The sequence below is a fragment of the Acomys minous genome (genome assembly GCF_964271855.1).
Source record: "Acomys minous genome assembly, chromosome: 2".
In the NCBI taxonomy this organism is placed as follows: domain Eukaryota; kingdom Metazoa; phylum Chordata; class Mammalia; order Rodentia; family Muridae; genus Acomys; species Acomys minous.
The window spans coordinates 51,065,017-51,182,459 of NC_140484.1; the positions used below are offsets into that span (position 1 = coordinate 51,065,017).

Genomic DNA, 117,443 nt, shown 5'->3' on the forward strand with positions numbered 1-117,443 from the left:
TTTTTCAGCATCAGAAATTGTCAGTCACCCAAGCCAAGTCGGCACAGTGATGCAGGGAATTTAACTTTACTCCATCTGGCACATTTTTAACTCAATGAAAGTTGCAAGGGTTCGGCCCTATGCCAAACACCTGGAGTTCCAGATACTCAGGAGGTTGAGGCAGGAGGATATTTTAAGTCCAGAAGTTCGGATGGGCAACACAGCGGAGACCATAGCTCAAAATAATTCATAACATAAATAATAGGCTGGATGGATGTAAAGAAGAGAGAGAGAAGTTCCGGAGGTCTATAAGGAGTGTTTACGTTGGGGTGAGGCGGGCTCAACCACACTCTACCGCGCCAGCTGGTTAAAGCTCCCCGGAACAACCAATCCTTACTCTACCTAGATCACCGCTTTACCAAGGACCTAGGACTTGTCAGACACTCCCTTAGCCACGCCCCTAGGCCAAGAACAGCTGTGTCACTTGCGACCAGGTCCCTGGGCCTGAAGCAGAAGGGCGCCGGCCTGATCCTGGCTGCGGCAGCAGGCGGAGCACGGAGAGCGGGGGCGACGTGCAGGAGGAGGAGCCTGCCGCCAGCTCCGCTGTCATGTCGCGACAGGCAAAGGATGACTTCCTGAGGCACTACACAGTCTCAGACCCCAGGACCCACCCCAAGGGTTACACAGAGTACAAAGTAACCGCTCAGGTGAGGTGGGACCCTGCGCGAGGACTTCACCCTTTTAAGAAACCCTGGACCAATGTTGTATCTTAAAGGCAAAGGGCTGAGGGAGGTCGCGGTTTGGCCTAGATAAGTGAAATTCCCCTTTAAGAGGAGCCTGAGGCGGAAGCCTTAAGGCGGGGCTAAAGGTCTTTTTTTAAAGCCGGCGGACCACTACTCCGCGCCTGGTCTGGTGCCTGTGGCCCCCCGCGATGTTGATGGTGGTAACTAGATTCAGCCCGCGAATTTCTCAAAGCAAAAAAGACTCCGGATTAATCCAAATAGTCCTACTCTAATCGCTATGAGTAACTTTTGGTAATTAGCTCTGCTTGATACGTAAACAAAAAAATCTACCTTTTTATTTTTTATTTTTTCCTTTTTTTTGAGACAGGGTCTCTCTACTTAGCCCTAGCAGTCGTGGAATTCACTCTATAGACCAGGCTGGCCTTGAAGTCACAGAGACTTCCTGCTTCTGCCTCCCAAGTGCTGGGATTAGAGGCATGCTCCTCCATGCCCAACTATAAAGAGATTTGTTTTGCCCCCCCTCCATAAAAAGATCTTTTAAAGAGTTTATATTTTCATTAAAAATTATATTTGTGTGGTTTAAAAAACTCAAGCAATTAAAAAAGGCTCAGGTGTCCCATCTTCAGAGCTGTCTAAGGAAGTCAATAAAAGCTCAAGTTGGTGTTTGTAACAATAAAACTTTAAATGTGCACATCATGGGGAAAACTGAAAATAAATCAGCACAAAAGAATGTTTTTGAATTTTACCCAGGGGCTCGTAACTGTGGAGGCTTTCAGTGGGAGAAACTTGGCTGCTGCCTGAACACTGACTATACGTTTCTTTTTGGGGGGCAGTGTGTGTGTGTGTGTGTGTGTGTGTGTGTGTGTGTGTGTTCAAGATAGGGTTTCTTTGTGTAGCCTTGGCTGACCTGGAGCTCACTCTGTATAGACCAGGCCGGCCTCGAACTCAGAGATCTGCCTGCCTCTGCCTCCCCAGTGTTGGGATTGAAGGCGTGCGCCACCAACGCTGGGCTATACTTTTCCTTGTACTTAAACTTTTTTCAGCTAGGCAACTGTTTGATTAGTGCACTTGTCAACTGTTAAAAGAAAGCAAACAGCCTGGGTGTGGTGGCTCACACCTTTAATCCCAGCACTTGGGAGGCAGAGACAGGAGGATCACTGCGAGTTCAAGGCCAGCCTGGTCTACAAAGCAAGTTAAGGACAAGTCTAGGACAGCCAAGGCTACACAGAGAAACCCTGTCTTGAGACACCCCCCCCCAAAAAAGAAAGCAATCCAAGTCAGAGTCCTACAAGTCTCTAGAGTGTGCTTATGCCTAGTAACTTGCTTTTTCCCAAGCCAAAAACAAACAGAATAATTGTCTCGAGGAAGATGGCTGGAGGGTAGGAAGGATGAACTAGCCGTTATAACTCTTTCTTCTATGTCTTCCTGTTAGCTTTTTAGACCTAGTCACATGCCTTACACATGCGTTTTTTTCCCCCTTCAGTGAGGACTCAGGTCCTCCCACATGCTAGACAAGTAAGTGCAGCGCAGACCTCTCTCACTCGTTATGTAGCTGAGGGTGATCGTGAACTAACACCTCCTCCCCTTGAGCGCTGGGACCACATGTGCCAGAGCACCCAACTGGATGATCCATGTCTTTATTATTATTATTATTATTATTATTATTATTATTATTATTATTATTATTATTTATACAGTATGCATCCAATCACATTATAGATGGATGTGAGTCACCATGTGGTTGCTGGGAATTGAACTCAGGACCTCTGCAAGAGCAGTCAGTGCCCTTAACCGCTGATCCATCTCTCCAGCCCCCCCCCCATGTCTTTTATTGTAAAGATTTATTTACTTAAAATCCCTCCTCCCAGACCCAAACAGAGTGTGTAGCCTTGGCTGTCCTGGAGCCTACTCAACTCTGTAGACCAGGCTAGTCTCGAGCTCACAGAGATCCTCCTGCCTCAGACTCCTGAGTGCTGGGATCAAAGGCAGCATGCACCACCACACCTGGCTTATTTACTTAAATTTTATTTAATGTTTTAGTTTTATCTACATGTCTATCTGCACTATGTATGCAGTGCCCAGTGAGGCCAGAAGAGGGTGCTAGATCCCCGTGGATTGGAATTACAGGCCATTGTATGCTCCCCTGTTGGTACTGTCAATAGAACTTTGGTTCTTTAGAAAAAATAGCCAGTGCTTTTAACATCGGAGCATTCTATTCAGATCCGGATTTATTTTGTCTGTTTCTTTGTTTTTTGAGACAGGGTTTCTCTGTGTAGCTCTGGCTGTCCTAGAACTCACTCTGTAGACCAGGCTGACCTCAAACTCATAGAGATCCCGCTGCCTCTGCCTCCCAAATGGTAGGATTAGAGGCATGGGCTGCCACTACCTGACCAGATTTATTTACTTTTATATGTACAAGTGTTTTGCCTGCATGTATACATGTATGTCAAATACATGCCTGGTAGCCTCAAAAGTCATAAAAGGTATTGAGTCTATTGGGATTGGAGTTAGAAACTATTTCCATCTGCCCTCTGTGTGCTAGGAACCAAACCCAGGTCCTCTGCTGTAGCAGCAAGTGCTTTTAACTGCTGAATCATCTGTCCTGCCCCCTTATTTTTGATTTGTGTGTTTGTATGGATGTATAGTACAACTGTGCTTGGATACATGTGCATCAGATCTGATCCCCTGGAGCTGGAGTTACAAAAGATTGTGAGCCACACAATGTGGGTACCTTCTGGGCACTGAACTCCTGTCCCTTTAAGAACAGGACACATGGGCCGGGCGTGGTGGCGCACGCCTTTAATCCCAGGACTCGGGAGGTAGAGGCAGGCGGATCGCTGTGAGTTCGAGGCCAGCCTGGTCTACAAAGTGAGTCCAGGACAGTCAAGGCTACACAGAGAAACCTTGTCTCAAAAAAAAAAAAAAAAAAAAAAGAACAGGACACACTCTTAACTACTGAGCCATCTCTCTAGGCCCTGTCCTTAGCCTTTAAATAGGCATCTTAATCATGTCTGATTTGCTGAGGTCTAGAAAAAAGGAAAGGATGTTTTGACAACTACTAATGATTCTAAACTGTACAACCTCACTGTAAAACTTCCAGAAACATAACAGTGAAAGATAAGTGTTCCATCTGTCTCAGGCCAGTTTCGCTCTTCCAGAATGCCCAACTCGTGTCGGCTGCTTATTGTCTTCATGGGATTGTGACCTCAAGGCTCCTCCCTTAAGGGGGAACTGAATCCTGGGAGAGACTCACTTCTTTTGTTTTAATGATTTATTTTTATTTTATGTGCATTGGTGTTTTGCCTGCTGCATGTCCGAGTGAGGGTGTTGGAGTCCCTGGAACCAGAGTTGCAGACAGTTATGAGCTGCCATGTGGGTGCTGGGAGTTGAACCTGGGTCCCCTGAGTCATCTCCCAGACTTTCTTTAGAGAAGCAGAGGTTTTTGCTTTCTGAATACCAGGACTTGGCTATAGGAAGGAATTGGGAGAAAAGTTAAGTTGGAAGCCAGTCCTGGTGGCACATGTCATTACTCCCAAGTACTCAAGAGGCAGAAGCAGGCAGATCTCTGTGAGTTTGAAACCAAACTACTCTACACAGCAAGTTCTAGGCCAGCCAGGCTGCATAGGGAAACCTTGCCATCCCTCCAAAAAAGAAAAGAAAAGTCCAACTTTTAAAAAGTAATAAAATTGAGCATGAGGCTACCTAGACAGATAGTCAGTACCCTCACTTTTACCAGATGAAGACACAGGTGCACAACAGAAATTTTGCTCAAGGAGCTGAGGATGTAACTCCATGGGAGAGTGCTAACCCAGGTTGCAAGAAGTCCTGAGTTCAATCCTTAGTACCAAAAATAAATACCAAGATAGCTGAGCCTAGTGAGACATGGAGGCAGAGGCAGGCAGAGCTCTGTGAGTTCAAGGCCGGCCTGGTTTACAGAGCGAGTCCAGGACAGCCAAGGCTACACAGAGGGACCCTGTCTTGAAAAACCAAAAAGAAAGAAACCCTGTGTCCAGAAACCCAAAAGAAAACTTGCTCAAAGCCTTAAATCCAGGACCCTTTTATTCCAGCGGGCACTTGGCTTTGAGAGATACTAGAAGGCCCTTGAGGCTTCCTCAGCTTTTGAGGAGTACTGCAGTGTTGCCTGTCAGGCTCTGGTCTCACCTGGCTTTTGCCTTTCCTTTCTCAGTTCATCTCAAAGAAGGACCCAGAGGATATCAAAGAGGTAAGGATCCTGGGAAAGAGGGACGTTCCCATGTACATATCCAGCGTCATAAGGGAATAGCCAGCAACTTCAAGGGCCTGCCTCCTTCAAGGACCCTGGCCTGTGTAGGCGAGGGTGTGTGCAGTGGTCCCTCTCAGCCCCTAGGACATACAGAACATGGGAAGGCCCGCTCCCCACCCCCACCCCACTCCCGTCCTGGCCCAGGTCAAGTCTCACACACCTCATAGGTAGTCGTCTGGAAGAGATACAGTGACTTCCGTAAGCTCCATGGGGACTTGGCCTACACTCACCGCAACCTCTTCCGCCGCCTAGAGGAGTTTCCAGCTTTCCCTCGTGCCCAGGTGTTTGGTGAGTTTGTATGGGAACCACTGCCTCAGTGTGCAGGTGGGCTTAGGTAAAGGGGGCCTGGACTGGTGGGGGCTGGCGAGTGTCAGCCTCACCCTGAAAAAAGACACTTTAGAGAAACTGGATGGGCCTTCTAAGATGCTCCCATTGAAAAATGGGGAAACTGAGGCTCAGCACAACCTACCCCTTGATGAGGCTCAGCAAGGTGGAGGGCCTTTGTCTGAGCCTTAGTCTGTTTTCTGCTGCAGTAACATAACACAATATCACAGCTGGATGCATTAGTTCTTATAGAAGAGAGGCTTATTTTAACATAGGGTGCCCCAGCCCGCCGGGGTTCGACTAACGCTCGGGAGGAAAATTTTCCTGTATAGGGAAAGAACACTAGACACGAAGAAGGGGGCAAGTCTGCATTCTGTTCAAACCCCATTTATTGAGACATTTCACACAGTTTTTATAAGGCAGGGGGCAGGAAAGCATATTCCTGTGGCAACCCAGATGTAGGCTATCTCAAGATGCAAGGAATTCCAAGCAGGTCACAACGTCCTGCCACACCAAATATTTTGCTATAATCTAACTGTTCAACTACAACAGGGTGCTCAGTCTAAATCTTATCTTTAGTCTAACAGCTGAACCACAACAGGGTCAGCTGGTGTCTGGTAAATGGCAGACTGCTAGAGAAATAGGAACCTAGGCTCCGACAAGATGGCTGAACATTGGCTATATAACCTGTCCCCTACACTAGGGCTCTGGTCTCAGGTTCAGAGGCCATATCTGCTGATGGCTCTGTTGCTGGCAGAGCCCCAAGGTGGCAGGGAGCATCACATGGAGTTAGAGAGGACATGAGTGACAAACTAAGCTAGTTTTTTGTTTGTTTTATTTTTCGAGACAGGGTTTCTCTGTGTTATCTTGGCTGTCCTAGACTCACTCTGTAGACCAGGCTGGCCTCGAACTCCCAGTGATCCGCCTGCCTCTGCCTCCCTAGTGCTGGGATTAAAGGCGTGCACCACCTCGCCTGGCTGTTTTTTTTTTTTAAATTAATGTTTATTATTTATACAGTATTCTGCCCACATGTATGCCTGCATGCCAGAAGAGGGCACCAGATCTCATTACAGATGGTTGCAAGCCACCATGTGGTTGTCAGGAATTGAACTCAGGGCCTTTGGAAGAGCAGCCAGTGTTCTTAACCTATAAGCCATCTTTCCAGCCCAACTAAGCTAGTTTGTATAGCAGAGAACCCAGGAGGCCATTAACCCATTAATTACAGGAGTTCCCAGAGGTATATGAATATTCCTTTGCAATGAGGTGGAGAGTTGTCAGGTCATGCCAGGCCAATGAGACCATTGTGGCGAGTAGGGTGGGGTACAAGCTGTGCCCCCTGCACAACTAAGGTAGAGTTAGATTACACAGCATGTAGCTTTATGGTTGTTGTTGTTTGGTTTGTTTTGTGGTTTGTTGTTGTTGTTTTCTGCTTTTTGAGACAAGGTCTCAAATGTAGCCCAGGATAGCCTTGAGCCTCTAACGATCCTCCCACCCCAGCCTCCCAAGTATGGAATAACAGGTGTGTGCTCCACTGTGCCCAGGAGGGAAACAGCCCCTTGCTCTGTGACCTTGGGAAAGTCACCTTTTCTGAGCTTTACTTTCCTCCTGATTGTATCCAAGCCTCTTAAAATGGCCTTTCTTGTCAGACGTGATAACACACGTCTGTAATCCCAGCACATAGAAGGCAGAGGCAGGTGGATGGACCTCTGTGAGTTTGAGGTATACATAGCAAGCTCCAGGTCAGTCAGAGTTATATAAATGAGACATGGCCTAGGGAGGGAGGGAGGGAGGGAGGGAAGAAACTTCCTCCATCTGTGGTATGATGCCCTTGAGAACAGGGCGCTACTTTCTCTCCCTGACCTGAAGCCAGCAGGAAGCAGGTGCCTTAACACATCTGGAGGAAGAATAAGGTGAACGGGGAGGGTGATGCTTTAGGAGGAGGCAGGGAAGGTTAATGGGAGGATGGACGGGGAGGGACCGGAAGCCCCTGTTATCACTGCTCTTCTCCTGCCCCGGGGTCCGCAGGTCGGTTTGAAGCCTCCGTGATTGAGGAACGGCGCAAGGGTGCGGAGGACTTGCTGCGCTTCACGGTCCCCATCCCTGCCCTCAACAACAGCCCCCAGCTCAAGGAGTTTTTCCGGGTAAGTCCACCTGCCCGCCCCGCCTCCCTAGCTCCTCTCCAGGTCCCCTCCCTACCAGCTACATTCCTAATTGCACTTTGTCGCTTGCAGGGTGGGGAGGTGACACGGCCCTCTGACGTGTCCAGGGACCTGCGAATCCTGCCGCCCCCTCTCATCCCCACACCACCGCCTGATGAGGCCCGGCTACTCCAGCCGCTGCCTGCGGAAAGGAGAGGCCAGGAGGAGTTGGAGGTGCCGGGTATGTCAGGGTCAGGGAAGGGAGTGAGTCCTCCCCAGAAGTCTCAGGGGAAAGGGTAGGGGTAAGGGGTGGGCAGCCTCTAAGCAGGTCATTTTTGTTTTCTGGGCTTCAGTTTGCTCATCTGTCAAATAGGCCCGAACCTAATAGTGGCCTTGTGTATACCCGTGGTTGCTGCAAGGATTAATCAAGATGTAGATTCTGTTTTGAAAGCTGAGAAAGAATAAGTGTCCCCTGGCCTCTCCTCAGTGGATCCCCTGCCATCAAGCCCCGCCCAGGAGGCCTTGGATCTTCTCTTCAACTGTGACAGCGCCGAGGAAGCTTCCGGCTCCCCAGCTCGAGGGCCCCTCTCTGAGGCTGAACTTGCCCTTTTCGACCCTTACTCCAAAGAGGGTAAGGAGCAAGTATGGCGTGTGAGGAGCCAAGGGGCAGGGAGGGAGGACGTGGCCTCTCTGAGCACCTTTGAGCAGCTGTGGAGGAAGGCGCTGAGCCCTCCTCCCCTCGCACACTCGGAGTAGCACAGCATCATAAGGGTCACATGCTCAAGGACCTGTGGCGGTGGTGGCACATACACAGAATCCCGGCACGTGAGAGGCGGACGCAGAGGCAGGAGGATCTCTATGAGTGTGAAGCTGGCATGATCTACATAACAGCCTAGGTCAGTGAGGTTACATAGTCTCAAAAACAAAACAAAGCAGGCTGGGCATGGTGGCGCACGCCTTTAATCCCAGCACTCGGGAGGCAGAGGCAGGCGGATTGCTGTGAGTTCAAGGCCAGCCTGGACTACAAAGTGAGTCCACAACAGCCAACGCTACACAGAGAGACCCTGTCTCGAAGAAGAGAAAGAAAGAGAGATCACAGCTGCTCTACTCAAATGACTTCTGTTCCCCTCCTATGGGCTGAGGAACAAAATAAGCCTGGAATGGGCAACAGGCCCTGGGGAAGGAAAGGGCCAGCCTGGTTTTATTTATCCTTCCTGTTTTATTGCAGAAAGTGCAGGCCCCAGCCCCACTCACACAGGCGAGCTGGCAGCCATGGAGGTGCAGTCTAACAGGCTGGACCAGGAACCCTGGGAGCCAGGAGGACAGGAGGAGGAGGCTGCGGATGGAGAACCTGCCCCAGCTTACCTCGGCCGGGCCACAGAGCTTATCACTCAAGCCCTGCAGAATGAAAAGGCTGGCGCCTATGCTGCTGCCCTCCAGGGCTACCGGGATGGGGTGCACATCTTGCTTCAGGGAGTCTCGGGTGAGCAGGGCAGTAAGGAGGAAGGGAACGGGAAACGTTAAGCAGCTGTGGAGATGGCACCATGGGCAAGGTGCTTGCCGTGCAAGCCAGCATGAGGAACTGAGTTAGAAAGTCCAGAACCACACAAAGTGGCGTGCATCAGCACACCCAGGAAATGAGGTGTTCCTGTGGCGAGATGGGAGGCAGATACAGGAGACTCCCCAGAAACCCCAGGGCTGGTGAGCCTGGCATATGCAGCAGAGAACAGAGAGACCCCAGTCCCAGACATGGTGGATGGGGGGAGGGGGGGGGACGACGACCTACAGCTAAGGTTACCACATCTTCACATACTCACTCTCACACAAATTTTAAAAAAGTTATTTTTAAAGATTTACTCATTTATTATGTATACAGTGTTCTGCCTACATGTACGCCTACATGACAGAAGAGGGCGCCAGATCTCATTATAGATGGTTGCTGGGAATTGAACTCAGGACCTCTAGAAGACCGACCAGTGTGTTTAGCCTCTGAGCCATCTCTCCAGCCCCATGCAAAGTATTTTAAAGAAAAAATAAGGACCATGAGCTTTTGCTTCTCACAGGTCAACTGGAGACATTGGGTGGAATTTTTCCTTAAATTTTTAAATAGCCTCGTAAAATGGGGCAAAGACACCCCAGAGCCCAGGACACAACAAAATGCACATTATGACCAGGGGTTCTGAAGGTAGTTATACCATCTGCTTTGTACAGGTGACCCCTCCCCTGCCCGCCGGGAAGGCGTGAAAAAGAAGGCAGCTGAGTACCTGAAACGGGCAGAGACCCTTCGAGAGTACCTGCCCTGAGGCGGTGGACCCTTCCTGGGATGTCAGCTCCAGCACTGCCAGCCCCTCCATGCCTCTCCTCGGGACCTGGCCTTGTTTCCTGCTCTTTAACCCCAGAGGCCGGATCTGTATTAACTGGATCAAGTATGAGAAAAGCAACGACTTCTCAGCTCCGACCTGCCTGCTGCCTCCTTGGAATCAGACTTGAACTTCTGGTCCTGCCTGTCTGTTTTATGTGAGTGGGTTCTATCAGTTTACCCATTAGAGCCAGGGTCTACAGCCAGACTTGCCCACTGCCTTTTTTGTAAGGTCTTCTCTCCAGCTATAAGTGTTTTTTCTTTTTCCTTTTTTTTTTTTTTTTTGTTAATGGTTGGAAGAAAAAGGATTCTTTGACAAGTGAAAAATTTATAAAGTTTAAATGTATGTGAATAAAAACCGTGTCAGAAGACAACAGGTCCACTTGCTTATTATTGTCTATGGGTGAGCTTACACTATACCAACAGACAAATAAACTGTGTCTAGCATTCATACTTATGAGTGTGTGGCCCATGCCTTTAATCCTGGAACTGGAAGTCAGGGGCAGGCGGATCTCTATGGAGTTCAAGGTCAGCTTGGTCTATATAGTGACTTCCAGACCAGCCACAGCTGGTCTATTAAGATCTTGTCTCAAAACAACGCTTAAGGAGAATAGCTCCAGGGAAACAATGAAGAGTGACAGGTCCACAGCACTAGTTTAATGTGCTAAAGAGATGATGAACAAATACGCAAAGCAGGACTACGTATTTCGAGAGCCCCAAGAGGAAAAGCTAACCACTAAATCCCAGACCTGGGGAGATGTAGCCTCATCGCCGGACTACAAACCGGTGCATCATGGGATGTTTGGGAGCAAAGCCGAAACCAGGCGCGGTGGATTGTGGGAGACGTTTCTAAAGCCCGCGGGAAAATGTCCGTGTCTTGGAAAATCCGGTGAGCTGCGGTGTGCCCGACACGCTGGGCCCCGCGCGTGTTCCCCGAGCCCACGGCAGGATGCGACGTGGCGCTTCCGTTGTCCCCGCGATGCTGAGTGTGCGTCCTCTACCCACAGCCCTGCCATGTCTGGCTGCAAACTGCCCGTGGGCCTGTGCCCAGACATGTGCCCGGCCGCCGAACGCGACCGACGCGAACGCGAGCGCCGCCTGCACCGACTGGAGGTGGAGCCGGGCGGCCGCGGGAACGCGCCCCGAGCCGACCCGCGGCGCGCAGTGAAGGAGTACAGCCGGCCGGCAGCGGGCAAGCCCCGGCCGCCGCCCAGCCAGCTGCGGCCGCCGCCGGTGCTCCTGGCCACCGTGCGCTACCTGGCCGGCGAGGTGGCCGGCCGCTCGGACGCGTCGTGCGCGGAGGTGGCGGGCTTCGTGGCCGACCGCCTGCGCGCCGTGCGGCTGGATCTGTCGCTGCAGGGCGTGGGCGACGCCGAAGCGGCGGCGGTGCTGGAGGCCGCGCTGGCCACGCTGCTGGCGGTGGTGGCGCGGCTGCGGCCCGAAGAGGCGCGGGGAGACGCGGACCCGGTGCTGCTGCAGAGGCAGGTGCAGGAGGGCTTCGGTTCGCTGCGGCGCTGCTACGCGCAGGGCGGGGCCCCGCACCCTCGCCAGGCAGCCTTTCAAGGCCTCTTTCTGCTCTTCAACTTGGGTGAGTCGGGTCCCGGGGAGCAGTGTGGGGACGTAAGGATCTTCGGGGAGAAGCAGTTCTAGCTACCATCAGCCGCCATGTGTGGCTTAGGAGCACGGCAGTTTCCATCCCTCAGCAACAGTTTCACTTTGGGAAAGTCAGTTCGTAAGAGCCATCGAGTCCGACGTGGGACTTCAGGTGCGAGGGCTGTCGATTCTCCATTATACAGGTGGAGGGAGGGTGGGGTAGTACTGAGAGAGTTGGCCTAGAAAGCGCTTTAGCAAACCACTCAGTGGGTTGGCCCATAAATGTATCTGACAGAAGTTGCTAAAAGACCCTTTATGTGGATGGCGTATTTAATTATAAGAAAATACAGTGGGCGTGGTGGCAGGTCCCCACTTTGGAGGCAGAGTCAGGCAGATTCTTTGGTCGTTTTATATGTGGATATACAGTGTATTTGGATGATGCACACACCCAGTGACTCTTAAACTCATTAATCTACAAAACTAGCCTAAGGTTACAGTGACCAAGAGAGTCTTCCTCAAAAAAAAAAAAAAAAAAAAAAAAAAAAAGACTTTTCCTGAAAGAAATGAGTAAGTAGGGTAAGTAGCACCGAAATCCTTCCTGTGTTTCCCAGGGTTTCTCTGTGTAGCCTGGGCTGCCCTAGACTCACTTTGTAGACCAGGCTAGCCACGAACTCACAGCGATCCACCTGCCTCTGCCTCCCAAGTACCGGGATTAAAGGCGTGCACCACCACACCCAGCTGACCAAACTGTTACCTGTTCTCTCCCTGTCTCCGGTGTGACAGGCAGGGATAATCACCACTATACTAACAAGGAGAACCTGTAATCCTTTTGATACTGTGTTGAATTATGGTGTCAGTTGGGGCCTTTTCTAATACCAGCCCTAGCTACCAAATAATTGACCCAGAAGCCTGGTGTGGTGGCGCACACCTTTAATCCCAGCACTGGGAGGCAGAGGCAGGTGGGTCTCTGAGCCTGGTCTACAGAGTGAGTTCTGGGACAGCCAAGGGCTACAGAGAGAAACCTTGTCTCAAAAAAATTAATTATTAACTAATTAATTTAAAAAATATTTAGACTGAAAGAGGACTGGTCTTGTGGCACCTCAGAAAGACCAGAAAAGGGTCTGATGGCTGGATCTTTCTTGGAAGAGGGAGAGAAGAAATGGATTTGTTCCTCTCAGGGGACAATGGCCTGAGTTGGCAGCAGAACCAAACTTCTAGACCTGATCTTGATGGGCCTAGAGGAGGTGTACACAGCGTGGGCCTGGAGGGGATGGGATGTGAGGCATCCTTGTTTCTTTGTAGGCATAAAGTTAACTGTGTAATCTTAATCCTGATTTCTGTCTTGGTGTTGTGTAAACACTGCCTCCCAGTTGTTCCCTGATATGCCAATAAAGCAGGTTACAGCCCATCTATGAGCAGGGGAGAGAATAGGGCTGGACTTCCTGCCAGCTGGGGGGGGGGGCGGTTAGGCGCCTGAGCTGAGGAAAGCTACAGAGAACAAGTAACTTGGGGGTGAAAGGGAAAATTTTTAATTAGCATTAAAGCAACCAGAACAGCAGAGCTCTCTAACTCATAAGTGCAGGTCGACAGGTATGCTAGCCCAAGGTCCCAGATGATAAATCACAAAGAATGCGGAGATAGGAGACAAAGGCCTATTGAGTGTTCCAGGGACCGGCTGGCCATAAAAGATAGGGAGGATTCACAAGGACAAATTCCTGAGAGAAGCAGGTACCAGACATGATCAAGTGAGTAATGAGCCAAGACCCCTCATCCAATTTTATGGTGTTTGCTTAATCCTCTTTGAGGCCCGCACACAATGTTCCAGGTTTGAGTTTAACCAGATGTGTTGTCAGCTCAGATAAAACATCTACCCTCGGGTTTCAAGAAAAACAGGAACCAAGGACTGTTCCCGTATGATTAAGTCTGAGCTTACCCCAGATCTGCCTACACAATTTGCTGATGTTCAAATGTTTGAAACAACCAGTTGTGTGTGGCCGCGCGGAAACTTCCCACTCCCCCCAACCCTTGCCCATATAAACCCCTAACCCCTGGGCTTCTGGGTCGACCCCTCTGTCTCCTGCGTGAGATACGTGTCGACCCGGAGCTCCGCCAATAAACTGCCTCATGTGTTTACAGCAAGACGGTCGTTTGTGTGTCTTTGGGTGCGCGCCATCCCGAGGCTTGAGTGAGGGTCTCCCTTCGGGGGTCTTTCAGGGGTTTTGGCAAAGATGGAGTCAAAACATAGAGGGTTAAGAATAGACTTAAGCTGCTCAAGATTGTGTTGTGAAGATTACTTTTAAGCAAATATAAAAGTCTTTGATTATTTGTGTGATAGCTAAGAGAAACAACCACATAACCTCAACGTTTCTTTCTGCTCCTCGCCCTCAGGCTCTGTGGAAGCCCTGCAGGAGGTTCTCCAGCTGCCAGCCACCCTGCGTGCCTGCCCACCCCTTCAGACGGCCCTGGCGGTTGACGCTGCCTTCCGTGAAGGCAACCACGCCCGATTGTTCCGCCTGCTCCGTACATTGCCCTACCTGCAGAGCTGCGCGGTGCAGGGACACATTGGCTACGCCCGCCGCAAAGCCCTAGCCCGCCTGGCCCGTGCCCTGAGCACTCCTAAAGGACAGACCTTGCCTTTGGACTACATAGTACAGCTCCTGGCACTGGACGGACTCCAGGAAGCACGGGCCCTGTGTGAGGCCCATGGACTAACTGTGGATAAAGACAGAGTTGTATTCCTGAGGGGTCGCTACGCTGAGGAAGGACTCCCACCCCCTGGGATGTGCCATGCATTAGTGGGAAGCAAGCTGCAGGGACATACCCTGGTGGACGTGGTCATGGCAGAGGAAGGCAAGGGCGCGCACAGGCCTGGGTCTCCAGCTTGACAGGGTTTCGTCTCCCCATGACTGCATCAGAGCATAGAGTTTTCATGATCCCCAAACAATTAAAAAAACTCGTTTTATACAGGAGCTTGTTAGACTTTGTTTATTTGAGGGTTAAGGGGGGGAGACGGAGCAGGAGACAAGGAAAGCAGGTTAAGCAGGGGCCTCTACACTCTACTTTAGGCCCAAGTTTCAGCCACAACCATGAGCGGGTGTCCTCGACTGCAGACACCACCCGCTGTTACCTCAAAAGCTTGAGAGTTGTTTCCTGGTTGTATCTACTCCTGGCTTCAGAAAGGACTGGGATATGTCCCAGAGAACAGGTGAGAGAGGTGCAAGATGAAGAAGCAGCCCACGGGACAGGACTAGGGTCAGAGGTTAGCCACAGGCTCCAGGGTGGCTGCTGCACCCTCCAGGGCCGTTACCACGATGCTAAGCTGCCTGTGTACTTCTGCCCAAGCTTCAGATCCAGAGCTGTTCTGGGCCTTAGCATAAGCATTGGCCAGGCCTGGGAACGTGGCCACAGGGCCTGTCTTGGGTGCCCAGAGCACGTGGCTGAGGAGAAATGACAAGCTGAGGGTCAGAGAGGTGGTCTGGAATTCAGCACTGTCCATAGGCAAACATAAAAACTCCTGTCTGGTCTCTAAAAGCAAGGGCTTACAGCAGTGTGGGGTGGGCCTCACTCCCTGCCCTCAGTGCTGTCCATCGCACAGCGAGGCAGGAAACCTCTTTGGGTGGGAGGCCTTTGCTCCACCCCACCTCCCAGGAGCGGCGGCACAGGCTCACCTATAGGACCGCTCCTCCGGGAAAGCCCTCGGGTTCAGGAATGCCCGCTCCAGGAGCATCAGCTGGTCGTTGACCATCCGCACCTGCAGGGGGCTGGAGGGCATGTGGGTCACCAGCAGTCCAGCTGCTAGCTTGGTGCATGCCCCTCTCCCAGACCTGCCCACTGGCCATGCTCACTCTGGGCTGCTGCTCTTCTGCAGTGTCAAGATGCGCTGGCCCAAAGCTGCAGCTGCTAACTCAAACGTCTTCACTGCGTTCACCAGGGGCCCTGGGTGGGGAACATCTGCCTTAGAGCCTGGAGGTCCAGGGCTCCCCAAGCGTCCATGTTGGAATATGCATACCCAGGCTGATGTTATGGTGCTCTAACAGGGTGCTGAGTTCCCCTTGGGCAGCCTGCAGGAAACTCTGTAGTGTCTCAGTATAGTCACTGACATTGAGGGGCAAAAAGAGGCTGTCGCTGAGGCGGAGAAGCACGTTCCCAGCAGTCCGTGCCACAGCTTGGTGGCTGGTGAAACCTATGGAGAGGACACAAGGCCAGGGCTAACTCTTAGCCCATTCTTCTGTCAGCTTCAGAATGCCCCATCCCTGTCCCCTCCTCACCGGGGTCCAGAAACTTCTCAACGTAATGAAACGTGTCGAAAGCCGTGTGGTAGGTAGGGTAGATCCTGGCTGAGGTCTTGCTCTGGAGGTATAAGAAAGAGGGGTTAGGCTTGGGGTGGGGAATCTGGGTACCCACAGTGAGCCACACTGAGCTGTGTAAGCACAGCCTCCTCAGTCATCACATCTAAGATGTTCCAGAGGAGGAACGGGGCTCGGGGACTAACCTGCCTAGTATACCCCAAATAGAAAGGGGGAGAAGCCTGGGGCTTTGGAGTCAGATATGGGAAGCCCAGCTCCACCACCCACGGGGCAGCATAGCCAGGGGGAAAGGGCTTTAGAGCACCCACTCAAGTGCAGGCCAGATGAACTGCAGCTGCCAGCTCCCGACTCAATTCCCACAACAATGTACAAGTCCTCTTTTTGTTTGTTTTTTGTTTTTTGAGACTGGGTTTCTCTGTGTAGCCCTCCCTGGCTGTCCTGGAATTTACTCTGTAGATGACCAGGCTGGCCTCGAACTCACAGAGATCTGTCTGCCACTGCCTCCCTGAATGCTGGGTGGGATTAAAGGCATGTACCACTGCGCCTGGCTCCTAACATTTCTTCATTAGTGCTGATACACACACAAATGTCTCAAATTCAATTCTGCTTAGTCACTGCCATCCTATAACAGATTGACAGCAGTCTTCTTCCTCCAGAATGAGGCATAACATGACATGACAGAGCATTGTAGAATGCTTAAGATGGAGCGTCTGCAAGTCCATCCAACCAACAGAAGTATCTGAGGAGCGGAAACATGCTCACAGAGCCTAAGAAAGTGGGCCTGTGTTGCCCGGTGTTAACAGTTTTGGTTTTAATTGTCAACCTGATACCATCTAGAATCACCTGGGGAAGAGTCTCAGTAAGGGATTGGCTGAGTCAGGACAGTCTGTGCGAATGTCTGTGAGCGTTGATTGCATTCCTTGAGGTGGGAGGTCTGAGGGGACTCCGGCCACCTTGAGTGTGGCAAGCATAGCTCTGGCAGGCTTTGCCTTTCTTCCCATTCCCTCTGCCTTGCTAAAAAAAAAAAAAACCCTGATTCCATTTCTAAAGCTAGCCACCAAGGTCCCTTCCCTTATTTGGCCACTTCCCCATATGGCTGACTTCCAAGGTCCAGCTAGCAAAGTATTGTAGTCCAGCTGTCAGAAGACCCCTTTGGAGTCAGGCATGGTAGCGGATGCCTTTAATCCCAGCACTCAGGAGGCAGAGGCAGGCGGATTGCTGTGAGTTCGAGGCCAGTCTGGTCTACAAAGCAAGTCCAGGACAGCCAAGACTACACAGAGAAACCCTGTCTCAAAAAAATAAATAAATAAACAACAACAACAACAAAAAAAGAAGCCCCCTTTGGCTCACCTAATTAACACACCCAACTAAAACTAAACACCGAGGTATCCTAACACAGAGTTTCCCCCCTTTACTTTTATAAACTATTTTCCTATGTCTGGGACAAATGCCTCCCCTCCCTTGTTCCCTTTTCCCTCCCCCTTCTCCCTCTTCCTCTGTCTCCTGTCTTTGTCTCTTTTGGGGGGGGGGGGGTTCGAGACAGGGTTTCTCTGTGTAGCCTTGACTATCCTGGACTCACTTTGTAGACCAGGCTGGCCTCAAACTCACAGCGATCTGCCTGCCTCTGCCTCCGGAGTGCTGGGATTAAAGGCGTGCGCCATCACGCCCGGCCTATCTTTGTCTCTTATTCCCCACCCTCCGTTGCTCTGGGACAAATCTTTGCACTGAAAATTTAGTCTGGGGGTCCTGAGCCCATACGTTTCCTTTCAAGGACCATCCTGTGGGTAGCACCTTTCCCTGGGCGGAGGATGAAGAGCTTGAACTGCGCAGTAGCAATGAGCGGTGCTGGTACTCGGTCCTTTCTGCTCTTAACTGTGAATGTGATGTAATCAGGTCTCTGGAGCTCCAGCCACTGTGATTGCCCTGCTATCCTGGGCTGGGTACCTGGGCTTGTGCTAAAAGCTGCTTTTGTCTGGGTGTTTTCTCACAGCAACAGGAAACAAAACCAAGACACACACAGCTGACAGCTGCTTGGTGAATGACTCTGATCCGGTCTGGACTAGATCTTCCCCTGAGAGCTGCTGCAGCAGAACTGGGGGGGGGGGGGGGGGCGGAGGAGGCTGCTCACCCGGTCATAGGTGTAGGCAAGATCCATGGAAGAGATGCCCAGGAAGTGGATGAATGCGGCATAGTCGCTGCCTGCTCCCAGCGTACCCAGGCTAGAGGAGGGAAGAGGACACTGTTGCCAGGTGCTGGGTAGACATGCTGGGCTCGTGCTCCCCCTGCCTGTCTTGTTTCTGGGCTCACCTGGGGACCAGGCCGTACACTGGACTACTGCGGTTAGTATGTCGGATCCAGTTGTCATAGATACTGAGGCCGCTGGGACCTGGTGCACTGATCTGGTGCAGAGAGGGACATGCGACGGCTCAGGCCTCAACAAGCAGATGGGGTCTCCACCAGACCTCAGTCTCTAGATCAACTGAGATCCGTGGGCCCCGGTCCTGCCCACCCTACCTGACACAACCCCACCATACCCCCTTGCACCTCTTTGGTAGCAGCGAAGATCACGCTTTGTACTGGGGGCGTCCCCTGTGCCCGGAGGGTAGCGTTGGCTGTGGAAGGAAGCAAGGAGGCCTGTTCAGACCCAGCCGCTTCCTTTCCCAGCCCACTCCCAGCTGCAAGCCTCCCATACCGAACACGGAGATGTCCACATTGATGTAGGCTATGGTGCGCTCCTGCAGCTTGCTGAGGAACTCCTGTGCAGAGAGAGGGGCCGGGGAGCGCGAGGGGCGCGGAGCGCGGGGTGGGGGTGGGGCGCGGGGCAGAGATCTCAGTCCACGCTGCCCCATCAAGGACTCCTACCCACTTTGTGGGGCTCACCCACCTCTGTGTATTCTGTAGAGCCGATGAGCCCGAACTCCTCTGCCCCCCAGCTGGCGAATATAATGGATCTGCGGGGTCGCCAGGTGCCTGGAAAGAAGGCATAAGGAGTCATCGGGCAGGATCCTCTGACCCAGGGTGACTTAGGGAGTAGGCTGAGGACACTGAAGGGAGGGAGGAGCTAGAAAAGTCCTCACCACCTGAGACCCTTCTCCCAGCCTTCCAGGAGGTGGTCCTCTTTCTAACCTCCCAATCGTCCCCTGAGACTCCCTGGGTCAGGGGGTGTGCCAGAATGCCCTGCTTCCTCTCTGGTCCACAGTAGACCTGCTTTAAGGAAATCTGAACCTCTACCCTCAGTTTCCAAACATCCCAGGAAACATTTGTTGGTAATACACTGATATTCACCCAATAGTTTTGTCCCAAATCAACCCCTACAACAGTATCTTTCCAGGGCGAGGCTAGTGAAATGGCTCAATTATTTTTGTTTATTTGTTGTCTGTTTGTTTGTCTGTCTGTTTGTTTGTTTGTTTGTTTGTTTGAAATGGCTCAGTAGTTAAGAGCATTGGCCGCTCTTCCAGAGGACCCAGGTTCTTTTCCAAGTACCCACATGGAGGCTTCCAACCTCCAGTTCCAAGGGATGCAGCACCCTCTTCTGGCCTCTGCGGGTACTGCATGCACATGGTGCATAGACACAGAAGCATGCATACACCCACCCATACACATAGAAAATGAGGGGCGGGAAGTATCTCTCCATTTCACAGTTGAAGAATTGGAGGCACTGAGACGTTAAATGACTTGCCCAAGGTCATAGCCAGTCGCCAGCAGAGCCACGTTTAAATCCAGGCATCATAGGCTCCGGGGGCCCCACCCTGCCTGCTGCAGCAGCCTGCAGCCTGGCTTCCATCTCCAGGCTACCTGCCCACAGTCCCCAGCCACACCACTGAGACTCTGAATCTTGCCATTCCATCAACTCCATGTCTCCTCAGCTCCTCGTGCTCCCTGACTTATTGCCACCTCTGGCTGCAACTGGATTATTGTTTGGGTCTTACTTTGTTGGTTTCTGAAACAAGGTTGTGCCGTATCGTTCAGAACTACCTGTGTAGCACAGACTGGTTTTAAACTCATCCTCCCCCTGCCTCTGCCTCCCCAGTGCTGAGATCACAGACATGTGCTACAATGTGGGATCGCACCTTTCGGCCTCAAATTCACTATGTAGCTGAGGATGACCTTGAACTTTGATTCTCCTGAACCCATTGCCAAGTGATGGGATCAAACCCAGGGCCTCCTGCATGCTAGGCCAGCAGTTTACCAACTAACCTACAAACCTAGCCCTCACTTATTCACTTATTTATTTACTCATTAAAATGGGGTCTTCCGTGGCCCTGGCTGGTCTGAAACTCACTGTGTAGACCAGGCTGGCTTTGAACTGAGGGTACTCCCGTTGTCCTGGCCTCAAGAGAGCTGAGTTACAGATATAAGCCCATCACACCTAACACTCGCCTTTTGGCAGAAGGGGGGGAGGAAACACTTTAAATATAGCATGGTTACTTGGTTGTGGCTATGAATCACCACACTTTTTCTTGCCATAAATGTATAGCTTGATCGTAATCAGGCTAACCCAAACTGAGGGAAATGCAACAAATGCCAGCATCTTGAAAGATAAAGGGCAGCTGAGGAGCTGCTACGGACAAAAGGACACGAAGGAAACACACACTATGTGGCCCTGCATCAGGTCTCCAAGGCTGTCCTGCCTGCCTGCCAGTGCAGTGTGGGTACAGTCCAAAGGTTGGGTTTTTGTTCTGTTTTGGGCTTTGGTTTTTTGAGACAGAGTTTCTCTGTGTAGCCCTGGCTGTCCCGTAGGTCACCCTCAGGCTGGCCTTGAGCTCACAGAAAAGGGCCTACCTCTGCCTCCCAAGTGCTGGGATCAAAGGTGTGTGCCACCACGCCCAGCTCCCCCCACCCACCAATTTTTTTTTTTTTTTTTTGGCTTTTTCAAGACAGGGTTTCTCTGTGTAGTCTTCACTGTCCTGGACTTACTTTGTAGACCAGGCTGGCCTCGAACTCACAGGGATCCGCCTGCCTCTCCCTCCCGAGTGCTGGGATTAAAGGCGTGCGCCACCACGCCCGGCTTCCACCAATGGGTTTTATAGCTACTGTTTTTGTTGTTGTTTCTCTTTCTTGTTTCCAGAAGGCCCACATCTCTATACCATTTATGATTGCTGACAATCTACAGAAGAATCCATCGTTTAGATTCTGCTCCTTGAGAGATCAATTATAATAAATGTATGAGGGAAAGATAAATTATGCCCAGGTAGCCATCTGCTTTTTTGAGATGAGGTCTCCATGGCCTGGTACTCATCCAAGTAGGCTAGACTGGCTGGCCACACACCTCCAGGATCTACCTGTCACTCCCAGCTCACCACTTGCTCTCCTCAGGTGGTTTTGGCCACATCTGCTTGACCTCCTGTCACTGCTAACAGCCTCCAGCTCATCTCACAAGGGTCTTTTCCGACCCAGAGACAGGTGCCCTCAGCCTCCATCCTGCCCTCTCCTCTCCTCACCCTGACTGTCCCTGGCCACTCAGCTTCCTCCCTAGCTATGACCCCTGTCCGACCTGAGGATCCAGCACTCCCTCCCCTGAGGGTCCAGTGCTGGAACGTCACCAGATCAGATAGACTTTCCTTCAAAAACATGGCAGCCTACGGGCAAAGCCTGGGCAGACCATGTTAAGGCCTGTGTGGCTAGACTCTCCCAGGACACAGAATAGGCTCCTGGGGATGGCTGCATAAATCAGCAATTTGCTCCTTGATCCCTGAGGCTCCCAAGACCAGGGACTGGTACCCAGGGACTTATGCCTCTAGGGTTCATGGCCTGACTCAAGTGAGGCCTGGAGGCGGAGGAAACAGCAGGAGAGAGGATGGCCTCACCTTTCTTTAGCAAGGTCCCCAGGACTCGAGAGATCTCCAGGAGGACAGCAGTGCCACTGCTGGGGTCCACTGCCCCATGTACCCAGCTGTCGCGATGGTTTCCGTAGATCACGTAACGATCTAAAGGGAGGACCAGAGTCAGAGGAGCAGGGAAGGGGACAGCAGAGACAGGCAGGCCAAGGTGGGCTGCAACCGGGGCAGGGCCCAGGGAGACGTGAAGGGGAGTGGCTCACCAGGCTCCACAGCCCCCTGGATGATGCCCAGGACATTGGAGGAATTTCTCAGCTCCAGACTGTTGTGGACACTCACTTTCACCTCACTAGGGGTGGATTGAAGGATAGGATTAGAATTTAAGCTCCCTGTCAAATTCAATGCAGGCTGTGAACATTGTCTGCCCAGGCTCTGCCCATAGGCTGCCGTGCTTTTTAAGGCAAGTCTATCTGATTGAGGGTTCGAAAGTGAGGCTAAGAGAAGGAAGGTGACCCCATCAGTCACTTGCCCAGTAGGACCAAGGAAGGCAGTAAGCAAAGCTGCCCCTCTTTTTGTTGGAAGCCTCCTTGCCTTGGGAAGAGGGGACACCTGGTAGCCAGGGGCAGAGGTGCTCAGATGGGGAAGCTGATAGTGGTCAGAGCGCACTGCCCAGGAGCTGGAGCATGTTCAGAGGAGGGAGGGGGTGGCTGCTGCAGGAAGTGGGTAGGAGGGGCATGGAGACCCCATGGGGTCTGGTGGGTCATGGTCCTTTTAGTAAGAGTCCCCCAAGGACTAAGCCATTGTAGAGAGGGCCGGGAGACCGCCTTGAAGAGGAAAGAGGGAAAGTCAGGGGAGAGGGTCTCAAGGGAAGAAGGGAGTTGTGGCGCAGGGAGAAGCCCCGCCTCACCTGGCTGTGGGGAAGCTGCCGCCCTGTTTGAAGCCCGGCCCCATCTTGTAGTCACAGCCCAATGCTCCCTGCCAGGAGGTTGGGGCAGACGGTCCATCCAGGTTACTGGGGAGGAGACAGTGCCTGTGAGGGTAACTTTGACATCTGCAGGTGTCAGGGATCAGGACGGCCTGGGTATAAGCTCACCAGAGCAGGTCTTTCGCATCCTCAAAGCCTATAGGCTGGGCGGGAATTGGGGAAAATCCAGGGATGTTGTGAAGATCCAGGCGGAAAGAAGAGGGGTGGGCTGGAAGGTAGGGAGTCAGAGGGTCCCCAAAATATGTTTTGTAGGAGCCTCGCTCCACACCAGAGGGAGGCAGGCCCCAGGAGTTGGGAAAGGTTTCATTGGGCAGGCTCTTCCCGTCGTTGATATCACCGGGGTCCGTGTACACCAGCACTCCCGCCACTCCGTGTTTGGCAGCATTGATGGCCTGTAGAAGGCAGAGGAGGCCGCGTGTGACAGGAGCTACAGACAGTTGTGAGCTGTCGTGTGGGTGCTGGGAACTGGACAGCCGGTGTTCTCAAATGCTGAGCCATCCCTCCAGCCCCGATGACCCACACCTTTAATTGCAGCACTCAGATCTCTGTAAGTTCCAGAACAGCCTGGTCTACAAAGTGAGTTTTTTGTTTTTGGTTTTTTGCTTTTTTCTATTTTGTTTTGGCTTGGTTTGGTTTTTCGAGATAGGGCCTCTCTGTGTAGACTTGGCTGTCCTGGATTCACTTTGTAGACGAGACTGGCCTCAAATTCATAGCGATCTGCCTGCCTCTGCCTCCCGAGTGCTGAGATTAAAGGCGTGCGCCACCACTGCCCAGTTAGAAAGTGAGTTTTAGGACAGCCAGGGCTGTTACACAGAAAACCCCTGTTTCAAAATACAGAAAAGAAAAATACATGTAGTTAAGGCACCAATGTACATACAAATAAATAAATAAAGGCATGGACCACCATACTTAGTCTTTTTTGAGGGGGTGTTATTATTTATCTTAATTTATTTTTTGAGACAGGGTTTCTCTCTGTAGCCTTGGCTGTTCTGGACTTGAATTGTAGACCAGGCTGGTCTCAAATACACAGTGATTCACCTGCCTCTGCCTCTGATTGCTGGGATCAAAGGTATGCGCCACCAAGCCCTGCTCACTTTTCACCTTATTTTTTGTTTGTTTATTTGGGTTGCTGCTTTTGCTTTGTAGCCCTGGTTGGCTTGGAGCTCTCCATGTAGACCAGTTAGTCTCAAAGTCACACAGAGGCTCCAGTCAGGGATTAAAGGCATGAGTCACCACACCTGACCTGGAAAACCCTGTGTAGACCTGGTTGGCTTAGAACTCACAGAGACCTTTCTGCCTCTGGCCCTCCCCCCACCCCCACCCCCATCAGGGATTAAAGGTGTGTTCCACTTCCACCTTTTTTTTTTTTTTAAGATTTATTTATTTAGTATACAGTGTTCTGTCTACAGGCCAGAAGAGGGCAGCAGATTTCATTGTAGATGGTTGTGAGCCATCATGTGGTTGCTGGGAATTGTTCAGGACCTTTGGAAGAACTTAACCTCTGAGCCATCTCTCCAGCCCCCACCTTATTTTTTGAGAGAGACTCTCTCTCTCCCTGAAACCTCAAGCTCCCCAATTCAGCTAGACTGGCTGGCCATCCATTGAGCCCCAGGATCCTCTGTATTGCAGAAAGGGGCCTATGGGACACATCACTAATGGGCTGTTTGCTTTAGTTAACCCTAGGCCCCAGAATACAAAGTTGGTGTCAACAGACACTAACTAGACTCAGGGCCTGAGCTCAGTACCCAAAGAATGAGTAGACAGTACAACGGATGAAAGGAGAGAGACACAAACATTGCAAGTCTCAGGAGCATGGCTGGCTCCCTTAGCAGAGGGCGGGCCCCACTGAGCTCCAGCAGGACTGCCTGCCTGGCTCTCCTCCCTTTTCACTGTAAAATCTCCTGGCTGGGGAGGAAATGCCAGTTGTTCTGGGGTGTTTTTTTTCTTTTAAGATTTATTTATTTTATTTATTGTATATGAGTGCTTTATCTACAGAAGAGGGCAACAGATCTCATTACAGATGTTTATGAGTCACCATATTGGGACTGGGAATTGAACTCAGGACCTCTGGAAGAGCAGGCAGTGCTCTTAACCACTAACCTCTTCAGCCCAGTTTGGTTTTTCTTTTCTTTTCTTTCTTTCCAAGACAAAAAAAAAAAAATTGCCAATGGGGGTGGGGTGGGGTGGAGGAGGCACACCTTTAATCCTAGCACTCGGGAGACAGAGTCAGGTGGATCTCTGGTCTACATAGTGAGTTTTAAGACAGCCAGGGATATAATTATGTCCAATGAGAAGTGGGTTCACCCAAACAAACCCCTGTTAGCCAGAGGCCTCCCCTGCCCACCCTGCAGAGAGGGAGGGGGGAACCCTGTCTCAAATAAATAAATAAATAAATAAATAAAACTTTTGGTTCTTGCCTCTCCCGTTGGTCCCGGCAGCACGACAAACATAAGCTCACAGCTCCGCATCTTTCCACTCCCAGCATTGCTTCCTGTCTGCCCTCTTCCTCCTGTTTTCCTGTCCATCCCTGGCCCTTCTCCACCCAGATCCCCACATGATGGATACCACTCACCTTGGCTCCACGCCCCACGCCCCCATATCGAGTCAGGGCGATGGTGCCGTTGAGGTTGATGCCCTGAGCCTCTAGTGCCTTGTAGTCCTCTTCCGAGCCCTGGTTGGCATAGACGAGGAGTCCCTAATCCCAAAAGGAGAGTCCTGTAGAGCCAGGCTTGGCCAAAGGCAGGTACAAAGGGGTACACAGATAGAGTAGCAGCAACGAGAATTTTGGTTCTGTCTCCTCCTTACGTAAAGCTTTACGTACCCCCAAAGATGGTTATCTTCTCTGTCTGGGTATCCTGTACAAGGTTTTGGGCAAGGACCACTAACTAGTGTGTTGTTGACTGACTGACTGATGGAGGATGGTAATACCAGCATGTGTAAGATCAGCGGAGGGGGTTTGGGGCTCTGCTCAGAGCGAGAAAGCAGGGGAGCAAGGAGATCTAGAATATGGCAGTGGTGGTTCCCAGCTCACCTGTGGGGTCCCAGGGGGAGCGTAGGCAGCGTAAGGTTGCAACACATTGGGCCCCCCCTGCTCCCCAGTCAGATTCTTCTCGAAGGGTCTGAAGGAGTGCAAGGACGTTCCATTGGGGCCCACTGTGCGAGAAGGTAGAGTCAGCACCCTGCCCAGCAGCAGCCCTCCCCACCCCAGCACTCCTGGGCAGGACCTCACCGACTTCCACCGTGTTAGGCTGCTCGGCGCTGGGGAAGGAGAGCAGGACCTTATACTCAAAAGTCTTGGCTGCATCCAGGCCAGTCGCCGTATCTTTCCAGCGCTCCAGCAGCAGCTGCACCAGGGCCTCATCCCGAGGGCTAGTAGCCACATGCGGTTCCTTGGAGAGTTCTCTGCAGGGTGGCCAGGGGAGGGTGGGGTGCGTCAGGGGAGGCCTCTGGCTAACGGGGCTTTGTTTGGAGGGACCCACTTCTCACCGAAGGTTCTCTCGGATCCTGCCGGCATCCAGCTGTTCCATTACAGAGCCAAGGATTGCCATATCCAGGTCCTGGGAGACTGAGGTACTGGGGGCTTTAGGGATGGCGAAGTGGCCCAGGATGATCCCTAGCCCCAGGAGGGCCGCAGCCCCAATGCCCACTCCCAGTATTTTTGCCCAGTGCATCCTGTGGAAACAGCCCAGCAGCCCTAGTCGGGCTTTCTTATATATGAGGTGTCTGGTTAACCATTATTCAAGGGTGGTGCTGTTCTTTTGCCCCTGTGATGAAGAGCCAGGGACCTGCAGTGCCGACCTGGAGTTGACACTTGGACCCCGTTTTGCATTATTCACTTGAAAGTGCCTTCTCAAGGAACCAGGATCCTGGGGGGTCAGGACCCTGAGTCCATACACGGCTGTGCAGACTGCCCCACTGTGAGCACCGTTATGTCCTGTGTCCTCGCTGAGGTTGTTCGGTACTGGTACCTTTGCCGTCGTAAGCAGATTTTTTTTTTATTTTTTTAAAGTTCAAATGATGTCATTCTGCTAGGTAGGCTGTGTGTGACGTTAGACAACACACTTAAGCCTCTCAGAGGCCACTTTCTTTGCTAGAAATTGATGGTGATAAAGGCCTTCTGACGAAAGCTTGCTGCTGTCTCCACGCCACCTGTAGAGATGCTCAGTGCAGGGTTAGGGCACGGAGGTAAAGGGAAAAGCGAAAGGCTGGCAACTTGGTCTGTTTCTGCCCCTCCGAAGTTCCAGTTGGTGGGAGGAGAAAGTGATAGGTTTCTCCACCAACGAAACAAGCCAATTCAAGCCAAATTATTTTGTTGTTTTGTTTTGGGTTTTTTCTTCTTCTTTTTCTTCTTCTTCTTCTTCTTCTTCTTCTTCTTCTTCTTCTTCTTCTTTTGTTTTTGTTTTGTTTTTTTTGTTTTTTTTTTTGTTTTTTGAGACAGGGTTTCTCTGTGTAGCTTGGCTGTCCTGGACTCGTTTTGTAGACCAGGCTGGCCTCAAACTCACAGCGATCCACCTGCCTCTGCCTCCCGAGTGCTGGGATTAAAGGCGCGCGCCACACGCCTGCCTGGCCTCAAATTAAAGTACTGAAAAGCAGGCTTATTGGGGGCAGCTCTCAGGCAGGAGAGGAAGCAAATGCATAGAAAGGAGAGAGGAGAGAGGGAGGGAACCAAATATATAGTGAAGAGCCTCTGGGGGAGAAGGCCAGCCCCTGGCCTGGAAAGCTTAGGTAGGGACTGAGGGATGATGGGGGGGGGGGAGGGGGGAGGGGGGAGGGGCAAGTCTGCTTTGGTATGTTAAATAGACACCTCAGTGGTGGTGGTGCTCCCTGAGTTTGATGCCAACCTGGTCTATGGAGTGAGGCCAGGGCAACACAGAGAAACCCTGTCTCGAGAAAAAATAAAAATAAAGCACCCCATCCACTAGTCCCAGGTCAGAATGACAACAGTTGAGACGCCTGAAGGGGTAGCCTGTTGTAGAACCTAAGCCAGGAAGCCCGCATCGCCCAGGCAAAGCAAGGTTCTCCATCCCCGACGCGGAAAGGACCTATCAGCCTTTCTTTTCAAAGACAGGATCTTACTGTGTAGCCCTCTAGATCAGAGTAGTTTCAAACTCACAGACAGACACCTGTCAGCCTCTCCCCCTTAAAGGCTGCACCACCACGCTCTGTCCTCATTCATCTCATCTGCCCCCCCCCACCGTACCCCCTTCCACATCTCCCTCGCCTGCATCCCCGTGCCCCTTCCATCCTCTCACTTGACTACTTACTCCCACGCACCCCTCCCCCATCGGTCTTTACCCACTCCTATGCTTTTACCTTCACTTATACAGCTCTGGGACAGGCCCTGGGGAAGCAAAGTCCAGCAGAAGAGATAGACAGGTTTGATAATTATCAGGGCTCAGGCTGTGGCCTTGGGTCTTATCAGAAGATTGTCAATTTGGAGAGAACACACCTTCCTTAAGAGGAACAGGAGGACAGTTGCTAAGGTTAGCTGATAAACTGAGCAACACAGGTTATGATGCCACCCAGGGCATCGCCACGCCAGTCCTGGGAGGACATTTGAAGCCACAGGTGGACACAGACAAGGAGCGAGTGTGCAGTTGTGCTTGAGTCTGGCTTGTGCCTCGGAGCATGGTGAACCACATCTGTATGTGCAACATCCGAGAAATCAACTCAAGCCAGATATGACGGGGTGCACAATCACCAGCCCCTGGAGGTAAAGGCGGGAGTTCAAGAGCAGCCTAGGAAACAGTGAGTTTGAGGCCAGCCCCATGAGACCCTGCACACACAAAAAGAGATGCTGGGAGGAAGGCTCAGGCAGTGAAGAGCCTCTGTTCCGGCGTGAGGACCTGAATCCCATCCCCAGTATCTCTGTACAAGGCTAAGCGTGGCAGCTCCTGTTTATAATCCCAACACCAGGCTAAGGGGAGTGGAGAGTGGATGCTCGGGGTCTGTTGGCCTGCCAGTGAAGCTGCATCTGGAAGCTCCAGGTTCTATGAAAGACCCATCTCAAAAAATAAGGAGGAAGGACGGAAGAGATGATTCAATTTGTAGAGGACCCAGATTCAATCCCCAGAACCAACAAGGTGGTTGACAACCGATCGCTCCTGACTGCAGTTCCAGAGGACCTGACTCTCTCTTCTGACCTCTGCAGGCACTAGCATGCACACACACAGTGCACAGACATGCATGCATGCAGACAAAACACCCGTATACATAAAGTAAATGATTTTTTTTTTTTTTGGTTTTTTGAGACCTCGAACTCAAAGAGATCTGCCTGCCTTTGCCTCCTGAGTGTTGGGATTACAGGCATGCGCCACTGAGTCTGACTCAAGTAAATTTTTTTTTTTTGAGACAGGGTCTCTCTGTGTAGCCTTGGCTGTCCTGGACTCACTATGTAGACCAGGCTGGCCTTGAACTCACAGCGATCCGCCTGCCTCTGCCTCCCGAGCGCTGGGCTTAAAGGCGTGTGCCACCATTCCAGGCTCTATTTATTTATTTATTTATTTATTTATTTATTTTGTATTTTTTGTATATGAATGCTCTGTCTTCATACATACCAGAAGAGGGCATCAGATCCTTTTATAGATGGTTGCAAGCCACATTTGTTGCTGGGAATTGAAGTCAGGACCTCTGGAAGAGCACCCAGTGCTCTTAATCACTGAGCAATTCTCTTCAGCACCCCGCCCCCTTTTCCCCCCTGAGACAGGGTTTCTCTGTGTAGTCCTGGCTGTCCTGGACTAGCTTTGTAGACCAGGTTGGCCTTGAATTCATGAGATCCGGCTGCCTCTGCAGGTAGTGATGGTAGTGCGCCATTACACCTGTCCGTAAATAAATCTTAAAGGGCCGGGCAGTGGTGGCACATACACGTGCATGCATGTGCACACATACAAACACTCACTGATGCATATACAATACTCCATACATAAAAAAGAAATCAGCTGCAGGAATCAATTTGGTGTCTACATTTCCATAGACACCATAACACTTTGGCTGACAGACACTATATTCCTGGCTCAGAACATTCTAGACTGTGAACACTGGTGGAATTCAGTGCAGAGAGCTAAAGCATGTGAGTTCTCTCTCTCCCTCCCTCCCTCCCTCCCTCCCTCCCTCCCTCCCTCCCTCCCCACTGTGGTGGGAAGGCCTCTGAGTGCCTTTCCTTCCTCTCTTGGCCCCGCCTGGGGCCCTTCATCCTCTTTGCTTCAGCCACCAAGAGTGGAAAAACCACATGTGTACTTGTGCTGCAGTGTCACATAGCCCTTGTGGGGTCAAGCCTAGAAGGTATGGCTCAAGCCTCAAGTTTGGGGGCGTCTGTTTAGACCTCAGTGAGCAGCTGGATCTAGCTTCACCTTCTAGTGACTTCCCTGAGCACAACCAGAAAACCATGTTAAGCTTCATCAAGTCCTAAAATGGGCCCTCCCACTGCCAGCCTTACATTCCTGCCTCTCTGCTTTTAAAATACTCTATTTGGGTTGGGTGGCGGCGGCCCGTGACTTTAATCCCAGCACTCTGGACATAGAGGCAGGTGGATCACTGTAAATTCGAGGCCAGCCTGGTCTACAAAGCGAGTCCAGGACAGCCAAGATAACATAAAGAAACCCTGTCTCAAAAAAACCTAACCAGACCGGGCGTGGTGGCACACATCTTTGATCCCAGCACTCGGGAGGCTAGAGGCAGGCAGATCGCTGTGAGTTCAAGGCCAGCCTGGTCCATAAAGCAAGTCTAGAACAGCCAAGACTACACAAAGAAACCCTGTCTCGAAAAAACAAAACCCAAAAACAAAACAAAAAAACCAAAACCAACCAAACAAACAAAAACAAAAACCCAGTTATTTCCATGTGTTCATATAACAAGCATACACATAGAGATCAGAGGACAACCTTTTGTGGTCTTTCCCCCCCTTTTCATTTGGAGATCGAATGCAGGCCATCTGTCTTGGTAACAAGGCCATCATCTGCTGAGCTATGTTCCAGCTCCCCCGTCCTTTTTTTTTTTTTTTTGGTTTTTTGAGACAGGGTCTCTCTGTGTAGCCTTGGCTGTTCTAGACCAGGCTGGCCTTGAACTCACAGCGATCCGTCTGCCTCTGCCTCCCGTGTGCTGGGATTAAAGGCGTGTGCCACCACGCCTGGCCTTTTTTTTTTTTTTTTTTTTGAGACAGGGTTTCTCTGTGTAGCCTTGGCTGTCCTGGACTCGCTCTGTAGACCAGGCTGGCCTCGAACTCACAGCGATCCGCCCGCCTCTGCCTCTCGAGTGCTGGGATTAAAGGCGTGTGCCACCATGCCTGGCTCCCCACCCCATCCTCTCTTAAGCCCACATACCTTCTCCTCACCCAGCCCACACTGACCACTGCTTCCCGGGTCACTGCTCCTCCACTCAGTCTCCGAGCCCTGGCCCATCCCCTTGTCCTGTCCTCTTGCTGTCATGGCAGAACAAGCAATCCGTGTCCCCATCTGAGGTCAGCCTCCACCCTGGGAGCTGGAGCACCGCCCCTTAGAACTCAAGGGTGTGACTCAGCAGGTCTCCTTACCCTCTCCTACTTCTGTACACAAGCACCCACACATATGTGTGACATCTGTGTATGTATACAAATGATATGCACATACACATGTACATCACACACACACACACACACACACAAAACTGCTTCTTCTCCTGGGCCTCTCAAGCCAGGCAGAGGGCAAATACCCAGAATTCACTAGGATATGTCACACTGAATCCTTTGACCCCAACAGGATCACTGTCATCAACTATGCTACAGACAAAGCCTGTCCCGTCATGATCTCACAGCTGCAGAGGCCTCAGCAGGAGGCAGGGGTGAGGCTGCAGTTTCACTTGCACTCAGCAGTCCTGCAGCAGTCTCTAGGCAGGAAAGCATGTACTGGCTCTGCAGTTCCTGGGAGATGGCACCAGAGGGGACAAAGGACAGTTTGTGAACCAGCTCAGTGTCTTGAGGACAGAGCAGTCTGAAGGGACGGCACGTGGTGCTTTAGTGGACATCAAACCTTCTTTTGACTCCCAGATCTGGGGGAGTCCTGTGTGAACTGAGAGGCCCTGTAAAGCTGTCACAGCTTCCCTGTGGGACTTGGGTTTGAAATAGACTTTTAGCCTGGTACTGCCTGGCAGTGTCAACTGGAGTGGCCATAGGGACTGAGCTTAGAACAGCACGAGCTCAGGCTGGGACCCACAGGGCCGGGTGGATTAGCGACATCGGTGCTCCTGTGGCTGGGGACCCACAGGGCCGGTGGATCAGCGACATCAGTGCTCCTGTGGCTGGGAGCTAGCTGGACCTCTCTGATGGACTTGATTCCTAGCAACTGGCAGCCGTGGTAGTGCCTAAGAGCCCGTTTTCCTGGGTTCCCAGGCCTGAGACCTTTCAGAAGGAAGAGGTCAGTCAGGTCACAATGAGGTCTGCTCTTGATGCAGTCCTTAAGCGGGGCTGTCCTTCCCTGCAGCGCCTCAAACTTCCCAGTTTTCTTTTCTTTTCTTTTTTTTTTTTTAAGATTTATTTATGTATATAAGCACTCTATTGAACGTATGCCCGCATGACAGAAGAGAACATCAGATAGAAGAGGGCATCAGATCACATTACAGGTGGTTGTGACGTACCATGTGGTTGCTGGGAATTGAACTCAGGACCTTTGGATGAGCAGTCACTGCTCTTAACCACTGAGCCATCTCTCCAGCCCCTCTTTTGTTTTTTTTAAACAAACAAACAAACAAAAAGATTTATTTATTATTTATACAGTATTCTGCCTGCATGCCAGAAGAGGACACCAAATTTCATTATAGATGGTTGTGGGCCATCTACAATGTGGTTGTTGGAAACTGAACTCAGGATTTTTTGGAACAGCAGACAGTGATAGTTCTCTTAACCTCTGAGCCATTTCTCCAACCCCCTCTCTCTCTCTTTTTTTTTTTTTTTTTTTTTTTTGGTTTTTTGAGACAGGGTTTCTCTGTGTAGCCTTGGCTGTCCTGGACTCTCCTGGAGCCAGGCGATGGTGGTGCAGGCAGATCTCTGTGAGTTCGAGGCCAGCTTGGTTTACAAAGCAAGTCCAGGACAGCCAGGACAAGAGAAATCCTGTCTCAAAGGAAAAAAATAAAAAAGTGAAATCATCATTGGAAACAAATGTGTTTCTTTTGCATCAGAAATTGGTTGCAGGCTAGAGAGATGGTTCAGTTGGCCGTACAAGCCTGGGGAACCTAAACTTGCTCCGCTGAGCCCACATAAAGGTGAACAGAGACCTCTCCACAGAGTTGTCCTCTGACGTCCACGGGCATTGTGGCACACACGCCTCCCTTTATTATCAAATATAATTTAAGAAGTTGCTCCTTATTAATATCAACCAATCTAAGGGTCCAAAAGACTTAGGAGCAGAACCCAAGTATAGTGTTCAGTCCTTATACTTCAACATTGAGCCAATCTAAATCAAACAATGTAGATACAAATGAGGTGGGAAGTGTTTTGGTGCCAAAATTATGAAAATTTTGTATACATTGGGAAAATGTTTTGTACCCAATAAATGATCTTACAAAAGTGGGAGGTGGTCCTTAACCTGACCAGTGGGTTCATCACTTAACTGCTGGCCGTGACTTTCCTGGTCACCCTCAACATTGGGTGACTCTCTTAGTGAGAATGATGAGACCACTCACTGTCCAGCTGGGCCACTGGCCAAGGACCCAGGTAGTGGTGACAGGAAGTGGCCTGAGAACTTCTGGGATTCTTCTGTCTCCGCCTCCCAGTGGGAGCGCTGGGACTATAGCCACTCATGCTGTCAATCCCACTGTTACGTAAAATCTGGAGACCTGAACTCAGGTCCTCCAGCTTGTGTGTCAAGAGTTTCATCCCTTGAGTCACTTCCCCAGTCCAGCTTTGGAAATCCGGGCTTTCCTTCACAACCACATTTTATGTCTCTCACTTTAGGAAATGTTGGAGCCTAGTGAGGGCCCCAGACTGGACACATTCTGAAGGGCAAAGCTCTCAAGCAGTCACAAACCAAATCTAAATGCATTTCCAGGCCCTAGGGTGTTCCCACCGTCTTTCTGCTCCCCGTCCCGTGACCTACCAAAGGATGGTGACTTGTCCAAGGCCACAGGTGGCAAGAGGTTCTTCCCACATCCTTAGCGTCTGTCTGTACCCTGAAATTACAGCCTTGATCCTTAGGGATTGCCACCCCAGAGCTTATCCTAGAACATCCTTGAGTGAGTCTGAGGGCAAAGGCTGTGAGGATTAGGAAGGCCCAGAGACCTAGCTCTCCTTGGAGAGGCTGAATGTCTGCCCCGCCCAAGCCCCAGGCCCATGGACGCTTGGTTCTGCAACTCAGTGGGGATCTTTATTGCTGGTGCTTAAAGAGGGGCTGACTGGTGGAACAACCTCCTGAGGAGGTGTCCTTTCTGTGGCCTCAGGCCTGGCCAGGGCTGATTGCCATTGCAGTGAGACCAGATCTTCTGGGAATAGGATGGCTTCTGGCAAAGTTGTGGGAGGCTCAAGGGAGTAGCGCTGGGTGGAAGCCCTCTTAGGCTGCACGACACGGGGGGCTTCCTTTAACGTGGTCCCTGCTTCCTCGCGGATGTGCTCTTCTTCCTCCTGGCTGTCCTTTGCTTTCTCTTGGGAGGCTTTAGCTGTCTCCCTGTAGTTCTCTGGAGTGCTAAGAGTTTCCTCCAGGCTCTCATACAACAAGGTAGGCTAGGATAAAGGGTTTCGGGGCATGAGGCCAGTGGCTCACCAGCAAGATCGCCTTCAGCAAAGAGGCAAAGGGGTGAGGCTCGGGTGGGGAGGAGTCAAGGCAAAGGCATGGCGCTGGGGCTGAGGGTCTCACCAGGTTTTCCAGCTTCTCTCCAAGGGCCTGGTTGTTCCTTTGGTTGGTGTTCACTGCCTCCTGAAGCCTAGGGTGAAGGAGAAGCCCCAAGCTCTTCCCAGTCAGCCCTCCTACACACACACACACACACACACACACACACACACACACACACACACACACATTTCCCTCACCTCTGTGGCTGGTGCCTCCATAGGAGGCAGGAGGTTTCCACACCACTATTGCAGAGGGAATGATTCCCCCCATATAATCTGCATCTACAGCTCAGAAGGACCAATCCTGTTTTTTCTTTCTCTCTTTTGTTGTGGTCTTTTTGAGACAGGGTCTCATTATGCAGCCCTGGCTGGCCTGGAACGCACTATGTAAACAAGACTGGCCTCAAATACAGAGAGCTGCCTGTCTCATCCTCCTGGTGCTGGGATTTAAAGGTACAGCCACCATACCCAGCATTCTCTATTATATTTATTTCAAAGACGGTGGCTCACACCTTTAATCCCAGCACTCAGGAAGCAGAGGCAGGCGGATCTCTGTGAGTTCGAGGCCAGCCTGGTCTACAAAGGGAGTCCAGGACAGCCAAGGCTACACAAAGAAGCCCTGTCTCAAAACAACAAACAAACAAACACAAAAAAGATTTTCTTATTTCAGCCAGGTAGGTAGTGGTGGCACACACACACCTGCAGAGGCAGGCAGAGCTCTGTAAATTCAAGGCCAGCCTAGTCTACACTTCCAGGATAGCCACACAGAGAAACCCTGACTTGAAAAAAGAAGGGGGGGTGGGCAGCTGGGAGGACACCACGCAGTTATGTCTTTCTAGGTTATGAGTGGTTTGCCTGCTCCTGGGCCTAGTGCCCTCAGAGGTCGGAAGGGGGAGTCAGATCCCCTGGAACCTCTATGCTGATGCTGGGATCTGAACCTGGGTCCTCTACAACAGCAGCCAGTGCTCTTAACTGCTGAGCCATCTCTCCAGCCCCTTCTCTTTATTTTTATTTCATTTTAAGTAATCAATTAGCTTCGAGAGTCTCATGTTGCCCAGGCTAGCCTCAAGCTTACTATATAGACAAGGATGACCTTGAACTTTTTTTTGTTTTTTGTTTTATTTTTTCAAAACAGGGTTTCTCTGTGTAGTCCTGGCTGTCCTAGACTCACTTTGTAGACCAGGCTGGCCTTGAACTCACAGAGATCCACCTGCCTCTGCCTCCTGAGTGCTAGGATTTATATAATACTGGAATTAGAGCCACACTTCCTGAAAGGCGAATGCCCAACCAAGTGAGCTGCGTGCTGGACCTTTATTCATTATTTATTCACAACAAGGAATCAAGTAGCCCAGGCTAGCCTAGAGTTCTCAAAGAGAGGATGATGTCTTCCTGTTTCCACCTCCACTTCTGGGGTTGCAGCTACTCACCCACACCCAACTCTTCTTTAGCAGTAGACAGGCTGCCAGCCAGGCGTGGTGGCACACGCCTTTAATGCCAGCACTTGGGAGGCAGAGGCAGGCAGATCGCTGTGGTGAGTTTGAGGCCAGCCTGGTCTACAAAGTGAGTCCAGGACAGCCAAGACTACACAGAGAAACCCTGTCTCGAAAAAGAAAAAAAAAAAAAAGAAAGAAAGAAAGAGAGAAAGAAAGAAAAAGAAAAATAATAAAAGAAAAGAAAGAGGACATATAGCACCTGGGGGAGGGGAGAAGTGGGAGGCCGAGACGTGCAGATTGCCGTGAGTTTGCGATCAGCCTGGTTTACAAAGTGAGTCCAGGACAGCCAGGATGACACAGAAAAATTCTGTCTCAAAACCAAAACCAAAACAAGCAAAAAAGCCCCCAACAGGCTGCCCATCACCGGGGCTGCAGTCTCCATAGAGCAGGGCAGAAGGCTGGCCAATCCTTTGAGCTGTATCAGGGAGGCTCAGGACTGTGTGTGGCTCCGGGCTGGTGAGAGTTTTTAGCAGGAGTCAGCCGAGCCTGAGAGCTCAGTGCCCGCATTATGAGTGGAAAATTGCACTGCTCAGATCTAGGGTCAAAGGCATGGAGGCGACCCCACGCTCCATTGGCTGACATCATAGAACAGAACCCTTCCGCAGCCATCTAGTTCTTTGACAGTTAAAGGTAAGGGTCTTCCATATGCTAGACTCCTGCCACTCTGCATGGCTGTGGTTACTCACCAGTGGAACAGATCCCGACCCTGTAAAATACTTGGTTTGGGAGGAGAGGACCTTGACAGAATAGACAACAGAGAGGACAGGCCGAGGATTCTGGGCAAGTGAAGACCTGAAGCCACAGCAGCAGCCTGAGCCCTCAGCTAGATTTGGCGTCATCATCCTGTCCTGCAGACTTTGCCCCACTTGTCCCTGAAGCTCACCTCTGGCAGTCCCTCTGCAAACGCTGTATTTCCTGTGAGGTCCGCTTAGGGCCCCAGTCGTCCTGGCCCAGGAACTGTTTCTCCAGTAGATCTGTGTCCCTGGGGAGGAGAGAGTCAGACCTCAGGGTCTGAAGGCCAAGTGTGGGTTCCCAGCCTGGGACCCAGCCCCATCAGTCACATGTGGACTTTCCTGCTGTTCAGCCCAAAGCTGAATCCTAGCCGACTTGAGTGGCCGTTGAGTGGGGATTGCCCTCCACCTCCCCACCTCCCTCAAGACACACCCACTCAGGCAGCCTTACGATTCAGCATCTTTGGTCTCAGGAGTGTTCAGGAGTGTGAACAAGAACGTGACGGTGGGCTCCGACTGCAGGGCCAACTCTTGCCCTGAAGATGGCTTTGCAGAGAAGGTACCTTGGTGACTGAACTGGCATGAGGCTTCTAACCCAAGGATCCAGCCCTCCTTCCCCTTCTGGCTCTTTCCATCTCTCTGCTTTACAGTGATTTGATCTCTGGGACCCTCCGCTTATGGGGGAAAAGCAGTGAAAAGGACAGAAGAGATCTATCTCCTAGAGAAGGCCCGCCAGCTGGTGAAGGACCCGAGATGCCCCGCCCCGTAGGGTCTTAGTCCAGGCTAAGGAAGGATTTCTCCAAGCCTGCCCCTCTCCCTTGCCTTCTGTCTTAGGGTCCTCAGTAGATGGGGGAGCTCCGGGGGCTTGCTGTCACCTCCATGTTGGGCTCCCTGGAGTCTTCGGGCTCTTCTACCTGTGGCTCAGCAGGCTGCATTGCTATTTTCGAGACCTGCTTGGAGTGGGTACTCTGCCTGCCTGTGGGAGACTGAGGGAGACACAGACCTGGTTGGTAGCTCTTTCCCTATCCTGTTTGCTTGCCTTTTTTTTTTTTTAACAAGCTTGGTTTTTGTGGGATAGTATTGGTCTAGGAAGTAATGGTCTAGCATCCATTACCAGCTTTATCCAGCAAGCCAGAGCCCCCCAAGCTGGTGTTGTCAGACCATAGCCCAGCCCAGATGGTAAAGCACTCAGCAAATACAATACAGGATGCCCAGTGTTGATGGTTAATATTGTCACCATGACAATCTAGAATCACCTAGGAGACAAATCTCCTGGCATGTCTGTGAAGAAGTTCCCGGAGTGGGCTAACTGAGGAAGACCCACTCTAGGATATGGATGGCATGGTGGCATGGGCTGGAGTGAGACCAGTGAAACACAGAGGGAAAACTGGGCACTGACATGCATCTCCCTGCCTCTCGAATGCAGAAGCAGTGTGACCAGATTCCCCAAGCTCCGGCTGCCCTGACTTCCCTCAAACCACGAGCCAGGATAAACCCTTTCTAAAGCTGTTGTTGTCAATGCAAGGAAAAAAGTCATCAATACACCCAGTTTTCCATTTTTAAAAAAGGTTTATTACATTGTATGTGAGCGCAGGTGCAGATGTGCATAGCCCGTGTGTTGAGGATCGGAAGACAATGTTCACGATCGGTTCTTTTCTTCCACCACTGACTTCAAGGAACTTGGGGTGCTAGGCTTGCTTGGTAGAGGTAGCTGACCCTGGGTCATCTCCAGAGCCCACAACCTTCTCCAGGATAAAAGTTCAATGACACCCCCCCTCTTAAGGAATGAATCCTATAGGCACAGCTGTAGTCTCAGTAATTAGCGTGTGTGGCGCCTGCTTTTAATCTCAGCACTTGGGAGGCAGAGGCAGGTGGGCCTCTGTGAGTTCAAGGCTAGCCTGGTCTACAGAGTGAGCTCCAGGACAGCCAACGCTACATAGAAATTTGTCTGGGTTAAAAAAACAATTACAGGGGCTGGAGAGATGGCTCAGAGGTTAAGAGCACTGGCTGCTCTTTCTGAATTCAATTCCCAGCAACCATATGGTAGCTCACAACCTTCTATAATGAGATCTGGTGCCTTGTCCTGGCGTACAGGCACACGTGCAGGCAGAACATTGTATACATAACAAATAAAATCTTAAAAAAATATATATAGGACATTGAATTTCAGATACTCAATCATTTCCTGTAAATGGTACCAGAGATCAAACCCAAGGGCTCATGTGTATCAGGCAAGCACTCTGCCACTGAGCTATAACCCCTGAAGGCTTTCTTTCTTTCCCTGAAGGATTTCTTAGCATACAAACACATCCCAAACATGACAGCATTGCAGGGGATACACTTACACTTAAAAGTGTAAATTTTTAAATTTGTTTTTGTCTTTGAGGCAGAGTCTGATGTGGCCCCGGCTGGTCTCCAACTCTTCACACAGTGGAGTGTGAATGTCCCTGAGCTCCTGCTGGTCCTACCGCCACGCCCCAAGTGCAGGGATTGCAGGTGTGCACCGCCACAGCTGGCTGACACATCGTTCTCCACCCCACATAATCTTCTTGCCCCCACAGCTGTGCCCTTCTCCATGAATGTTCCTGCAAGTTCCCTGTCCTCTGACAACCTGCTCTACTTTTCCCCGCTGAGTAAACATCCTTCCTTCAGGACCCTGTCCACCGTGGTGCTGGTGGCGGGCGTACTGAGGGTGTTGCATGGAGAGTCCCATCTATTGGGTTGGAAACAGCAGCATTTCCTCAAATCACACGTCTGAAGTTACCTGACACCCTGCTCTCCTTTTGCCTTCTTTCAATACTGCCAGGATGGCGCCCATGAACGTCCTGGCTGGTCTCTCAAGAGCATCCACATTAAAGAGTGGCCACTGCCAGGTCCTTACAGGGACAGCTGGTTTTTGTTTTCCAAAAATGGGTTTCCTTGTGCAGCTACGGCTGTCCTAGAACTTTATCTGTAGGTCAGGCTGGACTTGAACTCAGAGATCTGCCTGTCTCTATCTCCTGAGTGTTGGGATGCATCACCACTAGCTGGCTGTTTTGAGTTTTGTTTTTCGGGACAGTTTGTCTATGTAAAAGCCCTGGCTGTCCTGAACTCACTTGTAGACCAGGCTGGCCTCAAACTCAGAGATCTGCCTGCCTTTGCTTCCCTAGTGCTGGGATCAAAGGCGTGCACCACTGCAGGCAGATCAGGTCTTGCTGGCCAGCTGGTCTAGCTGAGATGGTACTCTAGGTTCAGGAAGAGCTCTGGAGAAAATGCAATGGCCTAGATTTCACCAGAGGATGAACTGGGACACTCACATCTGCACAACAGCCCTAGGAATCCCATCTTTGGGTCTGCTTCTCAGGAGTGCCATAGCCCAGCTGCTGGGAAGCATCTAGGAGGAAGCTATTATGCCTGGACCACAGGCTCCTATGTAGGATGGAGTCTGAGAAAAAGGAAAAGAGTGCTTAGCAGCCTACCCAGATCCAAGTTCTTCCCTCCTGGGCCTCCTTTCCAGGAAGCCCTACCTTAGAGGAAGAGACAGGGACCAGAGTCACTGGAGGGAGGCCAAGCTGGTAGCTTCCACAGGTGACACAGCACAAAGACATGGCATCCAGGGCTTCACACCAGCAGCTGTCTTCAACCTAATAAACACCAGTCTACAGAAGCTACAGGCAGAAACTTCTAAAAAATTTATTTGAAATTAAACCTTTCCTTTAGGCTGCACATTAGTTCCTGAAAGGCAGATGCGTCCGTAGTGATGGTAAATTCAGCATGATCCAGCTTAGGGTCCACAGGAACCAGGGAGGTAAACCCCTCAGGTGCGCTCTGCTCCAGCCATCCTGGTATTGTTAGCCTGGTGCTTGCAGTTCTCACCGCCTGCAGCGTCTATTACCGTGAACTTGTAAACGTTGGAAGCCCAGCGGCAGTGGAAACCAAATCCTTTACTGTAATTCAGGAGGTGGTAGACAGAGGGAATTCTCCAGAGACCACAACTCCATTTTAGTTCACAACGACCTCCATGGAATGGCCTCACATTGAGAGTGAAACAGCTGAGCTCACAGCAAAAGTGCCACAACCCTCAGGCACATGAGAAACGGCCATAACTTTCTAAGTGTAGTTGCAAAACGCCACATCCCAGAGCCAAGACTGTGCAGCTTGTTTTTCAATGAGGACGAGGAAAGGGCAGTCAAAGCAGAAACCACAAACCTTATTTTGGTGGCATCTGGAGGCCACACTGTGAAGTGCACCCACTTTGCCTAAGCAGCAGTACCCCACTCACCCACGTGCCAACAGCAGAACAGACACAGAACAATTCCTACATAACAGACACTTGCACTAAAAAACCCAACCACCACTCTCTCCTCTTCTACCTCAGACTCCACGTCTAGACTCTTCTACAGGAATTAACTGTCTCCTTGGCCTCTGAGTCTCAACTCTACAGAACCAAATAGAACACAAAACCTCTTTACTGCTTGGTGGTTGGACTCCCAGGCATCAAGAGAGGGCAACAACAGAGAGACAGCACATGCGGAACCCGTTCCTGACACGCTGGCTCAGAGCAGAAGTGGCTTCTCATCTCCCACACGGTGGAGGTGGAAAGTCCGAGGACTCGTCACAATGTGAAAAGGGGCCAGCAACACCTTTCTGGGTGAGGAGGCCAGTAAAGAGGACCCTACATGTCTTGTTCAGCTCAGTGGGCAATATGTACAGGAAGAGGGCGAGCCTAGCCAGTCCAGCTCAGTGAGTGGCATCCCAGTTCATCTCACTCAATGAGAAGCTCAAACTGCTCAGCAGCTTCAAATTCAGCATTCATGGCCTTAGCCCACTCATCCAGCTCTGATTTCTGGTGGAAAGAAATGAGGGCACATGAGTAGGAAGAACAGCCATGTTGGCCTGAGCATATTACCCACACCCTCAGGTGTTGCCTTCCCTCAAGAGAGCTGAATCCTGGCCCCGCAGCCCCTGCTTCTGCAGCTGCTGGGGAGGTCTTGCCCCTCACTCACCAGGATCTCAGGCACCTTCTTCTTCCGTTTCTCTTTCACAGGTGGAGGCGAGATTCCAGGAAGCGCTGTGTCTGGAAGCCTGGGCTTTACAGGCACCTTTGGGATCTCAGTTAACTTAGAACCCACGACAGGGGAGATTCCAGGCAAGTCTTGAGGTCCCTCAAAGCCAAAGAAGGATCGGCGGCCAGGAGTGGAGGTTGAGGCAGAACTGCAGCCCTCTAGCCGACTGTATGATCGCCTGACTTTTTGAGACATTTCCAACTCTCTGGCATCCGGCTCTCCTTCCCCAGAGTTAGACTCAACATTGTGAGTGCACAGCACTGGGGTGCTGCTGGGAGTGCCAGGGACAGGACAAGTCTTGAAGAGGTCCTCTTTAGTGGGTACCTTGAGGGGAGGGCTGTTTTCTTTTTCCAAGATAAAAGAGATCTGTATCAGGATAGGAGAAAGAACACTTATCAGTTAGGGGATGCAGGGTAAGAAAACTGCCCATAGGACACACAGGATTTCCAGTTTCTTGTGGATTTTACTGCGGGGATGGAGGGCAGGACCTTGTGCGTGGGTGGCAAGTGCTGTGCTGCAGAGCTCCACCCCCAGAAACGCACAAGCCCTGGCTTCTATGCCTACTGTTGGGAAGAAGAAAAAAAGACAGCCACCATTGTTACTCAGGAAGTGCACTTGTGAAGAGTGTCACTACATTTGCTGCTGCTGTTGCTGTCACAGCAGCCAAGTGTACACATTGCTGCCACTTGCTAGCTCACAAAGTCTCAGCATATCTCAACTGTCTCGATGGCCTCCTAACAGCTTTGCCTGCACCTATCCTCTACCACATAGTTGCTAAAGATTTTCTAAAATGTTCATTTGGCCAATAAACTCTATTGGTGACTTGTCCTTTACCAGGGAGTGTTCTGGGTACTGTGACTACACCAGGGAAAACAAACCATCGCTTCTGCACTTTCACTGTTAAAAAAGCAGAACAAAGCTGGGCATGGTGGCTCACGCCTTTAATCCCAGCACTCGGGAGGCAGAGGCAGGCGGGTCGCTGTGAGTTCGAGGCCAGTCTGGTCTACAAAGCGAGTCTAGGACAGCCAAGGCTACACAGAGAAACCCTGTCCCGGAAAAAAAAAAAAAAAAAGAGCTGGGCCTTGGTGGTACAGGCCTTTAATCCCAGCACTGGGGAAACAGCAGATCTCTGAGTTCCAGACCAGCCAAGGCTGCAGAATGAAATACAGGGCAGGCTGGAGCTGCAGTCTCAGTGAGCCGGGGACAGGAGCGCAGTGTGGTGTGCTGGAGAGCTGTGTGCATCTCTGAAGTACAGTCTTCTAGGCAGGGGGAGCAGAAGGCACAAGAGCCTGGGTCAAGGAACAAACGGGGCCAGTGTGGCTGAGGTTGGCAAGTAAAGATCTAGAAACTGAAGATGAAGATGTAGCCGAAGCAGCACTGCAATCCCACCTGTGTACACAGGCCACTAGAAAAGCCTTGACCCAAGGCCAAAGGAGTCACAGGAAAGGCGCGAACAGCAAAAACTCATCTGACAGACGTACCCGAGGCCAGCACACGGTGACTCACACCCCTACTCCCAGTCCCAGTAGCGCCTCCTCTGAGAAGCCGTTCCTGCCTGGGGCCCAGGCCAGCCCACTTTCATCTGCAACTTTTCTGTCACAAAACTCCTTTTGCCTCTAGTACAGCAGCATAGTTACCTGCTGTTGTCCGGTGACTGCTTAATTCATCACACCAGCCAGAAAGGGGAGCTTCTTGAGATCAGTGGCCGCCAGCTGCCTACCTAACTTTGCCAGTACCTAGCACGCACAGCAGAATGCTGCACACTGGAGGCTCCTGAATTAACTCATGGTCATGAAACTTGGCTATATGAGACCTTGTCTCAAAAACAAGATGTTTATGGGCAAACCAAACTCCTTAATAGCAAGTTGTGTTAAGGGCTGGAGAGATGGCTCAGAGGTTAAGAGCACTGGCTGTTCTTCCAAAGGTCCTGAGTTCAATTCCCAGCAACCACATGGTGGCTCACAACTATCTATAATGAGATTTGGTGCCCTCTTCTGCTGTGTAAGCACATGCAGGCAGAATACTGTATAAGTAATAAATAATTTTTAGGGGGGAAAGGGGACTTCGAGACAAGGTTTCTCTGTGTAATAGCCCTGGCTGACCTGGACTTGCTTTGTAGACTAGGCTAGCCTTGAACTTACATAAATCCACCTGCTTCTACCTCCTAGTGCTGGGATTAAAGGGGTGCACCACCACACCAAGCAAATAAATCTTAAGAAAAATTAAAAATTAAAAAATAAAGTTCTATTAAAACTGTAAAAGCCCATACACATAACTAATCTTTTACTTTTGTTTATTTTCGGTTTTGAGACAGGGTTTCTCTGTGTAGCCCTGGCTAGCCTCAAACTCAGAAATCTGCCCACCTCCGCCTTTTGCGTGCTGGGATTAAAGGTGTCACCACCATCCAGCATCTTTTTGTTGGCCTAGAACTCAGAGATCCGCCTGCCTCTGCCTCCCCAGTGCTGGGATTAAAGGCATGGGCCACCAGGGTCTTGCCACCTCTCCCAGCCCCCACCCAGCAGCTTTTACATTTGTGTGTTCTGCTGGGGCTATGTATTCTAATGCTAATTACTGGCCTCCAAGATCCAATGGCTGGCCAAGGTTACGCAGAGAAACCATGACTGGGCAGAAGAGAAGTATGTGGGGCTTGGGATCTAGATTTAGGGTCAGAGAGGGACCACACAGGGGAGAAGAGAGAAGCCAAAGATGTAGGAGGAGAAGACGGAAAAGGAAGTGGCCATGGGGCAGTGGATCAAGAGCATGAGAGCTGGCCGGATGAAACAGAAGCACCCCAGGCAGGAACAATCGTGGCAAATAATTTGGGGTGTGGAGCTGGGAAATAGCAAAATAGCTTAGAGGGTTGATATCTCTTGTTCCCCACCCCTTCCACCCCCACAGGGTTTCTCTGTGTAGCCCTGGCTATCCTGGACTTACTTTGTAGACTAGGCTGGCCTTGAACTCAGAGATCCGCCTTCAGTGCAGGGATTAAAGGTGTGCACCACCACGCCCTGCCAGTTACTCTGCTTAAAGCTTTTATAAATCCAAAAGGTCTGTCTTGATTATGTGGGAACTCACTAAGGTAGAGAAGGCCCCTGGGGCCTAATGTCCCTTCCACAACAATGCATCTGTTCATGGAGGACAGGAGAGGGCACTGGAAACTCTGGAACTGAGGCCACAGATGCCTGGGGCCCATCTGACGTTGGTCCTAAGAACTACTCTTAACCACGTTCTAGCCCCTACAACCAGAAATAAACGCTGAAAGCAAGACCTTTTTTTTATTTTCAACCCTCCCCCGCAGGGTTCCTCTGTGTAGCTTTGGCTGTCCTCAGACTCAGAGATCCGCCTGTCTCTGCCTCCCAAGGCTGGGATTAAAGGTGTGCCGTCACCACAGCCCAGCTGTTGTTTTGGTTTTTGGACAAAGGTTTTTTTTTTTTCTGTGTAGCCCTGGGCATGCTGGAATGGTCTATAGATAAAGCTGGCCTCAAACTCAGAGATCTGCCTGGCCCTGCTACCCCAGTGCTGGGATCAAACCACAGTCACTGGTGGCTTACAGAAGACCAGTGGGTGAGCCATAACTCAGCTTTTTAAGAAAAAATAGTGAAACCGCCCCGAGCATAAAGAACATGAAGGACATAAGCAGGCAGCAAACAAGAATGGCAATAGGAGCCAGTCCTGGCAGCACGCGCAGCGCTAATCCTTGCTCCCGTCACTGGGGGGCGCTGTGAGTTTGAGGCCAGTCTGGTCTATAGCAACTTCCAGTTCAGGGCAACTGTTAAGACAGCGAGACCTAAGAGGACAATCCATGAAGGCGGCAAGAGGTAAATTGTTTTCAGCTCCTGGGTAGAAGCGAGTGATTAGTATGCATATCCTCTAAGGTGAACTGGATCCCACACACTGGAGCAGTGGCGCCCCACATGGGACGCGGAACACACCTAACACACCTCTAATCCCAGCACTCTAGGAGGCAGAGAGGGGTGGGGGTGGGGGTGGGGGTGGGGTGGGGAGGATCTCGGTGAGTTCCACAACAGCCAAGGCTACACAGAGAAATCCTGTCTCAAAAAACAAACAACAAACCAAAAACAAAGACAACCGAGCAGATGCAACTGGGCTGACTCACCCGAGGGCTCCGGCGAAGTCTGTGCACAGGTGGGACCTGTAGAGATAATATCAACTGATTAATCAATAGCTAAGCCCAGTTTTGACATCTCATTCCCAAATCCGTCTCTCAGGCCCTCACCTCTACTGCATGAGCTACGATCTTCTTCAAGACGATGGCCTTTCTGACTGGCGCCGCATGGGGTGTCTGAAAAGTGGGGGAGAAGGATTACTATGAACCTTACATTAGTTCAAAGCCCGCTGGGTCAGTAGCTGAGGAGCTTGGATCTCACCTTCGGCCATATTTCAGAAAAGATGTTCGGGAGATCTGAGCCAGATTTCCGCTGGGGCCTCTTCAAAGGCTTAGTAAGTGGTGTCTTAGGCCCTGGGAAGGGAGACATGTTTAAGGTTGAGCAATATCAAACGAAGCAAGATGCCTGACGAGTTCGGAAAAGTAGAGCCGTTTCCCAATGGCGCCTTTAAGGGGTCTTCCACCAGGAGCCAAGTTTCATTCCCCAAATGAGCAGACCTCACTGCTCCCGCGCGCCCTCCGCTCACCGGACGGCTGGGCGGCGCCTCCGGACCGCGTTCGCCGCTCCGACATGTCTACGGTCCGGCTCAGTCTCCGCCGCGGTCACCAACTCAGGCTCGCGCCAACAGAGAAATTGGTGCTTGCAAACGTTCAAATTACCCGCCTGTCGACGAGAAAGCGGAAGTGACGCTAGGTAGGAGGCCGACCCCGGAACACCTCTTCGTCGGCACGGGCTTTACGTCTAGCGTAAGGCAGAGGCGTGGCCTGCCGGTGCCGTGGCGTCATCAGCCTGCGCCGCACCCGGAAGAGACGTGGCAGCGGAGGGATAATCAGAGCGGCAGGAGACGGAGGGAGCAGAGCTCCCGCAAGCGGAGTGGGTGAGCTCAGTCCCTTGCTTTCCGCGCTTTCCACTACGGTACGCACCCATCGCGGCCGGTACCGCGGGGGTTCCTGAGACCTAGAAGGGGGTCAGACGGCTGGGGGGGCGGGGTTAGCAGGGGGTGGGGTCATGGGGCGGGGCTTGGTGGTATTGGAGTTGTTGGTGGCTAGGGGCTAGGTCCTGATGGAATGAGGGGTCGTTTAGTGGTACGATCTGTGAACGGGGCGTGGCCTTACTCGTGCTGAGACTGTAGGCTAGAATTTGTCGTTTGGACTGGCGTAGTACGGGTCTGGAGATTTCAAAGAAGAGATGAACTGGGTAGGTGAGAACAAATGGCAGCCACCAGAACCTCCTGCTGACTCAGCTCTCCTCCCTAGAATCCGTCATGGGACTTTGCAAGTGCCCCAAGAGGAAGGTGACAAACCTGTTCTGCTTCGAACACCGGGTTAACGTCTGCGAGCACTGTCTGGTAGCCAATCATGCCAAGGTGGGGCATTTAGAGCAGTGGCTGAGCAGGGTACTGGGTGGGCAGGCAAGACTGGCTACCTCCAAATCCATGAGGGGCCCTACACGAGATTGTAAGCTCCGCAAGGGTAAAGGCTGGGGTTGTGTTGCTCTCTGCAGTAAGTGTTCGCTGAACAGATGAAACCTCTTTCTCCCGCTCCAGTGCATCGTGCAGTCCTACTTGCAGTGGCTACAAGACAGTGACTACAACCCCAATTGCCGCCTGTGCAACACACCCCTGGCCAGTCGGGAGACCACCCGTCTTGTGTGCTATGGTGAGGCCTGGGTGCTAGGAAGGGGTCACTCGAGCTGCCCCAAGGTCCAGCTTGGAGACTGGTTTGCGAGCAGCCTTCAAGCGGCAGAACTGAGTCCCTCAAGCCTGGAGTCCCTCAAGCCTGGAGGCCCGAGCTCAGAGCCTCCTCGGCAAGCCTTTTCCCTTCCTAGGCCTCCATGTCTTCCACAAACCTTAAAGTCCCTACTTCCTGCTCTACTAGTCTTGGAGATGAGCTGTGGCTGTGAGTAAGAGCCATTTTGGGGGGAGTGTAACTGACTCCAAGACTAAAGTGAGAGGAAGCTTCCTGCAGTACAGTTAGCTAAAAGGAGTCAGTAGTCACAGCCTGGTGTACCAAGCCTCAGCTGGAGTGTTTCAAGGTCAGCCTCAAGTGGGCAGCCTCGCCTGTGTTTCTCCAGGGGAAATTGTGTGTGTGTGGGGGTACTCACATACACACACCTTGACTAATACCTGTGGGTGAGTGAACGGGTGACCCACGGATATGAACACATGTCCCGTGGAATGTACAACGACGGGAAGGGGATGGTTTCTGAGTTATCAGTGGACCTGAATGTACAGATGTGTACATCTTACGTGAGTGACAACTAGGGTGGGTGGAGAGAGTGGCCCTTGAGTTCGCCTGCATATTTATAAGCACGGGTGTATTTGTGCCACTGGACACCTGCATGTATCTGTGTGTGTGTGGTGCTTTCCTGAAAGTATTCTTGTATGTAGTAGGTTGGATTGTTTTGTTTGTTTTCTTTCTTTCCTTTTTTTAAAGATTTATTTATTATTTACACAGTATTCTGCCTACACATGTGCCTTCCCACTACAGGAAGGCACCAGGTCTCATTACACATGGTTGTAAGCCACCATGTAGTTGTTGGGAATTGAACTCGGGACCTTTGGAAGAATAGACGGTGCTCTTAACCTCTGAGCCATCTCTCCAGCCCTGACCTTGAACTCTTAATTCTCCTGCCTCTACCTCCCAAGTGCTAGGACTTTGGGAAGCTTCCTAAAACTTACTGTTGCATAGTCAAAATCCCGAGGAGGAGGAGGAGGAGGAGGAGGAGGAGGAGGAGGAGGAGGAGGAGGGTTCTAGGCCCAGAGCAGACTTGTGAAAGGGTAGAAGGCATCTTCTTCCCAGCCCACATCTTCTCCTTGTGGCCCGGCCAACTCGGTGGAATCTACCTTGACTAAGTACAATGGTGTTAAAAAGGAGGCCGAATTGAAGCCTTAGGGACCTGGGGTGAGCAGGAAAAGGGGTGGCCCTATGCGTCCTCACATGTGTCCATTCGTTCCTCAGTGAACTGGGGAGGGGCGCATTGCTAGGCCTAGGCTAAGAACTCCAAGAGTTGTCTCTCTCATGTCTCCTTTCTTATTTCATGGGTCCTAAGATCTCTTTCACTGGGCCTGCATCAATGAACGTGCTGCCCAGCTACCACGAAACACGGCGCCTGCAGGCTACCAGTGCCCCAGCTGTAATGGCCCCATCTTTCCCCCAGCCAACCTAGCTGGCCCAGTGGCTTCAGCACTGAGAGAGAAGCTAGCCACGGTCAACTGGGCCCGGGCAGGACTGGGCCTCCCTCTGGTGAGAGTCCCTTAGTTTGTGCTGGCCTCCGGTGTGCCCGATTGGATGGGTTGGCAGCGGGAGTGGACGGGCTACTGACTTAGACTCCCTTCTGCAGATTGATGAGGTGATCAACCCAGAGCCCGAGCCCCTCAGTTCCTCAGACTTCTCAGACTGGTCCAGCTTTAACGGTAAGTGGTGGTCTTCGTCTGCTGGCTGGATCTTGTCTGCCTGCTCCACTGACAGTTTCCTCTCTCTCTATAGCCCCCACCACCCCTGTGCAAGAGGAGACACAGAGCACTTCTGCTGCTCCAGCTTTCTACAGCCAAGTTCCCCCCCCTTCTTCCGCGGACTGTCCCGAGCAGCACACGGTCATCCACATGGGCAGTGCCGAAGCCCTGACACACGGTGAGCTGGGGCCTCATCCCAGTTGGAGAATAGAAAAAGCGGGTGATTTGCATGAAGAGAGCTCAGGGGACCCCAGGTGGAACGGCTCTTCCTCACTCCCCGCAATCCCCAGGGTACTCTGTGAGGTTGGGGTGAACAAGAGACCCTTTGTCCCACTTCCACTCATGCCACAGGACCAGTTTGAGCCTGTTGATGCTGGTGTCTCTATCCCCACAGCCCCAAGGAAGGTGTATGACACCCGGGATGATGACCGGACAGCAGGCCTCCACAGAGACTGTGACGACGACAAATACCGCCGCAGGCCTGCTCTGGGCTGGCTGGCCCAGCTGCTCCGGTACATGGAAACACAGGGGCGGGGTGTCAGGAGGGGCCCCATGGTGGACACTTGGATAATAGTGGGACTTGTTCTGGCACTAACACCACCCAGTACCAGGCCACAGTGAGGCCCTGGCTGGCAGGCAGCCTTAGTGTGTTCTGTCCTCCCCAGGGACTGTCCTTTCCTCCTACAGGAAGTTTGGACTTGGCCTCTGAGGCCCCTTCCTGCTGTGATGCCACCTGATTTTTTTTTCCTTTCTTTTCTTTGTGTGTGTGTGTGTGTGTGTGTGTGTGTGTGTGTGTGTGTGTGTGTGTGTAGTTTTTCGAGACAGAGTTTCTCTGTGTAGCCCTGGCTGTCCTGGACTCATTTTGTAGACCAGGCTGGCCTCCAACTCACAGAGATCCGCCTGCCTCTGCCTCCCGAGTGCTGGGATTAAAGGCGTGCTTTAAGTGTCCCTCTTGTTTAACACGGTCAAACTTCCAGGACAATTTGTGTCCCACTGGTTCAAGCTTCATAATAACCCAATATGAGGGTGAATACAGGGGTACAGGGTGGCCATTCCCCGTGCACAAAGATAGTAACACAAAGATAGTGCCCTGACCTGACCTTTCCCCTCATTCCTCCTAGGAGCCGGGCTGGGTCCCGGAAGCGGCCACTGACTCTACTCCAGCGGGCAGGGCTGCTGCTCCTGCTGGGGCTGCTGGGCTTCCTGGCACTCCTCACTCTTATGTCTCGACTCGGCCGGGCTGCAGCTGACAGCGATCCCAATCTGGACCCACTCATGAACCCGCACATCCGCGTAGGTCCTTCCTGAGCCCACGCTCCTTCCTGGGCCAGCTTAGGACCTAGAGTCCTAGGGAGAGAAAGCGGAGAGGCCTGAGGGCTTTCCTTCACTCCTCTCCTTCAGTCCTGAGACACTAAGATCCCCTGGGCCAAGACACTTGGCAGCTGAGACTGCAGGCCAGGTCTGTAGCCCTGTTGATCAAGTTGGTCTTCTCCTGCCTGCCCTGGGTCTCCAGCCTCCTACTTCAACCCTCACAGGAGCAGACAGGAGCAAATAAACAACAGACTTTATTAAGAGAAATCTGAAGCAGCTTTTTTCATCTCCCTTCTTAGTCCTGTCCTCAGTCCCAGGCCTCAGTGGTTCTCCTCCCGGTAACTGATGGCCAGGAACTCCAGGGACAGACGGTTGAAGAACATGGCTCCATTGAGTGCTGGGTGGAGGAGAAAGCCCATCAGCTCAACACTTTTGTGCCTTCCTTGCCACGTCTCAGGGTTTCAGAACTCCCCCTCCTTGGAGCACACCTCCCCACTCACTTAGGGTCGTCATAGCAAAGTAGCGAAGAAACTTGTCACCATGCATCTCTGCGTAGAGTGAGCCCGTGGCAGCCCAGCAGATGCTTATCACCTGGGAGAGCTGGGAGAGGGATCCAGTGGGAGGGTACCCCCCCCCCCACATAGCAGACAATTCCACCTTGGTTTTCCCCAGCAGCCCTTGCGCCCCAGCCCAGACCTACTATCAGTACAACCGTGTATCGGAAGCTCATGCGGTCATAGTGGTGGGTGAAACAGAAGTTGTTAACGTCACTAGCAAAGACGCTCGTGTGTAGGAAGAAGAGCATGAGCGCAGCAACCGTGAGCACCATGCCTGGAGGGAAGCATAGCACTGCGAGGCGGTCCCGCCACCGCATCCTGCTCACTGCTTAGTTTCAGGTCAGGCCCCAGAACTGGAGCAGGTCACCGGCCAGGGGCAGCAGCAAAATCTTGCCATTCTAGGGTGTTCTGTGTGAGGAAGGCATTGGAGAGGGCAAGGTTCTAGAACATAGCCTGATTCCAACAAATAGAATGTGTCTGGGTATCAGGGATGTTCCATTATGGAGGGGTAGGCTAAATGTGCCAAGTGGCAGAAGCCTGTAGTGTGAGGAAGAGACCACAGTGCACACCATTCCATCTCTAAAAGGAACTTTTCACTTACTGTGTGAGAGGCTCACTGCCTCCTTCTGCTAACCTAGGCCTAGTCCTGGAAGTTTCTAGCCTCCATACCATCTAACCGAGGCCAAGAATGTTTTCAGCCTTTGAGACGTACTGCTTAATAAGCTCAGCTTTCTTCTTACTGAGCCCTGGGCTGCCTGGCTCAGACTCCTCCCAGCTGACGTACAGTCTGGCTTCTCTCAGCCTCTGAAACTTGCTTGGCCTTAAACTAACTCCAGCAATCTCTCTTTGTTCTCTCATATTCATTCTCTCTCTCTCTCTCTCTCTCTCTCTCTCTCTCTCTCTCTCTCTCTCTCTCTCTCTCTCTCTCCCCCCCCCCTCCCTGTCTCTAGCCTGTCTCTATTATTGTCCCAGTAAAACTGCCTCCTCTCTCCCTGCCTTGCCCGCTTAGTAGCTTCCCTTTCCTCTCTCGTCTCATAAGAGTGGGGTGTGTCCTATTCTGTCAAGTCTTTCTCTGATTTGTCACTTTGTCTGCCACTCAATTAGATACCATTTTCAAACAGGGGTGCTTCCTTCTACAAATTAACTTTACCTTCATTGTTTGGAATTAAAGCATGTGCCACCATACCTGGACCTAAGCTTTTCTTTACCTGAAACTTGCTCTATACCAGGCTGTCCTTGAACTCAGGTCTGCTTGCCACTGTCTCCTGGATTAAAGGCGTGTTTGTATTCCAGCCGGATCACACAGACCCAGTTCTTTGCATGTGATCTCTTGCCAGAGCAGCCGTGTTCTAAATTAAAATTCCTCTATGCCATCCTCTGCACTTTGTGGGCAGCTCCGTATTCCCATGGGACATTGTACAGGGAACAGGCAAGGGCTCAAGAAAGGTGTAGGGCGTGTCCCAGCTCCAGGCAGGTGAGAGATTAGGGCTTTCCCCTGTGAAGGAAGGCTTTAGCAGAAGGAATCCCAGGCTCTAACCAAGGTACAGATGTTAACACCACTTGGCACCACAAACTTCAATAAGCAGAGACAGGAATGAATCTCAACTGCCCTTTCTTTAGATAACGTTCTGGCAGGGAGCTGGAGAGATGGCTCAGTGGTTAATAGCACTGGCTGCTTTTTTTTTTTTTTCAAGACAGGGTTTCTCTGTGTAGCCTTGGTTGTCCTAGACTCACTCTGTAGTCCAGGCTGGCCTCTACCTTACAGATATCCACCTGCCTCTGCCTCCCAAGTGCTGGGATTAAAGGCGTGCACCACCACCAACACTGGCTGCTCTTGCAAAGGACCTGGGTTCAATTCCCATCACCCACATGGCAGCTCCCAACTGTCTGTAACTCCAGTTCCAGGGACTCCAACACCCTCACATTGACATACATGCCAGCAAAACACCAGTGCACATAAAATAAAATATAAATCATTTTTAAAAAAATGTTCTGGGTTGACTACAGACTAACTCTCCCTACCCCCAGTAAATATGCCTCCCCCTCCCAGATATCATAGGGCACCGGAAACAGAGCAAAATGTAGTCTTCCCTTTAGGTAGTCAGCCGTGTCTTTTTGTTTTTGAGATAGGATTTCTCTGTGTAGCCCTGGCTGTCCTGAAACTCACTCTGTAGACCAGGCTGGCTTCGAATTCTGAGATCGGCCTGCCTCTGCCTCTGAAGTGCTGGGATTAAAGGGCTGCGCCACCACTGCCCTGCCAGCCTTGTCCTTTTAAGTTTCATGGTGTTGGTGCCTCTTGTCACCTGTGTTCTGTACATTCCTCTTCCTGCTTATGCAGTGCTGCCTTGCATACTCCCGAGGCCCATGCATTTTTATAGGACGAAGGACAAATAAGCTTTTAAAGATTTTATTATATCTAATTAGTACTAATTAGTGCTGATTCTGTCTGCTTGAGATAATGCCTCACTAGACAGCCCTAGTTACCCTGAAGGTAATTTTTGTAGACCAAGCTGGCCTGGAACTCAGAGATCTGCCTTCCCGGACCAATGGTGTGTGCCACCATGCCCAGCTTCATTTGATTTAGTGTGTGTAGAAGGGGGATGGGTGTTCACATGCCGCAGTGCAGATGTGAAGGTCAGAAGACAACTTTCAGGACTCCGCTCCTGACAGCTGAGCCATCTCTCCAGCCCTTTTTGTTGTTTATTCAGTTTCTGAGAGGTTTCGTGTACCCAGGATGGCCTCCAAGCTACGATCAGGACGACCTTGACCTCTTCCTCATCCTCTGCTCCTAATGCTGGGATTCTAGGCAGTTGCGCATCACATCAGCATGCCTGGTTTTCTTTTCACTTTAAAATTTTTTTTGTTTAACCAGGTGATGGTACATGTCTTTAATCCCAGCACTCAGCAAAGCCAGTCTGGTCTACAAAGAGTTCCAGGACAGAGCTGGGTGTGGTGGCGCACGCCGTTAATCCCAGCACTCAGGAGGCAGAGGCAGGCAGATCGCTGTGAGTTCGAGGCCATCCTGGTCTACAAAGTGAGTCCAGGACAGCCAGGGCTACACAGAGAAACCTTGTCTGGAAAAGCAAATTTTTTGTTCGGCGTGGTGGCACACACCTTCAATCCCAGCACTTGGAAGACAAACGTAGGCAGATTTCTGTGAGTTGGAGGCCAGCCTGGTCTATAAAGTGTTCAGACCAACCAAGGCTACAGAAAAACCCTGTTGCGGAAAAAAAATTTTTTTTTCCTGTACTTATGAGTGTTTTCCTTGCATGCTCGTGTGTTTCTCTTCCCCATGAAGGCCAAGCATTAGACCCCCCAGGAGTGGAGTTTACAGAGTTGTGAGCCTGGGAATGGAACCTGGGTCATTAGGAAGAGCAGCAGTGCTTTTAACTTCAAAACCATCTCTCCAGCTCAAATTCACTTTTTTTGTTTTTGTTGTTGTTTTGATTTGGCTTTGGTTTTTTGAATCAGGGTTTCTCCATGTAGCCTTGGCTGTTCTGGACTTGTTTTGTAGACCAGACTAGCCTCGAACTTACAATGATCCACCTGCCTCTGCCTTCCTGAGTTCTGGGATTACAGGCATTTTTTAAAATCTTGTTTTCTTTAGTCATTCACAATTTCATACATATATAATGCACGCCTTTAGTCCCAACACTCGGGAGGCAGAGGCAGGCAGGTCTCTGAGTTCAACACCAGCCTGGTCTACAGAGCAAGTTCCAAGTTAGCCAGGGCTAAACAGAGAAACCATGTCTAGAAAAACAAAAACAAAATTTATTATTATTATTAATTTTTTACATATACACATATAACACGACAAAATTTTTTTCATTCAGATTTTTTTAAAAATCTGGTTTACAGATAAAAAACATGGTAATCAGTGTTGGGTCTGCAGGAACTGGTGACAGCTCACCACCCTAGCATTCCATCCTCGGTAACATTTACAGTACATCGTTGGTAAAATCTCATTTTCTTTTATTTAACTCAACTTTTCCTAATCTGATCTCATTTCCTTCTCTCTTGAGAGCTTAGTCTCTATGAATGCCCGCGTCTTTGTCTATCCTCAATCCCACCTCGTCACTTAGCACCTTTCACCAACTACTTCGAATTTACAGGATCTGTCCTGTAAGCACCACAGAAAACAGGTTCCATACTGAGTGTGCGCAGAACTTGGAGCTACGACAACAGTAAAGCTATAATGCAGGCTACTGAATGGACACTTGATCCTTGCAGACCCCTTGTGAAGCGTATTCCCTAATATTAGTGCCCATCCAGTCAATCTGGGCCATATTTCGTGAGTCTCTTTCCTGTGGGGGCGGGAGGTGGGAAAATGCAGGATTGGGACGCCACGATTCGCCCACCTTATAGCCCATCAGTCGCCCACCTGTCACAGCTCAAGGACCCGGAAGCTCAAGGAAACCACTGCGCTCCAGAGGGACAAGCGCGCAGCGGAACTTTAGTCTCACGTGTCCTACAGATGCAGAGGAACGTTTCACTTGAAGGACCGCCTGGGTTTGACAACTTTATGGTTCCCGGAAGTGCTTCTCTTCCCCTCCCCAGCCTCACCCCGCTGTGCTGAGGTTGGAGATATGGCGGCCGCGGCAGCTGTGGGGCCCGGCCTAGGGTCCGGGCCTGGAGACTCCCCAGAAGGGCTCGAGGCGGACGCTCCGGAGCGTCGTCGGAAGGCTCACGGGATGCTGAAGCTTTATTACGGCCTCTCGGAGGGGGAGACGGCGGGGCACTCCGCGGGACCTGACCCCCTAGACCCGACAGATCTCAATGGGGCGCACTTCGACCCGGAAGTTTATTTGGACAAGGTGTGTGCGCGAAGTGGGGCGGGTCCAGACCCCCAAATATACTGGACCCCAGATCATGTCCCCGATTTTGTTGGTGTGGTGACAGGAGCGAGTGTTCATAAGAGGAGGACAGCCCGTACCGGGCAGTCGTGGCAAATTTTGACGCTAAGGAAGCGTGGGCCAGTTAGGACTGACCTGAGGTGCTACAGGGTCTGAAGTTTTGATGCTAACGTTCTGATAGGCCCGGGGTGGTGGGCGTGGCCATGCTCTGACAGACGCATCGCTGGTCTGGCTGAGCCTGAAGATTGTGAAAGCTGACAAATCCCAAACTAGGTCTAGTCTAGTAACCTGTTAAGAATGCCACGTGCCGTGTATGGAATTCCCGATCCGGGTGGAATCGGGGGTGACTTGCACGGAAAGCCAGCTAACCTTAAGGCAAGGCAGAGGGACACGCGTGAGCACTAACACTGAATGCTACACCCTGCTTCTCTAGCTGCGTAGAGAGTGTCCTCTGGCCCAGCTGATGGACAGTGAGACGGACATGGTGCGGCAGATCCGGGCTCTAGACAGCGACATGCAGACCCTGGTCTATGAAAACTACAACAAGTTCATCTCAGCTACAGGTGATCCCACCGGGACACACGCCCCGCAGGCTCACATCTCCCGCCGTGCTGGGAACAGCGGGGGGTTAGAGAGAAGAGACCCAGATTAGAGTTCTGCCTCAATGTTAATCCACTGTCTTTGTGATGAGACTGTTCTAGAAGTGATGGCTGCTATGGCAGGGTTGTCCTAAGGATTGGAGCTGGGCGGCGGGTAAGGAAATGAGTTTATCTGAAGCACTTAGGAAGCACTTAGCAAGCTTTAGTTTTTGTTCTGTGTGCCTGCGTGTGTGGGGGCCACACGTTTGTGTGGGGGTTAGACGACGCCTTTCAAGAGTCAGCTCTCTCCCACCATGTGGCTCCCAGGGACTGAGCTCCACTCATCAAGATTGAAGACAGACACATTTACCTGCTGCTAAGCTGTATCATAGGCAATAAAATTTGTATTTATTTATTTATTTATTTGGTAAATTTTATTAGTGGTAGCTTTTGTTTCTGGTCAGTCTGCCTTGAGGGGGGACTTGTCACTCCCTTCCTTTCTTTCTCCACCCTCATTCCTGAAGATTTAGTAGCAGTAGCAATGGTAGTATTTAATTATGGGGGTTATGTGTATGTGAAGGCAGGTGTCCGTGGAGGGCAGAGATCAGCGGTGTTGGATCCCGTGGAGCTGGAACTACAGTCAGTTGTGATCAGAGTGACATGGAGGAACTCGGGTCTGCGACAAGGGCAGTGTGTACTCTCAGCCGTTGATCCGTCTCTCCAGCCCTGGTATTAGGCAGTCTGGCTCCCTTCACACTGCCTTCTGTCCTACTTTCAGGAGATGCCCTTGAGGGTTGTGTAGTAAACACTAAACCACATGTCCAGGAGGCAGACCAGAGAGAATGTTCACATCTGTGGGGTTGTGTCCTCATAGGTCGGACAATTCTCCAGGTGTCACAGTGGCGGCCATAGTAACCTATCCTCAGTGCTCTTTTTGTTTTTTTTAAAAGATTTATTTATTTATTATGTATACAGTGCTCTGCCTGCATGACAGAAGAGTGCATTAGATCACGTGATGGATGGTTGTGAGCCACCATGTGGTTGCCGGGAATTGAACTCAGGACCTCTGGAGGAGCAGTCAGTGCTCTTAACCTCTGAGCCATCTCTCCAGCCCTCATCATTCTCTTCTCTCATTGCAGCAGGTTCAGGAGTAGGTGCTCCTCTCTTAGGGCTAACCTCAAGACAAAAAGTGATAGTGATTTCTATGCAGAGGAATTTTCCTTAGGATTTTTTCCCCAGTATTACATTTTCTCATTTGTTGAAATAGGTATAGTAGAGCTGGGTGGTGGCGCATGCCTTTAATCCTAGCATTTAGGAGGCAGGGGCAGACAGATCTCTTGAGTTCAAGGGCAGCCTGGCCTACAGAGTGACCTCCAGGACAGCCAAGGCCACACTGAGAAATCCTATTTCATAAAACCAAAAATAGAAAAAGGAAACACAAATACGTATATTTGTATATACGTAACTAACAGTCATCTGTTAGTTAATAGAGATGGCTTGAGGTTTTTTGTTTGTTTGTTTGTTTTTTTAACTTTTTTCTAAGGAATGAGAAAGTAAAAAACTGAGAGTTAGGGAAGCTGAGATTGTTAATATACAAAGACTACAGAGTTTCACACGCCTGTTATCCTAGCACTTGGGGAGGCAGAGGCAGACAGATCTCTGTGAATTCGAGGACAGCCTGGTCTATAAGTGAGTCCAAGATAGCTAAGGCTACACAGAGAAATCCTGTCTCGAAAAAGCAAAGCCAAAACAAAACAAAAAAGAGGGCTGGAGAGATGGCTCAGAGGTTAAGAGCACTGGCTGCTCTTCCAGAGGTCCTGAGTTCAATTCCCAGCAACCACATGGTGGCTCACAACCATCTATAATGTGATGTGATACCATCTCCTGGCCTGCAGGTGTACATGCAAGCAGGATATTGTATACATAATAAATAAATAAATCTTTTTTAAAAAGACAAAACAAAAAGGTTCCACCTCATATTTGGTTAAGGAGGTGTGATGTGACTGCTTCTCTGCACACCCACTAATACACTAATATTGCCATAACTGCGTAAATACATAACATGTTGGTTGGGATGTGGAGGATATGGAACCCTAATAAAATAGCAGTGGGAATGCAGAGCTGTACCTCTGCTGCAGAAGGGCTTAGCCAGTGCTCAAAAAGCTTAGCTAGGGGGCTAGAGGGCTGGCTCAGTGACTAAGGGTACTCTTAACCACTCTTCCAAAGAACCCAGGTTCAAATTTTAAAATATTTTTTAAAAGCTTAGCCAGAATTATTACAATACCAGAAATATACATAAATATATATGCTTATATAAGTAATTACGTATATAAAACAAGCAACACCTGTAATCCCTGCACTTTGGATACTAAAGCAGGGGGTGCTGTAAATTCAAGACTAGCTGACTATACATACCAGATCCGTGCCTAAGCAAATGAACAAAAAGGTGAAGGTGCTGGGAATAGCAAGCTTGAGGACCTGAGTTCAAATACTCAGCACCTATGTAGAAGCCAAAAGTGCACGTGGCAGAGGCAGAGAAGATGTTTGTGAGTGTGAGGCCAGCATGGCCCATGTAGTTCTGAGCCAGCCAGGGATACATAGAAACAAGTAAGTGTGGCAGTGCACAACTGAAACCCCAGTCTGTGAGGTGGAGTAAGTGTGTCCGTGGGGCCTGCTGGATGACCAGCCAGACAGCTGGGATGTCCAGGTCCAGGTCAGTGAGAAACCCTATCTCTAAAGATATGGCTGGGGAGATGGTGTAGTAGTTAAGATGCTTCTTGCTCTGTCAAAGGACTGCATTCAGATACCAGCCAGCTCACAGATGCCTGTACCTCTGCTTACAGGGACTTGTCTCCCCATATGGCCTCTGTGGCCACCTGCACACACGTACACACACGTACACACACACACACACACACACACACACACACACACACACACACACCACGGAAGACACCTATCAACCCTCTGGCCTTTGTGTGTATATGTACTATACATGCATGTGAATGTGCTCACATGTACACACACATGAATAAAAAAAACCTGAAAACATTCTCACATAGAAGTCCACACACAAGTTTTTGTAGTGAAAAAGCAGAAGCAATCCAAGTAGCTGTCACTGTATAAGTAGATAAGTGGGTGATGGAGCCCAGCAACAGTGTTATTTAGCCATAAGAAGGTAACACAGCGAAGTGATGGTGGGGGCGGTGCTCAGGAGACAGTGGCAGGCAGCTATCTGAGTTTGGAGCCACCCTGGTCTACAGAGCGAGTTCCAGGACTGCCAGGGCTCCACAGAGAAGCCCTGTCTCAAAACTTGGCTCTCCATCCCCCTCAAAAAAAAAGAGAGAGAGAGAGAATGCCATAATGAAACGCATCTCTTTGTATGTTAACTTACTGATTTTTTAATTGTATAATTTATTTTTATTTTGTGTACACTGGTGTTTTGCCTACATATATGTCTGTGTAAGGGTGTCAGATCCCCTGGAACTGAAGATGCACTTATGAGCGTCCATGTGGGAGCTAAGATTTCAACAGCGGGTCCTCTAGGAGAGTCATGCTCTTAACCTCTGATCCATCTCTCCAGCCTCAAATTATTAATTTTTTAAAAAGGCAGGTTTGGGGGCTGGAGGGATGGTACAGTGGTTAGAGCACTATATGCTCTTCCAGAGGACCCAGGTTCAATTCCCAGCACCTGCTTGGCAGCTCATGACTGTCTGTAACTCCAGGATTTGACACTCTAACGCAGACATATATGCAGACATACACACACCAATGCACATTTAAAAAAAAAAAGCCTTGGCAGTGGTGGCGAATGCCTTTCATACTAGCATTCAGGAGGCAGAGACAAGGGGGTCTTTGTAAGTTCAAGGACAACTTATACTACAGATTGAATTACAGGACAGCCAGGGCTACACAGAGAAGCTCTGTCTTGGGGAAAAAATGTTAAACTTGGCTTAGGGTTGTGGTGGGATTACAGAAGAGGGCAGGGCTTGAGGCAGTGCCTGGTTTTAGTCAAGGGACATGGACTAGAGGAGGCAGAGGCAAGAACAGGTGGGACAGATGAAGTAAGTGACCCTTCAAAAATGGTAATAGGATCTTTTAAATTGTTGCTGTCCACTGGGCGTAGTGGTGCACACCTTTAATGCCAGCACTGGGAAGGCAGAAGCAGGAGGATCTCTGTGAGTTCAAGGCCAGCCTGGTCTACACAGCGAGTCCAGGACAGCCAAGGATAAACAGAGAAACCCTGTCTTGAAAAAAAAATTATTGATTTCCAGACAGTGACAGGGAAGGCACAAGAGGAGACCAAGAGGTGTGGCATAGTAAGGTTGGCAATAGAAAGGCGAGACATAGTCTTTTAAATTTTTATTTATTTATTTATTTATTTTGAGACAGGGTTTCTCTGTAGACTAGGCAGCCTGCCTCTGCCTCCCAAGCGCCACCACTGCCCAGCTGACATGGCCTTTTGTGTGTTTGTTTGTTTTTCCAGACATGGTCTCTCTGTGTAGCCTTGGCTGTCCTGGAACTCATTCTGTAGACCAGGCTGGCCTCGAACTCACAGCAATCTGTCTGTCTTTGCCTCCCAAATGCTGGGATTAAAGGCATGTGCTGCCACATTTTTGCTTTTTTTTTTTTTTTTTTTTTTTTTTGTATTCATTTATATATATATATGAATGCTCTGTCTGCATGTACACCTGCAGGCCAGAAGAGGGCATCGGATTCCCCCCTTTTTATTTATTTATAATTTTTTTTGGTTTTTCGAGGCAGGGTCTCTCTGTGTAGCCTTGACTGTCCTGGACTCACTTTGTAGACCAGGCTGGCCTCGAACTCACAGCGATCCGCCTGCCTCTGCCTCCCTAGTGCTGGGATTAAAGGTGTGCGCCACCACGCCCACCTTGATTCCCCCCTTTTTAAAAAAAGATTTATTTCTTTATTATATATACAGTGCTCTCTCTGCATGTATACCTGCAGGCCAGAAAAGGGCATCAGATCACAATATAGGTGGTTGCTGGGAATTGAACTCAGGACCTCTGGAAGACCAGTCAGTGCTCTTAACCTCTGATCCATCTCTCCAGCCTTCAGATCCCCATCCCCCCTTATAAAATAGATGGTTGTGAGCCACCATGTGGTTGCTGGGCCTTGAACTCAGGACCTCTGGAAGATCAGACAGTGCTCTTAACTACTGAGCCACCTCACCTGCCCAAAACAAGGTCTTCTAAGATGAGTTGAAGAGAAGGAACATAGAGACACTCTAGAAGCATTAAGGGTCCAGGCCCTGAGGCAATTGGAAGGGAAAATAGCCTTCTTACACAGGTTTCTGTCTGGTGAAAAGGAAAGGACTTTATAGAAGACACAGCATGTTCTGGAAGTGTCCAGTGACAATCTGGGCCATTTGAGAAATAGGTCTGAGGGAGCGAGTTTATTGTCTGCCCTGCTGCGTGCAGAGGGCATTCCAGGAGGGAGCACTCAGGTGGTCCCTGCCTTCAAAAGCTTATGTTCTTCTGTTTTGTTTTTATTTCCTTTGAGACAGGGTTTCTCTGTGTGGTTCTGGCTGTCCTGGACTCGCTGTGTAGACCAGGCTGGCCTTGAACTCAAGCAATCCTCCAACTCCCTCTGCCTCCTGAGTGCTGGGGTTAAAGGCGTGTGCCACTGCCGCCTAGCTTTTTTTTTACTTTTATTTTTGTGTATGGGTGTTTTGCCTGCACATATCTCTATGTGAGAGTGTCAGATCTTGGAAGTACAGATACTTGTGAGTTGCCATGTGGGGCCCTCAAAGAATAGTTCTGTGTGTCCATCATCCTGAGAGGATCGAGACAGAGGAAGGTGAAGTGGGAGTTTATTCTCCATTTAGCTAAGCTGGGGTGAGAGCTGGTCCTCCCCATTTGAGTCCTAGTCAGGAACCCTGGGATTATATATGAAAGGACAAAAGCAGGGAGCCAAGAGGTATATGCAGCAACCTCTATTAGGCTCAGGGGCCTGGAGCTCTGAGGTACGTATATACAGGTTCATATCTTGTGGGTATGATGGTGCCAGGGACCAGTTCCCTCCCAGGGACGAGACTGAAAAGGAAAAATGGAGGGTGAGAGCAAGTTGAAGAGTCAGTCAGGAGAGTGACTAAGTGCTTTCAAAACAAAAACAAGCTGGGCGGGGTGGTGCAGAGGCCTTTAATCCCAACACTTAGGAGGCAGAGGCGGGTGAATCTTTGTTAAGTTTGAGTCCAGCCTGGTCTACATAGTGAGTCCAGGGCAGCCAGGGCTATTACAGAGAGAAACCCTGTCTCCAAAAACCAAAACCAAAACAACAATAGCAACAAAATTCTTCCCCTCCAGTTTTAAGTCTAACCCTCTTCCCGTCACACCAGGAACAGGGTCAGCAGGGCTTGTTACAGCAACAGAATCATTCTCTTGCCCGTACGTGCTGTGGCCAAGTCCCAGACACTTTGAGGCAGCTCACTGGTGTAGGAGAGCTGCTCCTCACTGCCTTAGTCCTTTCCGTTTCCCTGTCTGGGCTCTGCCCCTCTAGACACCATTCGGAAGATGAAGAATGACTTCCGGAAGATGGAAGACGAGATGGACCGGCTGGCCACCAACATGGCAGTGATCACCAACTTCAGCGCACGGATCAGCGCCACACTGCAGGACCGACACGAACGCATCACTAAGCTAGCAGGTAGGCCCTGTACTGGCCAGGCCCTGCAGCCAGCCACCCTGAGCTCTGCAGCTCACAAGCCCTTTCTGCCCCCTAGGAGTGCATGCACTGCTGCGGAAGCTGCAGTTCCTCTTTGAGCTGCCCTCACGCCTCACTAAGTGCGTGGAGCTGGGTGCCTATGGGCAGGCTGTCCGCTACCAGGGCCGTGCCAGGGCCGTACTGCAGCAGTACCAGCACCTGCCCTCCTTCCGAGCCATCCAGGATGACTGCCAGGTCATCACAGCCCGCTTGGCCCAGCAGCTGCGGCAGCGCTTCAGGTGTGGTTTCCGGCCTGGTCCTTATTCTCCAGCCACATCAAGAGTACCCCCCATTTTGTCTCCCCTGTACCCCACCAGCTGCCCTCATTGCATCTTCTTCACCGTAGGGAAGGCTGCTCGGGTGCCCCGGAGCAGGCCGAGTGTGTGGAGCTGCTGCTGGCTCTAGGTGAGCCAGCGGAAGAGCTGTGTGAGGAGTTCCTGGCAAACGCTCGGGGACGGCTGGAGGAAGAACTGAGCAGCTTGGAGACCGAGCTGGGGCCCTCCCCTCCAGCGCCTGACGTGTTAGAGTTCACTGACAGGGGTGGCAATGGCTTCGTGGGTGGCCTCTGCCAGGTGGCAGCGGCCTACCAGGAGCTGTTTGCTGCTCAGGGCCCTACGGGTGCTGAGAAGCTGGCAGCCTTCGCACAAGAATTGGGCGGCCGCTACTTTGCGCTGGTGGAGCGTCGGCTGGCACAGGAGCAGGGTGGCAGTGACAACTCGCTGCTGGTGCGGGCACTAGATCGCTTCCACCGGCGCCTGCGAGCACCTGGGGCCCTGCTGGCTGCTGCTGGCCTTTCCGAGTCGGCCACGGAGATCGTGGAGCGAGTAGCCCGAGAGCGCCTGAGCCACCATCTGCAAGGTCTGAGGGCTGCCTTCCTGAGCTGCCTGACAGATGTTCGCCAGGCCCTGGCGGCACCCCGCCTGGCTGGGAAGGAGGGTCCCAGCTTGGCTGAGTTGCTGGCCAATGTGGCCAGCTCCATCCTGAGCCACATCAAGGCCTCTCTGGCCTCTGTGCATCTCTTCACTGCCAAGGAGGTGTCCTTCTCCAATAAGCCCTACTTCAGGGTATGTCTGTCCCTGGGCTTTGGTTATTCATCCTGCTTAACGGTGCCCCAGCACCCTTTCACTAGTGCTTGGGGAACTGGGGAGAAGTCACCAGCCCCAGACAGTCCCGTCCCAAGTACTCTGGGTGTAGATTTACTTTCTCAGGAGGTAGCTGGCCTAAAGATAGAGGGGTGTCAGGGGCCTCACTCCTACCAGCCCCACCACCTGCTAGGCAGGGAGGCAGGATGGGGTCATCCATTAGCGCAGGGCTTAGGGCAAACAAAGGGCAAGGACCAAACCATGCGGTGGCTTTAGTGACCCTCTGCTCTGAGGAGAGGACTGGTTGTGGATCTGGGCCTCCCTTCACAGGGCGAGTTCTGCAGCCAGGGAGTCCGTGAGGGCCTCATCGTGGGTTTCATCCGCTCCATGTGCCAGACAGCCCAGAGCTTCTGTGACAGCCCCGGGGAGAAAGGAGGTGCCACACCGCCTGCCCTGCTCCTGCTGCTCTCTCGCCTCTGCCTGGACTATGAGACAGCCACCATCTCCTACATCCTCACCCTCACTGATGAGCAGTTCCTGGTGCAGGTGAAGTGGCTCCGGAGGGGGAGGGAGCTAATGCGGGCAACACAGGAGACTGCACAGTCACTTGTTGTTGCCAGAACCAGGCTGGTGCTCTGCACCCATCTCAGCCTGTCTGTCCCAGCATCTGCCCACCTCCTAACTGGCAGTGGCCTCTGGTCTGTCTCTAGTCCCTACAACCATTGTCCTCTGCTTTCCTGGCTTAGGATCAGTCTCCAGTTACACCTGTGAGCACACTGTGTGCAGAGGCCAGAGAGACAGCACGGCGGCTGCTGACTCACTATGTGAAGGTGCAGGGCCTAGTCATATCACAGATGCTACGCAAGAGTGTGGAGACCCGGGACTGGCTCAGCACTCTGGAGCCCCGGAACGTTCGTGCTGTCATGAAGCGTGTTGTGGAGGACACCACAGCTATTGACGTACAGGTGCTGCCTGCGGCTGGCTGGTGGAGCGCTGATGCATGCTGGGGTCCTGGATAGGAACTCTCCAAGGACCAAGACAAAAGCGGTCTGGATGTACTTACATTGTGCCACTAGAACCCCCATTTCATACCTATGGGATGTGGAGGCCCAGAGTCACCAGGGCCTGGAGCAGGGGTGTGCTGAAAATTGGGCTTCAGACTAATTCTTGCCCTGCCTTTGTTAGACCGTAGCGATGGTGTAAGTGGTGACCGTACCTGTGAGTCTTCACCAAGTAGGTACGGAGCTTTTGTGCTAGTGCCCCAGGCTCTGGCCTTTCCCTCACCAGGTAGGGCTCCTGTATGAAGAGGGTGTCCGCAAGGCCCAGAGCAGTGACTCCAGCAAAAGGACCTTCTCTGTGTACAGCAGCTCGAGGCCGCAGGGCCGCTACGCACCCAGCTACACACCCAGGTCAGCCTGGGAGGGAGGCCTCGCTGAGATAGACCTGGGGGGGGTGTGCTGGACGGGTTCTCACTCCCCCCCTCCACCTTCCAGTGCTCCAATGGACACCAACCTCCTGAGCAATATTCAGAAGCTGTTCTCTGAGCGAATCGATGTGTTCAGTCCTGTGGAATTCAATAAGGTCAGAAGAACTGTCTCATCTAGGTCCCAACGCAGGGAGCCCCAGGACCCCGCCTGAGCTTAACCAAGGGTCACTCAGACCATCTGCCTAGTCTCTGTCTAGGGCTTCTAGGGAGTCAGAGCAAGACCACATTGTCCACCCAGCCAGGATGCTTCTTCAGGGCTTCTTTGCTCTAGTGCTTATCTCCAAAATAGCCCTGAATCTTCAGGGGTTCCCAATCACCCCTTGACCTCCCGTGCACACGCACGTGCACGCACACAGTAGCCCAAGCTTAGGATCTCCTTCCTCCATTTCAACTTTGTAGTCCCGGTGACTCCTGCTCGCCATGCTCATGCTGCCCCCGTCTCTGATCTGCCCCCATCCCTTACGGTGGCAAAATTAGATTGTTCCCTCCTTCCCTGAGCCCTGGAAAGCCGCCGTACTCATTTTAACTCCCTTGCCTCTGCTTAGAATTTGGGTGTATGCTCCTCCCCAAAAGTCTGCGGCCCCTGAGCTGCATCCCCATGTCCGCCTGCAGGTGTCGGTGCTGACTGGTATCATTAAAATCAGCTTGAAGACGCTGCTGGAGTGTGTTCGGCTGCGCACCTTTGGGCGCTTTGGGCTGCAGCAGGTGCAGGTGGACTGCCACTTCCTGCAGCTCTACTTGTGGCGCTTTGTGGCTGATGAGGAGCTAGTGCACCTGCTGCTGGATGAAGTGGTGGCCTCCGCTGCCTTGCGCTGTCCTGACCCAGTGCCCATGGAACCCAGTGTTGTTGAGGTCATCTGCGAGCGTGGCTAGGCTCTGCTGACGCAGTCACAGGGCAGCCCGGTCGCCCTTTCCTGTCCTTCCCGTGCCCTGTTCTCACCCTGGCGGCCCTCCCCGCTGGCGGGTTTATGGACTCTTCTAATAAACTTGTGTGGCCTCCTCCTCCCTCTTTCCTTGCGGGGGGGCGGGGGGCGAGGGGGGGCGGGACGTGTCAGGAGTTGGGTTTCCATGCCGAAGCTTCTGAAGCGCCACCACGGGACCCGCCTCCCAGCGCTGATTGGCTGCTGTGCTGGGCCCAGGATGGGCAGAGGGCGCGTCCATTTAAAGATCACTTGACAAGAGCAGCAGCTGTCCCACCTCAGGGTTCGGGCAGATCAGATGCAGAGTCCTAACCCGGCTATCCGAATGGCGCGGGCTGTGTTTCATTGATCGACGTTTGTGAACCATCACTCCCTGGCAAAGCAGAGAGCATGACTCTTCCTGAGGCCGCCCAGGCCCCACTGGAATTCGGGGGGCCGTTGGGTAAATAGGAAGGATGGGGTGGAGGCTGAACCGATACTACCTAACGGGAGCAGGGTAGAATACGTGCTAGAAGGCGTTTAAGAAATCTGGCAGACGGATCGGGGTGCACGGGTGGCAGAGGGAGAGGCGGGATCGGTGCCGGCAGCTGCTCAGCAGGGAGCTTGTGCAATGAAAGACAAGAGTTGGAAGAGCAGAGGGGAAGGCAGAGAAATCAAGGTAGGATTATGCGCTAGGAACCTGCTAAGCCTGTAGACTTGAGAGAGCTCTGGGGAATGGCCTCGTGACACAGTGGCCCTCTCGCCAGGCACCACGGCGATGATGGTCCTGCTGCCGGCCACTATGTTTCACCTGCTCCTGGTGGCCCGCTCCGGCCCAGCGCGCCTCCTGGGCCCACCGGAATACCTGCCTGGGCTGGAGGAGCTGTGGAGCCCACGGGCTCTGCTGCTATTGTTCATCTGGCTCGGCCTGCAGGTGGCGCTCTACCTGCTGCCTGCGCGCAAGGTGTGCTCTCTGTTCTAACCGACCAGGGGCGGGGCGGGGTGGGGTGGGGGGGTCGACCAGCGGAAAGGCCTCCCCAACCCTCATAAGTCCTGCCCTGTACCCGCAGGTGGCGGAGGGCCTGGAACTGAAGGACAAGAGTCGCCTGCGCTACCCTATTAATGGTGCCTGGGGCTTCCCATCCTTCTCCCTGAATCGGAGTTACATGGATCCGGGTTGGGGTTAGGGTGGACCCCCAAGTCTAGCGGGAGGTCCATGGACGAGCTCTGAGGACACACCCCACTATGGGAATCTCCCTATGCAACCTCTTTTGTTGCTACTCAGCTCCAGGCCAGTGACCTCCCAGAACTCTCTGTGTGTGTGTGTGTGTGTGTGTGTGTGTGTGTGTGTGTGTGTGTGTGTGTGTGTGTGTGTGTGTGTGTACGCGCGCGCGCACGCTCGCAAACCCAGGGCTCACTCTATGTTGTGGTTCAGGCTTCCAGGCTCTGGTGCTAACAGCCCTGTTGGTGGGACTCGGGGTGTCCGCGGGGCTGCCTCTGGGTGCACTCTCTGGGATGCTTCTGCCCTTGGCCTTTGCAACCACTCTCACCAGCTTCATCTTCAGCCTCCTCCTCTATGCGAAGGCCTTGGTAGCTCCTGCCTCGGCCTTGGCTCCTGGGGGAAACTCAGGTGAGAAAGGTCCCCGTAAGGTAGGGTGAGGTAGATGGGGTGCCTGCTGTTGTGCCTTCCTTCACTCTCCGCTGTTTCCTAGGAAATGCCATGTATGACTTCTTTCTGGGACGGGAGCTGAATCCTCGCCTTGGTTCCTTTGACTTCAAATATTTCTGTGAGCTGAGACCTGGCCTCATTGGCTGGGTATGCTGGGCGTGCAGGGTTTAGCAGTGCTGGTCTTGGGCCAGGAGAAGAGCAGGGTGGGCTAGCATTGGTGGGTGGGCAGCGATCATCAATCATTCAATTGCCAGTATGTTGCTCTGCTATGAACTCCTGATGCTGCTTTACTATTAAGACCAAGGGGGGGGGGGCCGGTGTCTTAATACCAAATCTTAAAAAGAGAGAGAGAGAGAAAGCATTTGACTAGCACACATAAAAGTCCTAGGTCCCAGCCCTAGTACCACAGAGCTAACTATGTACAGCAGACGTGATGACAGGCTCTGTGCAGAGCGGGGAGAGCGCACACAGCTTTAGATGTGGTGGTCAATTGCAAAGCTGACTTTGCACTTCAAAGACAGCGACCAAGTGCTGACTGAGGGGCAGGCCAGCCTGTGCCTCCAGTGGACTGTGGGATTTAACACCCTGTTTGTCATTGGTGGCCTTGACAACACACCAGCTGTTCCTGTGTTAAGATCATACATACAGCGCTGGTGGTGGAGAGTGCCAAAGGGACTCGGGTGAGGTCCTGTTTCCACCTTGGAGGAGATCCTACACAGAGGCAGGAGTGCCAAGTTCCCTCTATGAATCTGAGTTTGGGTTTCGTTTTGAAACAGGTCTCACTAGGGCAGTCTAGGCTAGTCCCAAAGTCACAGTCCCCTTCACTTGCCTCAGGTACTCAAGTAACTAGGATGACAGTTACCATAATCCCGCCAGGCCCAGCCCAGCACGGGTCTGGAGACTGGCACGCCCACACACGTACCAGACTCTAAAGGTACTTCCTCCCTGGTAAGATGGGATGGAATGAAGTTTCCTTCTAGGATCATGGCGAGGGCTGGATGGAGTGGCGCACCCCTTTAGTTCCAGCACTCAGGGGGCAGAGCCAGGCAGATCTCTGTGAGTTTGAGGCTAGCCTGGTCTATATCGGTCCAAGCCAACCGAAGCTACTTAGTGATACTCCTTTTTGCTTTTGTCTTTTTTGTTGTTGTTGTTTTTTTTGCTTGTTTGTTTTTTTTGTTGTTGTTGTTTTTTCGAAACAGGATCTCTCTGTGTAGACCAGGCTGGCCTCAAACTCACAGTGATCCACATGCCTCTACCTCTCAAGTGCTGGGATTAAAGGCATGAGGTAGATGGGGTGCCAGGCTCTGTTTTTTTTTTTTTTAAAGATTTATTTATGCTGGGGCATGGTGGCGCACACCTTTAATCCCAGCACTCGGGAGGCAGAGGCAGGCGGATCGCTGTGAGTTCGAGGCCAGCCTGGTCTACAAAGAGAGTCCAGGACAGCCAAGGCTACACAGAGAAACCCTGTCTCGCAAAAACCAAAAATAAAAAAAAAATTTTTTTTAATTAAAAAAATAAAAAAAAGGCCGGACATGGTGGCACATGCCTTTAATCCCAGCACTCGGGAGGCAGAGGCAGGCGGATCCCTGTGAGTTCAAGGCCAGCCTGGTCTACAAAGGGAGTCCAGGACAGCCAAGGCTACACAAGAAACTCTGTCTCAAAAAACAAAACAAAAACAACAAAAAGGGCTGGAGAGATGGCTCAGCAGTTAAGAGCACTGACTGTTCTTCCAGAGGTCCTGAGTTCAATTCCTAGCAACCATATGATGGTACACAACCATCTATAATGAGATCTGATGCCCTCTTCTGGCCTTCACAGGTACAAGCAAGCAGAGCAATGTATATATAATAAATGAATAAATCTAAAAAAAAAAAAAAAAGATTTATTTTATATACAATATTCTGCCTGCATGTGTGCCTGCATATACACCTGCAAGCCAGTTGCTGGGAACTGAACTCAGGACCTAAGCAGACAATGCTTTTAACCCCTGAGCCCTTGATTTGGTTTTTTGGTTAGGGGTGCCCTTGAGGAAAACTCTATGTCAGTAATACTGAAGAAGCTACACTACTCAGTCCACTGGAGCTACTGGACTGAGGGTGTGATGACGAGCTAATCCTTAGCTCTCCACACAAGAACTCAAGGCAGGCCCTGCTTATCCCTGTTTTCCACATGGCAGTGGGAAAGTGAGTGTTAGCAAAGACACACTCTGCCCATGTGGCAACGCTCAGTCTCGGAAGCACGAGTTTTAAGTTAAGGCAGGGTTGCAATCCGGTGTTCTGATACTGGACCTGGACTCAGCCAACTCGTGACCTGACAGCTGAGAGAGGGGAGAGCTTGGCACACAACGGCCTTGTCCCCACTTCCCTTAGGTCTTCATCAACCTGTCCCTGCTGATGCAGGAGGTGGAGCTGCGGGGGAGTCCTTCACTGGCCATGTGTCTGGTCAATGGCTTCCAGTTGCTGTATGTGGGTGATGCCCTCTGGTATGAGGTGAGGCTGGATTGGGTAGGGGAGGCAAGATGGGATCCTGAGGATGTCATCTGCACTAAGCCAGTATGTCTGGGCTCCGTCCCTGCAGGAGTCTGTCCTCACCACCATGGACATAATACATGACGGTTTTGGCTTCATGCTGGCCTTTGGAGACCTAGCCTGGGTACCATTCACCTACAGCCTGCAGGCCCAGTTCCTGCTTTACCACCCACAGCCTCTGGGGCTGCCCATGGCCTTGCTCTTCTGCCTCATTAAGGGTCAGTAGGAGAGCCCTCCGTTCCCCACCCTCCTTCCATTCCTATTTTACTCAGTGCCCGTCAGGTTGGTCCCAGATCTGCTGCTCCTCTGAAGCTGGGAGCTGCCTCTTGGGTATCACAGTAGAGCCTTGATTTGGACAGGCTTTGGTCAGAGGCAAAAGGCTTGGACTTCCACCTCACCACTGGCCCCAACTTTCCCTCAGGTATTGGGTACTACATCTTCCGTGGCGCCAACACCCAGAAGAACACATTCCGAAAGAATCCTTCTGATCCCAGTGTGGCTGGTAAGCTGGGCCTCTTGGGAGCCATGGGTGAGGTCAAACGGTAGGACTTGTGGTTCTGTTTCATTAGCTGTCTTTCTCCAGGTCTTGAGACCATCCCTACTGCCACAGGGAGGCAGCTGCTGGTGTCTGGGTGGTGGGGAATGGTTCGCCATCCCAACTACCTGGGAGACCTCATCATGGCTCTGGCCTGGTCCTTGCCCTGTGGTGAGTGGGTCTGGGGATGGGTCAGGTGTTATGACAAGAGGCTGAGTCAGGTGTGCCTGGTGGCGGGGGATAATCAGTGAAGAGATGGGCCATACCTCATGGACACTGGGCCTTTTAGTGAGTCCTGGCAGCCTGTGAAGCCTTTATGAACTGGGTGCTAGAGGCAGGCGGATCGCTGTGAGTTCGAGGCCAGCCTGGTCTACAAAGCGAGTCCAGGGCAGCCAAGGCTACACAGAGACCCTGTCTCAAAAAAACAAAACCAAAAACAAAAAAAGATAGAAAAAGAAAGAGAACTGTGTGCTAGTGTTTGATGGCGCAGCTTCCTCCGCAGGTGTAACCCACCTGCTGCCCTACTTCTACCTCCTCTACTTCGCTGCATTGCTGGTGCACCGGGAGGCCCGGGACGAACAGCAGTGCCTCCGAAAGTACGGCCGTGCCTGGCAGGAATACTGCAAGCGTGTGCCTTACCGAATCATACCCTATGTCTACTGAAGCAGATTTGTCTAAGCAGCTCTGGCCTGAACACACGTGGGAGAAGGGCCTGTGCTGTGCCCAACTTTACTCAGCAAGGATGACCAGCCTCAGAACAGATGTTCAGTGCAAGAAGGAGCCACTGTTCCCAGAAGGAAGTATTTTTCCTTGTTGGATAAATGTTTTCAACCTTGCTGTGTTTTTCTTCTATCCTGGGGCCAGTGATTGGAGGGACAAGCTAAGGAAAGCTGAAAAGGCTGAAACGTGGTTTGTCTGACTGGGTGGAACAAAACTGGTTTCTCTCAGAAATGGGGACTCCAGGCCTGGGGGTGTGTGTCCCCCCCCCCCAAGCAATTACACAGTGCTTGCTTAGCACACTTGAGGACTTTGATCTTCAGCACCTGTGATTTTAGCACTGTCAAGGTAGAGGCAAGATCGGAAGTTCAAGGTCACCCTCAACTACACCAGTAACTAAGAGAAGCCTAGGTCAAGACACCTTCTTTAAAGAGCCGGGCATGGTGGCGCAGGCCTTTAATCACAGCACCCAGGAGTCAGAGGTAGGCGGATTGACTTGAGTTCGAGGCCAGCCTGGTCTACAAAGTGAGTCCAGAAGAGCCAAGGCTACAGAGAGACCCTGTCTTGAAAAAGCAATAAAACAAGTAAATAAATAGGGCTGGAGCGATGGCTCAGAGGTTAAGAGCACTGGCTGTTCTTCCAGAGGTCCTGAGTTCAATTCCCAGCAACCATATGGTAGCTCACAACCATCTATGAGATCTGGTGCCCTCTTCTGGCATGTGTATATATATATATATAAATTTTTTCCTTTAAGAAAAGAAAGGTCCTGCTAACATCTGGGCAGACCAGTCACATCTTTATTAATGACAAGGATAGCCAGCTCAGCCAGGTAGCTCCTCAATTAGAGTCCTTGGAGCAGGTGGCACTGGGCCTCCCCAAAGCCGCTCCAGCTCTCCAGTAAGGGATGCCATCTCCTCGGCAGTCACAGCATGGGCTCGGTGGGTCCTGGCACAGTCTAGAGCCAGGGGTGTGAGGGCAGTCTCGTTTTCATTGGTCCACGCTAGCAGGAACTGGCACTTCTTCCGGGCTCGGTAAAGACGATCTCGCTCTTCGCCAACCACAGCCTGTTTCCGGGCTCGGCCCAGGGTCTGAGCCAGGTGCCCCAGTGCTGTCAGCGTGTAGCCCTTCTGATTAACAGGACCCTCACCCAGCAGGATACGGGCAGCCTCTTGCATAGCACCCCGAGTACCCAGGGGCCCAGGTGGGTGCTCGCCAGCTTCCAGCACGTGGGCTGCGGCCTGCAGGGCTTGCTCCGTAGAGTCAAAGACATGTTGGGCTCCCAGGGCTCCAGAAACATCGAGCAGTGTGGCACAGAAGTCAGAGAGCAGCGCGTCGTCGTCCCCTCCGTGATACAGGGCGAGAGTGTGAGCGTAGGCGAACAGTACGTTAGGCAGCTGGAAGCGCACGAGTGGCGAGGCCGGGCTGCGGCTCAGGCTGGCCAGCGCTGGGATCCGAACGGGCACTGAGGGCGGCGCGGCGGCACCGTCGTTTTCAGCAAGTGGTTCCACCGTGGTCCTCACAGGGGTGGACTCTGGAGCCAAAAGATCCCCGCCCGGGGCACCATCCAACTCCTCCAGATAACGCGGGCCGGTACCGCGGCCCCACCACCAGGGCCGCCAAGGGGGCAGAAGACGTCCGGCTTCTCCTCGGCTCAGCAACCGCTCGAACGTCGCCTTCTCAGCGGGCGCCAAGCGTTCCCAGAGTCCAGAAAGGCCGCCCGGCCGCGCGCCGGGCCTGAGGCCTGCTTCCTCCGGCTCATCCTCGGCCTCGCGTTGTTCACGCAGCCGGCGTAGTGCGCCAGCCAGTCGGCTGGGCGAAGCGCTCCGGCCACGGAGCTCTCGCAGCACCTGGTCGCGGTAGAAGTCCTCAGCGCAGGCGCCATGCGCCCGGTAGCAGCGCAGAGAGCAGTAGGGAGCGTTGCAGCGCGGGCAGGTGTAGCGCGCGGGCAGCGATTCCCCGGCCGGGCAGAAGCCGCAGAGCCCTGCGGGCTCCATGGCAACTGGCGCGGTGAGTCGGGTACCACTCCGCCGTAGCAGCTCCGCCACTTCCGGCGCTTCTTCGGTTATTTCCGCCTTTGTGCGTGAGGGTGACGTAACCTTCTTTCCGCACATTTCCCGAGTCTTTTCGGTCGGCCAAGCTCTTAACAGCAGATTGGCTCGCGGAGTTCGGAATGTCTGATCCCAGCTTGTTTCCTTTGGTTGTAGCAAACTGTACGAAAACAAACTACCCTTTAAACAGTAAAACGGACCACCACTAACAAACAAAGCAAAACAAAACAAAATTAGTCTTAGCAGGGCGTAGCGGCTCACGCCTTTAATCCCAGCTCTGGGTTGGCCGTGGCAGGCTGATTTTCTTTTTCTTTTTCTTTTCTTTTTTCGAGATAGGGTTTCTCTGTGTAGCCTTGGCTGTCCTGGACTGGCTTTGTAGACCAGGCTGGCCTCGAGCTCACAGAAATCCACCTGACTCTGCCTCCTGAGTGCTGGGACTAAAGACGTGTGGCACCACCGCCTGGCACAGGCTGATTTCTGTAAATTCAAAGTCTACATGATGAGTTTCAGGATAGTCAGAGGTACATAGTGATCCCCAGTCTAGAAAAAAAAACCAAAATAATAATAATCATAATAGTAATAGTAATACTAATAATATACCCACAAGAATCAAATCATAAACCAGGCATAGTAATAGATCTGGAGATCAAGATATCAACATATCAGATTTACAGGCCAGCCTGAACCTACATGGGACCCTATCTCAAACAACCGAAACAAAACAATAAATAGACAACCCGGGCGTGGTGGCACACACCTTTCATCCCAGCACTCACGAGGCAGGGGCAGGTGAATTGCTATGAATTTGAGACCATCCTGGACTTGTTATACAGAGAAAGATTGTCTCGAAAAAGCAAAACAAAGGCCCTCAAGTTGTGTTGAAATTCAATTCCTATTGTTTAGTGTTATGAAGTGTATTAAGAGGCAGATAGGGGCTGGAGAGATGGCTCAGTGGTTAAGAGCACAGACTGCTCTTCCAGAGGTCCTGAGTTCAATTCCCAGCAACCACACGTGGCTCACAACCATCTATAATGTGATCTGACACATACTGTATACAAAATAAATAAATCTTTAAAAAAAAAAAAAGAGGCAGATAGGTTGAAGGCTCCGCATTAATGGATTAATCCACTCATGAATTAATGGAATATCTGTAGGGTAAGCCTGTGATAGAAATGAGTCAACATCAGGCGTGGTGGTGCTCGCCTTTGCTCCCAGTATCGGGAGACAGAGGCAAGCACATTTCTGTGAGCTCAAGGCCAGGCTGGTTTATAAAGTGAGTCCAGGACAGTCAAGACAAACAAACAAACAAAACAACTGAGTCAAACAAGCCTATCTGTTAGTTATGTGGGCTGGTGTCCAGCCATCATGGGAAGTGGACTGTTGGGAGATGGGTCGACGTTGGGCACCACTTATTGTTTTAAAAATTACCTGTATTATCTGTAGGTCCGGTTAGCCATCAATCAAGACACAGACACTTGTTATATTTTAAAATAGTCTTAGTTAACCTGGGGCAGGACAGATATCAATCTTTTAAACTACCTCTCATAATGGGACAGGCATGGAATCCCTGTCTCAATCCCATGCCATCTGTTTTTAATAACTTTTATCAAGTTACCTCCCATCTATAATCCCAAATACTTGTTGATGTTTTTTATCTGGGCTGGATTTTTTATCCATACCGCGGGCCATGTGTTTTTTTTTCTCTATCTAACCCATGGCAGCCTTCCTCTCTTCTCTTTAGGTCTCTCTCCTTCCTCTTGGTGGCGGTCTTCCCCCCCCCCCCCAGAATTTTTCTCTTGGCCCCACCTATCTCCTTTGCCCTGCCTAGGTGGGATGGCTTTTTATTAAGCAAAAGGTTGGTCAGACAGCAAGCAGTAATTAGCATCAAAATACATCAGACCATCCCCCAACAATGGTTTTAGGAACATTGTTTGTTTGTTTTTCAAGACAGGGTTTCTCTGTATAGCCTTGGCTGTCCTGGACTCACTTTGTAGACCAGGCTGGCCTTGAACTCACAGCGATTCGCCTGCCTCTGCCTCCGGAGTGCTGGGATTAAAGGCGTGCGCCACCACGCCCAGCCTTGTTTGTTTGGGGTTTTTTTTTGTTGTTGTTGTTACAGTATTTTGTGTCTGTTCGGCCAACAAAGCAAATAACTGACATGGGGAGACTGAAACATACTTTAAAGCTGCCAGCACTTCGCAGGGCAGAGTCTGAACTGATTCTACTCTAAACTAAACAAACTGCTCTAAACCTTGTAACACACATATATTCCAAGCACTTGCCACTGTGACCCCTGGTCCTCCTCCAACCATCAAAAAAATCCGTACTGTCCCTTTCCAACTTTTCCCCTCCTCTTCCACTTCCTGTCCTTCTGCCCAACTGATTGGCGAAATAGCGCATTATGGACGGTTGATACATTCACTTAGCATTCCTCCACAGGTTTTTTGAGACAAGAGTCTCTCTGTGTAGCCTTGGCTATCCTGGACTTGCTTTGTAGACCAGGCTGCCCTCGAACTCACAGCGATCCGCCTGCCTCTGCCTTCCGAGTGCTGGGATTAAAGGCGTGCGCCACCACACCCAGCTGTATCTGAGGACATTCTTAGGAAAACAAATGCAGCTCTCCAGTGGGTTTTCACAGCCACTATGTGCGTAACTACTTTTAATTTTAGAGACAACCATACTGGCCTCAAATTCAGAGATAGCTGCCTCTCCCTGCCTCCTTGTGCTGGGATTAAAGGTGTGGGCCACTATGCCTGACTCCCATCTACATAGTTTTTGTACTTTTCCCTACAAAGGGCCTGAATTGGAGAAGTGAGCTCCTGGATTTATCCTTTGAACACTGCTCGAGCCTGGTGTGGCCATCTACATCTGTTCTAACAGCACTTGGGAGGCTAGGAAAGGAAGATTGCTGAGTTCAAAGCCAGCCTGGGCTGCAGTCTCAAAATAAAAGCTAACAGCTGCTTGAACATAGGACATATCCACACCCACTAGTACAAAAGTGAAAGATTAAATGCTAAAAGCCAAGAGTGAAAGGCAAGTAGTCACTATTTACGTATCTACAGCTGGCCTGGCACTGGTTTCAGAACATTGTAGTTTCATCTACACAACTCTCAGAGGGTTAAATGGAAAGGAGTGTTGTCCAAACTCAGCCTCACTCCATGGTTCCACAGATGAGCAGAGGGCTCAAGTGCACTGGAACCGTTCATTAGCCAGCTGCTCAGCCACAGGCAAGGTCACGATGCTTATGTCATCAGGCAATACCAACTTCTGAAAATGGGAGACACCATGTTCCTCATGCTTTGGACTTCTGAGACTACAGCTGGTCTCAAAATCAGTGAAGACAGCTCCACTTCCTACCCAAGCCCTCCCCTCCTTTCCATGGGTGTCTTCACAGTAAAACAGCCTAAGTCAGGCGTGGCCTTGAATCCCAGCACTTGGGAGACAGAGGCAGGCAGCTATCTTGTGAGTTCAAGGCCTGGTCTACAAAGCAAGTTCAGGAAATCCCACCTTGAAAAACCAAACAACCAAAAAAAAAAAAAAAAAAAAAAAAAAAAAGAACCCCCCCCCCCCCCAAAAAAAGAAAAAACCCAGCCTTAACATTGAGTCTGTGTTTGGTTTGTTGAGACAGGGTCTCTACGTAACCCTGGCTGCCCGGAACTCACTATGTAGACCAGGGTGGTTTCGAACTCAGATTCACTTGCCTCTGCCTTCAAAGTACTGGAACTAAAAGATGCGCCCACTTATACCACCACCAGCTGGTAACTGATTCTAATTTACCCTTCTTGATGACCAAGAAGCACTTAACTAGCCTAAAAGTTGTATTTCCCCCCCCCCAAAACAAATAAAGAAAGAATTAAGATGCCTGGGCAAAATGGCTTTATTAGAGTGCCAGGATCACAGTGGGACTTAGGAATTAGCATTGGGGCCCTTCTTCTTGCCAAAGGTGGGCACAACATTGACAAAGCGTCGGTTGTACTGCATTCGCCGCTTGGCCCGGCCTGTCTTCTTCTTCTTCTTCTCCTGTTTGGCCACCTGAGAAAGGGAAAGACTGGTAAGATCTGCTGTGACAGAAAAAACAAAGTCCAAATACCAATTCTGTCATCACTCACCTTGGGAGTTTGACCTCTCACTTTACCAGCACGAGCCAGGGAGCCATGGACTTTACCTGTGTGGGTGGTGGGAGAAAGACACCGGGTAAGAAGCAATGCCACAGCCGGGCAGTGGTGGCCCACGGCTTTAATCCCAGCATTTGGGAGGCAGAAGCAGGCGGATCACGTTGAGTTCAAGGCCAGCCTGGTCTACAAAGCGAATCCAGGATAGTCAAAGATAACAGAGAGAAACCCTGTCTCAAAAGAAAGAAAAAAGAAAAGAAGCAGTGCCACACTCAGCACAAGTCTTCCACCCTGAACTCTTGAACTTTTAAATGACAAGTTGGGCAGAACAAGGAACGAAGTGAAGTTGCAGCGATGGAGACGGGGGTCACAGAATAGTTAGCCAAGGTTGGCTCCCACATCAACGCCACCATGGCCAGCTTATGCATTCTAAGGCCAGGATTCTACAAAGCAAACCATACGCATACACATTCATAGCATTCTACATACAAAACAAAGACAGGAGCACCCTGAGAACCAATACAAACCTTTTCAGAAATTTATTATTTATACAGCATTCTGCCTGTATAATTAATAGGTAATTAATTATAATAATTAAAAGAATTAATAAGAGGGCACCAGATGGTTATAAGTTATAACCAGATGGGAATTGAACTCAGGACCTGTGGAAGAACAGCCAGTGCTCTTAACCTCTGAGCCATTTCACCAGCCCCGTATGCAGAACTCTGACATGTATTTGGCTTTTTTTCTAGACAGGGTTTCTCTGTATAGCCCTGGCTGGCCTCGAGGTTCTCAGTGGGGACACTGAGAACCACAGTCTGGTAGAGGGCTTAAGTACCACTATGAGGGGGCTGGAGAGGTGGCTCAGTGGTTAAGAGCACTGACTGCTCTTCCAAAAAGGACCCAGGTTCAATTCCCAGCACCCACACGGCAGCTCAACTTTCTGTTACTCCATGATCTGACACCCTCACACCAATGTACATAGATTAAAGTTAAAAAAAAAAAAAAAGTACAACTATGAACTAAAGACCCGAGAAGGCACCAGTGTATTACCACAGAGATGAGCTTACAAGCTAAAACCACACACATTCCGTTAGCTCCTAGTGAAAAAAAGCACTCACCTCCCAGCATGCGGCCAGCCACTTCCAGAGTGGTCAGGGCCTCTACACCACACTGGCCTAGGGTGGCCTCATCCTCCAGCGGCGAGCCTGCCAGAAGCATGACTTGCTCTTCGGGGGCAATGCCTTCCAGTGAGGCCACATGAGCCTATAGGTAAACAAACAAACCCTACACTGTTTAAAAGTAGACAAATACTCCCCGCGGGCCCGGGGATAACGAAAGAGAGGAGGTTATGTAGAATCACGGAGCATTACACACTTACTTTGATCTGGGCGACCGTCTCCTGGCCGGTCACCTCGAGGGTGTGTAGTTCCTGGGCGCGGACAAAGAGCTGCATGTTGGCGACTGAAGAAACAGAGGCTTGTGAGAAAAGGAAAGAAACGTCCCAGAAAAAAAGAGGTCAGGGGATGGGGAAGCGGGGCAGGCCGTCTCACATGCGGAAGGCTGGGCTCGCCAGCGGCCAGGATTTAGACGAGACAAGGCCGCAGAACAGCCCCTGTCCCCTGCCTTCCCCGCATCCCTTGAGCGCGCAGACGGCTTGCTACCGAGCGCTCCCGGCCCCGCCGTCGCCCATGTCTCACCTAACCCGCGGACGGCGCTCCTGCTACCGCGAAGATGGAGTCAAGAAAGAGGAAGGAGCGGGGGCGCGCACGTCCTCCCCGCCTGCTGCGTGCTACGTCACTGCTGCGCGACCGCGAATCGCTGGCGTTCTTACCGCCCCTCCGCCCCCGCCGTCTTTGCCCGCCCCTGACGCTCCACGCAGGCGTTCTTTCCCGGTGAGAAGCGCGCGCAGAAGGGGGCGGGGCGGAGCCGCTTGTGCGCGCAGGTGACACTCCAGGGTTGGGCACGCCAAGATGGCAGCTGCAGTGTTCCGAGCTGCTCTGCAGGACTGGAGGAGCTGTGTTCGGCGGAGCTACGGGAGTCGGCAGCTGGTGAGCACTCGAATTGAGGGCAACAGACTGCGTGCCAGCCTCACTGTTTCTTAGGACAATCCTGAGCTACGTAGTCCCCCACGAGACTTAGTTTTCCTCCCTACTCCGGTTGACACTTCTCTCAAGGGTAGTAGATGCAGGATGGCGAGGGCAGGTGGCAGAGCCGGGTCTGCACTTGGGGAGTCTGGGTTTTGGAAACGTGGCTGCCGCCTAGGTCGAGTTGGTTAGGACCGATAGCAGCTGCAGGTCCCCGCTCGGTGCCTGGTCGGTTCAAGCACCTAGTTCGGAGCTCAAGAGTTTCAACACCAGGTTCAAAGAAACATAGTGTATTGGTCAGTCTTAGGATGAATCGACTTTGCAGGAATGTACACGTTTGTCATTTGAGTCCTGGGAAAAATCTTGGGATTCAGTCTTTTTTTTTTTTTTTTTTTCTAGTCCCCCCTGGTATCCTGCAAACTAGAAAACCGAAGTCTGGTGCTTTCCTAGTTCAAGTCTTTGATTTATGTTATTCTTTCTGTCTGGTTCTTTACCTAAAGTTCTTCGGTGTTGGGTAAACTAATGAAAAGATGTTTGCTTGTTTTGCCTTAGAGCCAGACGCAGGGGCCTCCTGATAACCCCAGCTTTGTGGAGTCTGTGGATGAATACAAGTTCGTGGAGCGCCTGTTCCCCCCTACCAAAATCCCAGAACCGCCGAAGCACAAACATTATCCCACTCCCAGTGGGTGGCAGCCTCCCAGAGGTGAGTGAGTGGGGGTAGTTTGAAGGCTGTAGAGGAAGCAGGCCCTTTGCCCCAGCTGAGACATAGGACTTTTAAGGTGGGCTTAGGAGTGCTGCTGAGCCAGGTGGGGTAGCCTACTCCTTCAATCCCAGCACTCAGGAGGCAGAGGCAGGTGGATTGGTGTGAGTTCGAGGCCAGCCTGGTCTACAAAGGGAGTCCAAGATAGCCAAGGCCACACAGAGAAACCCTGCCTTAAAGAGTGCTTCCCTGCTGCTGAGATGTAGGAGGGTTGGTGTTGTCTGATCCCCAGGGAAGGGCCCAAGAGCAGAACCCTATTTATAAGGGTGAAGTCTTTCCTTGTGGCGTCATAGAGAAAAAAAAAGACCCATGTGTTTGGATTTCTCTTCTCCCAAGCCAACTGAGCACGCACAACAGAGATTGCAGTTAGCAGACAGGCAGTCTGGGTCTGAATTTGGCTGGGTCCTTCATTGTTAGTCTGACTTTGTTAGTCATCTAGCTTCTCCTAACCTCAAATCCATCAAAATGGGTATAATCTGCTCAGCATATAAAACCTTAATACAAGCCAGGCGGTGGTGGCGCGCGCCTTTAATCCCAGCACTCGGGAGGCAGAGGCAGGCGGATTGTTGTGGGTTCAAGGCCAGCCTGGTCTACAAAGCAAGTCCAGGATAGTCAAGGCTACACAGAGAAATCCTGTCTCACAAAAACAAAAACCTTAATACAGAGTCCAGTGTGTGATCATGTTTGTGAAATCTCATTGCCAGTACAAGACTTAGGCCAGCTGGAGCTACAGAGAGAATTTGTCTCAAAGAAACCAAACCAAAAGAATTTATTTTATTTTATTATTATTTTTTAGCTTTGGGTTTTAGAGACAGGGTTTCTCTGTGTAGCCTTGGCTGTCCTGGACTCACTTTGTAGACCACGCTGGCCTCGAACTCACAGTGATCCTCCTGCCTCTGCCTCCAGAGTGTTGGGATTAAAGGCGTGCGCCACCACACCTGGCCAAAAAGAATTCTTTTAACTCTCATCTCTTTGTTCCAGCAGTTGTTAGCCTCACTGGGTCAATGGGAAAGGAGAGAGTAGTCCCCAAAGATCCAGGGAGATATACTCCAACGAATTATTAGTGTTCTTGAAGACGGGTCTAACTATGTAACCCTGGGTAGCCTGGACTTACTTTGTAGAGCAGACTGGCTCCAAACTCAGAACTCCACCTGCCTTTCTCTGCTGGGATTAAAGGAATATGCCACCATGCCTGACGTTTGTCTGGAGACAGGGTCTCTCTAGCTCTGGCTGTCCTGAAACTCAATTTTGTAGACTAGGCTGGCCTCGAACTCAGAGATCCATCTGTCTCTGCCTCCAGGGTGCTGGGATTAAAGGCATGCTCCACCACGCCGGTCCAAACCAGCCTTGTACTAACACTGTGCTAAGCATGAACGGTCATACCCAGCTCTTCATTTTTCTTCTTAAGCACTTAAGTGGTAGCAGATCTGTGTGGGGCTCTATAGTACCAAAATTCATCTTTGACTCTATAAACTGAAGGACAGAGGCGATACCCTGACCTGAAGTCTGGAAGCAGGCTTGTCCAGTAGGATTTAATGACTCTAGCAAGTGCAGTAAGCCTGTAATCCTAGCACTTGGAAAGTGGAAGCAGGATTATAATTCAAGATCTTAACTGGGCGGTGGTGGCGCACGCCTTTAATCCCAGCGCTCTGGAGGCAGAGGCAGGTGGATCTCTGTGAGTTCGAGGCCAGCCTGGTCTACAAAGAGAGTCCAGGACAGCCAAGGCTACACAGAGAAACCCTGTCTCACAAAACCAAAAAAAATAAAAATAAAAGATCTTAGCCACATACAAGTTTGAGGCCAGTCTAGGATTCAGAAGACTTTGTCTGTCTCAAAGCAGCAACAATCACTCTGACGTAACCCTTGGCAGTTTTTGTGAGGGGAAAGACCTTGGCCGCGGTGGGGTTAGGTCTGGAGTTAGCTGGTTTCTTATGCTGTGCCCCTTTACAGACCCTCCTCCCAGCTTGCCCTACTTTGTCCGGCGCTCCCGGATGCACAACATCCCAGTCTACAAAGACATCACACATGGCAACCGACAGATGACTGTGGTTCGGAAGGTGGAAGGGGACATCTGGGTAAGTGGCTTGGGCCTCGACCTGATCCTTCCAGGGCTGAAGGGGTGGGGCCTGTAGCTACAAACTGCTCACTGGAGTTTATCTTTCCCCAGGCTCTACAGAAGGACGTGGAAGAGTTTTTGAGCCCACTACTGGGAAAGACACCTATCACTCAGGTCAATGAGGTGACAGGCACTCTTCGAATCAAGGGCTACTTTGATGAACAGCTTAAAGCCTGGCTTCTTGAGAAAGGCTTCTGAGGCCTGAGGGTCAGACCGTGTGGCAGTGCCCTCCACAGACTGGCATCCAGAGAGGAAGTGGATTTGGAGTCTCTGGAATGGGATGCAAAGAAAGGGTTTTAGTATCCAGGCTAAAGGGCTGTGAGATCAGGCCTTGCTTTCATAAAGGGGAAGAACTCTTTTTTTTTTTTTTTTTTTTTTTGGTTTTTTCGAGACAGGGTCTCTCTGTGTTAGCCTTGGCTGTCCTGGACTCACTTTGTAGACCAGGCTGGCCTCGAACTCACAGCGATCCGCCTGCCTCTGCCTCCCGAGTGCTGGGATTAAAGGCGTGCGCCACCACGCCCAGCTGTGGGGAAGAACTCTTAAGTGTCCACTTAGGGAGAGCTGTCCGACAGGAGAGTCCACAAGCGACAGTCAGGCTAGCAAGGGAGACATTAACCGCTGTCTCTTTATACGCTGTTGTGGAAGTTTTGGGTTCCCAGTTACGTAAACTTTTTTTTTTTTTTGGCTTGTTTTTCGAGATAGGGTTTCTCTGTGTAGCCTTGGCTGTCCTGGACTTGCTTTGTAGTCCAGGCTGGCCAAGAACTCACAGCGATCCTCCTGCCTCGGCCTCCCCAGTGCTGGGATTCAAGGCGTGCACCACCATGCCCCAACATGTTTTTGTTTTAATCCCTGGTGTGGGATATGGAATTGTCCACCACAGCAGACTGATTTGCCTCTGAGAAGGGCATGGTCTTTGCCAGCTGCAGTTAGTTTAATTCTGAGGACTCCTGAGGGGACAAATGCCAGAGCCCAGAGAGAGATGGGGCAGGGATTCCTCCGAGAAAGGTGGCTGTTGCTGCTACCCCGCTGCTCCTGCTTGTTGCTGATGCAGTGTGATGAGAAGTCAGAGATATCCTCCAATGAAGATTGGACTTGCCCCAAGGACCGCCAACCCTCAACAGCAGAAAGTAGCCAAAGAAAACTCTACCTTCTCACTAACCTTCCTCTCCTACCTGGTGTTAGGGTGTTGGAAGCGAGAAAGAAATGTAAGAAACCAAAATAAAATAGTTTGGGGTTTTTTCTCCCCCTTTGAGACAGGGTTTCTCTGTGTAACAACTCTCACTGTCCTGGAACTTGCTCTGTAGTCCAGGCTGGCCTCGAACTCATGGAAAGCTGCCTGTCTCTGCCTCCCAAATGCTGGGATTAAAGGTGTGTGCCACCACTGCCTGGCAATAAAATACATTTTAAAAATAAGCCAACATGGAGCTGGAGAGATGGCTCAGAGGTTAAGAAGAGCACTGTCTGTTCTTCAAAGGTCCTGAGTTCAATTCCCAGCAAGCACATGGTGGCTCACAACCATCTATAATGAGATCTGGTGCCCTCTTCTGGCACGCAGACACACATGGGGACAGAATATTGTATATATAATAAAATCTTTAAAAAAAAAAGCCGACACAGTGGTGCATGCATTTCTTTTTTTAAAGATTTACTTATTATGTATATAGTGCTCTACCTACATGTACACCTGCAGCCCAGAAGAGGGCATCAGATCACATTACAGATGGTTGTGAGCCACCATGTGGTTGCGGGGAATTGAACTCAGGATCTGAGGAAGAGCAGCCAGTGCTCTTAACCTCTGAGCCGTCTCTCTAGCCCTGGTGCATGCATTTCTTTAGTCCAACCATTCTGGAAGGAATCAGCAACTGTGTTCTGGGGGCTTCACAGGACAGACTCGTCAGGATGTCCATCCTTGGACTTCTGGAGCTTTTACTCTAAGCCAGACTGGGCTTGGTGGAAGCTATGGAAAACAGATGACACAGACTACAAGGGCAATGCCATGGCCTGGGAGAGACAAGACAGACAAGAGTATCTTAGGTTCTCAGTGCTGTACTAGGTAGGATTGTAGAAATCAGCCTGCTGACCTGGAATCACCTATACAGGGGTTTGAAGACAAGGAAATGCAGACTGTTCCCTCCTGCTGCCCATCCCAGTGTTCAGATCCTGGCTACCCTGTTTGACGGAGACCTAAGGAGGAAGCACCACCCTCCCAGGGCTCAGTTTCCCCATGTGTAGGATGAAGCTGTCCAGTTGAATGACCTCAGCACCCTCCTTCCAGGAGACACCGGCCCGTTGGCCGGCCGTAAGCCCACAGGCTGGCAAGGAAAAGGAGCCCAGGCCTGATCCTAGGTTACATGTCCCACCAGTCATTAATGCAAGTTTTTATTTGGCTGTATATACAATTTAAGCTATTAAAATTTGTACAGTATTTACAAATTAAATAATCATCTGAAACTGTCTCCAGAAACTCCTGTAACACAACCGAAGGAAGAAGGAAGCAGCTAGGCCTTGGCTCATGGTCCCTGCCTGGCCCAGAGCCGGTTATAAACTGGGAAGTCCGGGAACCTCGCCCCACACCTGCCCCTCCTTCCTGGGGTCAAGCATTCAAATTCAAAGGAGAAAATTTAAGCCAAAAGCCACTAGGTACAGAAATGGTTCCAGTCCTGAACTCAAGTCCCACAGGTTGAAGGTGGCCTGCCTTGGGTTCTGGGGAGCAGGGTTAAGGAGCAGCACACCCCCTCAGCCAGGCCCACCAGGCAGTGGCTGCTGGGTGAGATGGGGAAAGAGCCTGGGGAGGGGCAGGGCAGGGTCCCTCGGTGCTGCCCGCCTGTCCCCCACCCCCAGGCACTCCTTTCCCTGAGTTGTGTGGTTGCCAGTAAGACATGGAAATGCCGCAGGGCTTAGGGGGCACAGCCACCATCACAAAGGGGGTTCTGGGAAGACGGGGAGGAGGAGGAGGAGACTGGTACCAGTCTTGGCAGGAGGGTGGGGCAAGGTCCTGGTCTGCCTGCAGCCCCTCTGGGTTTCCACACTTGGGAACAGAAGCTAATACTGTTCGGCACTGCAGCATGGTCCCATACTCACAAGCAGGGCTTGGAGGGGCTTCATCTTCTCCCGGGAAGCGCGGGAGAGCGGGCTTCCCAGAAGTTCAGCTTCTCACTCTCAAGGCCCCAGAGGAACACGGCAGAAGTGGAGGAGGAAGGTTAGAGCTGACCAACATCCCCAGGGCTGCCGGGGGATCAGCTGGGGACTCGGCCACTTCTTGGCCTTAGGGATACTGCCACTTTTCTCAGCTGGGGTTATTACTCCCTGCTGCAGGCAGAGAGGGAGCTGGCACTTGGTGGCAGGATGTGTTCCAGTGAGGGCCACTCGAGAGAGCAGGGTCAGGGCCAGGTCTGGGCAGTGTCAGTGGGCAACAGGGGACTCCAGCTTTTGCAGGCGACGCCGGCGGAGTTCTGCAGCATCAGGCTCTCCATCCTCAGGAAGCTCCTCTGCCGCGCCGCCGCCAACTGACTCGGGAGCTGTGGAGAGAGGTCAGAGGTGGAGCCCAGAGAACCCTCCGTACCCACCCCTAAGGGTTACTCACACCTACCTGGAGGCTTTTCAACTTCAGGGACTGGTGAGGAGGCCTCTGGGGCTGGGGTAGGGGCCTCAGAGCTGGGGACGCTGGTGGAAGGGGCAGCAGATACCACTGTAGAGGCAGTCTCTTCAGTGGGGTTCACTGAAGTAGCTGGCCTGGGGGGCCTGGCAAGAGAAGGGACAAGAGGTCTGACCGGGTTGGACAGATTCTCCTACCCCACTCGCCACTCGCTACCACCACGAGCCTCGCAGGACAAGCTCAAAGGCAAGCTGTTCCTGAATCCCTGTGAGGAGCAGACATGGGTGAACACATGTGGATTAGATTCTCAGGTGAAGCAACTCCAGGGTCAGGGTTCAGCCCCATGGCTTGTCATCACTTGCAGGCAGAGACAGCTAACACTGACAGGCAGGCACCTTAGAGGGTAAGTCCGAGTGCTCAAGCCTTGGACTACAGCTTCCTGCCAGCCCTTTGCACACGTCACCTATGACTAGGAATTCGATTGTTTGTTTTTGGCTTTTTTGAGACAGGATTTTTTTTCTGTGTAGCCTTGACTGTCCTGGACTTCCTTTGTAGACCAGGCTGGCCTCGAACTCACAGTGATCCACCTGACTCTGCCTCCCTGAGTACTGGGATTAAAGGCGTGCGCCACCACACCTGGCCTGGCCTCAATTTTTATTCAGCAAGAGGTCCTAAAGCAAGCAAGCGACTGACACCAGCACTTGAAGATGCGATAGGCTGGCTTCAAGTGACTTTCTATTATCTGCTCCCTCGGTGTCAGGAGTGTGTGAGGGGACAAGCTACAGCAGCGGGTGTCAAGGGTAACTTGGGTGTGATGCTGCATAGCTACGGGTGCACCTCTTTGAATGAAGGATGAAAACACCAGGCATGGCCAAGAGCCCCTGGACACACCGGGAGATAGGTGGCCTGAGGCAACAGAATGTGTTACAAGGTACAAGGAAGACAAACGTAAAAAACTACCAGGGACCTTTTTTTGAGCTCTATTAGAATTGGGCGTGCGTACCCCAAGGAGGCCAGCACAGTGAGGTACTGGTTAATTTGCAGCATGGCAGCATCCAGTAGCGTGTGTATGTTGCGCAGGCTCTGCAGCCGGGCCTCCAGGTGCTGCCGCTCATGGCCCTCCAGCGCCCGCAGCTCCTCTGGGGTCAGGCCGGCAAAACCCGCAGGAGGTACGGGCATCGGCGGGAAGGCTGGCAGGAGGAAGAGATCAGTCTGAGCTACCTGGGCCTGCCCTCTTTACCCCGAATATCCCAGAGAGGGGCCAACTTACCAAAAGGTGGAGGCAGAGGCATACCCATCCAAGGAGGAGTGAAGGGAAAGCCAGGGGCAGAGCCGGATGCTGGGCCAGGGGCAGAGCCGGATGCTGGGGCAGAGGTACTGGTGCCAGCAGCTGTGGTGGTGGTGGCTGCTCCACTGGGCCGAGAAACAGCTGGCAAAGCACAGAGCGAGCATCACTCTCCAGGTGTATAGATCCGACTCGGCCACCCCCAGCTGCCCTGGCATGCAGAAGGCTCACCTGCGCTGGTGGATGGAGGGGCAGCAGCTTCTCCTGAGCTTGGTGGAGGTGGGACAGGTGGAAAAGGGCCCATTGGGGGCCACAGTGGGAACATGCCTGGAGGAAAAGGAGGCAGCAGGCCCTGGGGGACTGCAGAGGAAAAAAGGCAGTGAGAAGACGGGGGAGCTGACAGTTCCCACTCGCAGGCGGAACTCTGGCTACTGAGAACTGTCCTCTACTCCTGCAGGCCCTGCTTGCCACTTGGCATTTGTCTGTTTCTAATCACCTCACCCCTTCCTGCCTAGGACCGGCTTCCAGAGGGCAGACATTTTTCATTCCCCAGCATTGTTGGTCCCGAGCCCAGGGCAGGTGTCCAAAGGCAAAGGAAGGTCCTCTGGGGGCAAATGAAAAACCACTTACAATTTGGGGGCTGTGGCAGCAGTGGTGGGGGGTGAGGGGCAGGGGGTGGTCCTTGGTCAGCAGGCTCAGGGGGAGGTGGTGACTGGGCTGGCAACGATGCCCGCAGGACATCCATACGACACGTAGGGCAGGTCTGCTGTCGCTGGAACCAGGAGCGCAGGCAGCTGGGAGTAAGATCAGGTGGTGGTCAGCGGGTCCCCATGAGCCTGTGCGAGGATGCAGGTGCCCCCGACCCGCTCCCACCTGGTATGAAAGATGTGGTTGCAGGGCAATCTCTTAGCACCCGTCACCATTTCTTCTCGGCAGATGATGCAGACATTATCCATTGCCTGGAGCTCCTCGGGAGTGGCATCTGGGTAGCTGGTTAAGACAGCAGAGCGTATGTCAGGACCAGAACTGGGAGCAAAGGGATCCCAGGACAGAGTTTGAGAGGGGAGCCAGGACACGCCCACGTACAGAGTGTTCATGTTGCGGATGGCTCGGCGGGACATGACGGCATCTGTCACAGCTTTCTTGAACTGCCTGAAGAGACAAGTCAGTGAGTGCAGGGAGATGGGTGGGAGACATCAGTGTGGGACAGGGAAGGGACAAGGCTGGACTCACCTCATGGCCAGGTACATGGGCCGAATGGCGAAGAGAGGGAAGGTGTGCACTTTGATCATGATGGTCATGAAGGCCATGTACAGCAGGACCTTGATGAAGCCTGGGGAGGAAGGGTAGATCGCAGCCGGCCGGAGGGCTGGCAGGCATGCTGGGGGATGAGGAGTGGGAGCTGGGGGAGGCAGGGAGGGATGCTGGGGGGGAGAAGGGATGCTGGGAGGGGGGGTGCCAGGAGGCCCGGAATCTTGTTACCTGTAAACAGCTCCGTGTACAGCATGTACACAGCCTTGTTGTCCCAGGGGTTCTCGCTCTGGAGGTCCACGGAGTGCAGCACATACTTGATGAAGATGGTGAGCACCATGGTCATCAGGATGGCATACTAGAGGGAGGGGCAGGAGATGAACGGAAGCTGCAGCCAGGCCCAGGCGGCAGGACAGCAGGCACAGCGGGACCGACAGAGGCTTCAGACACAGCCGGGGTCCTCCCAGCCTTTTAATGAGGCGACTGGCTCAACCTCGGTTTGCTCCTTTGGTTTGTTATTTTCTGGTTTTTCGAGACAGGGATTCTCTGTGTTAGCCTTGGCTGTCCTGGACTCACTTTGTAGACCAGGCTGGCCTCGAATTCACAGGCATCCGCCTGCCTCTGCCTCTTGAGTGCTGGGTGCGCCACCACCGCCCAGCTGTTTGCTCATTTGTAAAACGAAGCATTAACTGTCATCTACAACAACATGGTTTTGTTGATTATGATATGTGACTCAGGAACACAGCACAAGGCCTGGCATGTGGTAAGCATGCAGCAAATGTGAGCTGGGAACGTCTCCTGGGTGATCCACCCATCAATTTTCTCTTTTCCATCCACAGCCAGCTGTGGCATCAGCCTCCAGGAAAGCTTACTGAGGCACCCAGGTCAGGAATCTTCTATACCAGCCTTTCTTTGTGCCCTTCTGCAATCGCCCAGGAGGGTATGAGGGTAGCCAGGGCTAAATGATGGAGGCTCCCTGGTGGCCAGGCTAGGGGTGGGGACACAGCAGGTGCTCAGGAAGGACTTGTGGGAGTGCTCACAGCACATGAAGGACCACCTCAGCTTTCTTCCCCCAAACCAGTTTTTACCTCAAAGCCAAACACCAGCTGCACAGAAGCCCCACGGGTCAGGATGCTGTGATAAGCGTGGCTGACGAAGAGGAAGTCCAGGATACCCAGGAGGAACATGAGAGCTGTGGAGACCCCCAAAAGGAGGGAAGTGAGGTCAGCACAGGCCTGACAACCACTTCCTGCTCTAGGACGGTCCCATCCTCGTGTCCATCATGGTCACAGACCTAGCCATCTACTCAGATGTGTACACCCGAGTGGAAGCAGCCCTCTGGGAATTACTTCTGCTCAGGCATGGTGTTGGGGCAACCCAGGCCCAGGGGGGAAGGCAGAGAGCTGCGTGCCCAGGCAGTTAAGAAGCCACGGAGTGGAACAGTGGAGACTATGCAAATGAGCTTCTTAAATTATCTTTCCTGTACAGCTGTGGACTGAGGGGCAGCCTGGGCTCTGGGGTGCTGGCTCACAGCTTTTGACTTTTCCACATTCTACCCCAGTGGCACCTTTCCCCTCAAGAAACCCCCCCACTTCTGTGTGAGTCTCACTTACAGACGATGCGGCAGTGAAACAGCCAGGAGATGTTGGGGCTGCGTTCCATCTGGGGCGGGAGCAGAGAGGAACACCATCAAGATGGCTGGGGTTGCCCCGGGCCCCAATCCACCAGCAAGCCCGTCAGCCACTCCCAACTCACAAAGTCCACGCGGTCTTCAGCCAACCAATGGAAGCATTTGAGGAAGAGGAGGAGAGTGAAGAGCGCCACAAAGCGGGGGCTGAAGTCATCCCGAAAAACAGTGAAGGCCAGACAAGTCTCCGTGACAGCGTACCAGGACCGTTCCAGAAGGTGCTGTAGGCGGAGCAGGGGACGATACGGAACCCAGTCATTGTTTGCCTGGCTCTGGACCCTGTCCTTTGGGCCCACCAACATATTACCTCCATCTCTGCGGCCCTCAGCTGCCCAAAGAACACTTTGCCCATCACCTTGCCCAAGAGGAAGACGAGGACAAAGGCCTGGATGTACAGGACCTAGGAGTAAGGAGAAGGCCATGGTTTGAGGTCGTTTCCTGCTTTCCCCGGTCGGGCCTCAGCATTCTGACAGGTCCCCAAGACCGTCAGAGACTATTCCAAGTTAGGCAGCCAGTGGCTACTTCGTCCCAACTTCTATGACATGTAGCCCCGCCCCCTTTCCTTCCCTCCCTGGGTCCTGAACTCACTGCCATGCTGGGGCTGGACTTGGTCAAATACACCACAGTGGGGTAGAACTGGTGTTTGAGGTAGTAGGCATGGGCTACCACTGCCCCGGTCAGCGCCAGGCTGGCCGCCATCATCACTGCGGTGCGGAACATCGCCCTGGCCCAGAGACCTGCACAAGGAAAATGACATTTGTGATGTCTATACTGTGCAAACGTAGCACAGTCCCTGGCAAGGCGTCCGTCGTAGGGGTCATCTCTCACTTCACCCTGACAGCCATTAGATTCAAAACAGCATATACTCCCCGTTTCACACACCAGAAATGGGACTCAAAGGGTTTAAAGGCGCACACTGATGCAAGGCTTGGAACTTGGGTCAGTCTCGTTTCAAATCTAGGGCTCTTTCCACGCTGCCTGTCAAGCTGCCTCCTCTAGGGAGGCTGCCACTGCTGGCCCTCTGTAGGAGCTGGGATGATAGGCTTTAGAGGCGGGAATGCTGGGCCTGGCGGGGGGCGGGGGGGGGGTTAGGCAAAGCGCAGAGGACACAGCCTGGGAAGGTGGCACCACCAGTGTGACAGCTGTGGCAGGGTGGTCAGCGCAGACGCGCGCCCAGCGGGGTACGTCAGCCTGGAACCCTGGCGCCCCTACCCAGCCCCCCAACAGTGTCCATCCCGAGCACCAAAGAAACGGCCGACCAGCAGGGTGCAGCGGCGGGATCCAGCGCCACCTGGGGCGCCTCGCAGCCACGCACCTGTGAGCGCCAAGTGTTGCGAACCTTACAAGCAGGGCCCAGCCTCTGAAACTGTGGCTGGGTCGCCGCCTGAGGTCTACAGCCATCTGACAGGCCGAAAACTGGCGGCGGAACGCAGTGGGGGCGGGCTGATTTCAATGACCCCAAAGGGCAAGGTCCTGGACCCGACACCCCAACCCCAATCGCAGTCCGGACCAGACTTCGGTCCACTCACCAGGAGCCCAGCGCCGCGAGCCCGCTCAATCACCGCGACTGCGGCAGCCGCTCCGGTTAACAACACTCCCCACCCCCTGCGAACCGGAACTTCGGGGGTAAGACACCTCACTTCCGGCGGCGCGGGGCAGGGCGGAGTGGACTGTACCAAGTGGGCTTTGCGCGCAGCGATTTCGCCGGCGCTTTTGGGGCCCGTGCGCACGCAGCCGAGACCAGCAAGAGGTGTGACGTGTGGTCACGACCAAGAGGGCAGCGGGAGAGGCCTGAAGCCCCCACCCGCCACTTGTTAGTCACCGTTGTAGAATCACTACCCTAAGCCCCTCCAGGCCTCCGGCTCTCAAAGTGCCTGGAAGATGGGGCATTCCGCGGGACGTCCCATTTGGAAGGGGAGACAGGAGCGAGCAAAGGCCAGACTTTACGTCAGGCATAAAAGAAATATAATGTGCCAGCGCCTGGCTCCAGGGACAGATACGACACGGCAAGAAGTAAAGCGCTTCCTGGAAAAAGCTGGATGCAGAAAACAGACGTATGGCTTCCTAGGTCACCTCCCGCCGTCCCTCCCCCACGTCCCCCACCCCCGTACCCCCACAACGCAGTTTGAGTAGGAGTGAATTGGGTCCCGTGGCTACTGCTGATTGGGTGTGGTAAAGTTACGCGGACCAATGAGAAAAAGAAAGAAAAATTTCTGGCCTATAGGGAGAGAACAGCAGGTGAGTGGTTGCTAGGGTCAATAGGCAGTGTTGCTCCGAGGTAGGTCCTAAGGCAGCTTGCCGCCCGCGGAGAAAGCGCAGTAGGCGGGCAGGGCATCCTTATCCTGCCTAGGGTAACGCTTGCTGCGCCTACAAAAGGAGCCGCGCTTGGGTGTGTATGGACTGACACGAAGCAGAGCTCCAGTTCTTGCTAGGCTTAGGTGGAGAGTTCTGTGCGAAGAGGTTGACTTTTCAGCACTCAGCGTGCGCGTTCATCCTGTGAGGGCTCAGGCACTCAGTATAGTCACAAGCAGAACGGATACCCTTCCCTTTGCCCGTCTACTTAACGGTTCATTCCCACCTAGAGGGTGCTGGTCTCATTTTTAACGCGTACTCAGTGCGATTCAGAAGCCTAACGACACTGGTGCTGGTGTCTTTAGGACAGTGGTCCTGAACCTGTAGGTCATAATTCCTTTGGGAGTCGAAAGACCCTTTGACAGGGGTCTCATATCAGATATCCTGCATATCAGGTGTTTACGGTACAATTCATAACAGTAACAAAGTTACAGTTATGAAGTAGCAACAAAAAATAACTTTATGGGTGGGGTTACCGCGCCATGAGGAACTGTATTAAAAGGGGGCAGCATCAGGAAGGATGAGGGCCGTTGCTTTAGGGTCACCCTGCCCCTACGTACGTCCCCGTGCTCTTCCACCATCTTCTCCACCACCTGTTGACCTTGCTGGTTCAACAACTTGTCACTAGTCCTGAGCTGGCTCCCCACCCCTTCCGCATTAAGGCTGTCTATGACCTTCCACGGGCTACTTTGAATCCTACAGATTCAGCCTCCCCAGTTGCTGAACATGTAAGCTTTTGTAGCAACCTTTTCCCCTCCTCTAGGTATGTATCAGCTCACTTCCTCTGCCCATCTTTTTACTTAAAGTCCGTGTCCACGTTGGCCTCTTGCATCATTTCCTGTGCTCCCATGGCCCCAAGATGGCAAGGCCTCCCCTGTCTGTCCTCCAGCTCGGGTCTCCTCAACTTTTGAAATAATTTAGTGAGCAGAGCATAGTGGCCAACTCCTGTAATCCTGGAAGTTGGGAGGCTGAGGCAGAAAGATCAAAAAACAAAAACGAACAAACGAACAAACAAACAAAAACCCCACCATTGCCGGGCAGTGGTGGCGCACACCTTTAATCCCAGCACTCCGAAGGCAGAGGCAGGTGGATCTCTGTGACTTTGAGACCACCCTTGTCTACAAAGTGAGTCTAGGACTGCCAAAGCTACACAGAGAAACCCTGTGTTGGAAACACACATACACACACACATGCACACACACACACACACCAAAAAACCCCAGCAAGGGCCACGGAGGTGGCTCAGAGTTAAAGCACTCGCTGCCAGTCCAATGACGACCCTTTTATCACAGGGACACGTGGCGGAGGGAAAGAACAGACTGTGAGAAGTTGTTCTCTGACCTCTACAGCCTATTTAACTGTTTGCTACTCAAGTTTAACAGCTAGGGGGTGCTCTTCCCATGCATATGAGCAAACTTAACACACATACATACACACAAATGTAATTTTAAAAACAGTGCCAGGCATGACAGAACAGCCTGTAATTCCAATTCCCCTAGGCGCTGAGGCAGGACAAGCAAATATTCAAGGCCTGCCTGGGCAGCTTCATATTAGTAGTTTGAGTGAATTGCCTAACCTTTGGGAGGTAAGGAATGCTGCTGGCATACGGCGGTGGCGCTCGCCTTTAACCCAGCAGTCAGGAGGTAGAGACAGGTGTATCTCTTGAGTTCGAGGCTAGCCTGGTTTACAGAGAGTTCCAGGACAGCCAAGGGATGTAGAGGAATTTTACATTCAGAACATGGCTGCTCTGGCAAGAGATCACATCCAAGGACCTTTTAGGTCTGTGTGAACCAGCTGGAATGCAGACACGCCTTTAATCCCAGGAGACAGAGGCTAGCCGATCTGTTCTGTTCAGGCAGTTCTGTTGAGTCAGGGAGTTGAGAGGCAGTGCAGTGGCAGTTCAGTTCGCGGAATTCAGAGGCAGTTTTTGCCAGGAGAGTTTTACAGAGAGAGATTGACCCAGGTGGAGACTGAATGGGCCAGAGACTGAGAAGGAGCGGGAAGATTGGAACAGGTTGCTAGAGTTAGCTTGAGGACAAGCAGAGCAACTCAGTGAGAAACTGAGAGAAGCCAGAGCTGGGAGAGGAGTTTGAGCCAGAACAGCTGCGTTGAACCAGCCAGCCAGAGCTCAGAGAGAACTAGAAAGGGTGAGCTCATTCAGCAAGTAGTCTCAGAGGCTGAAAACAATTCTAGGCCGAGATTAGATTGTACGGAGGCTAGAAGCTTCCAGGACTAGGGCTAGTTAGGCAGACAGAGGCAGTAAGCCTCCAAGAAGACAATTAGATCAGGTGAATAATAGCTACTTTTACACTAGGCCTGGTGCCTCACGCCTTTAATCCCAGCACTTGGAAGGCAGAGGCAGGGAGATCTTTGTGAGTTCGAGGCCAGCCTGGTCTACAAAGAACGTCCAGGACAGCCAGGGTTGTTATACAGAGAAACTCTGTCTCAAAAGAAGAAAGAAAGAAATGCTACTGCAGAGTTAGGAGATGGCTCAGCAAGAGAATGTGTGCACGCTGTGCAAGCAAGAGGACCTGAGTTCAAATCCTCAGCACCCGATAAAAAGCCAGGGTGTGGTCATAAGCCTATAATCCTTGTACTGTGGGAAGACAGAGGCAGGAGGATCTCTGGCTGCCAGGCGCCTGGCTTCAGGTTCAGTGAAAGGCCCAGGTGCAGAGTGACAGAGTAGGACCACAGATAGTCTCCTGTGGCCTCCATGTGTTCACACTGGCATGGGTACTTGTACCACACAAATAAAAATAAAGGAAAGTGAAAAAGAGGGTGTGAGGAGTGTGGGAGTCCTGGACTTGGGATGGGGGTATCAATGGGGATGCAGGGTAACTGAAGAGGACGCTCTTGAGCATGTGCGGCAGATGGGCGTCTGGGCAGAGATCCCCCGAGGGTCCACAGGGTCTGGTTTGCTGAGGGAGGCAGGTGTGGATAGGAAGGAACTAGAGAAGAGTGATAATAGGTGAAGGGTCAGTCCAGGGTCACCTCATGGTGGACACCGTGGGCCTTCGCTCTGAGTGATGAGAACCCACTGGAGGGTGGCGAGGGTGAGATGCTTTGACCTCCGCCTGCATGGGAGTAGGGCCTGGTGGGGTGGGAGGCCAGAGCGGGAGCAGTTAGGAGGCTTTGCAATACATTAGGCAAGAGAGGAAGTCCTAAGGGGGATTTTTTTATTTTTTATTTTTTTGGTTTTTCAAGACAGGGTTTCTCTGTGCCTTTGCTGTCCTGGACTCACTTTGTAGACCAGGCTGGTCTCGAACTCACTGAGATCCACCTGCCTCTGCCTCCCGAGTGCTGGGATAAAGGTGTGCGCCACCATACCTGGCTCAAGGGAAAGTCCCTTTGATCGTACTGCCTCAGTATCCGGAGAGCCACACCTCTTTGCCATCCTCTCCGCCGCTGCCCTGATGCAGACCATCTTCATCTCACGCTAGGCCAAATGTGACCGCCTCCTTTCCTGCACCCGATGTGATTTGTGCTGCTTTCCTGGGGAGATGCATGGAGAAGCCTCTTCACCCCAGATAGGGCAACCACTGATCAAAGAAACAGTTCCTACCAAGCCCAGTTTGGACCAGTGAGTTTATCGAGGTTAATTACAGGAGCATGGGTCGGGGTAGTGCTCCCAGATGGCTCCTGGCAGCAACCTGACTGAAAACCCAGGCAGCATGGGTGGGAACTCTGTGGAGCTGCATCGCAGGAGCTGTCTGAAGTGCTGACATTGGCTATGGACTTCAGACTACCTTACACAGACCCTGAACTCAAAATGGGAGCCGCAGTGGTTTGTTTGGTTTTGCTTACAAACAGAACCAACAAGTTGGTTTCTGAGTAAAGAACGACACCACCGCTGAAGGTCATGCACAAGCTCAGTGACTAAGAGCACTCACTGCTCCTGCCGAGGGCTGAGCTGGGATTGCAACACGCACAGGATGCCTCCCAGGCACTCCTAACTACTGCTCTAGGCGATCCAGTAGCATGTTGCACGCCTGTAATCACTCAGGAAGGCAGAGGCAGGCGGATCTCTGTGAGTTCTAGACCAGCCTGGTCTACAGAGCGAGTCCAGGACAGCCAGAGATAGACAGAGAAACCCTGTCTCCAACAAACAAACAAACAGGAAACCAAAAAAGGAGATTTAGTACTCTTTTTCTGACCCCTGAGGGCATCATGCATGAATGTGGTGTACACACAGACACACACAAGCAAAGTACCCATACAGGTAAAATGAAAATGTGTATGTGTGTTGTGCACGCGCACATGCATGCTCACGTGCGTAGATTGTGTGTATGTGTGTATTTTCAAGACTGTGTCTCATTCACTAAGTAGCTGTCCTGGAACTCCCTTTGTAAATCAGCCTATCCTCAAACTCAGAGATCTGCCTGGTGTGCATAGTGAGTGTCAGGCCATAGTTATGTACTGAGACCCTGTTTCAAACAAAAAGCAGAAGAGAAAGACAATGGTCCACAGGCCAGCTAATGGAAGGTGGCTGTTGTCCCCTACCACCTGGGTCTTCTTCAGGATTTTTGTCAGGTCTTCAGGCTTGGCAGCAAGCTCCTAATTTACCTGTTGAGACATCTCATTGGCTTCAGAGTCATTTTCTCAATTGAGGAAATGACTCCTCCCGGATGATCCTTGACAACAAAAGACTAACCACCGAAAGCTGCCTGCCAGAGCTAGCAAGACCGTATCGCTGAAGACACTGCACACCTCAGTTAGTGCTACAGGGACATCAAGCTGGAAGTGAGCGAGAGGTTTCTTCTTGCTGGCAGCTTCCACAGTCTTAGAACATGCTACATGGGTTGCTCGGGGAGAAAAGGCATCACTGGTTTGTTATTGTTTGTTTTTTATTTTTCTGGACAGGGTTCCTCTGTGTAGTCTTGGCTGTCCTAGATTTGATTTGTAGACCAGGATGGCCTGGAACTCACACAGATCAGCCTGCCTCTGCCTCCCAAGTGCTGGGATTACAGGGGTGTGGCACCATCACCTGGCTAGGCATCGCTGGGTTTTTGTTATTGTTTCTCTTCTTTTCTTTTCTTTTCTTTTCTTTTTTGAGACAGAGTTTCTCTGTGTAGCCTTGGCTGTCCTGGACTCGCTTTGTAGAACAGGCTGGCCTCGAACTCATTGTGATCCACCTGCCTCTGCCTCCCAGGTGCTGGGATTAAAGCTGAGAGTTCTGCCCAGAGTTGCAAGTCACAGAAGGAGTGTGCCCAGCTGCTCATGGGGAAAAAAAGAACTAAGCTGGGTCATCTAGATATCCAGGAGGCAGAGGCTAGCCTGGGCTACATACCAAGCTTCTATCTCAAACCACAAAAACCACAGCTCAAATAAACACGCCCCCTGTAATACAAGAATCTGGAGCCTCCACAGTACAGAGCCTCCAGAGGAAGCCACACTGGATCTGGCTGACTAAACCGTGCTCATAGCCGGTCACCTTAACTGAAACTCTGGGTCAGATACAGAAGACAGGGTTTGACCTCTCCAGCTGTCCAGGACAGAAGCTGAGAGGGGTTGGGACACGACCTGCGTGGGACAATCCACTTTCCCGCGCCGCTCCAACAGAGGCCTCAGTGACTGGCCACGGGGAGTTCTGTGTGGCCTGCTTCCAGCTTTCCCTGTCCCCAGTCGTGCTCCTTGAATCATTGTCAAACTAGTTTGTCCTCGTCCCCAAACTCCACTGCCCCTTCAGTCTGGTTGTCTCCCCCGAGCTCCCCCCTGTCCACTGCCCCTTCAGTCTGGTTGTCTCCCCCGAGCTCCTCCCTGTCCAAAGTCCAGTCGCTTGACTTCCTTCTCCCACTGGCCTGGGAAGCCCTTTGTGTAGAGCCATAGGCTTTTCCAGCATTAAGTTTGAACTCAACTGAGTGAGTCCGTGTGCTCAGCATTTGTTTGACTCAGTACAAACACAAGCCTGTATGACCACATATTTTATACTCTGTATGTGACCTCCAAAGGGCAGAGCTCAGAACAATGAAAAATGTCTCCCATTTATTGTAAACAGAAGGCTCCCACAGGCAGTGTGCCGTGCTCAGACTGTGCTCCTCGGGACAGTTTTATGAGCCTGGTGCTATTATGCAGCCTGTTTCATAGGTGAGGAGACTAGAGATTAAGCAGTTTGGCCAGGTCTGCAGGGCTGGTAGGGAACGGGTGGGACTCAGTGGTACAGCACTCGCCTGGCAAGTGCAAGACTCCAGGTTCCGGCACCACAGAGAAAACCAGAACAATAAAGCTGGCCGTGGGGACTGCCCACGGGGGGCAGGGGGATGGCTTCTCCGTTAAGTCCTTTGGTTGCTCTTCCAGAGGACCCAGGTTTGGCTCCCTGGGCACACAGAATGACTCACAACTACCCATAACCCCAGTTCCAGGGAATCAGATGCCCCCTTCTGACCTCCAAAGGCACCAGGCATGTCCATGGGGCACAAATAAACATCCAGGCAAAACTTTAATACACAAACAAGATAAACAAATCGTAAAAAAAATTTAGAGCCCCAAATTAAAATATAAAGATAAAACTAAGGGTGCTGGATATGGCTGAATTGGCGGAGTGCCACAGCCTAGCATTCCTGAAGGCCTGGGTTCAGTTCCCAGAAGAGCTGGAGGCAGGCTGTAGTGTGAGGCAGGCTGTCGTGTGGGGCAGGCTGTAGTGTGAGGCAGGCTGTCGTGTGAGGCAGGCTGTCGTGTGGGGCAGGCTGTCGTGTGAAGCGGGCTGTAGTGTGAGGCAGGGTGTAGTGTGGGGCAGGCTGTCGTGTGGGGCGGGCTGTCGTGTGGGGCGGGCTGTAGTGTGAGGCGGGCTGTAGTGTGAGGCAGGCTGTCGTGTGGGGCGGGCTGTAGTGTGAGGCGGGCTGTAGTGTGGGGCAGGCTGTAGTGTGGGGCAGGCTGTAGTGTGAGGCAGGCTGTCATGTGGGGCGGGCTGTAGTGTGGGGCAGGCTGTAGTGTGGGGCAGGCTGTAGTGTGAGGCAGGCTGTCCTGTGGGGCGGGCTGTAGTGTGGGGCAGGCTGTCGTGTGAGGCAGGCTGTCCTGTGGGGCGGGCTGTAGTGTGAGGCAGGCTGTAGTGTGGGGCAGGCTGTAGTGTGGGGCAGGCTGTGTGGGGCAGGCTGTCGTGTGGGGTGGGCTGTAGTGTGAGGCAGGCTGTAGTGTGAGGCAGGCTGTCGTGTGGGGCAGGCTGTAGTGTGAGGCAGGCTGTAGTGTGGGGCAGGCTGTAGTGTGGGGCAGGCTGTGTGGGGCAGGCTGTAGTGTGGGGCGGGCTGTAGTGTGGGGCGGGCTGTAGTGTGAGGCAGGCTGTAGTGTGAGGCAGGCTGTCGTGTGGGGCGGGCTGTAGTGTGAGGCGGGCTGTAGTGTGGGGCGGGCTGTAGTGTGAGGCCGGCTGTCATGTGGGGCGGGCTGTAGTGTGAGGCAGGCTGTCATGTGGGGCGGGCTGTAGTGTGGGGCGGGCTGTAGTGTGGGGCGGGCTGTAGTGTGGGGCGGGCTGTAGTGTGGGGCAGGCTGTAGTGTGGGGCGGGCTGTAGTGTGGGGCAGGCTGTCGTGTGGGGCGGGCTGTCGTGTGAGGCAGGCTGTCGTGTGGGGCGGGCTGTAGTGTGAGGCAGGCTGTCATGTGGGGCGGGCTGTAGTGTGGGGCGGGCTGTCGTGTGGGGCAGGCTGTAGTGTGAGGCCGGCTGTCGTGTGGGGTGGGCTGTAGTGTGAGGCAGGCTGTCGTGTAGGGTGGGCTGTAGTGTGGGGTGGGCTGTAGTGTGGGGCGGGCTGTAGTGTAGGGTGGGCTGTAGTGTGGGGCAGGGTGTAGTGTGGGGCAGGCTGTAGTGTGGGGCAGGCTGTAGTGTGGGGCAGGCTGTAGAGTGGGGCAGGCACTCAGGAAGTGGACTCAAGAGAATCAGGAGTTCAAGGTCATCCACAGACTCACGGAAAGTTCATTATCAGTCTGTACTTTTGAGACCCTGCCTCAAAAAACAAAACAAAACAAAACAAAAAAACCAGACAGTCCAAGCCGGGCATGGTGGCACTCGCCTTTAATCCCAGCACTCAGGAGGCAGAGGCAGGCGGATCGCTGTGAGTTCAAGGCCAGCCTGATCTACAAAGGGAGTCCAGAACAGCCAAGACTACACAGAGAAACCCTGTCTCAAAAAAACCAAAAAACAACAAAAAAAACCAGACAGTCCAAGAGATGACTCAGCAAATAAGGGCATGTGCCACCAAGGCTGACAGCCTTTGTCATTCCTTTTTTAAAAAATATATAAATGCAACTCTTGGCCACCATGCATGAGAGTAGCGGGCAGGAGGCAGGGGGCAGGGGGCAGGGTGGAATAGGGGTGGAGTGGGGGTGGGGCAGGGGTGGAGCAGGGAATACAGAAGGAGAGAGGAGAGCAGAGAACAGAGTGCCTTTGCCGTTCTTGGGACTCACATAGTGGGAGAGACCTCACTCCCACAGGTTATCCTCTGGCCTCCACATGAGACCCACGCCCATGCACACTAAATAAATATAACAAAGTCTTTAAATAAAATAGATAAATAACAAAATAAAACTGTAGGGCCAGTGAGATGGCTCAGGGGGTGAGGGTGCCTCCTGCTAGGGCAGACTCAGGCTGGAAAGAAAGAACCAACTCCTGCAAATTGTCTTTTGATGCCCATGTGTGCTAGGACAACCAGGTCTGCCACATACATACATATATGTGCACACACGAAGAGATGAATAAAATGTAATAAAAACAAAGCAAGTAGCTGGGCGTAGTGGCGCACGCCTTTAATCCCAGCACTCAGGAAGCAGAGGCAGGCGGATCACTGTGAGTTCGACGCCAGCTTGGTCTACAAAGAGAGTCCAGGACAGCCAAAGCTACACAGAGAAACCCTGTCTTGAAAAACCAAAAAAAAAAAAAAGAGCAAGTAAAAATGTAATAAGCTGTGGTGTCACACACCTGTAGTCTGAACACACAGGCAGTAGAGGTCAGTTCTAGGTCATCCTTAGCTTTATAGTGAGTTTGAGGTCAACTTTCACTATATGAACCTGTCAAAATATAAGAAAATAAAATAATGGGGCTGGAGAGATGGCTCAGTGGTTAAGAGCACTGTCTGCTCTTCCAGAGATCCTGAGTTCAATTCCCAGCAACCACATGGTGGCTCACAACCATCTATCATGAGATCTGGTTCCTTCTTCTGGTGTGCAGGTGTACATGCAGGCAGAACACTGTATATGTAATAAATAAGTAAATGTTAAAATAAAATAAAATAAAACAGCGTAGGAAGAGCGCTTGCCTCACACGCACCAGGATCGAGAGCAGGATCAATCCCCAGTATGACAATATATAAATAACTCCAAGCAGGCAGGCCCGTGGCCCCGCTCTCACCTCTGCCCTTTGCAACTTGTCTGTTTTCTTTATCCAAAGGCAGTCTGCCATTCTATTGATCAGGACACAGACACACAGGGGCACTACAAAACACAGCTGATTCTAGCCGTGTGCTGGAGCATGGCAGAAGTGGGATGCTTGCTGTCTGGTTCTCTGGTGCTGCAAGGTCTCCTGCAAGTTCCTCTCAGGCCTATGGGAGTATCTTGGGGCCAAATCACTCCCAGCAGTTTCTGGGCAAAGCCACTTCAGGCGCCCCTGCAGGCTGCCTAGGTTAGAGGCCGGTGCGCCAGGGTGTCCTTGGATGGCAGAGGAGGGAAAGGAAACGTAGTTGCCCTGTGTAGCAGACAGCCAGGCCAGCTGGCTGAGCAGGGCTGAGCATCTGCGAAAGGAAGCAGAACACAGGTGGACGCGCACTAACACAGGGTTTGTGATGTGCCAGGCAGGGGACGATGGAGAGCAGGGCACGGCAGAAGTGATCAGAAGACACCTTCTGCCCTCTTGGCCCCCCCCTCGATTTATTTATTACATATACAGTGCTCTGCCTACATGTGTGCCTGCCCACCAGAAGAAGGCATAAGATCCTATTATAGATGGTTGTGAGCCACCATGTGGTTGCTAAGGAATTGAACTCAGAACCTCTGGAAGAGCAGACAGTGCTCTTGAGTCAGGGTTTCAAACAGTTCCAGGCGTCCTGGAACTCTCTCTGTAGGCCAGGCTAGCCTCTCACGAGGCACTCTTACCTGTGAAGGTTTTTGGACCTCACACATCTGCCCACCCCCCACCCCACCCTCACCCCCCACCCCACCCTCACCCCCCACCCCCGCCTCCTCATCTTCCTTCTTCCAGAATGGGCAGTTTCTCTCCTCTCATTCAGCCCTGGTTTAGTCCCCACAGTCATTCCTAGCACACCCTTAAGACTTCACTGTGACTGGGGAGGCAGAGGTGGGCGGATCGCTGTGCGTTCGAGGCCAGCCTGGTCTACAAAGTGAGTCCAGGACAGCCAAGGCTAACACAGAGAGACCCTGTCTCGAAAAACCAAAAAAAAAAAAAAAAAAAAAAAAAAAAAGACTTCACTGTGTAGGAAAACCTCATTGGCTAACGAAGTAGAACAACAAAACCAAGCCAGGCAGCACACTTTAAATCCCAGCACTCGGAAGGCAGAGGCAGGCGGATCCCTGTGAGTTCGAGGCCAGCCTGGTCTATAACGCGAGTCCAGGACGGCCAAGGCTACACAGAGAAACTCTGTCTTGATTTTGTTTTTTTTTTTTTGGTTTTTGGAGACAGGGTTTCTCTGTGTAGCCTTGACTGTCCTGGACTCACTTTGTAGTCCAGGCTGGCCTCGAACTCACAGCGATCCGCCTGCCTCTGCCTCCCGAGTGCTGGGATGAAAGGCGTGCGCCACCACGCCCGGCTGAAACTCTGTCTTGAAAAACCAAAAAAAAAAAAAAAAAAAGGGGGGGGGGGCTGGAGTGATGACTCAGTTAAGAGCACCATCAGCTCTTCCAGAGGTCCTGAGTTAAATTCCCAGCAACCACATGGTGGCTCACAACCATCTATAATGAGATCTGGTGCCCTCTTCTGGTGTACATGCAGGCAGAACACTGTATATGTAATAAATAAATACATAAAAAAAACAAAGACAAACCCAAACCAAAATCCTGCTGGGGAGAAGGCCTGGAGGTCAAGAGCACTTGTAATCTTCCTCTTCCAAAGGACCGTGATGCGTGTCCTCCCAGCACCCACGTGGTGGCTCACAACCATGTGTAGCTCCGGCTTCAGGGGACCTGACACCCTCTTCTGGCCTCCCCAGACCCTGCACACAAGTGGCGCACACACCTATGTGCAGACAAGAACTCATACACATAAAATCAAATAATAACAACAAACCACAGCCTCCACGGGATTTAGGCCAGCTTGGAAATACACTGAAAAGCAATGACTAAATGCTAAGCTGGGCGAAGCTGGGCCAGACTGTGAGGAACCAGAAGCTCTGAAGAAAAGGAAAACGGGGCTGGGCACGGCGGTGCATGCCAGCACTCAGGAGGTAAAGAATCTCTGTGAGTTCGAGGCCGGCCTGGCCTACAGAGTGAGTTCCAGGACAGACCTAGAGAAATCCATCTCAAAAACCAAACAAAGGAAAGCAGGAGAGAAGGTAGAGGAGAGGGCGACGTGCAGACACAGAAGCAGGGAAAGGCGGGGCCAGAGGCCTGATGAGCACTTGCCCCAAAGTGGGATGGCTGGGCCAGCCGTGCAGCTCCGCGCTGGAGAGCTTATTAGCATGCAGAGAGCGCAGAGGTAATCCCCTGCATTACATATATTGAGCATGGCGGATCATGCCTATTAACCCCGTCATTTGGGAGGTGGGCACAGGAAGATCAACCAAAACAAACCCACCAGGCTCAGAGATCACACAAACGGGCCTTGTTAGACTTGAACGGATGTGTACCTGTGTACGGGCTGGGGTGCTTAGACATCACAGGACAACTCATAGGAGCCGGTACGTTCCTTCCACCATGTGGGGCCAGCGTATCAAGCACAGGCTGCTGGGTTTGGTGGTGGGGCACCTGTTGGGGACAATAGGCCATATGGCCAGTGTTAAGCCATCTTGTCAGGGTCTGCACATTTAGGTCTCTGTTTTTCCCAGAGCTTACCTTTCACCAGAAACTAGCTGACCCTGTTGTGAGTCAGCAGTTAGACTAAAGACAGATAGGGATGGAGCAACCCTGTTGTGAGTCAGCAGTTAGACTAAAGACAGATAGAGATGGAGCGACCCTGTCATGGTTTAGCAGTTAGACTAGACAAAGATGGAGCCAGATACCCTGTGTGGCAGGACATTATGACCCTGCCTGGAATTACCTGTGTTTTGAGAAAATCCTGCAGTTGGGTTGCTATAGCAACATGCTTCCCTGCCTTCTGACTTATAAAAGCTGCTGCCTGACTAATAAAGTTTGAGAGCTTGACCAATCAGACTTGTTCTCCTTCTTTGTTTTTTTTTTGTTTGTTTGTTTGTTTTTGTTTTTGTTTTTGGAGACAGGGTTTCTCTGTGTAGCCTTGGCTGTCCTGGACTCACTTTGTAGACCAGGCTGGCCTCAAACTCACAGCGATCCACCTGCCTCTGCCTCCCGAGTGCTGGGATTATAGGTGTGCGCCACCACGCCCAGCTGTTCTCCTTCTTTGTGTCTTGCATTTTTGACAGGTGAACTTCCTTCTGAGTTTTAGTCAAACCCCGCAGGCCAGGGCAGGCACCCTTACCTGCTGAACCATGTCCTCAGCCCTCACTAATTATTTTTTCTTTTTAAAATATCTATTTTGGGGGTAGAAAGATGGATCAGAGCAGGTGTGGTGGTGCACGCCTTTCGTCCCAGCACTCGGGAAGCAGAGGCAGGCAGATCTCTGTGAGTTCCAGGACAGCCTGGTCTACAGAGTGATTCCAGGACAGCCAGGGCTACACAGAGAAACCCTGTCTTGAAAAACCAAAAAATAAATAAATAAGAAGGAAAGAAAGAAAGAAAGAAAGAAAGAAAGAAAGAAAGATGGATCAGTCAGTAAAGAACACCGACTGCTCTTCCAGAGGACCCAGGTGGCATTTCCAACACCTGCGTGGGAGCTCACAGGTGCCGGTCAAAGGGGATCGGGCATCCTTATCTTGCCTCCAAGGCTGCTGGCCATGCATGGGGTACACGCACGCCTGTGCAGGCAAAGCATCCATCCATACAGACTAAAATAATAATACAAAAGATGTATTTATTCATTTTTGCATATGAGTGTTTTATTTGCATGTATGTGTACCGTGTGAAGCCAGAGGAGGTGCCAGATCCCCTGGGGCTGGAATTAGAGTTGTGAGACACCAGCCGATGCGCCTAACCACTGAGTCATCTCTCCCGAGTCTTTTGTTTGTATGGTTTCAGTTTTGTTTTTTGTTTTTTTGTTTGTTTGTTTTTTTGAGACAGAGTTTCTCTGTGTAGCCTTAGCTGTCCTGGAACTCCCTTTGTAAACCAGGCTGGCCTCAAACACAGAGATCTGCCTGCTTCTGCCTCCCGAGTGCTGGGATCAAAGGCGTGCGCCGCTACCACTGCCCAGCTCACCCAAAGTCCTTTAATGCTAACATCTTATACACATAGGACAGTTACCAAAGACAAGAACTTTACATTGATTAAAAACTATTAGCCAGGGGGCTGGAGAGCTGGCTCAGACGTAAAGAGCACTGGCTGCTCTTGCAGAGGACAGGCGTCTGATTCCAAGCACCCAGAAGCGCATCCTTCAGCTTTCTCCAGGCAGAAGTCCAGAATCAAGTTGTCAACAAGGTCGCATGCTTTCTTGCGGGGTCCACGGTCTATGTAGCACTAGTCTCCTTCTCACTGGTCGCTGAGGATGTTCCTCGATGCTGGTGTCTTTACTCAGTGTTCTCTTCGTGTGTGTATTCCTGTCTTTTTTTCTCCCTATAGTAACTCCATATTGGATTCTAACACTAACTTATTAAGATAAACGTAAGAAAGAGAAGGAAAAAAGATAAATAAAACCAGATTCGATGGTCCATATATATATATATATTTTAAAAAGATTTCTTTATTTCTTTATTCTTTATTATTATGTATATGGTACTCTGCCTGCATGTACACCTGCAGGCCAGAAGAGGGCATCAGATCACATTATAGATGGGTATGAGCCACCATGTGGTTGCTGGGAATTGAACTCAGGACCTCTGGGAAATAGCAGTCAGTACCCTTAACCTGTGAGCCATCTCTCCAGCCTGGTGGTTCATATCTTTAATGTCAGCATTCAGGAGACATAGGCAGGAGGATCTCTGTGAGTTCAAGGTGTTTTGTTTTGTTTTGTTTTGTTTTGTGAAACAGGGTTTTTCTGTGTAGCCCTGGCTGTCCTGGACTAGCTTTGTGGACCAGGCTGGCCTCAAACGAGTTCAAGTCTGAAACCAGCCTGGTCTACGCAGTGAGTTCCAGGCCAACCAAGGCTATATAACAAAGTCCTGTCTCAAAAAACAAGGAAAAAAGCCGGGCGGTGGTGGCGCACTCCTTTAACCCCAGCACTCGGGAGGCAGAGGCAGGTGAATCTCTGTGAGTTCCAGGCCAGCCTGGTCTACAACGAGAGTTCCAGGACAGCCAGGGCTACACAGAGAAACCCTGTCCTGAAAAACTAGAGAACAACAAATGAAACAAACCGCACTTACTTCAGGCAGTGGCCTGCACTGGAGGCTATCTTGTGTGTGCCGCAGCCTGCCAGGCCTGCAGAGGGCCTCGCAGATCCCTACTCCTAACAATGGTGGGCAAGATACAAAGATAGCGTTGGGGGCTCCCGCAGTTTTACTCAGCACCTTCTCTGATCAAACTCTTCTACTTTAAACATATTTATTATGTGGTGTGTGTGTGTGTGTGTGTGTGTGTGTGTGTGTGTGTGTGTGTGTGTACTAATACATATGCACATGAATGCATTTGAAGGTCTGAGGATGACTTGCAAAGGTCAGTTTTTTCCTTCTACCTTGTAGGTCCTGGGGGGTTGAACTCAAATCATTAGGCAGCAAGTCCCTTTACCTGCTGAAATGGAATCCACAGGCCCTGTATCAGGCTTTGTTTTCAGAAGCAGCCTTGGAGTAGACAGCCGGACCCCAGCATCACCAGTTGGTCCCTCTATAGAGGCTCAGCCTGACAGCGAGATAGCCACCTGCCTGCGTGTTTTCTACTTCCTGGCTGTGTGGTTAGCCGAAAGTTACTTAACCTCTCTGGAAAAAAACAAAAACAAAAAACTATTGAGAGTAAGTGACTCAGCTGGGTGTGGTGGTGCACGCCTTTAATCCCAGCACTTGGGAGGCAGAGGCAGGTGGATTGCTGTGAGTTGGAGGCCAGCCTGGTCTACAAAGCAAGGTCAGGACAGCCAAGACTACACAGAGAGAACCTGTCTCAGGGAGAAAAAAAAAGAGAGAACAAGTGACTCTGAAGTGCTTAGCACTAAAGGAGACCTATGTAACCCCTATATAACCCCTATATAACCTATATAACCCCTATATAACCTATGTAACCCCCCTAACTCTCAGGGAGCATGGGGGAGAGAGACGTGCCAGAGGATGGGAGTGTGGTTAAACACTGGGCTGATATGGCAGTTGCACACGGGAACCTGAGGCAGTGGTGGTCACTTGCACAAGACTGGATTTCATCCTAGGGCCTGGAGAGGTAGCTCAGCAGTTAAAAGCCCTTGTTGCTCTACAAAAGATCCAAATTCAGTCCTGAGCACTCACACGGGGCTCACAGCCATCCTTAACTCCCGTTCCGTGGGGTTGAATTCCTCCCTTCTGACCCCTGCAGGTACCAGGCAAACACGTGGCACACATATATGTAGGCAAAACACTGGTACACACAAAAATAAAATAAATAAAGCTGCAAGAAATTGATTTTAAGATGGGCATGGGGTGGCACGTGCCTTTAATCCCAGTACTTAGCAGGACATAGGCCTGAAAAGTGAGTCCAGAGCTGGGCATGGTGGTGCACATCTTTAATCCCAGCACTCAGGAGGCAGAAGCAGGCTGATTGATGTGAGTTTGAGGCCAGCCTGGTCTACAAAGTGAGTCCAGGACAGCCAGGGCTACACAGAGAAACCCTGTCTCGAAAAAAACAAACACAAAAAACAAAAAACAAAAAAGTGAGTCCAGAACATCCAAGGCTACACAGAGAAAATCTGTCTTTTTTTTTTCCCCCTCGTTTTCAAGAAACTCTGTCTTGAAAAAGCAAAACAAAGAGAAAGAAAAAAAAAATTAGTTTCCTTTCATTGTGGAAGGGGGAGAAGTTGGTGAGGCCCCACCCTGTCCCGGAAGCTATAGATCCTTAATGATTACTGGGGAAGAGGGAGTCACAGTCCTCAGAGTTGTAGCCACTGATAGCCTTTCCTCAGTAAATAACCCTGGTTAAAGGAACCTTACAAAAGACAGGGGAGCAGGATTGAGGGGGTGTTGCTGTGAGTAAGGGGGCCTTGTGGGCTAGGGAAGGGGGTCAGGAAGGGGAATGGGGGTACTATTAAAGTGCATTACATCTGTATGAAATTGTGAATGAATAAAGAAAACAAGAAGAAAAAGAAAACCCAAATTCTGTTTCAGTGGTTGTTTTTCCCTTTGTAAAACGAAGCTGCTAAACACTGCCCACTTTGTGGGGTAACCTCAGACAGCACCTCCATTGCCTGGGCTTTGAGCCAAAGGCTCAGGCTTCCTTTCTAGAGACGGCTGACGATAGATCTGCAAGGGAAGATCACCGACTGTGATGGAGAAAATGGTTGGTCGGAAAGGCTCGAGGCTCAGAGAGCTGCAAGTGTGTGGGCAAAAGATCACAGACCCCTCAGGGACCCAAGCGGCCCAAGGACACGGAAGACTCGAGAGAAGAAGAAGGAGGTCATAAAAGGAAATGGAAGGTCCTGAAAGGAAGCAGAAGGTCAGAAAGGAAGCAAAAGTCTTGAAGGGAAGTGACCCGGAGGTCCTGAGGCAGCAGGGAATTCTGAGGGGTCAAACCCGGTGGCACAGGCCTGGAATCTCTCCACTCAGACAACTACAGCAGATCATAAGTTCAAGGCCATTGTGGTAACTGAGACCCTGAATCGAAATGTATAGAGAGGGATGGGGGGGGGCAAGTGACGCCTCAGTGGTTGCCAGCACTGGCTGCTCTTCCACACTGTGGCTCACAACCATCTGTAACTTCACCTCCAGGGGATCAGACAATCTCTTCTGGCCTCCACTTGTGTGTGTTATTTATTTATTTATTTATTTATTGAGACAAGGTTTCTCTGTGTAACCTTGACTGTCCTGGACTCTCTCCGTAGACCAGGCTGGCCTTGAACTCACAGAGATGCTCATGCCTCTGCCTCCCAAGTGCTGGGATTAAAGGCGTGTGCCACCACTGCCTGAATTTCCACCTGTATTTTTATTTCTCTCTTTCTTTCTTTCTTTCTTTCTCTCTCTCTTTTTTTTTTTTTTAGTTTTCATTCCTGATAATTTTTATTTATTTATTTATTTATTGGTTTTTTGAGACAGGGTTTCTCTGTATAGCCTTGGCTGTCCTGGACTCAGTTTGTAGACCAGGCTGGCCTTGAACTCACAGAGATGCACCTGCCTCTGCCTCCCGAGTGCTGGGATTAAAGGCATGTGCCACCATGCCAGGTTGTTTTTTAAATTATTTTTTAAAAAAGATTTATTATTTATGCAGGCCACTGTGTCAGGAAGGGGGCAACCTGGGTCGGGAGGATGTCTGTCCGGAGCCCAGGGTCTGCTTCTTCCCTTCAGAGCGTCAGTCCAGGCACCAGAGTCGGAGGAACGAAGCTCAGCTGCGTACACCGAGCTGAGGGAGAAAGTCTCTGAGACAACACGGAGAATTCCAGGTGCTAGGCTCCAGTGGAGAGCGGGGGTCGCAGGACTGCCTGCGCTGCAGCACGTGGGCACAGAGCAGGACCGGAGTGATTGTTACTCCTGCGGGTCTCTGAGATCGCCGGGGTTCGGACACATCTCGTCCTCACTCTAGCTCCATGCTGGTGAAACAGTCCATGTGTCCCACCTGAGGCCACACCCCCTGCTCTCAGACTTCAGATCAGGTGAGACACAGCATGGGTAAAGGCTCAGGGTCGTTGGCAGGGAAGGAAGGCATGGCAGTGGGGTTTGAACAAGTTTGAATTGGGTTGCTGGGTCCCCTGGTCTCCGGGGATTAGACTCTCGCTTTTAATCCGTAAACCCGTGTCTTTGGGCTGCCCTCCCCGACTCCCTTATCATGTCTCTTATTTGTGTGTGTGTGTGTGCGTGTGTGCGTGCGTGCGTGCATGTGTGTGTGTGTGTGGTGTGAGTGTATGTTTTTATTTTATTTTATTTTCTCTGTGTGAGTATTATACCTGCATAAATGTCTGTGTACCACATGAATGTCTAGTGTGAAGGCCAGAGAAGGTGTCTGTGCTTTTGGAACCGGAGCTACAGACAACGTGAGCTGTCATGTGGGTGCTGGAAATTGAACCCAGGTCCTCTATAAGAGCAGCAAGTGCTCTTAACTTAACTGCCTGACCAATTTTCTAGCCTCTGTGTGTGTGTGTGTGTGTGTGTGTGTGTGTGTGTGTGTGTGTCTCGTGCATGTGAAAGACATCGCATGTCTTGGATACCAGGGTGGCCTCCACCTGATACACAGCCTAGAGTGGCCCTGAATTTCTGATCTCTTTGTCTCTGCGTCCCCAGCAGCCAGACACACACATGTGGCACCACACCTGGCAATTTATATATTTACTTATTTTCTGAGGGAAGGTCTCACTGTGTAGCCCAGGCTAGCCTCAAATCTAAACAACTTCTTGCCTTACCTTCCTGCGTGCTAGGATTTATTCTTATTTATTCCTTTCTTTACTCGCTTGTTTGGCTTTTGAGATAAGACCCGAGTAGCTGAGGCTGGCTTTTAATTGCCTACGTAGTTTTTCATAACCTGGAATTGCTGGTCCTCCTTCCTGCACCCCGGAAGTGGCAGGCTGACAAGCCTGTGCCCCGATGCCTTGCTTTTCCCTTAGCTTTTTTTTTCCCCTCCATCAATACGTCTTGTGAGTGAAGGAACCTAGCTGCTAGCCCTGCCTCCCCGGTGGCTCATTCTGACCCTCTTCCCCTCCCCATGGTTCTGGTCTGTTTGCCGAGTGCAAACAGGAAGTTCAGTGAGGGTACACACAGAAACCTCTTTTTGGTGATGGGAGGACTGGCAGGGCCACACACAGCCTCTACCCCTTGATTTCATTCCTCTCTAAGTGGGTTCCTTGCAAATGACATGGAGGCCGGGCAGGAGCCTCAGTGTCAGCTCTTCCCATGGGCCCCCGGGAGAGGCGTGGTGCTTTCTAGTCGCAGGGCTCTAGGGTTGCATTGGCTTCTGAGCTGCAGGGAGCTATGAGTTGCCCTGGGTGTGGAAGGCAGGTCCTCCACTCCTGTTCAGAGTCCACTCTGCCCTTCTCAGGTCACGGCCAAGGAGCCAATTCCCTGGGCCTGGAACTGCACCAGCACTGCGGTGGAAAGAGCTACTCCCAAGTCAGGAGCCCCTCCCCGCTGGGCTGAGGGGGTGAGGGGCTGAGGAGGTGGGTGTTTCCCTGCCATCTGAGGGCCACTGTTCCCACTACCAAAATGGCCTCTCAGTGGTCAGAAACCTCCAGGGTGATGGTCTTGTACCCTCAGATGGGACTGGAGCCAGGCACCTACACCCTCTGAGTTAGGGGACAGAAGCTTTGGGGACTGGGTTCGGGTCAGTACTGGAGGGAAGGGAGGGACATGTGGGCTCGGCCCCGCTCTGCCTCTTCCTAGCTTTGTGGGCTTGGCAGGTTTCCCAGTGCAGTCCCATCATGTCCCGGGTGCCCTGTGCTTCTTCCGCAGCCCTCACTTTCCCCTAGTTGCTGACCTCAAGAGCTGCCTTCTTGCTTTTCCGTTCTGCCGCAGGCTGTGTCTGACCTCCTGCCTGTGGCCCTCAGGCTGGCTGTGTTGACTCTACCCCTCATCACCTCCCATCCTGGCCTCAGCTCTAGATCAAGTGAGTTTCTGATGCCACCCACTGCTTTAACCCTGCCTTGGCTCTTTGGCCTCAGGTAATGGTGGGAGGGTCCAGGAGGCATCAGGCAGTAAAAGCACAGGCCGTATGAGCTCTGCCCCTTCGGACTGGTGCCCAGTTGCTGTCATCCTGAGCCTCAGTTTTCCCTTCTGTGACCTTCCTGTCCTATGGGTGTAGAGGGGACGGAGTCAGCAGGGGCCTGGAAACCTACTGGAAGAACTCACACGGCTAACGGCTCTAGAGCCCACCTAGCAACAGCTTCTCTAGAGCCCACCTAGCAACGCTTCGGGGTTAGGACTGTTTGTGAGACCTGGTGAGCTGGGCCACAGCTCAGTTGGGAGAGCGCTCCCTTGAATGGATAAGATCTCGGGCTTGATCCTCAGCCCTGAAGAAGGAAGCTAGAAATGGGGAGGTTAGGGGGGCGGGGGACACGGCGGCCAGACAAAGTGCTGTACACCTGCAGTTCTAGTGCTCAGGAGGATCAAGAGTTCAGTCACTCTTTGTCTGTCACAGAGTGAACTTGAGGAACAGCCTGGGCTACACGAGACCTTGTTTGGAAAAAAAAAAACCTAAACAAATAAATGAGAAGGCTTCCTTCCTGTGACTGCAAGCAAATGTTCTGTATCCACTGCCGTACCACAACCCCTGCCCCAGGGGCATAAGGAAAACCCGGAAGAGGAAATGTCCATTCTGGGGGTGTGAGCTCTGCACACTGCAGCACAGGTCCAGCGCTGAGAACCTCCAAAACAAAACTCCAGAGCAAGTTCATAGTTAATGGAGAGAGAAAGGCTGTCTAGGGGAGGTGACATTTTTGTTTGTTTGGTTCGGTTTGGTTATTTTTCAAGACAGGGTTTCTTTGTGTAACACAGCGCTGGCTGTCCTGGACTTGCTTTGTAGACCAGGCTGGCCTTGAACTCACAGAATTCCACCTGCCTTCCCCCGCCCCATATATGCATATGTGTGTATCAGATATTTGTATATGTATGCATACAGTATACATATATTGGCATCTGACTATGTTCCTGAAACCCACACAATTTTCTGTGATAGAATTTGTCTTCCACAGGAGTCCTTGGTTATTCATAAGGAGAGCATGTTGGACTCATGCTAACGAGGTGACAGGGTCAGGGCTGCTCATTAGAAAGACCCTTCTGGGACAGAGAGATGACTCCGTGGTTAAAATATGCTTGCCCAGGCTGGAGAGATGGCTCAGAGGTCAAGAGCACTGGCCTCTCTTCCAAAGGTCCTGAGTTCAATTTCCATCAACCACATGGTGGCTCACAGCCATCTATAAAAAAAAAAAAAATGTGCTTGCCCCAAAGTTGGCCTCTCAGATTTAAATTCTCAAAACCCACATAAATAGTGAGCAGGCATGGAGACTTGCCTGCAGTTCCCTTTCTGGGAGGCAGAGATGGGATCCCCCAAGCAAGTTGCCTAGCAAGACCAGACAGCTTTGACTGAGACCCTGCTTCCGTGGGTAAGGTGGAGGAGGGCTTAGAATATTGCTGCTGCTTCTTCTTCTTTCTTTAATGATTTATTTTATTATTTATTACATATACAGTGTTCTGCCTGTACAGCAGAAGAGGGCACCAGATCTCATAATAGATGGTTGTGAGCCACCATGTAGTTGCTGGGAATTGAACTCAGGAACTTTGGAAGAGCAGCCAGTGCTCTTAACCTCTGAGCCATCTCTCCAGCCCCCTTAGACTGATTCTTTTTTTTTTTTTCTTCTTAGATTGATTCCTTATGTCAACCTCTGACCTCCAGGTGTATACACACACACATGTACACATGCTTACATGCATGCAAACTTGTGCACCACAAATATATGAAAACAAGAAAAGAAAGACCCATTTAGATTGTAAAAGTTGGGTTTTTGTTGTTGTTGTTGTTGTTGTTTGTTTTTGGGAGACAGGGTTTCTCTGTGTAGCCTTGGCTGTCCTAGACTCACTTAGTAGACCAGGCTGGCCTGGAACTCACAGCAATCCACCTGCCTCTGCCTCCCGAGTGCTGGGATTAAAGGCATGCACCACTACACCTGGCTGTAAAAGTATTTTTTTAGGCTGGACATGTGAGTTTGAGGCCAGCCTGGTCTACAAAGGGAGTGTGTATGTAGAAATGTACCTATATCGGACTGGAGAGATGGCTCAGCGGTTGAGAGCACTGACTGTTCTTCCAAAGGACCCAGGTTCAACTCCCAGTACTCATATGGCAGCTCACAACTGTCTGTAACTCCAAGATCTGACACCCTCACACAGACATACACACAGGCAAAACACCAATGCACATAAAATAAAAATAAATTTAAAAAAATTAAAAAAAGAAATGTACCTATACTATTTTTTTTGAAGATTTATTTATTTATCATATACACAGTGTTCTGCTTGCATGCATTCCTGCACACCAGAAGAGAGCTTCAGATCTCATTATAGATGGTTGTGAGCCACCATGTGGTTGCTGGGAATTGAACTCAGGGCTTTGTCTGCCGTGGAGACCCTAACTCTACTGAGCCCCATCCCCTAATATACAGAAAATCCCCCTCCTTATAGTGCTGCACCTTGGGTCATCAATAAGGTTCCCCTCTCTCCAAGAAGAGCACTCACTAACTCTTTGGCTTGAGTCATTCTTTTCTGTTGTTGTTGTTGTTGTTGTTGTTGTTTTGAGACAAGGTTTCTCTGTGTAGCCTTGCCTGTCCTGGACTCACTTTGTAGGACCAGGCTGGCCTCGAACTCCTCCCGATCACCCTGCCTCTGCCTCCCAAGTGCTGGGATTAAAGGCATGTGCCACCACCGCCCGGCCTGTTCCTGTTGTTTTTTGTTTGTTTCAAGATTCATTTACTTTTATGTATACAGTGCTCTGCCTGCATGTACACCTGCACAACAGAAGAGGGCCTTAAACTATATTATAGATAGTTATGAGCTACCATGTGGTTGCTGGGAATTGAACTCAGAACCTCTGGAAGAGCAGTCAGTGCTCTTAACTTGAGCCATCTCTCCAGCCTTTTGGGTTTTTTTGTTTTGTTTTTTGTTTTTCCTGAGAGAGGGTTTCTCTGTGTAGTCTCTACTGGACTTGCTTTGTAGACCAAGGCTGGCCTTGAACTCGGGGATTTACTTGCCTCTGCCTCCAGCAGTGCTGGAATTAGAGGTGTGCACCACCAGGCTCGGCTTCTGTCCCTGTTTTTTGTTTTGTTTTATTTTCAAGACAGGGTTTTTCTTGTAGCCTTGGTTGTCCTGGAACTCACCATGTAGACCAGGCTGGCCTCAAACTCACAGAGACCCCTCTGCCTCTGTCTCCCAGATGCTGAGATTAAAGGTGTGCACCACCACTGTCCAGCTTCTATGTGGCTGCCTACTTCTTCTCTTGTAGGCAAGACCACTCTTTCTTTTTCTTTTTTTCTTTTCTTTTCTTTTTCTTTTTTTTTTTTTTTTTTGGTTTTTTGAGACAGGGTTTCTCTCTGTGGCCTTGGCTGTCCTGAACTCACTTTGTAGGACCAGGCTGGCCTCGAACTCACAGCGATCCGCCTGCCTCTGTCCAAACCACTCTCGTTCAGCCTTCTTTGCTAGTTCAACTCTGAGCCGCCTCCAATAGAATGAGATCCAAACACACAGTGCTTAGTGTAAATTCTGTAATGACAGCAGTTGAGAGGTAGTGGAGGCAGGAGGATTGGGAGCTGAAAGTCAGCCTCAGCTACACACAGAGTTCAAAGACAGCCTTGGCTACACGAAACCTTGGGTTGGTTGGGGCGGGGTGGGGGAGAGTCGGAGAGATGGCTCGGCAGTTCAAAAGAGCACTGTTGGCTCACATCTTTAATCCCAGCACTTGGGGAGGTAGAGGCCGTCAGATCTCTGTGCGTTCAAGGCCAACCTGGTCTACAAAGGGAGCCCAGGACAGACAGGACTACAAGAGGAACCCTGTCTTGGAAAACCAAACAACAACAACAACAACAACAACACTTACTACTCTTAAACCCTCTCTCTCTCTCTTTTTTTTTTTAAGATTTATTTTATTTATCATGTATACAAATCTCATTATAGATGGTTGTGAGCCAATATGTGGTTGCTGGGAGAACTGAACTCAGGACCTTTGGAAGAGCAGTCGGTGCTCTTAACCTCTGAGCCATCTCTCCAGCCCCTTGCTACTCTTCTAGAAGTGCTGGCTTCAGTTCTCAGCATCCATGCCAGTCAGCTCTTGACTGCTTGTTAACTACATACAGCTGGAGGGTC

General features: G+C 51.5%; 13 protein-coding genes across 19 annotated transcripts; 6 read left to right on the forward strand and 7 right to left on the reverse strand.

Moving 5' to 3' along the window:
• Positions 1–378: 378 nt before the first annotated feature.
• On the forward strand, positions 379–10,272 carry SNX15 (sorting nexin 15). Its single transcript, XM_084761481.1, has 8 exons — positions 379–686; positions 4,909–4,944; positions 5,172–5,292; positions 7,354–7,469; positions 7,560–7,707; positions 7,954–8,097; positions 8,695–8,949; positions 9,678–10,272. The coding sequence occupies exons 1-8, from the start codon at positions 588–590 to the stop codon at positions 9,767–9,769; spliced, it is 1,011 nt and encodes a 336-aa protein (XP_084617607.1). The 5' UTR covers positions 379–587; the 3' UTR covers positions 9,770–10,272.
• An 88-nt stretch (positions 10,273–10,360) lies between these two features.
• On the forward strand, positions 10,361–14,384 carry SAC3D1 (SAC3 domain containing 1). Its single transcript, XM_084761138.1, has 2 exons — positions 10,361–11,413; positions 13,807–14,384. The coding sequence occupies exons 1-2, from the start codon at positions 10,498–10,500 to the stop codon at positions 14,301–14,303; spliced, it is 1,413 nt and encodes a 470-aa protein (XP_084617264.1). The 5' UTR covers positions 10,361–10,497; the 3' UTR covers positions 14,304–14,384.
• A 4-nt stretch (positions 14,385–14,388) lies between these two features.
• On the reverse strand, positions 14,389–26,195 carry NAALADL1 (N-acetylated alpha-linked acidic dipeptidase like 1). Its single transcript, XM_084760565.1, has 18 exons — positions 25,974–26,195; positions 25,717–25,889; positions 25,519–25,640; positions 25,060–25,182; positions 22,596–22,879; positions 22,410–22,514; positions 21,766–21,851; positions 21,533–21,652; positions 18,610–18,695; positions 18,418–18,481; positions 18,270–18,337; positions 18,033–18,124; positions 17,854–17,944; positions 15,687–15,768; positions 15,428–15,601; positions 15,264–15,354; positions 15,087–15,179; positions 14,389–14,855 (listed from the first exon to the last, which is right to left on the reverse strand). Exons 1-18 carry the CDS (start codon positions 26,156–26,158, stop codon positions 14,672–14,674), a joined length of 2,223 nt encoding a protein of 740 aa, XP_084616691.1. The 5' UTR covers positions 26,159–26,195; the 3' UTR covers positions 14,389–14,671.
• Positions 26,196–33,795: 7,600 nt separating this feature from the next.
• Positions 33,796–38,269, reverse strand: LOC311585897 (uncharacterized protein). Of its 2 annotated transcripts, XM_084761630.1 has the most exons (6): positions 37,617–38,253; positions 37,378–37,488; positions 36,954–37,048; positions 36,655–36,753; positions 34,304–34,370; positions 33,796–34,170 (listed from the first exon to the last, which is right to left on the reverse strand). In XM_084761630.1, exons 1-6 carry the CDS (start codon positions 37,740–37,742, stop codon positions 33,805–33,807), a joined length of 864 nt encoding a protein of 287 aa, XP_084617756.1. In that variant the 5' UTR covers positions 37,743–38,253; the 3' UTR covers positions 33,796–33,804. The 2 variants fall into 2 exon arrangements, with proteins under 2 accessions (XP_084617756.1, XP_084617757.1); XM_084761631.1 differs by lacking the exon at positions 37,378–37,488 and having other exon boundaries at positions 37,617–38,269.
• Positions 38,270–40,670: 2,401 nt separating this feature from the next.
• On the reverse strand, positions 40,671–46,386 carry LOC311585998 (sororin-like). Its single transcript, XM_084761759.1, has 6 exons — positions 46,201–46,386; positions 45,936–46,027; positions 45,785–45,850; positions 45,665–45,700; positions 41,488–41,913; positions 40,671–41,327 (listed from the first exon to the last, which is right to left on the reverse strand). The coding sequence occupies exons 1-6, from the start codon at positions 46,244–46,246 to the stop codon at positions 41,247–41,249; spliced, it is 747 nt and encodes a 248-aa protein (XP_084617885.1). The 5' UTR covers positions 46,247–46,386; the 3' UTR covers positions 40,671–41,246.
• A 60-nt stretch (positions 46,387–46,446) lies between these two features.
• On the forward strand, positions 46,447–50,706 carry ZFPL1 (zinc finger protein like 1). Of its 2 annotated transcripts, none has more exons than XM_084761570.1 (8): positions 46,447–46,589; positions 46,931–47,040; positions 47,221–47,332; positions 48,726–48,919; positions 49,017–49,089; positions 49,163–49,306; positions 49,523–49,640; positions 50,250–50,706. In XM_084761570.1, exons 2-8 carry the CDS (start codon positions 46,939–46,941, stop codon positions 50,434–50,436), a joined length of 930 nt encoding a protein of 309 aa, XP_084617696.1. In that variant the 5' UTR covers positions 46,447–46,589; positions 46,931–46,938; the 3' UTR covers positions 50,437–50,706. The 2 variants fall into 2 exon arrangements, with proteins under 2 accessions (XP_084617696.1, XP_084617697.1); XM_084761571.1 differs by having other exon boundaries at positions 46,450–46,551.
• On the reverse strand, positions 50,605–52,659 carry TMEM262 (transmembrane protein 262; the record flags this gene model as incomplete). 2 transcript variants are annotated; one of them, XM_084762052.1, is made up of 3 exons in its annotated part: positions 51,140–52,646; positions 50,972–51,039; positions 50,605–50,836 (listed from the first exon to the last, which is right to left on the reverse strand). In XM_084762052.1, the coding sequence occupies exons 1-3, from the start codon at positions 51,311–51,313 to the stop codon at positions 50,605–50,607; spliced, it is 474 nt and encodes a 157-aa protein (XP_084618178.1). In that variant the 5' UTR covers positions 51,314–52,646. The 2 variants fall into 2 exon arrangements, with proteins under 2 accessions (XP_084618178.1, XP_084618177.1); XM_084762051.1 differs by having other exon boundaries at positions 50,654–50,836; positions 50,940–51,039; positions 51,140–52,659.
• Positions 52,660–55,507: 2,848 nt separating this feature from the next.
• Positions 55,508–66,720, forward strand: VPS51 (VPS51 subunit of GARP complex). 2 transcript variants are annotated; one of them, XM_084760604.1, is made up of 10 exons: positions 55,508–55,810; positions 56,283–56,412; positions 62,947–63,093; positions 63,170–63,389; positions 63,497–64,214; positions 64,563–64,778; positions 64,979–65,197; positions 65,520–65,641; positions 65,726–65,813; positions 66,331–66,720. In XM_084760604.1, the coding sequence occupies exons 1-10, from the start codon at positions 55,583–55,585 to the stop codon at positions 66,589–66,591; spliced, it is 2,349 nt and encodes a 782-aa protein (XP_084616730.1). In that variant the 5' UTR covers positions 55,508–55,582; the 3' UTR covers positions 66,592–66,720. The 2 variants fall into 2 exon arrangements, with proteins under 2 accessions (XP_084616730.1, XP_084616729.1); XM_084760603.1 differs by lacking the exon at positions 55,508–55,810 and adding an exon at positions 55,817–55,932.
• A 126-nt stretch (positions 66,721–66,846) lies between these two features.
• On the forward strand, positions 66,847–72,184 carry TM7SF2 (transmembrane 7 superfamily member 2). Its single transcript, XM_084761338.1, has 10 exons — positions 66,847–67,080; positions 67,385–67,581; positions 67,688–67,742; positions 68,053–68,247; positions 68,330–68,433; positions 70,656–70,775; positions 70,864–71,032; positions 71,236–71,316; positions 71,398–71,520; positions 71,852–72,184. The coding sequence occupies exons 1-10, from the start codon at positions 67,029–67,031 to the stop codon at positions 72,010–72,012; spliced, it is 1,257 nt and encodes a 418-aa protein (XP_084617464.1). The 5' UTR covers positions 66,847–67,028; the 3' UTR covers positions 72,013–72,184.
• A 657-nt stretch (positions 72,185–72,841) lies between these two features.
• ZNHIT2 (zinc finger HIT-type containing 2) lies at positions 72,842–74,138 on the reverse strand. Its single transcript, XM_084761295.1, has one exon. The coding sequence runs from the start codon at positions 74,058–74,060 to the stop codon at positions 72,888–72,890; it is 1,173 nt and encodes a 390-aa protein (XP_084617421.1). The 5' UTR covers positions 74,061–74,138; the 3' UTR covers positions 72,842–72,887.
• Positions 74,139–77,973: 3,835 nt separating this feature from the next.
• On the reverse strand, positions 77,974–80,063 carry FAU (FAU ubiquitin like and ribosomal protein S30 fusion). Of its 2 annotated transcripts, none has more exons than XM_084762011.1 (5): positions 79,927–80,063; positions 79,608–79,690; positions 79,348–79,492; positions 78,224–78,279; positions 77,974–78,146 (listed from the first exon to the last, which is right to left on the reverse strand). In XM_084762011.1, exons 2-5 carry the CDS (start codon positions 79,680–79,682, stop codon positions 78,021–78,023), a joined length of 402 nt encoding a protein of 133 aa, XP_084618137.1. In that variant the 5' UTR covers positions 79,683–79,690; positions 79,927–80,063; the 3' UTR covers positions 77,974–78,020. The 2 variants fall into 2 exon arrangements, with proteins under 2 accessions (XP_084618137.1, XP_084618138.1); XM_084762012.1 differs by having other exon boundaries at positions 79,608–79,705; positions 79,927–80,010.
• Positions 80,064–80,116: 53 nt separating this feature from the next.
• On the forward strand, positions 80,117–85,640 carry MRPL49 (mitochondrial ribosomal protein L49). Of its 2 annotated transcripts, XM_084761965.1 has the most exons (5): positions 80,117–80,277; positions 80,866–81,016; positions 83,024–83,148; positions 83,241–83,312; positions 85,289–85,640. In XM_084761965.1, the coding sequence occupies exons 1-5, from the start codon at positions 80,200–80,202 to the stop codon at positions 85,364–85,366; spliced, it is 504 nt and encodes a 167-aa protein (XP_084618091.1). In that variant the 5' UTR covers positions 80,117–80,199; the 3' UTR covers positions 85,367–85,640. The 2 variants fall into 2 exon arrangements, with proteins under 2 accessions (XP_084618091.1, XP_084618092.1); XM_084761966.1 differs by lacking the exon at positions 85,289–85,640 and having other exon boundaries at positions 83,241–83,533.
• SYVN1 (synoviolin 1) lies at positions 85,533–93,073 on the reverse strand. The gene is made up of 16 exons (XM_084760934.1): positions 92,537–93,073; positions 91,596–91,744; positions 91,315–91,407; positions 91,076–91,228; positions 90,934–90,982; positions 90,409–90,512; positions 89,552–89,678; positions 89,303–89,402; positions 89,156–89,221; positions 88,943–89,059; positions 88,700–88,863; positions 88,301–88,429; positions 88,055–88,213; positions 87,788–87,974; positions 86,779–86,930; positions 85,533–86,707 (listed from the first exon to the last, which is right to left on the reverse strand). Exons 2-16 carry the CDS (start codon positions 91,725–91,727, stop codon positions 86,592–86,594), a joined length of 1,848 nt encoding a protein of 615 aa, XP_084617060.1. The 5' UTR covers positions 91,728–91,744; positions 92,537–93,073; the 3' UTR covers positions 85,533–86,591.
• Between the last annotated feature and the right edge of the window lie 24,370 nt (positions 93,074–117,443).

Coding starts and splice junctions, on each gene's coding strand:
- SYVN1 (XM_084760934.1), bottom strand. CDS start 91,727: ATGTTCCGCACCGCAGTGATGATGGCGGCCAGCCTGGCGCTGACCGGG. Junction 89,403..89,551: donor GTACACGGAGCTGTTTACAG/GTAACAAGATTC, acceptor CTTCCTCCCCAG/GCTTCATCAAGGTCCTGCTG. Junction 86,708..86,778: donor TGAAGTTGAAAAGCCTCCAG/GTAGGTGTGAGT, acceptor CTCTCTCCACAG/CTCCCGAGTCAGTTGGCGGC.
- NAALADL1 (XM_084760565.1), bottom strand. CDS start 26,158: ATGCACTGGGCAAAAATACTGGGAGTGGGCATTGGGGCTGCGGCCCTC. Junction 21,653..21,765: donor CCAGGGGGCTGTGGAGCCTG/GTGAGCCACTCC, acceptor TCCTCCCTTTAG/ATCGTTACGTGATCTACGGA. Junction 14,856..15,086: donor CCGGAGGAGCGGTCCTATAG/GTGAGCCTGTGC, acceptor ATTTCTCCTCAG/CCACGTGCTCTGGGCACCCA.
- FAU (XM_084762011.1), bottom strand. CDS start 79,682: ATGCAGCTCTTTGTCCGCGCCCAGGAACTACACACCCTCGAGGTGACC. Junction 79,493..79,607: donor AGACGGTCGCCCAGATCAAA/GTAAGTGTGTAA, acceptor GTTTACCTATAG/GCTCATGTGGCCTCACTGGA. Junction 78,280..79,347: donor GGCTGGCCGCATGCTGGGAG/GTGAGTGCTTTT, acceptor CCACCCACACAG/GTAAAGTCCATGGCTCCCTG.
- SAC3D1 (XM_084761138.1), top strand. CDS start 10,498: ATGATGAACAAATACGCAAAGCAGGACTACGTATTTCGAGAGCCCCAA. Junction 11,414..13,806: donor CTTTCTGCTCTTCAACTTGG/GTGAGTCGGGTC, acceptor CCTCGCCCTCAG/GCTCTGTGGAAGCCCTGCAG.
- ZNHIT2 (XM_084761295.1), bottom strand. CDS start 74,060: ATGGAGCCCGCAGGGCTCTGCGGCTTCTGCCCGGCCGGGGAATCGCTG.
- SNX15 (XM_084761481.1), top strand. CDS start 588: ATGTCGCGACAGGCAAAGGATGACTTCCTGAGGCACTACACAGTCTCA. Junction 5,293..7,353: donor CCCTCGTGCCCAGGTGTTTG/GTGAGTTTGTAT, acceptor CGGGGTCCGCAG/GTCGGTTTGAAGCCTCCGTG. Junction 7,708..7,953: donor GGAGGAGTTGGAGGTGCCGG/GTATGTCAGGGT, acceptor GCCTCTCCTCAG/TGGATCCCCTGCCATCAAGC.
- VPS51 (XM_084760604.1), top strand. CDS start 55,583: ATGGCGGCCGCGGCAGCTGTGGGGCCCGGCCTAGGGTCCGGGCCTGGA. Junction 64,215..64,562: donor CCAATAAGCCCTACTTCAGG/GTATGTCTGTCC, acceptor CTCCCTTCACAG/GGCGAGTTCTGCAGCCAGGG. Junction 65,642..65,725: donor GCACCCAGCTACACACCCAG/GTCAGCCTGGGA, acceptor TCCACCTTCCAG/TGCTCCAATGGACACCAACC.
- MRPL49 (XM_084761965.1), top strand. CDS start 80,200: ATGGCAGCTGCAGTGTTCCGAGCTGCTCTGCAGGACTGGAGGAGCTGT. Junction 80,278..80,865: donor GCTACGGGAGTCGGCAGCTG/GTGAGCACTCGA, acceptor GTTTTGCCTTAG/AGCCAGACGCAGGGGCCTCC. Junction 83,313..85,288: donor CTATCACTCAGGTCAATGAG/GTGACAGGCACT, acceptor TCACCTATACAG/GGGTTTGAAGACAAGGAAAT.
- LOC311585998 (XM_084761759.1), bottom strand. CDS start 46,246: ATGTCGGAGCGGCGAACGCGGTCCGGAGGCGCCGCCCAGCCGTCCG. Junction 45,701..45,784: donor TCGTAGCTCATGCAGTAGAG/GTGAGGGCCTGA, acceptor TTATCTCTACAG/GTCCCACCTGTGCACAGACT. Junction 41,328..41,487: donor AGAAGGTGCCTGAGATCCTG/GTGAGTGAGGGG, acceptor TCTTTCCACCAG/AAATCAGAGCTGGATGAGTG.
- LOC311585897 (XM_084761630.1), bottom strand. CDS start 37,742: ATGGTGACAATATTAACCATCAACACTGGGCATCCTGTATTGTATTTG. Junction 37,489..37,616: donor TGGCTTGCTGGATAAAGCTG/GTAATGGATGCT, acceptor TGTCTCCCTCAG/TCTCCCACAGGCAGGCAGAG. Junction 34,171..34,303: donor GAGAGAAGCTGGAAAACCTG/GTGAGACCCTCA, acceptor CCTTTATCCTAG/CCTACCTTGTTGTATGAGAG.
- TM7SF2 (XM_084761338.1), top strand. CDS start 67,029: ATGACTCTTCCTGAGGCCGCCCAGGCCCCACTGGAATTCGGGGGGCCG. Junction 67,081..67,384: donor GGAATTCGGGGGGCCGTTGG/GTAAATAGGAAG, acceptor CCCTCTCGCCAG/GCACCACGGCGATGATGGTC. Junction 67,743..68,052: donor CCTGCGCTACCCTATTAATG/GTGCCTGGGGCT, acceptor GTTGTGGTTCAG/GCTTCCAGGCTCTGGTGCTA.
- ZFPL1 (XM_084761570.1), top strand. CDS start 46,939: ATGGGACTTTGCAAGTGCCCCAAGAGGAAGGTGACAAACCTGTTCTGC. Junction 49,090..49,162: donor AGACTGGTCCAGCTTTAACG/GTAAGTGGTGGT, acceptor CTCTCTCTATAG/CCCCCACCACCCCTGTGCAA. Junction 49,307..49,522: donor TGCCGAAGCCCTGACACACG/GTGAGCTGGGGC, acceptor CTATCCCCACAG/CCCCAAGGAAGGTGTATGAC.